This window comes from Salminus brasiliensis, chromosome 9 (genome assembly GCF_030463535.1).
Source record: "Salminus brasiliensis chromosome 9, fSalBra1.hap2, whole genome shotgun sequence".
NCBI lineage: Eukaryota > Metazoa > Chordata > Actinopteri > Characiformes > Bryconidae > Salminus > Salminus brasiliensis.
Window position 1 is genome coordinate 18,290,898 of NC_132886.1, and position 140,563 is coordinate 18,431,460.

The window sequence follows — 140,563 nt, forward strand, 5'->3', positions numbered from 1 at the left end:
CTTGAGCAATGTCAAAGTCCATAGCAAAGGCAAAGCCATATGATAAAATAGAGAGAGGAAGGCAAAACCTGTCACACCTGCAGGCAGACGGAGTCTGACTTTCATTCTGATATGCATAAACAGGAAACAGAGCAACCAGCTCTGAGACAGAGCAGAGAGAGCATTAGGACAGTGCAGCAGGCACACGTTTCATTTCAGTCTTTCTCTGCTTGTTTTCGCTCTCACTCCGTTAGTCTTTTCCTGACTTCCTGCTTCTCGTCTACTGTAATGGGAGGTGCAGTGAGAGACAGCACTTGCCGACGTTCAGCTTAAGCGGACAAACCTGAAAGGTACTTTATTTTATATATGTTTTATGTGTGCTGTGATGGCCATTATATGTTACCAATTTCAATGAGAAGATGTGTGGATGTCACCAGTTCATTGTAAGCAAGTTAATGAGTTATATCTTCATAGTGAGGGAAATCGTGGTTGACTTTATCAGTCTGTTATCTCTGAAGGTCAATCTTATTAAACACAACAGAACAGGTTTGATATAGAAGACAAATTCTCATTTAGGTGAAGTAATGCTCAATTCAGGTCAGAAAGATAAATATACAAGTTAAGTGTAAGTGTGTGTGTGTGTGTGTGTGTGTGTGTGTGTGTGTGTGTTAGTGTCCGAGACTGAGAGAGATAGTGATCTGCTTCATGCATTTCTGTGTACTGTGTTAAAATATGATTTGGTGGGTTAACAATGTCATGGTGCGGAAAGAATATGATTTTTTTTTAAATGGAAAGTTTCAGAAGCTTTTAGTCTTTTTTTTTATTTATTTTTTTTTTTAGTTTATTTCTTTGTCTACTCTACAGACAGATTTTCATGTCAGCACTCATTCCAGGAGGGTATAGTCAAACAGACTGAGAAGCATGTGGTCTGAAAATGCCAATAGAATGAGCGTTAATGCAGTCTCTGAGCAATGCTGCAACCCTTAACAGGAAATGAAGGTTTGCAGATGAAGGTTTTTTTTTCCTCCTCCACTGACTATACAGAGCCATATTGCTGCCCTCACCTACCTACACGTGAAGGGTGCTGTATATAAACAGAATTGAGGTGTCCAAGCACCGCTAATAAGGGCTTCATCTTTTTTGCTTTCTATTTTTCCCCTCAGATGGAGTTTGCCTGTAGTCATGTTGTTTGCAACTGGAGGCCTGAGAGTCTGGCTGAGGGTGAGATTAGCTATTTAGAGTTTTATTAATTGTATTAATTGATTAGCTTCTAATGATACAAATGACCTAGTCATGGTTATGAAAGTCTGTAACAATATATACAAGTCTATAACTGAGTATATAACTTATGTTGTTTAAGTGTGATCAATAAAAGTATGGTCCTTCATTCAGGCCTTTATGGTTGAGGCTTAATTAGCAAGAAAAGTTCACCCATGTTGTTTTCCAATATAAGTAAAGGAAAAAGTGGCAAACTGGAGCTCTGTTGAGTTCTAACACACAACTGAGAACAGAAAAGTGATAAAGAGATGAGAGATGACTTCAATAGAAATGAATACAAAAATAAATGGTTTTAGCTGTCAGTCTAAACAGTTTGCTAATCTACTACAGTTTACTATTCTACCATCTGCTGTGGTCCCACTCTGTCCCTTAGGTCTTTCCTCCACACTGCCCTGTACTTTGTCCAGAACACATTCTGAGCATCCTTATGACAACCGCATCGCTGTCATTCCAAGTCCCAGTGAGTAATATATGAGACCTCCATATGTTTCCATACCTGTAAAATAAGTGTCCAGAAAAGGATACATTAAACTTAAAAGATATGGTGGGCACAACAGTAGGTTTGCAGCAGTATGGGTTCTGCACTGCACTGCAGTAGATATCGCCCACTGATCATTGTCCTTTCCTGTAAAGGGAGTCTTCTGCACTGTCTGTTTTAAATGTCAAACTGAAAACTGCTTTCATGATGAAATCTTTGATAAGTTCTTTGGCGGTTGAAAGCAAAGAAGAAGAAAAAACATCCTTTTGTGGGTGTGAAGAAAATGCACTTTCTGGAAAGGTGGTGATTAGACAAAAAATTGGATCCTCTGCAAAATATGTGCTGATTTGTCACATTGTCACATATGCTAATGCTGACAATGTTGTTAACCTAGTTCAACTCACTTTTTATATATGTTGTGTTTGCAGTGCCTTCTTTAACACCACCACCTGTACCCCCTCGCCGTTTAACGCAGAAGCATACACGACCCACCTCAATGCCACCTCCTGTACCCCCTCGAGGTAAGAAATCCTCCTTTAGTTGCATATATAATACATATATAAACCCAGGAAACCCTGGTCAAATGTCTGTCATTGTAAAAAGCTAAGTGAGTAAAAGATTACCTAATTTCCATAAAGTTAGGATTCCACAATTCTGTGATATTTTAAACAATATTACTTTATTTTTGTCTTTTACAATTGCAAAGGGCCTGAAGCAAAAGTTTGGGCAGCAAACTGCATGGTCAGTACTTAGTAACACCCTCGTTGGAAATTTATTTAAATCAGTTCTTCTTACCAGTAAAATTTGCATAACTTCATCCATCCCCATGCTTAACAATTGAAGAGGTTTTCTTTTCCTAAATTTTTCCCCCTCAAACCATTGCAGCCAAAAAATTTAGTTTTAACTCCATCAGTCCAAGCAACTCGTTTTTATAAAGCATCAGCATTAGATGTTCTTTTAAAAACGTCTGATGATCAGAGTGTGCTACAACTTCCTGAAGATATTTTGCAGTCAAACAGGTGCCTTTCTAGATATCATATGAATAGTCTCTCTGAAAATGAACTTGGTCTTCCAGACTTCATCTTGATATCAATTTCCTGAATCTTGAAACTGCCATTTTTCAATTGTACTATGGACTGAGGAAGCCAGTTAAATGCATCATTCATTCATTAATGAGACTCTGGCAAAAGTTAGATGAGAGCTCAGATGGTGCTTCTTTTTTCCACTCTAACTTTGTACAAAACAAACTTAATCAACAAACACTAATCTTACTTGAAATGTTGAAAGGAATTTCTTATGTTTGCAATATTTCAATGTAAGAATCAATTCTAGGATTCGAATATTTTACATTTTACTAAAAAAATATTTCTTTGTGTCTCTATGTAGGTCTGGAGACAAAAGGACAGGCTCGTTTAAAAGCTAATGTAAATGTAGTGTCACTCAAAGTAGGAAACCTTGTGGACATTAGCAAAGGTGAGCTGCCCATTATACAAACATATTTGTGCAGGTTGGATTAAGCCTTCAGAATTAAACCAGACTGAACTTGTGTCCAGATGACTGTGTTAAAGTATTTCTCTCTCAGCATCCAGCATACAGAGCAACCAGAAACCAGTGCACTGTGGGAAGTGTAGAGCAGTGATGTCGGCTGTAACCAACTCACAAACCAACCCAAATGCAACAGTGAGTAAGGTTATCCTGCTTTTGTCAGTGAAGCTGTCTTTACTATCCAGAGAAGGCTTTCTACAAGATTTAAAGCATTGCTGTGGGGATTTGATTGCATTTGGTGACAAGAGCACCAGTGAGGTCAGAATGTTGGATGATTAGTACCCCACCTCACCCCCAACTCCCCAACTCATTTCGAAAGTATTGGATGGAGCTCCATCATTCTCTCTCTCTCTCTCTCTCTCTCTCTCTCTCTCTCTTTCTCTCTCTCTCTGTGTAGACTTGGTGCTGTGAGTTCTGTGGTATGAAGAATGTTCTCTCTCAGAGTGAGGTAAAAATGGGGCGCTCTCCTCTGTGGACTAGTCTAGGCAGAGATGTGCTGTATATGGATGAGGAGGTAGATGCAGACTATATGAACCTCGAGGACATGCTGGTGGTCTTCTGTGTTGACATTTCTGGTAGCATGAGTGTCACTTCAGAGGTAATTGTGTAATCAATCAGTTTTTGCATTTCCTGTATAATTTACTTGACAAAGTGATTTACCTTCTCTTTCTGTGTGTCTCTCTCTCTCTGTTAGGTGTCTCCTGGTAACAGCATGAGATCACCAACATATGTATCACGACTGCAGGTGATTAATATTTTCATTGCTGCACATGCCACAGCAGAACTGTTAGTGCTTCCCTTCATAGACCTTTATGAGCCCCAGAATAATGCATTTTGTGCCCCTTCTTGAAACAAGGCTTCAACAATCAGTGACTTGAATTATGGAAAAGGATAAAAAGGATGCTTTATAATGCCCCCCGTATGGAATACAATACACACAGCATCTCTGACAGACTGCAGACTACTTTAAAATATGGTGAAAATACTATTAGGTAGAAGTCAGTTGAAGATATATTGGTTTCAATGCTGAATAGATAAGCAATAAAAATGTTCTACACAAAATCAGTAGTCGACAGTTTCACTTCATTTTTCTGGGAGGAAAGTTGATTTCAGTTCTCCGTCCCAGTTTTAGCTTTCTGTGACATCCTAAATCTTCCTCAAGAGCAGTGGAGCAGTTTTTTGTTGCTGTTGGTGGGGGGTTAACCTACCAGTTCATATCTGTTTTACTACTTCTCTATCACATGTAGACAGATGCATTGTGTTGTGTTTTTTAGGGTGTTCAAGATGCACTGCAGATGGCACTGTCCTCCCTACAAAGGTCTTCACCTCACCGTCGAGTAGCACTAGTCACTTTTAATGATGAGGTAAGGGAAAGAAGTGGAAGAGAGCTGGTGGACAGAAAGTATTAATAGTACAGTGAGTCATTTGAGCTCTGAAAATGAAAGTGTCTTCCAAGTGCAGTGATGATGAAAACCATACTGTTTGAAGAATTTATTTTTAGCTTCTTTTCACTGATGTTTGAAGATGTGGTATCAAATAAAAGCCACTAAATGACTGTTCATTACTTTCTAAAGTTAAAAAGCTTTTTTACACATTTGTTTCACTAAATGTTGAATTTCTTCTGCTTTAATTTGCTATAATCCAGCTTTTGTCATTTGTATGGCCCACTAATGGTCAAGCTTCTGTTCACAGACAGATATTTTGATGTTTTTGTCTAAAATTTACGGGTACAAACCAGATTTCACAGATTTATCAATAATCATAAGCCCAAAAGCAGCAAAGCAGACATAAACCATGATCCATCCACCCCCACGCTTAACAGTTAAAACAGTGTTCTTATGCTGGGATGCAGTGTTTGTATTTATAAACAAAACTTCTTTCATTTACACCAAATTGTTTGATTTTAGATTAATTTGTTGAATCTTTTAATAAGCCTATGGCTTTACCATGTGGTCTTGTGCAAACAGGCAGGTGTTCTTTTTGGAGAAGAGTGGCTTTTTGGTGGCATAATGTCTTAACGGTATTGCAGTTGGATAATTTTGCTCTATAAAAACAATAATGTTTTGCATCACTTGTTTAAGTGGGCTCTCTTTATCTAGTCTTGGGGATTAGAAACAGATCTGATTCAGGTGAATTTTATACAAAACATTTAAAAAGATTCTTAAAATGTTCTAGTGCCACTGTATAGATGCTTGCACAAATCAGAGTGTATCAGTGTATCCTGTCTTTTTTTTTGTGTGTGTGTGTGTGTGTGTGTGTGTGTGTGTGTGTGTGTGTGTGTGTGTGTGTGTGTGTGTGTCTGTGTCGTCAGGTGACAGTGTATGGGGATGGTACAGGAATTCCTCTCACTTTACGGGACTGGGCTCTAGTGGACTATGATCATGTGAAAGAGCAGGGAGAGAAGTACTCTACACCACACTGCATTGCAGAGACCTACCAGTGCCTAACACAGAGAGTTAAAGAGTGAGTAAGATATGCATGTCAGTGTGCTTGTTATAGAACGTTCCTAAACGGATTAATCACTGTTTAGAACCAAACCCAACATGTTGTCCCTTGATGTTTAAGAATGATGGTGTCTAGGCACTTATTTGATACATGTGTATTTGATACATTATTGTATCATATGCTGTCTATGGGCTTGTGTTTTGCTTGTTTTGGGCTGTGTTCACATAAGCTGTATTGGTCAGTTCAGAAGTTTGCTGACCTTCCCTTTTTTAAAAACCATTTAGATTTGTGTGACATTAAGGCAAACCATCATGGTTTGCCACTTCAACCTGGTAGTGTTCACTGCTATAGAAATAGCAGTCCCAACAATTGCCATACATCATTGTAGCCCTGTTTGCCTCACTTAAACAACAAATAACATTTTACAAACGTTCCTTTTTGCAAGTAGATCATTTAAATCTACCATTTTCACTTCTGACTTGCTGTAAACCAGCATTTGTTTTTATTTTCGTGAACCTTTTGTAGTTTTCTGTATTTCTGACCTTAAATTTGATTTATTGCACAACATTTTCTAACAATAAATATCTATGTGCCTTAACCTTATAAGGCAATAACTCAATGTTTTTGGTAACTGATAATCAGTCCTGCACAACATTTTGGGGAATTGTAGCCCATTCATCCTTACAAATATTCCCTACATTAAGATTTATTGGGTTATGGTCTGCATTTCCCCCCCTGATCCCATTAATAAAAGCTGTATTGTCTGTTTGTTCAGATTAAGAGAGCATGGAGCCACTGCTCTGGGTCCTGCTGCACTTATCTCTGTTGCCATGGCCTCTCAGTTTACAGGGTCAAAGGTATATGTAACCCCATTTTACTACATTAGATGTCCTAAAGCCTGTGACCAAAATGTTCCACTTATTTTTGTCATATTAACTGTTCTTTTCGCTTTTAGGTTATAATATGTACAGATGGTCGTGCCAATATAGGTCTGGGCCAGTTAGAACAAGAATCTGAACATTCCCCTGCACCATCACCATATTTCTATAACCAGCTAGCCAATCATGCCGCAGAAAAAGGGTATGTTACAAAACACTTGTGTACTTTTTTTTTTTTTTTTTTTAATCACACAGCACCTGTTTATGGCATAACATGTAATATCAAGTCCAGTTCCAACATGTGATGCAACATTTCAGGTATTGAAATGTCAACTTGTCTAATTGGTCAAATCAAAGATCTGCCACTATGCACCCACAAACCTCCCATAAATGCAGTGTAACTGAACAGAACACTGGTTAAATCCTGTCTAGTTTTAGATAAACAGTCTAGTTGTAGATGGGGTGATTGTTTCCTACATAAATATGCATCTCTGTGGTCATGTACAGAGTGATTGTATCAGTGATGACATTTGAGGGAGAGGATTGTCGCCTGGCGGAGGTGGGGAAGCTAGCAGATCACACAGGAGGCAGGGTGAGTGTGCTTACACAGCCTGATGTTGGGGCAAACTTTTTGGGGTACATTTTAATAGAATGGAATTAAATAGAATATAGACTACACGTTTCTGTCATGTCATGCAAATGGATGATTTCAGTACAAAGCCAGACAGAGATAAGGAATTCACTAGGCGCCAAGACTGGTGACCTATATCCCCCATCACTTGCAGTGCACAATGTGTCCAAATGCACGCACACACAATGCCCTATTTAGGTCAAACCTGTAGAAATGCCAGTTTAGCTTAAACTAATTATGGTCACAATACAAAATACTACAAAAGATCTTTTTTAAAGTTCACAGAAAGCATCAACTTAGAAACTAACAAACAATATTAAGACATTTACATTTACAATTAAGGCATTTAGCAGACGCTCTTGTCCAGAGCGACTTACAAAAGTGCTTTGCTATTTATTTAAAAATAACCTCAGCTAGTTTGAAAAGGCTAAAATTCAAAGATACCTCATTGCACCGCTTTGGTGCCAGGACAGAAAAAAAGCCTGGACGCTTGTCTTCCGTGGATTTTGAGGGATGGCGGGTCGAGCCGAGCCGTACTTGAAGCTCGAAGACTCCTAAGTTCACTATTGCACTAATTATTGCTGACCATGTCTATCAAGTGTACTATTTTAACACTTACTTGCTTTCTGTGGCCTAGCAGGCCATTCAACTTAAACATACTTTATTCATTCTACCTACTTTGACCACAGATCAGAAATAAGATTAGTAAGCGCTGGTACTGCTGTCCTTGGAATTCCTCTCCAAATGCAATAGATGACAAATAAGCACAATTCTAACTTTAATTTTGATCCTTATTAGATCAACATAGTCAACATTGGAACAGTTGCTACAGAAATTCAGACTGCCCTGGCTGACAACGTCTTGGCAACTAATGTTGTGTCAACTCTGCTAGCACCAGATGGCGTGTGAGTATAAATAAGCATTACACCATTAAATCACAGCATTACTCATTTTTTAAATTTCCATTCTGCCTATTCTTGTATTTCATAATTCTAATAAAAACATTTCTCAAAAATCTCAATGAAACTGTAATAGGCAGCCTAAATAACAGTATTTTAGGCTTCATAACTCATGATCAGTGAAACATACAGACAGAAACACACACACTACCTAGCCATGTTTTTATAGTCTGTACAAGCAACAACTTCCAATTGTAGGTGTACAAAAGTAAATGATCAAAACATGTATGTACAATTATCTAAATTCTATTAATATTTACATCTCAGGTTCAGAAATATTTAAGTAGCAAACCAATCTCCTAAAAATAACATGGCATGTGTGACGGTTTATTATTAGGCGAATAAAGTTACGTCAAACTGGCCTATGGGTCGGAGGGTTAAGAGATGGGTAAAGATGTTGTCGGACTGCTATCAGTATCAGGTTGCACGATCAGTTTTGGACATGAAAAAGTGGTATTATTGTGCCACCTCTAGTTCTTTTTATGTAACATTACACCCCCGTAATTTAGTGAACTGTACAAGCTACTTGCCTAAACTTCAGATCAACAGTTTGTTGTTGGTGTACATCAGATTTAAACTGATGTTAAGTGTCTTTAACAAGCTCTTTCCACTTTATTGGTAAATGAGTGTTACTTTAGTTCCACCTTAACTCTTACAAGTTATAATATAATATTTGTTGTGCTTGTTCTACCAGCTATTTCCCTTATGAGGAAGACAATCACAAGCTGGTGAGGGAGATTGGCAATGTCACAGATGGAGTTGAAATCACATTCCAGTTTGCTGTCAGACCTGACAAAGTGGACAGTAAGTGAAGACAAACATGGTCTTCATGACTATGTGCCAATGTGCTTGAGTGAACAGACTGAAGAAGCAAAATTCTATGAGGCAGGGTTGTCATTCTGAGAACTTGTCCTTTGTTTTTGTGTGGGCGGATGTTGGTGCATGCTTTTGAAAGCATATCAAACTTTAGATATTAGTTATTTTTAGAAGAAATATCCTTTTTTTATTTATTTTTTTTATATTCTAATTATTTATTTATTTATTTGTATTACCGTGTTTTTATACCAAGTATAAAACATAGTGGGATAAAGCACAAAAACAATATCTAAAACAAAAATCAGTAAAAGTAAAAGAAATATAAAAAAAGGGCTTATTTTTGTGTAGGTTTTCAGAGAAGGGATCGAGTACCCTTCCAATTGCAGCTGTCTTTTAAGACACGAGACTTGAAGAAAGTGACCAGAGTCATCACTCAACAGAAGCGTGTGACCACCAGCAGGTAACATTGCAGAAATACAGAGATCTAACATGAAATGCCTTGAAATGTTTCACACATTTTTGTGCTTCTGCAGCTGGGTATGGGCAGGAAGTCTGAACTTGTCTGTGCTGGGGGTTCACTGCGCTCAGCTCTGTGCCAGACTTACCATGGAGGGCAGGATACAAGAGGCCCAGAATCAACTCAAAGCCCAGCAGGACCTTCTCAAAGACATAAGGTGTGTTGGGGTATGTGTTACGTTGGCAGTTGTAGCTTTCTGTTTTTCTGGTATCTTGTTAAACATTGACACATTTTTCATTAAACTTCGAAACGCACAGAACAATCATTGACTTAAGTTTCTTAGGGCACTTCTATTAGAAGTGTGCTTTAAGCCAATGTATTTTCTGCTGTTTTTGTAAGTACTGAGAAACTCATTAAAATGTTGCCACTACTCTGGGATTATAGAAGGCATTAGTACTCTGGAATTATTACTGTCAGATTTATTTATTTATCTATATTCTATGAACATGGAACATTCATTCTGAAATAATCACAGAGTTCTTTTAGGACAGTGGTGACTTTGTGGTTGTTGGTTCGATACCCCCGTCCGCTAAGATGCCACTACTGGGTCCTTGAAACAAGGTTATTAGCCCTCTCAGCACCAGGAGCACTGTAGCATGGCTGATCCTGTGTTTTTTGGCCAGCTGTGGCCTAAATGTTAGCAAGTTTGTGACCGGAAGATCGCAGGTTTTATCTCCTTGACTGGCAGGAAGTTAGGGTGGGGAAGTTACTCTACCTCCCTGAGTAAAATAAAGCTTTAGAGTTAAGGTGGGACAGCAGTGTATGTGTGCTCTTATTTAACGGTTGTAATGTATCCAACAGTGAACAAAAGCCAATTGCTAAAGAGGAGAGCATCTATGGTAACTGGATCAGCACTATGAGCATGATCTGTGAGGACCTCACCACAGACACGCAGGTCAGAACACAGAACTACTGATCTAATAACTAAATGTTAATTACTCTATCGGGAAGCATGTGTATGTGCATTGTCATTTAAAACAAACTACTAAACAACAAACCATAAACATTTTTGAGCCATTGTTAAAATTTTCACCACCAGGCCATACATTTATCTCATGCATCTTACTTGAAGATCCACACGTACACACATACAAAGTTTTTGTTCACACACAAAGAACTCAAAACTTGAGTGGTATTTGTCTGTGACTATCTCTTCTCATACACAAGATGAAAATCTACTGTGCCTGTTCTCAGGTCACAGAGTTGATATTGGAGAACTTTGACCTACTTTTCTTTCCTTCAGCAGGACAGTACAGAAAACACTGCGCTGCTAGCCAGTCGCAAACCTTCCACGGTAAGCTCTAAAACATGAAACTTGTCTGACTTCTTCACACTCACACACCTCATTTACAGTGGATCTTTAATCCACTGTCAAACTCAGCCAATTGTGATGTTTTTTTTAGGGTCTGTCAGATGAGGCAGCGAAGGTGGTGTACCAGATGAAGAGAGCAAAGAGTGTGGGGCAGAAGGGTCGGAAGGTGGCCATGTTGGAAAGCTGAGAAGAAGGTGGCTTCAAGGGCGACAGTGTTAAAAGAATGGTGTTTGCCATAGGGTTCTTTAGTTAGAATATATGATTATGCAAAGAACAATGACAAAAGAAAACCATGTCTGGTTAAGTGCCAGGAGAGCCACTTGAATATGGCTCTTTAACAAACTAAACAAATTAGCACTATAGAGCACCAAAAAGAGCTACAAGTAAATAACAACCTCTCCTCAATACTACTAATACATCTAGAACCATTTCAGCTTAGAGCTCAGAATAGTGACAACAGCTCTTCTCTAGAGACAAGAGGTTTCTCATATCGTGTTGTCACGCAAAAAAGTCATATCTCCAACATGGCAGCTTTACAGAAAAAGGAAAAAAAAGTTTTTTTGGAGCATTTTTATTGGTCCATTCATCTTGACATTTGGACAAAACTTAAAGAAGAACTACCGAATTTAAAATATGTAAGTGTGAAACTGTAAAAATATATATAAATGAGTATATTGGTTCTAGTACTTTTGCTTTAATTAAAGCAGATAAAGAAATTACACCATTTCCTCTCACCCTACAGGGACTCTTTTAAACAATAAATCTTTAAAACAATCTAATCTGAAGGTTTTTTCTTTTCTCTAATCACTATATCTAAAAAGCTAATGATGCAGCGTGTGCTTGTAAATCAAATTTATCTGATAGACCATAAAAGAACATCTGTCCATAAAGAGTGTGTTCTTTTATGGTCTATCAGATAAATTTGACCAGATATCTCTTGATAGGTAATTGCACAGGGTTTTAAAGCAGATTTTTGAATTTTTGAAATAGTTTATAGTTACATTTATGACCCAAAGCCAGTGTATTCTACCTCCTCCCGCACTAATTTATTCTCTCTGAGTTTTTCAATGAACAGACACTGCTGGGTTGAAGCACCTCCAGTGTTCTTTGTTTTAATGTAGGTTAGCGCTCGTATTAGAAATCTAGAATGCCACTTTTGTAATGAGGCGGTTCTATCAGAGATCTTCCACAGACGGTATGTTCCAACTTCGTCTGTTTGTTTCCCTCTCTCACTGATTTTGTAGTGATAATGTTTGGAGCCTAATTAGCATTATTTATGGCATGAACAACTACTGACACACTAACTATTTTAACAGTCCATTAACTGTCAATAAGGCTCACTTGCCTAAATGATTGGTTTTCACCTGAATATGAAAAGTTATTCAAACAATCTTTATCATGTGCTGTCTGTTCACCACACTGCTTCTGGTCTGTTCTAAATTTAGCATTTTAAAACTGCTGAGTAATCTTCCTGTGTAGAAAAACATTTACCAACCATAACTGAGAGTACCTGAATGGTTTGACTGCGTACATAATACACAGTTGTTTTTGTTTTATTATTATATTAAAAGTTAACTAGCAAAAATGTGTTCAAAGCAATATGCAAGAAGGTTCTGAAAAAAGGTTTATTGGCTCATAACAGAAGTTTAATCCTTTTTAGAAACTGTTTTACTAGGTAAAGAGCCATTTGAGATATCAGGATTCTACACAGAACTATTGCTTTACTACAGAGCAACTGTAGTACAGCTCAGTTCTTGGCCAGCTCTGTTCATGCACAAGGTAACTAAAAAAAAAGGTCTAGAGCTGGTTCTAGACATTACATTTGCTTCTAGCATTTTTTTGAAAACCTCACAATAAACATGACCGTGGGTGTGTCAATCAGTTTTTTCGTACATTGTTCAAATGCACAAACACGTTGGTACCAGAAAACCTGGCAGATTATGAAGGACCAAGTGAAAGTTGTAACTGTTGAATATATTAGGAAGAGCATACTTGACCCTCAGAGGGTTTACCAAAGCAATCACTAATTATAATATGGAATAGAAATAGCTAACACAAAATATAGGGGATGGTGCTTTACCTGTCAGCAGAGAGGGCAAAAATTGGACTGTTCAAGCCAGCTTCATGGATCTCCAGTGAGGATGCGTTTTGTTTACTACAGACAAAAAAAGTTTCTAAAACAAGCATAAACTGTCTGCATTATAGACCTAATAGATCATCACCAGGATAGACACCCAGTGTCTTGTGATATTACTAATAGATCACTTTAGACACTTCATTGACACATAAGTGATTGGGCGGTGGAGGGAGGTGGGAGTCGTTATATAGAGCACATGCAACCCTGGTGTAGTCAGACAGGTTGGAGCACATTGTGTCCATCTCCCTCAGCCAACGCCAAGAACGTGCAGTCTTTCTCACGCAGGCAAAGCACAAAAGTAGACACTTTACTAGAGCATTAATTTGCCCAAACAAGTGATCTTAGCAACTTCCAATCTTGAAAGTATCGTTCACATCAGGCCTTTGTGTGTCATGTTATGGTCATTGGCAGTATGCATGCAACTGTGTGAGCTGGAGCAGTTTAAAGAATGATACGGGCTGCAGTAGGGACAGTATGGCCTAGAAGGTCCTCTATAAACATTCATCTTGTCACTGTGACCATGGTAGGGGATGGATACAGCTGATATAAACAGGTTCAAACCAGCCAGCTGCATGTTTCTGAAATTCCTTGTAGCAGCTCTCACAGTATATAAGGAGGAGTTAGAGAACAGAGCAGGACTGTGTCTCTGAGGTGAGCACAGCAGATAACACAAGACACGTTTCAGAGGAAGAGAACAAGCTTTTAAGAAGAATCTTAAGTCTTTGGAGGAGGTAAGACCTGCTTCTCTTGTTGAACACTAAAGAGGATTAATCACTTGGGAGGTATCTGGGGAAATAACATGGTGCATTAATCTAAGAGGCTGTAACTATTGTTATGAACTGAATGAATGGATTCTTGCATTTTAAGGTTTCAGAGTTTTTGTTTAATTAAAAAAATCTTGGCTTAGATGTATAGTTATTGATAAGGGGTGTAGAGGGTCTAGCAACATTTTGTACTTGCACAGGATAACCCCTTATGTAACATATTCCCAGGTATGTGGGAATTCACCAAAGACTAGTTTCAGTTTTCCTCACTCTACAGGGGAAGGGATTCCCTCAAATAAATCTCTTTTTTACTTAGGTGAATGTGTTGACTATTGCAGCAAAGAGACTAATCAGCACTTTGCTAATAAAATATTTTATCTTCAGATTAAAATGTATATACTCCTACTTGTATCTCCAAAATAGTTGTCTTACAGGAGATAAAAACCTCAACTTTTAATGGATGTCAATATACAAAGATTATATATAAAAGTCCTTTTGGAGCATTTCTATAGTCCCATTCAACATTATATTTTGACATAATGTAAACAACAGCCACCAAAACAATAATATAAAACAATAACAAGTTTTCCTACAGATGAAAGACTAGAAATCACAGCCTTTTACTGGATTTGTGATACTGTAAAAGAACCCAAAATGTACTTTTAACATTATGCCTGATTTGTTACTACCCCTGTGTCTATTTGGGGCATCTTTTAGAAATACTCCAAACCTAATGGGGGTAAATAGTCAGCTTTACATTAATCTTAGTTAATGTAATGTAATTAAAGACATTTGTAAAGCTTTATTATGTTCCATTCTGATCTTTCATAGTATGAAATGCATTAGGCTTTGCCATCATTAAAAAAAAATCATGGTTCCATATACAGTAGTTTTGGGTCCAACCATTGCTTTTACTGAAAACTTCTTAAATAACTCATTTTTAAAGGGTGCAAAATACCAGTTTAAGATTTCAGAGTATCATCCACCTACATAACTCTGTAGCTGTTTTGATGATAAATCGTTCCAGTAATAATTGCAATAAATTATATCATTGTAATTTAAAAGACCATTTTATGCTACTGGTATAATGATAATATAGCATAATAAACAAATATACCCTTTTAAAGAGCAATGGCCTTTTGATTATAAATAATTTCAGACATTGTAATTGGAATATGGCAAATGTTTAAATAACATAAATAAATAAAACATGAATAACAAAAAACAATAAGATACCGGTTTGTTCACATTAATGGGCTCTGGGGTCTTTACTCTTTACATAATGGACAATAGGGCTGTCAGCAAAAATCGTAAAAACATTGTATATATTGTACAAGTTGATAATGTAATTATTGTGACAGTCCTATTGTAATGGTCAGAGGACCTCTGGAAAATGAACGGGACCTATGACTTATATATACACTTCTATAGCCACCAGGTTTTACTTGATTGCGAATGGAACCAGCAACGATGTTAGAAAAGATTTATAAATCAAGTGTCATAATAATGGATTATTTTACTGTGGTAAATAAGGCAGATGGACATGAATGGTACATAATACATTTTAGTTGTGCAACAATTGTCATAATCTGGATGTGACTCAACAGAATGTTGAGTTGAGTGAGTGCACACTGGTGATTTCTCAAAGAAGAAAGAAGGATTTGTACATCAGCCAGTTAAACTTCATTCCTGTGCATCCCATACAGTTAAAATAGACACCTGTTTCCTTATCTGACTGAATGATCAGCGATGTTCTGCTGTCAGTTCGAAGATATTTTTAGCTCTTATGTTTCTAAAACTTTACTGTACTAACCTACCTGTGTGGTTATACATAGTGTACACTATGTTTTTGTAACTAGTTATAAAATCTGACTAATTGAAACATCTTTTAAAAAATGTATTACTGTATGAATTAATGCATGAAATTATTAAAATTGTGCTAGTAATTACAACTCTTTATAAAAAAAACTGGGAGATATTCTTCTTATGGACACAGTTGTGGTCAGACATTTACATACATGTTGTCAATACTGGGCTATTAATAATGTATTAGAACTAACATTCCTACATACATCTACACAGATACATTAAAAGAAAAAAAGTTTCAATAATAAGATAAATGTTCTTTAGTAAGTTGTACCATGACCGGCCACCAACAAGCTTCTGGAAGAATTCTGGTTGGATATTTAATCAATCTTATTGGCAGAATTGATAGACTTTTGCGCACAGTTCACATATTTCTGACAGGGTTGAGGTCAAGACTTTGGGCAGGCTAATCCAAAAGCCTAATGTTCCCCTGCTTTATCCATGCCACAACCACCTTTGATGGTTGGATGCTGAAGAATTCTTAGGTTCTCGGATCCACTTGCAGAAATGAACTTCTTGAAACACACTTATTCTGATAAACATCTGAACACAACTGCTCATAAATATTCATTTCAAAGTGCATTTCATGTGCACACAACTCTTTTGCCTAATCCCTTCTCATCTCATTTACAATGTCTCTCCTTCCTCCATTCTAATTGCTTTATTTCTCTCTTCTCTTCTCCACAGATCCATTCAGAACTATGCCGTTTCTGGGTAGCTTCCTCTCTGAGGAGCAGTTCCAGTGCTCCATCTGCCTGGACATCTTTGACAACCCAGTCTCCACACCATGCGGCCACAGCTTCTGCATGGCCTGCATTGGACACTACTGGCAAGGAGTCAAGCTCTGCCAGTGTCCACTCTGTAAGGAGAACTTCAAAAAGAAGCCTGAGCTCCATGTCAACCGCACGCTTCGCGAGATCACCGAGCAATTCAAGCAGATGAAGGGGGACCCTGGGGCATGTGGAGGGAATGAGTGGGAAGGGCTGCAAAGCAGCAGAATGGACGAAAGGCCTCTTAAGCAGAGGCAGCTGTCTGGGGATCTCTTAGTTGAAATGAAACGCAGGTTTCTTAAGCCTTTCCATGCTAAAGGCGAATGTCTTAATGACAGTCACACCTTGGTAATAGAGCGAAATGATTGCGAAAGCACCCAGCCGCAAGAGCTCGTACGCAGTGTGTCTCTGAGAAGGTACACTCTGAGTGGAGCTGCCAATGCAAGGAAAGTGCCTCGATGTTCAAAACATCACCATAAACTGGAGCTTTTCTGCAAATCTGATGGGGAGTTTGTCTGTTCTGAGTGTGGAGAGACAGATCACCAATCACATCAGATCATCTCTGCAGAGAAGGAGTGGCTGAACAGCAAGGTGTAGAAATCGTTAGTTATATTAACATTTGTAACTTTGCAATAGAAAGCCGTTTGCTGGAAAAACCTAACATGCTGAATGAATCTAGTGTGTAATGTTTACTTAGTGTTTAATGTTTCTTATTTGATCACTTCCTTTGTTCTGTTTTTTTTATTTATTTATTTATTTATTTTATTTTATTTAACAGACTCAGATTGCCATCACGGAAACGCAGATACAGGAAATGATTGAGCAAAGGCTGAGCAAAGTAGAAGAGATCAAATGCTCACTGACGGAAATCAAAGTAAGCACCAATAACATTTCTGTCATCTAAATAAAATGACTTACTTATACCCTCTATTGACCTTCTTTAATGGATTAACAGTGTCCTTTTAACCACCAAACAATAATGAATGATATTCAGTGTTACAGATAGCTGTTTCAAATACTACAAACATCTCTTCCATCCAGGTGGCTGCAGAAAGAGAGACACAGGGCAGCATACGTGTATTTGGGGCCCTGCTGAGATCCATTGAGCGCAGTCAGACGGAGTTGCTGGAGGTGATTGAGATGTGTCGACGCTCAGTGGAGCATCAGGCCGAAGGCATGCTTAGAGAACTGGACCTGGAGGTCACAGAGTTGAGGAAGAGAAGTGCTGCGCTAGCCAAACTGGCCAAGATAGATGACTGCATCAGTGGACTGAGGGTGAGTACATATCTGTGCTATCAATTCTATACACTTTAGTCTTGAAAGGGGAAGTTCTCACCAGGGGAAGTTCTCACCACTATTTATATTATCTATTTTCTAATTCTTGAAACAGACTAGGAGTTAAAAGGAAAGCCTGCAGCCACACTGGTCTTTTGGATATTTTGGAGATGATTTGAGACCTCTGAATTATGGTTATCCTCAGAAAGTACAGGCAGGGAATACCAGGACCATGGTTAGGAACTTGTGCATTTAAGGCCTTCTTTTTTAGCCAACAGCACAGCAGTACAATGTATTTTTTGCCTTGGCATGTAACCCACTTATGGCAGTGAACACACAGTGAAGGGGGGCAGTCAGCAGGCACCTCGACTGCTGGGGAGCAATTGGGGATCAAGGGGATTGAACCTTCTTCAACCTTTTGGTCCAAAGCCCACTTCTCTAACCTTCTCTAAAGCCTTGGGTACACTACATGACTTTCAAATCTGTAGCAGCTTGCAAAATATTGGGTATATTACACTTCCCCATTGAGTTGGGGATTTTAAAGGCGGTTAGTGTCCATTGCACACTAAATGACTAGAGATATCACACTACACAATGCAGATTTAGGTGAGGTCATGGGTAGGAAAATAAAGTCAGCATGGTTTGTACAGACTGCAGAGGGAGTTGTAGGCTATACATATTAGACAGTTGTGGGCTTTTTATAACAAATGTTTTGTTCAGCCTTAAATGATGCTGCTGTATCTGACATGTGCAAGCACCAGAATGTAGCTGCTGTGTAATTTAAGATGGAACGTAAAATGAAAAAAAAAAAGAAAGCACTTTTTTTATGTCGAAATGATGGTAACCGCTGTTTGGGAACTTTTTTCTTGACACAGTTTCTGCTTTGTCTTTCTGATTTGTCTACAGAGCTACTCGGATCTCAACTCTCCTCTTCCAGAGAAAAATTGGGCTGGAGTCTCAGTTAAGTGTGACCTTGAAACAAAAGCCATCTACAGCTCAGCCTGTCAGTTGCTAGAGCACTTCCGTGAGGAGCTTCAGAAACTGCCTGAAATCTGTAAGTCTGCTCATTTGTGGTTCAATGGAATACACTGACGCCTAGTGGTCAGAGTAAATAATACATATTTGATTTGATTGAAGCCATAACAAGGAAGTTCAGAAAGTCTTTCAAGGGGTGTCACTGGCACCTAGTGTTTAGTGTGTAATTTAGTGTGTTCAGGAATTACAGAAGAACCGCCCCGGGGCTCATATTAAAAAAACACTGCAATAATACCAACAACACTGTTTTCTTGCACAGGCTTATCAACTTTAACAAATCAATCACCAGTGAAACCACAGCCAAGTAGGTATTGATTCATTTGGCAAAATAGAGCTTTTAATACCTTATATTTTAGTTGCTATTAAAGATAATAATATTTGTACTCTTTTAACATGTTATTTTATTGTTTCACAGAAGTGAAGAAAATCCAGGACTATGCAGGTGTGTATATTGTTTACTTTCCTCCCATTCTTTAAGATTTAAAGGACAGAGCCTCATATCACCCAATACTTGTAAACATGTATCTCTCCATTGGATTTCAATAGAATAGAACTGACTGAGACATTACACTGCTCTTTAACCTAGAACTTGCCAGAAAATGCTACATCTATCTACACAAACACTGTTTAGTTAGGCTGGAGGTTCATGTCATCTCATTATGCTTGAAATATTCAAAATGATACACAAAGAATGTCATCATACCCCCAAGCTGACGATCAACCAATTTATTCTATAACTTTTCCAATGTCTCCCATCAGTGGATGTGATCCTAGACCCTAGCACCGCCCATTCCCGTATCATCCTATCAGACGACAAAAAGAAGGTGTGGTGTGGTGAAAAACACCAACATGTTTCCAACAACCCCGAACGCTTCAGCCGTGTGGTGTGTGCGCTGGGTCAAGAAGGCTTCACAGGGGGGCGACACTACTGGGAAGTGGAAGTGGGTGACAAAACTGACTGGGACTTGGGAGTGGTCAGCCACTCCATAAACAAAAAGGGGAAGATAACTCTCAGCCCCAGCAATGGATGCTGGATCCTCAGCCTGAGAGACAAAACCAGCTATGCCTTTAGAACAGAGCCTTCCACCCCACTTCCCCTCAGCTTGAAACCCCAGAAGATTGGAGTATTTGTGGACTATGAGAAAGGCCAGGTGTCTTTCTATAATGTGGAAGCTAACATGCATATCTACACCTTTACAGACTCTTTCAGTGAGGCCATCTACCCATTTTTCAGCCCCTGCACTAACAAGTCAGGCAAGAATGATGGACCACTTACTATTACACCTGTTTTGGTTATTCACTGAAGGATATAATGCCCGAGGCATTTGTTCATTAACAGGCACTATAAGACTATATGTTTTTTTTGACAATTTTTTGTCATTTATATGTGCTTTCAGCCCTTTCTACAACATATAAGCTTTATATATTTTATATACGCTGTATGTCCAAATGTTTACAAACACCTGTTCACTCAACAGCAGTAACCAGCCTCTCCTTTTCTCTTGATGTTAGAACTTTGCTTTGAGGGCTTGATTGCAATTTAATGCCACAAGCGCATAAGAGAGGTCACTGCATGGATCCTCATCACTCCAAAGAATGCAGTCCCACAGCTTCACAGCCCAATGTTGGGGGGGGGGGGCATGATGACCTTAGGCCTATGGTGTAGCTGCTCCGGAGACAGGCAGTGCTTTTCTATGGAGATTGAGTAATGTGTTCACTTTAAAGTACCTGAATTGACAAAAAAAAAAAAAAGAAGGTTCAGGATCTTCACAGATAAGTTCTTCATTCAAAGTATCTTAATAGTTATAAATAATACTACATTATTGCTATGTGGATGGTTCTGCACCATTTAAACTGCATATGAACAGTACCTATACATTCTGTCAATGTTTTTTTTATTATTATTTATTATTTTAAAAAAATCATACAAACATTTATAATAAAGCCATTTTATCAAATTTTCTTCACTGATTTTTCAGAATCTGCCAGACTCTGCAGAAACAGCACTAGTACACCTGAATTTGTACTCCTAAGTTTTGATTTACTATCATCAAAGTAAATATTTTAAATCAAAGTATCAGACAGTTTTTGCCAGTGGTTCAGTTTGAAAGTACCTAACACTGTACTCACACAGTTAAATTAGACAGTACACACCCCGCAAATGTTTTGGCCATATCGACACTCCAGCATAAAACTCCAGCAGTTTAACACAGTTTCACTTTCGGGAGTCTTTTCAGACAATTCAGGTTTCACAATCCTGGCTTTTCTTGTGCTTGTTGTGAAGATTGCAGTGGCCTTCCCCTCACCCATTATTTTTAGAGTTTTGGAAGGGTGTTGCCCCCTTTCTTTAGTTTAAACGACCCAATACCCCAACCCCCACCTCGCTGGCAACTATGACTGTAGTAAGTAGGACTGTAAGTAATATGAATGGACTTTGTATGTAGTGATATTCTTAGCTTTTAACAATCTAGTTACGATTAATCGACATGGGTCTAAAATTCTGGTTGGCTGGTAGCCTTTATTCAACATAAGCCTAGTGACACTGCTTGTCATGGAACAGATGTACTGCTAAAACACATCTACTAAACTCTATTATTCCTCGCAGTAAATGAAATAATCTCACGTCACGTCTGCAGTAGACTTTATTGCTGAAGCAGGCTGTACAAGTTTCAGTTGGATACGTTAGCCTCCCACCGCTGTCCCTCCCAAAGCAAATCCTAACGGTATTCCAGTCTGCACACCAAGCTTGTCCGAGCATGTCGTAAGTAACTGTCAAAGACAGCCCGGGGGGTGATAAAACACCACGAAGATACTTCCACGAGTGTCCACAAGATGGCAAGGCTTCTAGTAGTCTGTTTACGTGTGTGTGTGTGTGTGTGTGTGTGTGTGTGTGTGTGTGTGTGTGTGTGTGTGTGTGTTTTCTTGTGACCTGAGGACGCAGGCTAACTAGTTGGCAGTTACTTAAGTCCTCTGTAATGAACTTCATTAGCTATTGCTGGCATAGACCAGACTAAATTTAATGTGAATCATTTTCAAAACAAGTTATGAGATAGTTGCTCCTTTTGTCATTTGTTTGTAATACAAATCCTCACATTTTTACCTTCTGAGAAAAGATGAAAAAATAAGGATGAATTAAGTTGCATTGAATGTGGTAAATGTGTACAAGCTTTTAATGTAAGTACAGGTAGTAATTACTTGCTGTAATTATTTTTTTTAAGTTACAGTAACTACTGCCGTTTCAAACTGTACACAATTAACCAGCTTAGATGCAGAGGAACTCTTTTGATTAGAGTTTTCCAAGTTTACAGTCATGCAAACTGACCACTAATCAGAAACACAGACCACTATCATGAATCACTAAAAGAATAAACATGTACATCCAACTTCCCTATAAACTATAACATAAAAAAATAATAAATTAAAAAGTAGACTTTAGTTGGACACAGTTAAACTAGAAATGGAGTACCTACCAGAAACGCTGGTGGCTAGCGTAGAGAGCTTCATTAATTACTGGAGCTTTCAGTTTTGGAGTGTATCGTCTGTTGTTTTTTGGTCAGTGTGTCACTGCAGGGAGATACTGGCACAGAATGCAGTCAATCAAACTGTGCGGTCAGAACTATCTGTAGTAAAACATTGTATAGCTGGTGTTCACTTACATGCAGCCTGCCTGGATTATGTGATATCAAAAACAACAACAAAAAAGTAACTATAACTTGATTATATAATAATATAATAATAATGCCAAGGCTTTCAGTGTGACCAGTTTAATTTTATGTAAGCAAAATATTCATAACAAATAAAAAATAAGGTTAAATTATGTAGGACAGTAGATGATGTGACACAACAGGCAGGAATGGATTATGCATGTGAGAAAAATGTGTGAACAGAGGAAAACCTACGTAATATTTTATTGTTCGTTACCAATCAGCATTCCTCATAATGTAGTTAAACATGCGGGACTAGCCTTTCATCGTGAACTGGAAAGAGACTGTGGTCATTAAAGGTGACAGCTGTAAATGTCAACGAAGGAACACTAGAATAACTCTGCAAGTGGCTAGCTGCTCCACCCAGTTATGTTATGAATCTTATAAGTAAAGAAAAGCCTCATGGCTCTTTTTCATTGCTGAAAGATGAATGAAGTTAAGCAGGCCTTGGGGGGGGGGGGGGGGTCAATTTTGAAAGAAAAAGGGTAACAGCTTGCCGATCAGGTTATTCTTGATCAAGGTGACATTTGTTCCTTTACTAGGTCCTCTGATGACGATCTTGTTCTCTAAACCGTTGGTGTAAATGAAAGCTAAGTATGAACAACGATGCAAATGTAGGGGTGTGAGTGTACATGGTGCATTCGATCACACATTGGTGTGTGAAGTGGAGGATGATAGTTGCACTGAAAAAAAAAAAATATTGTGGAGAGTGAAGTCATCTTAAACACAGTAGTGGTCAATGGAAAAAGACATTTTGACTGTAGACTGTTTGATGTTTAAAACTTTTTTAGATTCTTAAATACATTTTAACAGTCACAGGAAATGAAATGTCTGAAAATCTCTTATGTTTTGTTAGTAATGATATTCCATTCTAAAACACTGCCTAACGATATTAGAAAGTAGTGCACAATTGTTGAAATAAGCCATTGTATTCAGAATAAACTATCAAAACCAAGAATGTCTTCCCAACAGCTGTCTTGTTAAGAATTACAGAGTACAACAGAACTGACAACAACAACAAAAATATTAAAAGTCAATTTAATATTCATATATTTAATTAATAAATGCAATTGTAATTTACTTCACAATTTAAATTAACTTTATACACTACTCAAAGAAACTAATCAGATTTGTAGCTTCAATGAAAATTTTGTTTAGTACATAGCATCGCTATAGTTGCAGTGTAGAAATAATAACCCCTGGTTTTCATGTTCATCATTGTAAAGAAATCTGATGTAGAAAGTTACATTATGCAGAATATTTTTTGAAAAATGGTGGAATTCCCCTTTAAGTGGGTTCAATTTACTTAGTAAGTCATTATTTAAGAAATAATACTTTAAACAAGTCAAATGATCTGCTGATATTAAAACAATAATGAAAAATATTACAGGTAGCACTTAGGTTCAGATGACTTCATATGCCAAGTTAACAATTATTTGCAGTGTACCTGCCTGTTCTGCTTTAACTGGTAGCTCTGCTGTTTGGGGATGAAGGTGCTTTGTTAATTATATGTTACTGTCTGTTTTTTATACATAATACATTCTGTATTTGACATATATTATTAGAGATTTATATGCTGACATCTATTGACTGTAATTGTCAAAATATATGTCTTCTGTATGCTTTCACTATATTAACTTTGAATTTAATGTATAATCTGTGTAGATTTATTCATTGGACTATTTGAGGGTTTTTTTATTTTTCTGAATTTCTGATTCTGTTTTTATATCTTTATTGACAATCAATTATGCATTTTGGCTGTTTTGTTAAAAGAACCAAGTCAGTGTTAAAATGGGATAGAAACTCACTTGTAAGCCACATGCTGTGAACAGTTTCCTTCAGATTTGTGCTGAGGTAAGCTCAGAGAATGTATGAACCCAAGGAAATTTAAAATGACACATACGGACATTTATGTTCTTCAACGATTTCTACAAAACGATTGAGACAAAACGAAGCAGAACAGAAATGGAAGAGACATTGAGAGACATTAATGTTGAACAGAGAGGAAAGAAGGGGGTTGAGGAGGAAGAAAAATGAGTAAATGTTCTGCCTGAACCACTCAGACAGCCTGGGCAACATACCACTCATTCTGCACACCTACACACTCCCTCTTACCCCCTCTATCTCATTCCTTCTCACTCTCCTCATCACCACCCTCTTTCGGTCCTCTTCTTTTGTCTATCTTAATTCCTAAATACACACAAGAGAACATATGTATTTACATATCATCAGGTTTGCCACTCATGTACAAGTTATACAATATGTAGAGAATCACCATCACCACGTTAGATAAATAAGTAGATTACTAATAATAATCATACATACATTTCAGCATGTTTCAAATGAGTGTCAGGAAGAGGAAGAGGGTGATTTTATTTTTGATGTATTGTTCTGCTACTTTACTAATACTTGCTTTATTTTAAAATATATTTATATTTATAAGTGGTGATTAAGGCCTTATGTGGGCATACAGAAATTGTAAATGAATATTTTGACTTTGCCCTTAGCTGAGGTAACATCTCCATGCTCCAAAATAGATTCATGTGTGGTTACATTTGGAAATAGCTGTGTTGATGACACATATTATATTCCTGTGCAGTGAATCAAATCAATAAATGTATACTGTGCTTTATTTGGGAGGATGCAAAGGATTGCCATTTCCTCACCTCCACCCCCCTAAATAAAATAACATTTTACACCCTTCGGATTGCAATGAAATGAATTCTTATATAAATAAACAGTCAGTTGGATTTAAAAAAGACTAGAGATGACATACAACTTTTCTCTCAGTTCTGATACTGAGTACTGAGCTGCTTTTTTAAAACTACTAGGCCTTAAAATAAGCTAGTTCAAGTTGAAGCACTTCACTTAAAGAGAGCATCTAAATGTAAGTGATGTTGTATTACTCTGCAGGAAGAAACACAGGTGGCAAAAACATATACAGTGTGTGAGTGTGTGTGTGTGTGTGTGTGTAGATTTTTTATTGGATTCATTTGTCCCCCCTTTGATATCTCATCTAGCACTTTCTGAGACAGATCCCAATCAGTTAAAAATCGGCTCAGTATTACTCAGTATCAGTATTGGAGAATAAAAAGTGGTTTTGTCACCTCTTGTCCAAAATGACTATATATATTCATATAATAATTAGTTTTATAGCAAACGAAAGGAAGGGGTGATTTTTTACCCCATTAATATTTAATTCAGCATTTTCTGTCCAATACCAATACCCATCAGCACTAATACGCCATCTCTACAAAACAATTTACTCTTTTTTTTTTTCAAAATAAACAACAGACAAAATATATATGGAAATGGTCTAAAATGTTGCAAAACAAGCACATTATTTGTATGTATGTGTGTTTGAGAGAGAGAGAGAGAGAGAGAGAGAGAGAGAGAGAGAGAGATACTGTGGGCCCGTGTCCTTCCAGTATTCGGCTAGAGAGACTGCCTATAGGCTATACAGTTATGTCTGTTAGATGGTGTCCGGTCGCCACGCCCCCTGTTCGGGGAACGGTCGGTCTGTACGTCTTTCGCAGGTTAAAGTTTTAAACATTAAGAGTTTGGCCTCATACTGTCCCTCGCCATCTTCACCAGCCATACTCTAGCCGCCTTGAAGCTGAATGGGGACTTGAAGGGTGCGTGCGTGGGGGAGAGAGAGAAAACCGGTTGAACAGGTAAAACGTGGAGGCAGGTCTGGCTGGGGTTTGTTGTCACCGTTATTCCCAGGCGCATGCGCGCTGCCACCTGTTTCCTCCTGAAATGTGTAGCCTACCTGCGCCGCACTCCACCTTTGAAATTCACCTCGACTGAACGGCTCGGCATATTTCCTTCATCGTGCTCCGTTAGACCGCTCCGACGGGATATTTTACACAGTAGAAGTTACGGAAGACGACGGGGGACACCGGGAAAGAGGACACTTTGGTGGGAGACGCCACGGGAACCTGTAGCCTATAGGTGCAAAAGTTTACAAAGGGACTAAGGAGGGAGGAGAACCAGGACAGAAACCCTCCAAGATTACTTTTTTTCTGCATGCTCACCTGACGCCGCCGACCAGGCCGAGGCGTTTTATTATTTCTTCCTCCTGTTTAGTCCGTTTTCAGTCTGATAGGCAGCGAGTCGAGCAGCCGGGAGCTTGGTTGTAACTATAGTAGGAGATAGCGGAGATCAGCACACACCATGCCGCGAGCTTTCCTCGTGAAAAAGCCCAGTGTTTCACCGGGCAAGAGAAACTGGAGCGACCTGCCCGACCACGAGCGAGGAGACATCTACATACCAGGTGAGAGGACACGGCAATCCGCGCTGTTTAACCCAAGATAGCCTAAAACACCCACTCCGAATAACGGTAAACGCAGCAGACACAAACGACCCAGCAGTCCAGCTCATCAGTCCTTCAGACAGGACGAGGAAACTGCGAGGCATTTCAGTATCCCAGTCACCTGATCGAAGGTATTCGTTAGACTCGTTAATACGGGCCATTATTGTTTTCTTCAGTCAGACCAACTCTGCTGTAAGGCTGCGTTTACACACCCATTAAAGCATTTTCTACATTCAGTTTAATGACTGCACCAGCTGCCGTGGTCATTTTGCACTGTGAACACTTACTTGTTTTATAAAGGTGTGTGTGTTTGTGTGTGTGTGTGTGTGTGTGTGGCGCAGAAGGAACCGCTACAGCCCGCTTAGTTGACCTTCAGACCCAATTGTCTGTCAGACACGGTGTAAAATCCATTGCAACACATTCAGTCTCGCCTACACGAAACGTTCCGCTAAAAGCCTTTAACACCACCTTACTCACGAGTAAAGCCCGTTGTGGGAGCCATACGCTGAGGGGATAAGTCGTGAAAAGACAACCTGTGGTCATCAAAACAAGACGCTTCTTAATAAACCGTTTCGTTAATTATCTTTAACTAGTTTAATTTAGAAGGAGGCTATCGGGTGACCTGCTGATTCACCTAACGGAATACTAGCAGGACAGCCCCCTCTTTGTGAGCCCCCTTGCTCATTTCCTTCATCACTGAACACGATTGGGCTAATAATTGACCAAATTCGACTGGGTTTAGGGGTGCAGTTAGAAACTCATTTCCGAACAGAGCAGGGATTCGGACCCTTTACCGTTTATTGTTTAGTTTATTATTGTCGCATAGTACGTTTTATTTTATAGTTTATTTTTTCTTATTATTTCTGTAGTATTCTGTGTGTAGTTTTATATATATATATATATATATATATATATATATATATATATATATATATATATATATATATATATAAAATTATATATATATATATATAATTATATGTATTATATTTTATTTATAAATATATATATTTATATATATATATATATATATATAAATATATTATATAATATTTTATATAAAACTGTCGTAAATTAAATGACAGGCTGTCTCTTTGGTACAGGCCTGTTTTTTGATTCACTGTAACAGGTTATGAGGTAGGTATGCTAGGCATACAGTGGCTGTACCTGTTCGTGTTTGTTGTTGTCCTTGTCGCTATCGACGACTATACTTTCGTTTCTGTCAGGAATTATGAACTGTTTTACACGGATATTTATCGTCTTCATTTCCTCATTTTTAACAATATCAGCAGCGTCTCGGACTGTCACTGCTTTAATCCCGACCGTGGCTCTTTCCTCCGGTATCTGTCGTGTTTAATTCTCTCTGTGGGTGTAGTGGAGGTGTTTACAGGGTGGTCCGCGGCTGCAGGTTAATGAACAGTGAAGGAAATAACGGACCTCGCCGCGCTGTCTGCTCTTTCCCGCTACACCCTTAGCAAACATGGCACAGCCTGTTCGCGGGTAAACTCCGCAGCAGCAGCAGCGGCGGGCTGGGTTTGGCTCACCTTTCACCTCTACCTCTCCCGCTCTCTCTCTCTCTCTCTCTCTCTCTCCTGGATCAGCTTAGTAAGGCTCGGCCATTGTTTTCTTATCGACGCTGCCTCTACACGACCAGTGTCTTTAACTGGGTTTTCGTTCAGGTCGAACAGCTGTGTTTATGCAAGTGCTCAGATTTGTCCCCGGTTTGACTGGCTGAGCGAAAACTGCGGCAAAGTTGCGAGATAAGACAGGAAAACTAGAAGTGGAGCAGTGTTTAATTTCGGCTTGTAAAAGTGGGCAGAGCTGTTGGGTTATTTTTAGTCTTTGAACGTTGAGCATATGCTAAGCTAAATCTTCTGGTTTCGATTATCTCAAAGATGGACCTTTTAAATATGAATGGATCTAAATGAAACGAAAGTAGATTGGGCTCTTGCATAAACATTGAGATGTTGAAAATACACCTAGTTGCGATGAAAGGACTATTAAACGATCGTTGTTTATTTATGGACAATAACTTAGCTCGGCTACAGTTTGTTCTGTGTATGTATTTTTAATGGCACAATGTTCTCTGAATTTACATGATCACAAAACACAAACCAAAATTATATAAAAAAAACAACAACTTTATAATCTACTTGATGAATTGATTCAGTCTCCTGGTCACATAGGATTACTACATTAACTTAAATCCTATTTAAATGTAAATGAAGCTATTAAAATGACTTTCAAATGGGTAATGTTAGATGTTGACCCTAGGTGTTGCTAAACATCTTTTAAACTATCAGAACCAATTCTGTGACATTTTACTTTCTCACACTAAATGTAGTGGTTGGACATGATGAATATGTTAATGCCTTACTATCCCAGAGGGAAGGGAGGTAGGCTCTGATATGACAAGACTGCCCGCAGTCACCTATCCACATTTATTGCCTGTGTTGTTCCACGTTGGCTGCAAACACACAAGTGTAGTTGTGAGTAAAGGGAGGGGTTGACCTGCAGTACAGCTACTAAAGATTAAATCCAACTCAGTGAAGCAAGAAAGAAAAATCAGTGCATCAACTTGAACAAAATATTATATAAATATATACTTTTTTTGGTTGCATTGATTTTTTGTTCTGCTTTTGCTGATTTGACTATGAAACTTGAATAAAAAAAAAAAGACACGCCATTAGAATGCCTGAAACAGTCCAAAAGTGCATCCATTTGGGGTAAATTAAGGGAATTAGTACTGCTATGTGGTGTATAGGCCCATTAAACATGGTGTACATGGCACTGATGGCCTCTGTACATACCGTTACCCTAAGCACACTGCAGACCATTTGCATGAAAATTTGCAATTCATCCGGTTGCTTCACCATCATCAAAAGATTCATTGTACACGTAACTGCTAGAGACAGTTAGAAACAGTTAGCTTTTCAGAAATGAAACCAAGACATTATATTTCTCAGGGTTGTATTTGAGATGCATATATTTGTAGGTTAGGTTTTTATTTAGATGATTTAACATAACAACTATTAGCAAACATGATACTTTGCTGGAGTTTTATTTGCAGCCCTTGCATTGTGTTGCACGGACGCTTGTATAAAGAGTTCATAAGCCTGTGTCTCTAGCCTGGCTGGTCAGACTGGTACTGCTGTAACAGGAGTGGCTGACTTCAGTCCAGGACAATACATTTACACACGCATTTGAAAACACACATCCACGCACACATATATGGCTGCCTCCCACCCACTCATTCTCTCTCTCTCACACACACACCTTACCCAGAGGCACAACTGTCCCTGCTTTCCTGAGCGCCACATGAAGTCTGTAATAATTTGAACGTTATTCATTGCAACTGTTAAATAGTGTAATGTTACATAACATTCAGCCCACATCAAGAGACCGACGAGATGTAGATACAGTAAAAGTCATTGACACTGACAATCAATCCAAAGTCTATTTATAAATATTTAGAGCGTAGAGAAGCCAAGAGAAGCGCATACTAAAATATTCAAGCCACTGGAGTCTAAATAATGATATTTAGTGTAACACTGAGTATTAGAGATTTATGTGAGAATTTCTACCGTTTAAAATTTAATTGGATACTACTCTGAAGCTGTAAATGAAAGTGCACTAAATACACACTAGGAATATACAACCTATTGTCTTGTCTTGTGATGTTGGTCTTCACTATATTGGTAATGTAGAAGCTTGCAATATTTGGATATCTGGTATAATCAAAGTTGTTGATCTTATCAATCCAAAATCTATTTATGAAAAATTGGAGCAAAGAGATAAACATCTGCAGATATAGAAACATTCTCTAAAATTCATTTTGCTTCAGAAACACATACTAAAATATTCGAGCAACTGGAGTCTTAAGAATGATTTAAAAAAAAAAAAAAAAAGATTTTTAACTAAAGCTCATCTCCTGTTTTCTTCATGCTTCCCCATCCAGTCTCTGTGACCCCTCCACGTCTATGGGAAGAAACGGAGGCCAGTGTAGCAGAAGTGGCCCTGTGTCTGTCCACGCGCAAAGAACACATCGTGTGCACTCAGAAATACACACAGGACCAGCACACAGTGGTTTCTACAGCTGAGCTGCCTTCCTGCACTGCTCTAGGGCAGCATCCCAGTCCAGAGACAGAGCGCATCAGGAGTTCACAGAACAGCTCCTACGTCCGCTCCAAAATGAAGGTGAGGTCGCCTTTTAGAACTGTGTCTCTCGAGTTTATATGTGGAAACATTTATGTTAACCATTTATACTCTGAACTGCAGATCTTCTACATTTCTTTGTATGTCCTTTTTTACAGGTGACCACCGGTGATCCCCCTGTGGAAGCCTTTCCCACCATTCCAAGTACAGTCACTGGTCCTCCTGATGCTGTGGCAAACATCAGCCCAGCAAGCAGCTCTGGCACATCTTCCGCACCTTCCCCACCTGCACCGCGTGGAAGCTACGTGTGCCAGGTGTGCCAGAAGGTGTTCCAGTTTCAGCGTATGCTCAACAGGCACCTAAAGTGCCACAGCGAACAGAAAAGGCATCTTTGCACTTTCTGCGGCAAGGGCTTTAACGACACTTTTGACCTCAAGAGGCATGTCCGCACACACACAGGTATGTTTTGGTGCTAGAATTACCTTTTTTGAACTGGTGGTCCAAACAAGTTCAGAAAGTAGGGATTTATTTGCAGTGCTGTGTAACACTATGAGTATTATAGATTTATGTGAGAATCTCTACAGTTTTAAATTCCCTTGGATGTTTGTTTGGATGATTGTGTAAGTCCTTCACAATATTGGTAATGTAGAAGCTTGCAATTTGATAAAGCTTCCAACCAATCACTGAATGTTTTTTTGGGATCATCCTGACTAATTACAGCTAAATATCTAGATGTATCAAAGTAATTGACATGATCAATACAAGATCTATTAATAAATAATTTAGTGAAAACATCATCAACCAATCTGTCACATCCAGCATTCCCCAGTGTGTTTTTACTGTGTACTAAACCTAAATATGCAGCATGCTAATAGCCGTCTTGCACACACAGTTTAAGTAAATGTACAAAAGTAAATTCTCTCTTTCTCTCATCATAATGCTTTTCCAGGTGTCCGTCCGTATAAGTGTAGTCTATGCGAGAAAGCCTTCACCCAGCGCTGCTCTTTGGAGTCACACATGAAGAAGATTCACGGCGTGACGCAGCACTACGCCTACAAGGAACGCCGCACAAAGCTGTACGTCTGCGAGGAGTGCGGCCACACCGCCCCTACCCAGGATGCACTGCTGCTCCACCTGCACACCCAGCATCCGAATAGTGCCTTCTTGCGGGCCAAGGGGGCACGCAGACAGTCCGGGGCAGCAGGTGCCGCTGGTCATGAAGAAAACTCCCTGCCCGGCTCTCCTTTATCCCTGAACAGTGATGACACCGCAGGGTCAGGAATGTAGGATGTAGAAAGATAGGAGTTGAGTTCATGACCAGTAAGGGAGATTTCTGCATACTGGTATACTGCAGAACGTTATTTAAATAGAATATTATGTAGGAAAATATAAGGAAGAGAAAGAAAAGTGGAGGGAAAGCTTAAGGATACACTAAAAGAATAACTAATGCATTATTTTTCTTCCAGTGTCATGACCCTCTACATGAACTGTCGACTGTGTTTCAAGCAGTAGAGATGGATTTGGTCGTGGTTTACAGGGCTGGTTTTTCCCTAATAAATAATAATTACGCTCCACTTGAGTTTACATTCAGGCCTTTTCTCACTTTGTGAGGAACAAGTGAAATACTGATGCAATTGCAATAAATGTTCTGGTGTTTTTGCTCAGGGCAGATGCATTTTCACATTGAAGAGCTCAATCTGAGTTTAAAAAGAAAACAAATATGCAACAGGGCCTTACTTTCTCGGTTCGTTTTTTTTTCTTCTTGTCTTTTGATGTGAGGATTATTGATGGGGGAATGTTTATTTTGTCAATGATTATTGCTATTTGTACAGATTGACAGATGTGTTGTAAAAAAAAAAAGATTTATATTTATAATGGGTGGTTTGTAATATCCTGGGTGGAGTTTATCCTTTATTCCAGATTTTATACATTTATAATAACATGTAGTGCTTTGTATGTGTTTTGGACATATTTTCCCTTTTTCCATAGATTGCACAACATTCAATGCTGGTTTGTCTTTATATGCCACATTCTAAACAGAAGTGGATAAATGAGTTTGTATGTAAATTATAATGCATTATATTTTCTTATTGAACATATTGATGCAAATGTGCTCTCTAAACATGACAATAAATGTGTCCTTTTATTTTATGCTACATACTTTGAACATCAACCCACCCACCCCACTCCACCCCACCCCACAGAACTCTTGGTCTTTTAACTGTTTGGTTGACTAGATATGCTAGCAAATGGCTTTTTGTTGCAGGAAAGAGAGACTAACACTGAGAATGAGTGGTGAAGTGTGTGTGTGTGTGTGTGTGTCTGTGTGTGAGTCAGTGGGTGGATGTTGGGTGCGCAGGCAGTGGATTCCAGATCCTTGTTTGGTCTTGTTGCTGGAATTCACTAGCAGCCTGATTGTAGGGCTCCTAGATGTTAACGGTTTGAGAGTGGTGTCCTCAGGCCCGTTATATTATCAATGAGCTATTATTTCATTCAAAATCTTTAATTTCCAACGAAGACATACACTGTTCCCATAATGTAAACCACATAGACCTACAGTAGACTAATACATATTAAAGACCATATCATCAGCAATAGATTAGCATGACAGTCTAAAATCTTACATTTATTGGGCTGTATTGTTTTTTATTGTATTTCATTTAAACCACAACTGTACGTCGTCCCAAGACGCACAACTCTGTATGTATGCAGACAGTGTAATTTCTCCATCACACCTTACAGTGGCGCTGTTTGCGCTGTGGCGCTCCAGCGCTCGAGCGCTGCACCAGGGATGTACACAAACTTTTTGAAAACAGTGGCGGGCAGCCGCGCTTACAGAGACTTCCAACACTGGTAAATTCATACTTTTACAGGAGTTAGCACTACCTACATTACATGGCGCTTATAGTTATCACTGAGAAAACGAGGAAATCACCCTTCGCCTGTGGCGACCTCTTAAACACCCCGACTGAGCTAGCCAGCGTGCTACACCTCTCTAACCGGCGCTGCAGCGTTAGCTAGCTAGCTAGCTGTTTGATAACTGTTACAGCAGACAGCTGATCGATGTAAATCGATAGGCTAAAATGATCAGTGTAATGTTAGCTAAGCATAGTTTGCTCCTGAGATATTCGTCACTGACGACGCTACTGCTATGTAGCTAGCTAGCTACATCAACAACAGGTAAAACATCTGATGAGGCAACTTCCTTTATCCTACAACAGGGTCGGTAGCTGCTCGCTATTTAAAAACAGGTCAGCACTGACACAAACACAACGCCCACGTGTCCGGATGGTTCAGATTTCACATGCTTTCTTCTCACCCGTAGAGTGTAACCGATTATTTATTTATAACTAGACAGAATTTAGGCTAGACTCACTGTCTGGGTTCAAATATGCCATCGGAGCCCGTCCGTGTGGGTCGGAAGCGGCCTTTGCCCTCCTGCCCAAACCCTCTTTTTCTCAACTGGCTGACCGAGATGCGCGACCACGCCAAAGAGAAGGGGCTGAAGACGCAGTACGTGTATCAGAAGGTGAGCCGTCCTTCCTGGCGTGTGATGATCACGTCTCGCCTGGCGCAAGTCTTCTGAACAGTGCGTGCTTGTGTTTTTGTAAAGGCTATCAACTCTCTGAAGAAGTATCCTCTACCGCTCAAAAACGGCAAGGAGGCGAAGATCCTACAGAACTTTGGAGACGGTATCTGTAAGACCCTGGATGAGCGGCTTCAGAAGTATTACCGAGAAAACGGTAAAGTGTGTAAAAGACTGGAAGTGCATCGTGCACCGTGTCCATCTCCATTTACGTCTTTTTCCACTTTCTTCCACATAATGTGAACCAGGCAATTATTCTGTGTATTGTTCTCAAATTTCAATATGAATACTCCAAGGTGTCTTTTTTTTTAACATTGATTTCTATTGAAGTTCTATTAAGTCCTTTTTCCCCCTTTCCTTCCACCTGTGAAGTTGCCATTTTGGAGATACAGAGTTTTGTATCACAGCGACGATAGGTTGGTAATAATCAGACGTGGGTAGAATAGCCTAAACTCGCACTAGAACTGCAGTGAAATTCTTGCGCATCCATCATCTATCAGCACAGGGACTGAGGTTTGAAGCTTATCTGGTCTAAGATATGTTTATGTACATGTACTTATTTTGATTCATTTGTTCCTCAGTAGGTGTTGATGCCCCTATTCACTCCCTTCCAAGTGGTTGTGCTCAAACTCAGCCCATCAATAACAACCTGGCTCCCCCCAAACCTTCCTCTGCCTGCTCCAGGAATCCTTCTGGAGAGGTTGGAGCAAATGTGGTGGGTTAAGAGATGATCTCAGATAAACACACAATTATGACAATGTTAAATTGACTATTGTGTTTCGGAACGCCAATACCTGTCCTAAAATATGTAAGCTTTACTCATGTTACTGCTGTTCCGGTAGAGGAATGCAGAAGGCGATGCAGGAAAAGAAAAAGGAGGAAAGAAGACGAAGAAGAGAGAGTATGTTCCTCAGAAGAGATCTGGGGGCTATGCGGTTCTGCTCACGCTGTACAGACACTCACAGGTACAAAAAGCACTGCTAAAAACAAACTGGAGAGAGGAAACAACTTTTGTCATTCAGAGGCCCCTGCTCTAAAAGGGGTTCACAGATGTAAGCAAAAGTAAAGAGTAAACAGTGGAAACACAGTATTTAAAATAGTCCAGTCGAGTCTAGATGTTATTATTACTACAGTGGTATGAATAATAAACAGGTCCACAACATTTGGCTGCATACCAATGCAATCCAGCATGAATTGATTAAGTCCAAATCATCTTCTAAAAAAACAAGATGCCACTTTACTTCATATGTCCCCCTGAACCATGTTTTATCTCCCTTCTCCTGTTCAGTTACCTGGTAGTAAAGGCTTCATGTTTAAAAATGAACTGCAGACGGAGGCACAGTCCCTTTGTGACAAATCCTTCACTGTGGTAACTATTTTTTCTTATAAACCCTTAATGTGTCTAATATTCAGAACAATGCTGTATCTGCTGTTATAGACATGGTGTTTAGCCCAAACATGTATTCTGTCCTGTTTGTGTGTCTAGCCTGATCTGGGCAGTAAATACACTGCATGGTCCTCAGTAAGCACCCTCATCCAGAAGGACCTGCTTCTGAAGACACACAACCCTGCTAGGTAAACCTTTACTCAGTATTATATCATGTATGTTTTTCTTTAGGCTGGCTCACAGTCATCTCTCTGCTCCCTGACAGAACAGACTGAATTTAGAGCTGAATTAATTGCCTGTGCGATTTTGGTTAGCAGAATGTACTGCACTTCTATTGTCACATTATAAATTTAATAACAGCTCAGCATGAATATAAGGTCTCTAATAGTTTTTCTTTCCTTCTGTTTCTGTTTGTTAGGTATTCGTTGACTGAGCTTGGTCTGGCTCTAGCAGAGAGACTGGAATCTGGAGAAAGAGGCAAAGATGATGAACAGGGGGAGGAGAAGAGGAGTGAGGCTGAGGACCTGGGGGAAAGACCAGGAACTGTGGACCTGACTTTGGATGAGGAAAAAGAAAAAGATGATGATGATGATGATGATGAGAGTGAAGACGACTGGTGAGAGTTGAGACGTTTCGTTTAACTAGTGTTTAGAAAAGTGAAATAACATGGGGCTTAAAAAATGCTTTATCTAATGCCTAATGTAAATAATTTATCTAATGCCTAATGTAATCTAATTTATCACCTCATAATAATAAGGAATTGAACAAATGTGTGTATCAGTATGAAAGATTTGCCATAAATGCCATCAGATTTCTCTCAGAATGGGGTTTAAATTTTTTATTTTTTATTTTTTTGTTCCAGCTCACTGAGAGCAAGGCCTACCATCGCTGCCTCAGAAACCCACACAGAACGTGTTGCACCTGTTTCAAGTCTATCAGGAATCTCCAAGGCTTCAGACACTGGAGAAGGATACCTGCTCCCTGGCTCCTATGACATTGTACTGTGTGTTGACTTTATTGAGACAACTGGGTAAGTTCAAGATTTTAAATTGTACATAACTGCATTCCGATTTAGTAGTAGCAACAACAAACCTGAAGCAGTACAGCTTTTCTTTCAATGGTACTAACTTTCTCAAACAGCTTTTAAAACTGTTGGACATTACTGACACCTAGTGTACAAAAGTATGAACAGCAATCCAACAGTTTAATTGCACCCAAGATAATCAGTGACGAAAGATGTTGTTTGCATGTGTTGCATAATAAAAATGCTTTGCTTTAGAGCAGTGGTTCTTTTCAAAGCCTCTCAGATGGTCCACATTGTTTCTCTAATCTAGTGCCCAGCACATTTGATTATACTATACATGAATTTATACAGGTATTTATTGTTCTTAATAGAATGGCTTGGGTGTTTTGTAAGCTGGAATAAGCCCTGTTATTGTGGAGAGTAATTGTGGAGAACTGCTGCTTGAACTGTCTTCAAGAATAGGTTAAATTTACACCAAATCGCCATATACACACAATAACCTCTTTCACCTTCACCCTACCCATGATCTCTCTAACAAGCCAGTTTCTAACAAGTTTATTGTTGCGTGTTATTGACACCTGTTCCAAAGCTTCAGGGTCAAGGATAAGTATTAAAACTTGTATTTAATGTGTTGTTTATGGGACGTATTTTGTCAGGGGAAACACAGCACGCAAGCAAGAACTGGTCAAAGAGCTGCAGAGGAATGGAGTCATGTTTGACGTCAGAAAACTAAATGTGGGAGACTTCTTGTGGGTTGCGCGTGAGAAAGTGACACCTGTACCGGGTAAACTCTCCCCCTTGACTGGCTCAATTGCTCACTATTTCTTTCTGTCTTGGTCTTGCTCGCTCTCTCACACACCCAAATGTTGCTTTAAAGTGTGTTATAGCCAAAAGCATTACTGTGCATTATTTACTATTTAGTGATGGTTGCAGTACCAGCCAGCGTTTCCATTTAACAGAAAGACAGGAGCTTCAGACAGAAGCATAGGTGGAGTTACCAAGGTAGTTTTTCAGCACATGATACACAGGCTCAGTCATAAAACCTTAAGTAACCTTTGTTTGTGATTAAATAAAGAACAAGTTCCCCTCTAATCATGTAATGTTTACACAAGTTAAATGTTGATTATCTAAATGATAGATAATACACGTGCATCCACTTACCTTTGGGACAGAAAAGTATTAATGGCTGGGTTTAATTGAAGGTCAGTTACGTCCACCTGTGGCCAAGGAGCTGGTCCTGGATTACATAATCGAGAGGAAGAGGATGGATGACCTGTGTGGCAGTATCATGGATGGACGCTTTAGAGAGCAGAAGGTAGATTATGATGATGGTGAGCGTTGATAATGATGATGAACATCTAGAATCAGAATTTACAGTGATGTGACAGAAAGAGATCTTAGACCAGGGATTAGGAATACATTTAGGATAGCAGTAGTGCAAAGACCAATATTATGATAAAGAGTAGAGTTAATTACACTTGTGGTAGGTGGAATAATATTTTTAGGTTTAACCTTTTTATATATTTACATTTTATGGTATTTAGCTAACACTGTTCTTGAGAGCGACTTGAGTTACTCATAGAGGTGGGCCAGTGTTAGGAGCCTTGCCCAAAGACTTGGTGTGGTAGCTCACTGACATGTAGTGGTGTTATCTGTTGTGCCACACCAACCACTAAACTTGGCTCTGTGATTGCAGTAATGTAATAAATTTAATTAAATTAATCTCTCTCTCTCTCTCTCTCTCACACACACAGTTCCGGCTAAAGAGATGCGGACTGCATAAGCCTATATATCTGGTAGAGGAGTGTGGGTCAGCAGCAGCTCACCTGAGTCTACCAGAGAGCACTTTACAACAGGCTATAGTTAACACTCAGGTATGTATGCTTATTGTATGTCATGTATGCCATTTGCCCTCTAGGGGGTGTGATTTCTTGGCCTCAGAACAACTTACTTGTATAATACTCACATACAGAGTAACTGCAGTCAAGTTTCTCAAGTTATGCAGCTATAACAAATACATACATTCAACATTTTGATGTCATATATTTTTATGTAACATTTATTTCAATTTTAAGATTTCAAGATTTTACGTAACATACAAAATGCAAGCACCTATATTTTGGTTCAAGCAGTGTTAAATACACGGTTTAACTGTTAACATATCATGGCTTGAATTCAGATAAATACATGTGATTGCTTGTTTCAGGTGGTGGATGGCTTCTTTGTGAAGAGAGTTCAGGATGTTAAAGAGTCAGCGGCCTATCTCACAGTCATGACTAGATACCTACAGAAACTCTACCAGGTTGGTCTGACCTATTTCCTAATATGTTATTCAAGCTCTATTGCAATATTGCAACACAGTACATAGTATTGCTTAGTTTTGATGTTTTGTTTCTTCTCCAGAACTGCACATTATTCTGTCGCTCTAGAGAACTGGAGGGAAACGAAGAGTGTGACCAGGAGAGTGGAGCCGCAGTGAGAGAAAATCCCCACTGCAACCTCATTTCCTTTACAGAGTTCAACTGTGGAGCTGTGAAAAACAAGGTGAAGTGGAATTAGTGTTTAGGGTTATTTGCCACAGCAAGGCTACTGTGTTACTTTTTTATAGGAAAAACATCTAGTCATAAAAGATGAACATGAGTCACAAAAAAGCTACACCAAAAAAGCTCCCACTGTTTTGTACCATGCTTAATGTCTCAAATTGGTCAAATAATTAATACATGAAAATATATTTAAAAATGTATAATGTATAGTTGGGGTGTAACTGTACACAAAACTAACCCGGGTTTCATTTAATTTCATTTGAACAGACAGTTCTGTCCCAGTTGTTAGAAATTAACAGGTGAGAACAGTAAGGGATAAAGAATAAAGAGAATAATACATGCGGCAGCAGAAGGGAGAGTCTTGTGCTCAGGGTTAGTCTTATGTTGTGGTGGTGTTCAGTGACCATGGTAGGCTCTACTTTGGTTGCTCTAGCAGCTTGAAGATAAGCACAAACAAGTTCTTATCTCATACCACAGTGTCCTACTTGAGAAACAGGCAGTCTTCATACGTCACTGCATCTTTAAGAAGGTGACTGAGAAAAAAGGGGCGGATGGGGGTAAAAGTTCTCTGGCCTGTGTTCCAAGGCGGTGATAACAGAGAGGATCTCACACTAGAGTGACTACATTACATGATTACATTGGAATGAATGTAGCATTAAGAGATGTGCCTTAGGCCAGAGCAGTAGTGTGTCTTCCTCAGCAGGTGTGCTGCTTGCAGGACAAGTGGCTCAACTGCTCCGTTATACTGCTGCTTACAGAGCTTGTACAGATGCACACCTATTAGCCTGTAAACATGGGAGGAATTGTCTTCTTGTTGTGTTGTTGTGTAATTCATGTGTTCTCCACTGCCATAAAAACAAACCAGGATTTGAGCTCTCCCTTGTGGACATATTGTGTGAATCTCGTGTTATTTGGTGTTTCGGGGTTTACCTATTATACCTCTGCATGTCCATTATTCATCCCTCCTCATACTGTTTACCCAGTCTTTGCCTAATTTTTTTTGTGCTCTCTTCCTCAGTGTCAAACAGTTAGGGATGTATTTGCCAGACAGCTGATGCAGATCAGTGGAATCTCTGGTGATAAAGCTGCTGCCATTTTGGAACAGTACAGTACAGTGAGCAGGTATGACTCAACTGTATCTCATTACACTTAGTCACTGCCATGGGTAGCTTGGACTGTATTTTTGATGTGTTTCCCTCTCTCAGTTTGTTGAAGGCATATGCCCAGTGTACTACTGAAGCAGAGGGAGAAAAGCTCCTGTCCTCTATCAAATATGGCAAACTCAAAAGGTTTGGCCTTTGTTTCTTTGTCCTAGTCATTTCATGTGGTGTCAACCATGCCGCCATCTCTTAAACAGAGGAAGTCTCTACTAGTTCTTACCATATAGTCATGTGAGAAAAAAAAATGAGGACACTCCTAGGGCACTATTTCTGATATATTAAGATACTGAGGGTGATTTGAAATAGGCTGTGCATGCCAAAACTCCCCAAACATCACACAGCTGAAGGAATTCTGCATGGAGGAGTGGGAAAAACTTTCCTCCAATGTCTGAGATGTGTAATTGAGGCGAAATCTCAGCAAAAGGGGGAGAATACCAGTTATTAGGACATAGGGTGACCTAACGTTTTCCTCAGTAGGCATATTTCGTCTTTTTTCTCTTGGTAAATAAATAATAATAATGTCATATTTCGTTGTTTTTGCAAAAGGGATGCAATTACATCACCTTTATCTGTAGATATTATTTGGAAATATTTTAAACATGTATATTTCCTCATAATAATAAATAAATAAAATAATAATAATAAAAACAATAATAAGTATGTAATGGGGTGTCCTTTTTTTTTTTTTATTTCACATGACTAAGTATGACCATCTTGGTATTTGACAATATTTGACGTTCCTGTGGTAGCTGGTTGTGTACCTAATATAGGATCATGTGGATCCTGTCTGTCTTTTTGCATTTGCAGAAATCTTGGGCCAGCCTTGAGCCGTACTGTGTACCAGCTTTACTCTACACGTGGGCCCCTGTCGTGACCACACGCACACAGTATAGTGGTCAGAACTGCAATGCAGTGTGCCGCTCTTGCTGCTCTCCTCTAGTTTTAGAGGGTTGTATTTTCGAAGCATTTATAAGTAAAATAAAGATTTGAATTTCATTTACAGGTTTTTATTTTGCCTCGTCCTTTATTCTGTTCCTTATAGATTATGTAGGTTTAGCAAAAGGTTGGAGTTCTGCTGCCTCGCAAGGTGCTTCATTTTCATTATGTTTGCAGTTAATTAACTGATTTGTCATCTCATACAGTATGAAGCAAAGAAACTCGCTGAGTGCAGCTGCTCCTGGTCAATGAAGCACATCATTGCAGAGGTGCAAAACAGCTTGTGACCATAGCTGAGCACAGTTGCAGTGCAAGGAAACCCTGGCTGCAATAGACTATTTGAGGTTGGAGGGCCAGGTGGATGATGACAACGTGTGTGAGAGAGAAAGAGAGAGACAGGGAGAGGATGCGGGTGGGAGGGAGGGGGTGTTTAGGTGGAAGCCTCGGTGCCTCCTCGTGGGGAGCTCTTATGACTGATGACGTCCTCTGAATCGCTCTCAAGGAGAACTGCACGTCGACGAAAACAAACCCAGAGCCTTGCAGCTGCTTTCCCCGTGCGGACGAATGAGGTGTTTTTGGACGTGTGGGTGTTGAAGTTGAAGGTCGGTTGTGGTACTAAGTCTAATCTTGTCCCAGCCTGCTGGTATGCTTTCTGAAAGCGTAGACAAAACAGTCTCACCTCCATGTCTGCATCCTCGTCCCTGGACACCCCACCGACAGATTGAGGACGGCAGGAGCTAAGGAACTGGGCGAAATGCTGGGAAGCGATGGACTAATTTGGGGGAAAGCAGCAGCTCCGGGTCGTGTGAAGAATTAGAGGTGTGGGAGTGGACGTGCAGGGGACTTCTCGTGCTGTTTGGATCCGTTAACGCGGCTCGACTGAGGCCACGGATGGGGTGAAGGAGAGCAGGAGGAAAGGGAGCCGGGGCAGAGGGAGCTCTGGCTGGAGACAATGCAGGAGGCAACGGGAGAAGGAGAGGAGCCCATCCTGAACGGGGCTGCACGGGAGGAGGTGAGGCAGGCTCGCTTTCGGATGGATATGCGCCCAGAACGACCATGTTTGTAGTAATAATACATTATTAAAATAACAATATTAGTGCATTTAGACTGGTACTAGTTTACTGTAGCTATACGGCAGTATTATAATGGATAGACAAGGTGACTGTATGGGCTAATACATCATTACAGAAGCATTATACAACACTACACAGCTTCTAGTTTCTTATAGTGTTGCTAAAGGCCACGGGCAATGTATGGACGTGACCTCATTTGTATCTCTGTGGTGTATTAGGCTAAAGTTGTTATTAGTAGCTTTAAACATTCAGTGCTCCGTAATCCACGAGTTTAGTTAGAAGTAGGCCTATGCTCAGCTCATTACACCAACCGTCTGACCACAACCAGTAAATGTTAAATCGACGAGAAATAAGAATAACTGTTTTATTGGGGTCTTGAGACCTCCAGCATGTCTCGTCTCCGCGTTTCTGCATTGCAGTGACCGAGTTGTGAATGCGCTGCCATTAGCTAGCTACCTCTCTCCAGCACCTCTCCTTTCCAGCCCTCGCTCTGCCCCTGGCTTCTTTCTATAACATAACAGGATTGTTTGCTAGTCCGCCAGTAATATAGCTGAGCCACATGGGCAACACTGACAGGAGGGAGCAGATCTATAAACAGCGCTGCCTGTTCTCCCCCCGTAGTGAACCTGCACCGTTCGTCCACCAGCATGAGCGCCTCACACTGCGCATGCGCCGCGATACCTCACACCATCCATCCTCGCACACTGACTCGCAGTATTTCTTGGCTGCACCCTCATTAAACCAGAGACCAGTAGTGAAAACCTCGCTTATTATTATTATTAGTGTTTTAAAATCTGCAACTCCCAAAGGAGCCTGGAAAAAAATGTGCTTGGGTTTATTTGGAGCTTATCAAATAAAATCATCCAGGGAATTATCTACAGTAATACTATGGGACTTCCTACAGGATGAAAATATGAAAATATACAGTCAGTTATAAACAATAACTATTCTATACTGCCAGACATTTTACGTGCAGATACTATTAGTAAATAGCACTACACAAATATTATACAGGGGAGGAAATACTGTAGATTATTATAAAAGCATTACACAGCACTATATGTATTATACAGCAGTGCTACTATTCTACTATTTCCGCTACAGTATAGAGGTAGTTAACTACCTCTATACTTATCTAACATACTAATTAAGGTTGACACATGTAAGTGCCAATGTCAATCGTCAGTTTTATTTATGAATGTATTTATTTATCATAATCAAAAACCTGTAACAGGGTGTCGGACACCCAAGGCTCACAAATGTGTGAGGGCAGCGAAGGACATCCCACCTTGACAGAACCAATCGAAGGCCTTCTGTGCCGGACATTTTAAATAATTGTAACAAGAAGAATACTTTTCAACACAGTGCATCACATCTAGCTATGTAGCTGCAGACCAATCAGAGTGCCCATGCTAACCCCTGTTCACTACACTGCCTACACTGGGCACACAAATGCCTGGACTGGATGTTGGGCCAGTGAAGAAGTCTGACGAATCCTGTTTTCTTTTACATCACTTGGATGGCCGGGTACGAGTGTGCTGTTTATCTTTGGAATACGTTGGATCAGCGTCAGGTCTGCGCTGACAGGAGTCAATGTCTTGGTGTCAAATACCACAGGGCACCTTCATAGATCTGGTTTGGCACGCTGCTGACCATGACCACACAGGCAGGTGGTCTTAACATTTTGGTTTATTGCAGTTGTATGAAGGAAGTTGTGTTCAGGGCAATTCAAAGAACTCTTTAAGTGTGTAAATAGTGTTTTGCATAGTTAATGAGCTCTTCTCTATTATAATGTTTTGACTGTATATGATTCTGGGGCCCTGCATTTCTGGATAACAGTGAAGGGTAGGCTTGTGAGCCTTTTAGGACAGTGCTGATGCATTTTTAGATTAAAAGATTGGTATGATCTTGGTCGTTTGTTTATTTATTTGTCTGAATTCATTCTAGTCTTTGGCAGCTGTCCTCAGGGGACCAGTTGTCGTCTCACTCTTTAACTATCTTTAGACCTTCCATGGTTTGTCTTCTTTCTCCTGTATCTTTCTCTCCAGTGTGCAACATGCCTGATCCAATAATGTCAGATCAAAAGAAGTGTCTGGTTTTTATGCTGAGTAAAGACTTCAATTAGCCCAGCAGACATGCAGCAGTAGACAAAACCAGATGGAGCCAGAACCTGAGGGTTCTCAGAATTGCACCATTGCTGAGATAAAACAGATAGCCAGCACTGCCACCGTCTCTTTCTCTCAGGCTCTCTCGATCTCCTGTTCACTGTAGATGCTGAGTTAAGTTCTGCTGTGTATCTGTGTCCAGTTACAGTCAAATCGATAACAATAGAGATCGGGTGAGAAGGGACGGCACAATACAGTGTCGAGAGTGCTGCACTGTAAAGAGGAGTTTCATTCATTACTCTGTGGTGTGAGTTCTAACTTTGCTTTAGCAGCACAGCGTGTGTGCAGGAAAAGACAGAGAGAAGGTGTGCGTGTTGGACAGTCATTGGTTGGACAGGAGCTTGGCTTCAAGAGCCCACAGAACTGCCACTGTAGAGCTGGTCGGAGAAAGATGAAGGGAGAAGACAGATAGATGCTGACAGGGCATCTGGATTTGGCTGAGACACTTGCGTCACTGTTGTTCTCCTGCGTCTCTCTCTCTTTCTCTCTCTCACAATGCTACTCATTGATCTGTTCATCTTGATGTTTAATCCACTTTTGTGATCTGCTTCCAATTTGATTTGTCTCATCCTCTTTGGGTGTAGTCTGTGAACTAAAAATGGAACAGGGTGAAGAATAGAGCAGCAGGAGTTATTACTCTAAACCACAGTAATGTAGTAATCAATATAGGTTAATGCTGCTCATACTGGACAAATGCTAAAATGCACTTCCATGTTTACTAATGTGAAAGGCATGGTTGTGAAAAGACTTGAATCAATCATGTACAGCAATAGTAACTGCTATAACATTTGAAATGTAACCGTCCAAATATTGCAGCTGCTGCCCTCTGGTTCCTTCAGGGGTGTACAACTGGGTCAAATTAGTTTTTGGACACTAACACAATTTTGCCTCTTAACACCTCCATAATGGAATTGAAATGCTGTAGTCGTAGTCCATACTGTGTTAGCATCCTTTCACCCTGTTCGTCATTGGTCGGGTCCCTACAGGACCACCGCAGAGCAGCTATTATTCGGGTGGTGGGTCGCTCTCACTGCAGTGCTGGTACAAGTGGATCAGACACAATGGTGCTGCTGGACTGACCATAGTCCACCAACCAGAAATATCCAGTATTTATATAACTACCAAATACCCCTATGTGGTAAATGGAGCTGATAAAATAGGCAGTGAGTATAAAAACAAGCAGGTGTTTTTAATGAAGTGGCTGGTGGGTTAATTCTAAGATGCAAATCCTTTGCAGTCTATGGCTGCCTGGAGCTTGGAACCCATTGTCATCAAAAATGCTGTGAGTTCTTCCTTGAGAAGCTTTGCCAGACCTTTACAGCTGCTTGTTTTGGGATATTTCTGCCTCAGGTTTTCAGTAAGTGAAAAGCAAGCTCTTGGTTGCTTTTGTGGTATGTTTTGGGTAGGTTAGGTTATTGCTGCTGATCTTACCAGTGCATTTCTTCTTTTTAAGAATGTACCAGAATGATCTGACCACTGCTAAAGTTTCTACTCTCTCTCTGACATGTTTGTTATGTTTTTTTTTCCAGTCTGATGAAGGCCTCCTTTACTTGCATCGACACCTCTTTATAAAGAGTTTCCATGAACAGCTACCAAATACAAATTCCACACTTAGAATCAACTCCAGGCCTTTTATCACTTTATGGTTTAATGAAATAACGTAATAAAAACTGAAGCTGCTATAATTACTCCAAGTAGTCCATATAAATCATTGTATTGTCCAATAACATTTGAGCCTGTGAAAATGGAGGGACTATGTAAAGCAAAACTTTGTAAATTTGTAATTCGTAAACAGTCAATGCAATATTTTTTGTTAAACTTTCAACTGTCTGTGCTTAAGATTAGTCCTGCATGCTTTGCACCTATTTGATGTAGGCATTGCTGTGTTTAAAACTACTCTAATTCTATGCTAAAAACACAAAAATAACTTATGGCTTTTTCTTTTAGTAAAATTGCTGACAGCCTCACATCACTGCTGAAATGACAGCGTTTACAAGCTTAGCTAGCGATTTGCTTGTTGGTTAGAACTTAATTTATACCATCTGTATTACAGATAAAAAATGGAGAAAGAAATACTGCATGCTAGAAAAACATGCACAATGAGGCTAAAAAGGAGAGGTAATGAACCAATGACCAAAAATGTTAAAATATTTATAATAGAATATACTATATATTAAGTAGGACTATTTCAACATCCCAAAACATTAGAGTAAGTAGACCTCAACTCAGAGACCTGAGTAAGACCACATATTATGAATAGGACCAATATACAAGCAGACAAAACTATACTATTAGGAAAGTACACTATATGTCCAAATGTTCATGGACACTCCAAATTAATTAAATTAAGTTGCACCCTTTGCACAGATATGTAAATGCACACACACACACTGAGCTGTGGAGCGGTGGAACTGTGTGATTTGGAATGATGGAGCTCCATCTAATACTTTTGGGATGAGGTGGGGTGGTGATCATCCAATTTCTTGACTAAGTCTCTTGTTGCTGAATGCAATTAAATCCTCAGTGCTTTCAAATCAAGTAGAGAACCTTCCCTGGACAGTAGAGACAACAACAAAAAAACTACACTTCAACAAAAGCAAGATAAACGCTTATTACCCTTGATTCAGAAAAAAAACACAATAAATGAGCAGGTGTCTAAATCTCAATCTTAAATGTTAAAATCTTTAAGAAATGTGGGAGCCTTGAAACTCCACATACCTGCTGGCCCTCCCAGACTTGCATTCTTCATTCCTATAACTTCTATAACTAGTTTGCTTTGCTTCCCTTATAAGTATTGATTGATCTTCATGATGTAATACAAATCAGGGGGTTTAAGAGGTTAAGTGCTCTGTGAGATGTGCTTGTATAAGGAGTATGTGAGAGCCTCAGAAAGAGTTGTGGTTGCTAAATAAGTTGAGTTTCTTTTGATTTATATTCAGATTTTAAAAAGATCTTTCTGATGTAGGAGGGGTGGCTTTTTCTTTACAAATGCCTATGCTAGCAATTTAAAAACAAATAGCAAAGCGTTACAAAAAGAAAAGTCAAAGCAAAGCGACCCTGGAACTCTATAACATACCTATAATGCTACCATCTTCACTCACAAAACAATTATACATTTATGGGAATTACATGTAGATTTATTGAGCATGCCTAATAATAGTGATAGGGATGGTGAGCATCCAGAGACCTGCTAACGCTCTGGTCGCTGAATGCAATCAAATCCTCACAACAATGCTATAAAATCTAGTAAAAAGCCTTCCTTTGGCAGTAGAGGCAGAAAACAAAACTACAACAAAAGCAGGATAAACGTTTTCTTTTTTAATACACCTGATTTTGGGAGAAACAATGAATAAGCAGGTCCCCCATATAGTGTCCCTATAGTGTATGTATACGTTTTCTTACTTGTTGTTTGTTATTTGTCTATAAAAAGTGTCTATTTTATTTTAAAAGTGAAAACAATTAATTAAAATTGAGATGTCTGAACATCTCTGACTGGTCTGTTAAAGATAATAAACATAGTACATCCTACTGGCTAAATACTGGTTAGATATTTGGAGAGCATTAATCAGCATATACAGTGTCAGAGGAACACCTGATAGCCCAGTTCCGAGAATCATATCCCTTCTGCAGCACAAGTTCTTATCACCTCAGCAATGACATTCAGCAAGAACATCCTTTAAATGTCTTGTCCTATGAAAAAAGTAAATCACAAAAATAACAACCTGCCAAGTGGTCGTTCTTACCCTGCAAAAACAATAGAGAAGTCTGATGCCCTAGCCCCAGTTCAAACAAGCCTAATGGCACTGTGGCTAGGAAAAATTCCACAAAAAATGAGATGATAAGGCCTTCTCTAATACCGGAATTGTTTCTGGTATGCAGCGGTCAGTATCTACAAAATGGTGAAACAGCAACAGGGTCATGGACACTTAAGTCTCACTGATGCAATCCATGGAGGCCCCATCTCACAACTTAAAGGATTTACTGTAATGTACTGACACCAGATACCACAGGATGCCTTCAAAGGTCTTGTTTAGGTCATAACGCGAAAGGTCATCAGATCTGTTTTGGTGGCACAAAGGAGGCTTACTTGAAATTAGCTGGTATTAATGTTATGGCTGATCAGTGCATATATATATATATATATATATATATATATATATATATATATATATATATATATATATATAAGGTATAGGTATACTGATTAAGACCATGGTTCTCAAACCCCAACAACATGAATAGAAGGTGTTTCTGTTCACCTCCTTGCTTTTCATCATTAAAAAATCCTAACAGTTGGTCAAAGACAATATGTAATGAAAATAAATAAATAAATAAAAAATCTATTCTGGATATACTGCTATTTCAGTCCAAATGTAATGCTGTTTCTCTTGAGAACTTTTATCAAACGCAGCTTGATTGTGCTCGAAAGTCCTTTGCTGATCAGTTGAGTCTGGATCTGATAGAATAAAAGATAAAATTTGAAAATCAGTTTGATTGTGTAACAGCTTTATGTCTACAGTACATATAATAATAATATAATAATAACAAATCGTATACTATTTAATAGCCTTTTATAGCACTGAAATTTAATGAACTTTCTTACTTTCTGTAGCACCAGGTTTTCAATCTCAGCATCAGTCAGATTTCTCCAGGAGGTGAATCTAGCCCGCAGTCCGATCACGTTTTCTAGGAAGATGAGCAGATTGTTTAGCTGGTTTTACTGTTAAAGAGTCCATTTAATTAGGCTGTAGTTTGTTTGGTGGGGTTACGCTTCATCATCACAGTTTCCTTTTTTGTTTGACAGTGAAGTAAAGATTCTTTAACATGCCTCTTCTAATATAAGATTTATTGTAACAATTTTATAACTCTACTAATAATCAGTAAACCTTCATTTACGTGAGCACAGCCCTTCATCCTCTCTGCTCCCCAGGCTCCGCAGCAATGTGCTCACTGTTTTTGCTCACTAGTGTGTCTGTGTGTAGTCACGGATGGGTTAAAGACAAGGGCCATATTCCATCTGTGTCCAACGCATGGTGAATATGATTGTCCTATTGTTTTGTCATGTCTCGTCTCTTGGGATAAAAGTATTGGTTAAATATGTAAAGATGAATGCTGTTTGTATGCTTCACAAGTGACACATCTGCTTTGGACTTTGTTGACAGTACTGCTCATAAAAGACTAAACTAGACATAAAAGTGTCTAGTTTTAAGGGTGTTACGCTAAAATTACATGACGTATTTATTCACTGTGTCAGGTCTAGTCATAGTTTACTTTATAATGTTACTTAGGGACGAAACTTAATTAGGGACGAAGAGTCCTTGATAATCAGCTGCCAAAAATGATCACTGCTGACTCACAGCTTTTTAAATATTAGAATCTTTGGAGACATAATTTGCACAAATCATAGTGAAAATGAGTGGTAATAAAAACTGATTTGTGCTCTTTATGAAGTGTTTTGAGAGCGTATAACAGTGCACCAAAACCCATACAAAGTCAACTGCATGTGCGGTCTGCTTATGCAATTTCTTTCAAAAACCAATCCAGAGAGCTTTTTGTGCCAACCACAAAACTATGGCCCTGTCCCATTACTTACACTTGTACTCTCCTGTTTGCATGTGCCCACTAGGTGTGCAAAGCTGTAGTGTCCCATTTCCTTCAATTTCCCCAATAAGGCTGCTCACAGGCATACCCTATGCACATTGGATGTGCCCCTCTCATAAGTCTGTTTCAGCTTTATTTGCAGTGATATCACCGGTTATTATCCTTCAAATTATGCTTTACTGCCGACCACTTATTTTATTTTAGCAGCAGCACAGCAAAAATAACACCAACCCAGCATCATGGCAACTGCGGCATCTGGCGTTTAAACAGCGTCGTATACATTTGAAGGGACAGGAGGCGAGGTGTGTATCCCAGTTCTGCTCTAAACTCTCACATGCCTTGAACACTCACACCCTGTTTACCTGCCCTTTGACATCTTCGTAAAAGTGCTGTCTCACAAGTTACACTGGAGGTAGCTGACTTCAGGTATGCAACTGAATCACGAAGGTAACAAGAGGTGTTGTCATTAGCTATTAGCCTTTTCACACAATAAAATAGAAGGCTGAGTTACTACATTTCTGACCCCACTGTAGATGGAGAAAAGCAGCTGTTATTCTTTTAATAACTTGTGTTTCTGTACATTTTGTTTTAAGAAAACTGAGCGAATCTGTGAGCATACATAAAGGGATAAATCTATGTGGTTATAATGTATATTCTATTGACAAATGAGAAATGTCTAGAAAAGGTTAATCATTTGTGACCTATGTGAAATCTTCTTTTAAATTGTAGTTATGTATGTTATAGGTTTACTACATTCACCTCTATATAGAAGTGGTTCTGCAGGTGGTGACTACAGACCATTTCTCTGTTCTCATCTTTTTTGGCTGATGTTTTGGTCACTTTTGCATTTTCTCACCCGTAGAGGTAGAATGAGGAGGTGTCTACAACACACAGAAGTTGCTTAGGTAGTGCAGTTCCAGAGCATAAAGCAGATACCAGGAGGGCAACAACCCAGCAGCAGGACAGCTACCTCCTTCTTTGTGTAAGGAGGAACAAGAGGAGCAGTGCTAGAGCCCTGCAAAATGGCCTCCGGTAGGCCACTATTATCCATGTTTCTGCTCAAACTGTCAGAAACACATTTCATAAGGGTGGTATGAGGGCCCGATGTCCACACGTGGGGCTTGTGCTTACAGTCCAACACTGTGCAGGGCAATTGGCATTTGCCAGAGAACACCATTGACGCCATTGGCGTCCTATGCTCTTCATTAATAAGAGCAGGTTCACACTGAGCATGATACGCCATGAAGAATGCTCTGCTGCTTGCAGTATCCTCCAGCATAACTGGTTTGGCAGTGGGTCAGTAATAGTGTAGGGAGGCATTTCTTTGGAGGACCACATAGCCCTCCATGTGCTAGCCAGAGGTACCCTGACTGCTATTAAGTACTGGGATGAGATCCTCAGGCCCATTGTGAGACCATATGCTGGTGCAGTGGGCCCTGGGTTCCTTCTGATGCCTCATGTGGCCGAAGTTCCTGCATGATTAAGGCATTGATGCTATGGACTGGCCTTCCTGTTCCCCAGACCTGAATCTAATCGAGCACATCTGGGTCTCGTTCCATCCACCAACACCACGTTGCAGCACAGACTCTCCAGGAGTTAACTGAAGCTTTAATCCAGGTCTGGGAGGAGATCCCTCTGGAGAACGTCTGTCGCCTCACCAGGAGCATGTCCAGGTGTTGTAGGGAGGTCATACAGGCACGTGGAGGCCACACACACACTACTGAGTCTCATTTTAACCTGTCTTGAGGAATTTCCACTGAAGTTGGATCAGCCTGTAATTTGATTTTCCACTTTTATTTTGAATATGATTCCAAATCCAGACCTCCATGGGCTTATAATTCAGATTTGCATTGATAATTTTTATGTTATTTTGTTTTCAATGTATTTTACTATGTAATGAATAAAGATTTTCAACTGGAATATTTCATTCATTAAGGTTTAGGATGTGTTTTTTTTAGTGTTCTCTTTATTTTTTTGAGCAGTGTATGATGCTGTTCCCTGATTAAAGGAACCGATGCCATTTACATAAGGATTCCACTCCACTGTTACTGCTACCTTTTATGAGAGTGCAAAGGACAATTATCTGCTATTCATTTAGTATAGGCAAATATAGTATAGACACTTACCATAAGTGGGAAGTGATGGTCCTGTAACGTGGAAAGAAACTGACTGATTAGTGGAATAAAAATGATTAAAGATACTGTTCTGTGAATACATAATTAAATGCTATTTGTTCTTGGTAAACAATAACTCACCATTATTACAGAAGAAAGGAAGGGTACGGTTGCAGTTCTCATCAGTCCACTGTCCAGAGTTACTCAGAGATGCAGCAGTACAGTGCTCAACAGTGTCCACGTTATCTGGCTGTCCAGTTAGCCAGTTCTCATAAGTGGAGTTGCTCTGATCTGACCATTGTCTGTTCCTGTAAAGACCGATCCACACTATGTTGCCTTCTGTTTTGTTAAAAATCAGTTGATTCTCTGTTGCATTCCTGATGCTGGCGAGGTCTGTGTGATACTGTCTGCAGTGCTGACGAGCATCATAGACGTTCTTACTCAAACTGATCAAAACATAACTGTTACTGGTTTCTAGAAGAGAGAAAGGCAAAATGATTACATAATTCAGTTTTGACGATTTGGAACGATAGATTGGTTTTATTGGGGTTGGACTCACTGTTGTAGCAAATGAAGTACATTTGCTGACTACATGCAAGATCATTCCAGAATCCATCTGTTGTCATTGCTGTGCACATCTGATTCCCAAGAATATTATTTGGCTGAGGTCCAATCTTTTCCCAGTTCCTGTAATCTCTTTCTCCTGGCTCATAGAAGGCATCATCATCCAAATACCATTTCCAGCCGTTCTCCACATCATCATACAGCCCAATCCACGAAAGGCCGTTGTAACTACCGTTCACAGCAGCAATCAGACTGCTTGTGTTGTTTGAATTCTTAATGGTGGCCAGATCAGTGTAGATCTGTCTGCAGTATGTTTGTGCTTCGGTCCAGGTAATATTCTTATTCACAAAGTAATATTGTTGGGAAACGCAGGAGTAGAGGGTGAGTAGACCTGATACAGACATTGAGAGAGGATAAAAAAAAACATTATACCTGGAAAAAAAAATTCTAGTAATTTCTAATAAGTTTCACAACAGTATAATTCATAACAATATAATTATCAAATATAGACCACAGCTATTTCCTATTTCCTTCAGTATATCACTTGTAGTGCTGTTTATTCATGTTTTTGGTTTAATGTTTAGATAACTGAATAATCCTCTAATGGAAATTTTGATCAGTTTAAATTCGAAATGCATGATTTATTGTAAGCTGTAAAATTTAACATGAATTGATGGTTGTAATAAAAACATTTTACAGAAAAAAAAAACTATTTTCAATCAATTCTGAAGATCCATCTTAAGTTTTTGGATAGCTCATGAATCATTTATAAAGCCAGTTCTGATGATATATTAATGTATAATGAATAAATATTGTGACCACATAGAAACAAATAATAAAATATAGATAAATACTCACTTAAGAACAGGAGAAGAAGCATTTTGATTGATTGCTGATCTACACAAACACATAAAGAGAGAAATGAAGACTGGCATTTACACAGATGTCGAAACTTCCAGTTGAAGTCTCTTAGATATAATATAAAATACACCTAGGTATGACTATAAAATAAAAAAAACTTACCAAAAAATCAATAGTTAAATAAGAGTTACCAGGTGTAGAAACTAAAAAGTAAAATAAGTTACCAGATGTAGAAATTCAGGAGTCAAATAAAAGTTACCCAGTGTAGAAATTCGAAGGTGGAATAAGAGTTGCTTACCTGACACCTTCAGCAAGACATACCTGTTATGGTAAGAGGAAGTAAATTAACCTCTAACTGTTAACATGCAGGACGAAGTTTACTTTTCAGGATTTTTTTTCTCTGCCTCCTCTCTTCATGCTCTGTCAAAGTTGTGTTTTTAGATCTATGCTCTTAAAGATACTTATTCTTTGTTTGAAACAAGATAAAGATTAATATAGATTGATTTGTTAACTGAGCTCTGATATTTTCAGAAGCATTAAAACATTTATTACAGAATTATGTAATAAGAAAAAAAGGGGAAAAGATTAAAGAAGAAACATGATTGATGAGCCAGACAAAGACACACACACACAGATAAATTAGCTTGCTAACTTTAAGGTTCTTAAACTGCTGAGGTTTGCAAGTTGCTTCATAATTTTGTCACGAATACACATAAACACTGTTGTGTACCTAAGAATTTAAATGCGAGCTGACAGCTGTCTTGCTTCGCGGACATACTTAATGGTATGTTTGAAATGTTGCCACACTGGCTTTAAATGTTTTTCATTCTTCATGGCAGCTCTCCACCTGTAGGCTTGGCTTGGGAAAAAAAAAATGGACGGTCTTGATGAGCTAGTTCTGATCATCTGTACTGTATTATACTAGGGAATCTTTAGTGGGGATTAGGAACAGGAGTTTATTATATTGTAATATATTGTTATATTGTAAACAACTTATATTTTATAATTATATTAAATACCTGTTCAGGATATTGAGGACATCTTTCATTTGTGCTAGGGGACACCCCAAGTCTGAGCAGATGAAAAAAAGAACAGCAAATTTAAAAAACAATTGTTGCTGCTGTAGTATCGCTCCTAGGTCCAAGCTGATGTAGCCTGCTTCCTTCCAAAGGTATTTTAGATGGCAATGGGGAAGTTTGAGAAACGGCTTGAAACTCCCTCATTGCCATCTGAAATACTTGATGTAGAGATTAAGCTCTGGGTAGTTGGCAACCCCCAAGTTGTTGACTTTTTTAACAGAATGGGGACTCCCAGTGTCTATATCATAGACTAGTAGAACATTGTATCTCTGTCATCGTTATTTAATCTATTTTTTTCACTTTTTGTCTCCAAAGTGTTCCCAGCAATGCTAACATCACAAGAAGGAATGTTATTATGATGTCCAACCTTTTTAACATTATTTTTAAGCATGTTAAATATCTCTTCTGTTTTCTTATTTTCTCTTCTTTTCTTTAATGTCTCTTCTGCAGCAGCGTCCAGTGAAGCAGTCCTTGGCCAGTTCTCTGTGTCGGGAGTCTCACTGGAAGTGTCTGCTCCTCACGCTGCTCATGTATGGCTGTTTTGGTACGCTGGCCTGGTGTGGGATATGCAAGGTTCCAGTCTTCGTCCCAGCAGAGCCTGCAGCAGCAGTCATGGAGCCAGGGGATTCGTCCACGACTTCAGCTGCTATCGCCTACAGCCCTGATGAACAGGCTCTGGACAGCCCCTGTTCGAGTGGCTATGTCTACATTCCGTTGGCCTTCCTGGCCATGCTTTATGTGGTCTACTTGGTGGAGTGTTGGCATTGCTACTCCAAGACTGCTATGCTGGCTCAAGCTGAGGTTGCAGAGGTGTACGAGCGTGTGCAGCGGCTTCAGCAGGCCACACCTTGCATCTGGTGGAAGGCCATCAGTTACCACTATGTACGAAGGACCAGACAGGTGACGCGCTACCGCAACGGTGATGCCTACACCACCACGCAAGTGTACCATGAGCGAGTCAATACACATGCTGCAAGCTCAGAATTTGACTATGCGAGGCTCGGCGTTAAAGATGTCTCAAAGGAACTAAGAGGCCTGATGGAGCACCCAGCAGTGCGGCTGCGATTTACAAAGTGCTTCAGCTTCTCAAGTGCCCGGGCAGAGGCCGCCTACCTCACGCAACGGGCACGCTTCTTCGGGGAAAATGAGGGCCTGGACGACTACATGGAGGCACGGGAGGGAATGCATCTGAAAAACGTGGATTTCCGTGAGCACATGCTGGCCTTCCCTGACCCTGCGCGCCAGCCTTGGTATGCCCGCAGGAGGGTGTTCTGGCTTGCCTCGGCTCTACTTCTCTCCTGGCCACTTCGCGTGGTAGCAGAGTATCGTACCGCATACGTGCACTACCATGTTGAGAAGCTGTTTGGTGAAGAAGATGACAGTGGCAGAGGGGATGGAAGTGAGAATGGAGGGATTAATGAGAACGGAAATGGAGGATGTATTGGCTCAAGCTATCGTGCCATCTCTCGGGTCAACACTGTTGACATGACAGAGCTGGAATGGCACATTCGCTGCAATCAACAGATGGTCCCCAGCTACTCAGAGGCTCTGTTGATGGATCCTGGATCAGATGGCAACCAAAGCACCAACCCTCCGCCAGCTGGCTCAAATTCTACTGGAGGTGGCCCTGCGCTGCCCGTGGCCTTCACCTCAGCCTACCTGCTTCAAAGCTGCCCTCGCTGCCGACGGTCTACTAGCAGTGCCTCGCTTCCATCCAGGCTGAGAGGCCCAACAGCTACCTTGCTAAGTGGCACTGTGGCTGGGATGAGGGCTGGTGGAGCGAGTGGTGTTGCCGGAGGTCCTGGAAGGCTGGTCCTAAGCAGGAGCGGCTTTTCCCTAGGACGCCTGCAATCCTCACGACCTGCTTCCCTGTTCCACTCCCGCAGCGTGGGTGGAGGACTAGGGGGAAGAGTAGAAGAAGGGAGTGGAGGAGGAGGAGGTGGTGGTGGAGGTGGTAGCGGAGGTGGAGGAGGTGTTGGAGGTGTTGGTGGTGGAGGTGGAGGGTTTCTTGGTTTGGGATCAAGACAAGATGAAGAGAGCAGAGGAGTACTAGAGGGTGAGGAAGAGGTGGATGAGGAAGGGGAGGAAGAAGGAAATGAGGAGGCAAGGGAGGAGTGTGGAGAGAGAGAGGAGGAGGTAGGAGAGCAACACGAGGAAGGTGAAGGAGAGGAAGGGAGAGAGGGAGAAAGAGATCGCCCTCCTCCGTATCAGGATGCCTTTTTTTTCCCTGTCTTAATAGTGCACGGAGAGGAGAGTTGTCATTCAGGAGAAGACATGTCTTAAACACAAGGGTTTGACTCAAAAATGATAAAGTAGGAAGATGGTTAAAGTCAAAGCTAGTCTTGTTTTTTTTTTTCTTTACAGTGAAGAAACCAGTTGAAGCAGACATACATAGACTTTGAGGAAGAAATTAATCTGAGTGGGTTTTCCCCTTGAGGTACTAAATGTTACATCATATTAACCATTGGAAAGTGTACTGACAGTGACGCTGTCATAAAAAGATGACCTTTGTGCTACTATGTCTTTGCAAAACAACTCAAACTGAGAGCAAAGGAACATCTAGATCTATAAAAGATGCATGAACCGAAAAAAGAGAAAAGAAAGAAGTGATTATTTAGATAACGTAGAAAATTTGCTTTTAAAAATGTCGGTAATTAAGACTCAAGACATCTATGCAAGACTGAGAGAAGCAGATTTCTAACAAAAATGCTAAACATTCTGTGGGGGTAAGACAGAAAAACTAATACTGTTTAAGATAATGAAGCAGTAAAGTAAAACGGTATCTCTCAGCATGTCTTCCAGAGGTAAAGACAAGACATCATCACATACACCATAAGACCAACATTTTGGTTTTACATGAGACTAGACATTCTGCTTCAAGTACAACCAAATTATCATTATTTCCAAAGGCATCACAGTCTTGTCTTAGACATGCATGTAGATTCAGTTAAATGCTTAAGCCAAAAAAAACTAACAACCCACCTACAAATACACTGTGTGCTATTTTTTTTCAGCTGATAAGACAGAAAGGAAGCACCATGACCCTGTTTCTGACCTTCATCTATCCAGACTGTTAGCTCAGTGTGGGTTTCCATCTTCATTTACTCTTGCCTCCTCTGGAAGTAATCTTGTTTGCATGTTGTTTGCTGAGTCTTTGATAGAGCAAATGACCTCGTGCTGACATTGCTTGGGGTTTCATAGTCTTTTAAAAAGTCAAACAATTTACAGAACTGTGTGTTTTGGTTCCTCGGGATGAGTGCTTCTGTCGACGAACCGCTACTGAGAAGGACATGTTCAGGACATGAAATGACTTCATTTAAAGCTTGAGTTAATGAATCTGAGAAGCAGAAAATTGTGGAGCATGCTCTCCATGCTAGAAGCTTTAGCACACCTCCTGCTTATAGTGAAGCACATGAGTCATTTTGTGTTTTGGGTTGATGTTCTGTATTATTAAGAGTTTATCTGTTTTTTTTTTAGTGCATCACCAGTTCTGCCTCATGAAGGGCTTTGCTCTGTTACAATGCCTCACATTGACACACTGAATTATGGGAACTTCTGGTACAAGCATACAGCATGTTGCCTTCCATTGTAGCCTCTGTATTCGTCTTATATAAGCTTTGTCGTGTCACATGAGCACTTACTGGCTAATCATTAATGGGAGAGTAGTGCGCCAAGAAGCACTCATTCCTTCAAGCACTGATTCCTAGTACTTATATATACATACTTAACATATTTTGTATCTAACACACAGTTATACCTACAGCTTTATTTTTACACAGGTGCTTGTAAGCCATATTTTGAGTCAGTCAAACTTAAAGACCATTAAATGCCAATATACGTTCCTCTGTCCATTTTGAAGATTTTTTTATGTTGTAAATCTGATGCCTTCGTGTCTTCTGGTGGTTTGTGGTTCTCTGTCAAATGCTACGTTACAAGCATTTTAAAATATATTATCTCTGTAAATACTGTATGTGAACTTCTGACGTTTGTTTCAACGAATCTAAAAACAGTGTTGGATCATTTGAATCTGTGTTTGACCCAGATGCAGTTCACTGTGTAATGGTTTTAAGCTTGAAATCTGAACACCGGCACTCACCCTTCTTTAATACATGGTCTAGAACATGCCAAAGCCTAAAGGGCACATGCTCTCTAGCTAGAAAACATGCTTCCTAGTGCCATGCGTAGCTTACCACACAGAACACGTTGTTTGTTGATTGATTTATTTCGAAAAGACAACAAAAATGACGTGTTCCTGCAATGTTGTCAGAATGTTATGTGCCGCCACTGGAATGTTAACAGTGATGTTTTCATGGTCATGTAAAATCAGGTTGAGAATGTATAGTCCGCCACAATCATTTTGCTGTGCTGTTGTGCACCCCAGAATAATGCCTGTGATCTAGTGACAGTTCACCGACTGATCTACAGTCCAGTTCAGAATTCCAGTACTCCAGACATCAAACTGAACATGGAGAATCAGCTATCTGACTGATTGATACACAAGGAGCCAAGCAGCTGAATTTGATTTTATGTACGTGGATGTTTAGGAGAAGGAGAACAAGGCTTTTCAGACATTCACATTCTTTTCCAAGGCTTATACGTAAATCTTAATGCTGTAATTCTAATGACTTGCTTCCACAGCTGTATGCAGAAAAAGCATTTTACATTCCAAGAAAATGCCCTGAATGTCTTTATTAATGAAAACGAGTGAGTAACAGAGAAAAGGATTGTTGAATTTTTGTTTGTTTTGTAAGTCATACTAATTGTGAGTGATCATGCAGTACGTTTAGTCTGAATTGGGTGGCTGACGTGTACAATGTGTCCCTTTAAAGCAGCTAATCTCAATCAGCAAGCAAACAACTACTTCAATGCCTCAAGCATCAAGTGATGCACATTGTTCTATGGTAGCAATGACTCGTTGGGTTGATATGGACCTGTGTATGAGGGTTAACATGGACAGAAATGATGATCGCCATGACATGATGATACATAATAAAATCACAGCTTGACTTAAAACACTTGCTTCATGTCATGTTAAACTGCTCATTATGGAGTTAATGCCAGCCTAGTTTGAGTATTTGTAGAATTGCTTATCTGCTGGAAACACCATGAGCGAGGTCAGCGGTGTTGGCCAGACTGGTTCAAGCTAGCTTAAAGGTTACAGTAACTCTGTACGATTACCACCCTGTACAATTGTGGTAAGCAGAAAACCACTTTAGATTCTACTTTTATCGGCCAAGAACAGAAAGCTGAGGCTGCAGTGGGCACAGGCTCACCAAAACTGGACAGTTAGCACCTTAATTCCTGACAGAAGTACACAAGTAAACATTGAAGTGGGCCTACATTAGTGCCATTTCTAGACTTCTTGTTGTACTGGGGCACATCAAGAATTTAGCTGTACCCATCTACATGGCTAATTATGTTATTAGCTATTAATAATAATAATAATAATTATTAAGATATAATTATTATTATATTATGATTATATTAAATTGTATTTGTAATATTATGGTCACACGCATACACTTTAAAATTTCCTTTGCGGCATAAAACTACATGTGACCTATAGCTAGAACTCATATTTATATTGGATATATCATGACACTGATTTGCAAGCTTGTTATCCATGCCCCTTTTACAATGAATAAAGCCTTTGCTAACATAACTGACACATCTGCTAGTTAAATGAAGGCCTTTGCTTCAGTGGTCTAATAGGTATAGGTGGATTTATTCAAAACACATAGCTGTGAGCTATCATTACCTTGTCTGTTATGTGGCTGATTTAAAAAATATTTACGAATGTCCGTTACTCAGTGCAAACACTGAAACAATCTGGCTCTGACTAAAAGCAGCTGCTCCGGCTTTTGGAAAGATGCTGGAGCATTATGGGAAATATAGTATGGCACCTGTAGTTCTGCTCAGGTTAAAATGCTCAGACTTTTTACCGCAGTGATTTTAACAGGGCACAGCAACATTAGGTCTAATAATGCCTCTGGCCTACAGGTTCCCAAATGTACATAAAATACATCAGTAGAAGTATGTCTTTAAAAATACTCAAGGTCATAGACTCAAGGTCAAATTTTAATAAACTCATTTATGTGGAATAAAGCTGCTGTAAGAACAAACATCTGATTTAATAGCCAGATACATTTTTGGTGGTGTTGTTTATTACAATTTATTCTTAAATGATTTTCATTGGTTTTACAAGGTTTTATTGAAAACAATTTACATTTACTCCTGATTACAGTACCAAAGCACAGCTCTATTCACCTTTAATATTTCTTATGATTTTCAATTTGTTAACAATAGTGCATATATTTTAACAGATTCATTAAAAATGTGAAGCTACAAGCCTGTTTTGAAAATGTTGCGAGTAACTGAGTAAACTGTGACTGTTCCTTTTGGAAATTCCTGTCTTCAGAACTTCCAAATGGCAAATGCTGCTTTTATACTCACATACTCATTCATTCTTTTTCTACTAGAAACTCTAATAGAGATGCTGTTTCTCTAGAGAACTTTCTTCAAACGCAGGTTGATTGTGCTCGGAAGTCCTTTGCTGATCAGTTGGGTCTGGAGCTTACAGAATAAAAGATCAAATTAGAAAATCGGTTTGATTGTGTAACAGCCTTATGTCTACAGTACATTTATAAGACAATAACAAATCATATACTATTTAATAGCTTTTTATAGCCTTTTATAATTAACTTCCTTACTTTCTGTAGCACCAGGTTTTCAATCTCAGCATCAGTCAGATTTCTCCAGGAGGTGAATCTAGCCCGCAGTCCGATCACGTTTTCTAGGAAGATGAGCAGATTGTTTATCTGGGTTTACTGTTGAAGAGGCACTGTCCATTTAATTAGGCTGTAGCTTGTTTAACTGATCTAACTTCATCAGATGTTTTCACTTTTTGGTTTGACAGTGAAGCAAAGATTCTTTAACATGCCTCTTCTAGCATAAGCTTTACAGTACAAAATGAAGAAACTGCATCACCCTACCAATAATCAGTAAACCCTTATTTACTTGCCATTTTCACGTCAATTTCACTAACATCATTTTTACCGTTATATAAATTAGCCATTTTACTATTTTTGTTTTACATCGATTTTTTCTTTAAAATGTTTTCTTATAGATATTAGATGTGGGATTAAGATACAGTACAGTGCAAAATTCATTTCTGGGTTTAAACTAGTATCAGTGTACAGAGCCCCAGGTATTTATACTGTATATGGCCAGACTGCCCAGTGAGCCAGCCTACAAGAGTCATCGTGTCTTAATGACTGGCTGACACTTTCTTTTATTGATAAGAAAGGGTTTGAGAACCTGTTTTCTGTTTTTTGGCCAGAAAGTTAAGTAGGTTTTGGACATTTCTGCTTCTTTCATTTCAGATGTCGCTAGTCGTGTGTGATCTGTAGGGTTTGTGGGTTTCTCTACGGATTATCAATAAATTCATACTGCAATATTATGGTGTTTGGTCTGGCAGAGGGTCTGGGGAGACAGCCCACTCTCGTTTTCTGTAACACAAAGGCCCTAGACTGCGTCATAACAGAATTAGGGTCACTTGGTGTCAAAGGCACAGGTCTTCAGAGTTTAAGTTTTCTTTTAATACATTTACATTTACATTTATGGCATTTAGCAGAAGCTCTTATCCAGAGCGACTTACAAGGTAACTGGTATTACAGAGGAGGGTCAGTGCAGTGTTAGGAGTCTTGCCCAATGACTCTTATTGGTGTAGTGCAGCATAGTCACCCAGACCGGGAATCGAACCCTGGTCTCCCACATGGTGTTATATCTGTTAATATCTGTGTATTAAGCGGATTATAGAAATTCAGTGGCTCCTACCCCTGGTCCTGCTCAGCGGTTTGTCGGAACCAGCATGCACAAGAAAACCAGACCAGTATAAACCAGTCCAGACCATTTTAAGCCTGGCGCACACAAATGTTACAGTCCCAAACGATTTCCTTGTGGGGAAGTTATTTAGGAGTGCCTGGGACTCCTGACGTGAAAGCTACACCCATAGAGCGCTGGAAAACACACGAGTGTCTCTATAATGTGTCACAAAAACTTCCATTACAGGAAGGGCAAAAAGAGAGAGGGGCAGCGAGAGCTCGCTGTAAAAAAAATATATGAGCCGCAATATCTGCGTTTTCCTCACCAGAACTTCATCCATACTTTTCGCGTTAACGTTTTTTTCTGGTGCTTCTCTGCACATATAAACACACCAACGACAAGAACAGCCAGGTGCCACAGGTTCCAGGTCCATGTTTGCATGCCCGTGCAAGATCACGCTGATTAGATGTGGGGTGTGGCAGACCTGACGTTAAGTGTGAGAGGTGCTCCGCTGTTCATATTGGTTATGATTTTGATCTGTCAAATATGTAGATGAACATGAAATGTAAACTTTGTTTCTGCCAGATGTTTGCCAGACCAATACAACTATTCAAAATCCACAATCCATAAAATAATTTCACCAAAAAAAAAAAAAAGAAGAACGCACAGGGAACTAGTTGAGTGCTAACAGCGCCCCTCTGTGGACAGTCTTGCGGGTGCCATCCGGATCCCAGCATGGCGATCACTTAAAATGCATTCGCTGGATAAAATGTCCCTTGTAAATATTCCAGCAGTAAATATTCCCACATCTTCAAAAGACTCTGATGCAGTGGTGGCTCAGTGGTTGGAGCACCAGGCTATTGCTGACAGAGCTGTGGGTTTGATACCTAGGTTTGCTAAGATGTCAATGTTGGGCCCTCGAGCAACGCCCTTAACCCTCTCTGCTCCCCACATGATTCAGCAAAGGCTACACACCGCTCCGGACACGTGTGTGTTCACTGCATGGATGTGTTAAAAGATGAGGCCAAAAAACGTATGTTGTCGTATGTTTTCTTTTTCTCTGTTGCTAAATGAATGTGCAGGTGTACATTTTAGTACTGATTGTACAATATAGATACTTACCAGGAGTGGGCAGTGATGATTCTGTAGCAAGGAAATAAACTGATTAATTACTGGCATAATTATCATCAAAATTATTTTTTGTAGGGACTTAATAAAAGCCACAAATGCTATTTGTTCTTAGTGAACAAATCCCACCTTTATAACAGAAGAAAGGAAGGGTACGGTTGCAGTTCTCGTCAGTCCACTGTCCAGAGTTACTCAGAGATGCAGCAGTACAGTGTTCTATAAAATTCATATTATCTGGCTGTCCAGTTGACCAGTTCTCATAAGTGGAGTTGCTTTTATCTGACCATTGTCTGTTTCTGTAAAGGCCGAGCCAAACTGTGTTACCACTAGATATGCTTAAAATCAGTTGATTCTCTGTTGCATTCCTGATGCTGGCGAGGTCTGTATGATACTGTCTGCAGTGTTGACGAGCATCATAGATGTTCTTATTCAAACTGATCAAAACATAACGGTTACTGGTTTCTAGAAGAGAGAAAAGAAAAACCATTCCAGATGTATTACCTTTCGTGAAGTTTGCATTAAATTATTATTATTAAAGACAGAATGGTTTGATTAAGGATTAAACTCACTGTTGTAGCAAATGAAGTATAGTTTGGAACTGCATGGAAGATCATTCCAAATCCCTGATGCCATTTCTGTGCACATCTCATTCCCAAGATTATTATTAGGCTCATTTTCTATATTATATACACTCTTCCTCCAGTTCCTGTAATCTCTTTCTCCTGGCCCATAGAATGCATCATCATCGAAATACCATCTCCAGCCATTCTCCACATCATCATACAGTCCAATCCACGAAAGGCCGTTGTAACTACCGTTCACAGCAGCAATCAGACTCTTTGAGTCGTTTGCGCTCTCAATGGTGGCCAGATCAGTGTAGATCTGTCTACAGTATGTCTGTGCTTCAGTCCAGGTCATATTCTTATTAACAAAGTAATATTGTTGAGAAAGGCAGGAGGAGATGGTGAGGAGAACTGATGCAGAAATTGAGAGAGAGAGAAAAAAATACGTGGGACTGCATTCTCAAAATAAATCTCAAGAAATTCTTCTTTGGTTCTTATTATTTCTGTTATTTTTTTATTTTTTACTAAATCAGGAATACTTGTTATTCTTGAAAAAAAAACATTTCTTTAGAGCAATTATATTGAGTAATATTAAAAATATGTTAACTGTAGCAAGGTTAACAGATACTTCTAGCATGATAATGCACCATCACAAAGCAACAGTCAGTTAAATCTGGTTTTCCTAACGAGTGAATGAGTTTAGTGTTTTTCAGTGACCTTTTCAGCCACTGGATCCGAATCCAATAGAACCTTTGGGATGTGGTAAAACAGGAGCTTCACTGCATGAAACTGTTCCTAAAATGTTTCCAACATCCAACACTGAAATTTTGAAACTTGGCCATTCCAAGTACTAGTATAGTGTTTTTAAAGTGCTTGGTGAGTGTACAGTCTGGATATTCAACTTGATGCTAAACTCTGCATAATCAGAATCGTATCCCATGTATAAGATTCACAACCCATTCACACAAAATATAGAGTCACTATTATTTAGAGTTCAGTTCAAACTGAAAATGTAATTTATGGTAAGCTGTAAAATGAAATGGAAGGGTTCCATCATGTCAAATCTCTTGATGTTTTGGAAGGCTTTTATTCATTTTCTATTTTTCAATGATCAGCAACATTAAGACCTTAAAAATGGTAATTTTAAAGTCAGTTCTGACAGTATGCTAAAGCAGAATTCAAATATTGTGACTCACTTGAGAACAGGAGAAGAAACATGATTGTTGATCTACGCAAACACATAAAGAGTAAAATGAGCACTGACATTTACACAGCTATAGCCAAATGTAGAAATTCAGTAGAGGGCTAAGAGTTACCAGATGTAGAAATTCAGTAGAGGACTAAGAGTTACCTTCCAATTGTTTTTGACAAGTAAATTGTTTTTGGAATAAGAAAGAAGGTGGACTTCTAATCTTTATACGCAAGATGTCATTTGACTAATGCACCACACAAATGGAATGTTTGAAATGTTGTGGTTACTGGCTCGTAAAGATCCAGATTTTTGTGTAGGATGGTGGCCGGCATTTTAAACAATAGCAGATTGTTGTAGGTTTGGATAAAAAAAAAAAACACAAAACACCTGGAGTGATGCTGGCCTTTCCTGATCCTGCCACCAGCCTTGATATGCCTGCAGGAGGGTGTTCTTCGTAGTATCAAACCACACATATGCACTACCATGTTGGGGAGATGTTTTTTTGGTTTGGGATAAAGAAAAAGATAAAGAGAGCAGAGTAGTACTAAAGGGAAAGAAAAAAAGGGAATGAGGAAGAAGAAGCAAAATGAAACAAGGAAGCAACGGAGGAGTCTCTTAAAAGAGAAGAGAAAATATGAGGGTGGTTAAATACAAAAGCTTTGTTGTTCCTTACAGTGAAGAAACCAGTACAACCACATAGACATTGACAAGAGTAACGAAGAGGACTCAGGAGGATAAATGTAGTAAGAAAACGTGGATTAAGACCACAAAGGGCCCTGTGGATATGGTCATAACAATGGCTCCATCCACAGTGTTCCCAAATACTGTATCTTAACCCCCTCATACAGATAATGACAGACACACATTGTGATGTACATTTTGTAAAAACACAGAAAATCTTACTCCATAATCTTAAAACTACCCAGTCTGTGGGTATTATATTAATTGTGATATACAATAAGAAAAGCCAGGTATGAAATAACCTGGCAAATTTTGAAAAAGATGATTAAAGTTTAAATGTACTTTGTGTGATTTCTCTATCTCTGTGAGTGTGCCCCCCCCAGGTCAAGCTGATTTGGGGAAGCCTAACTGCGGGGTGAGGCTGAAATAGAAGCACACAGTCTTTATAGGTTAACATACTGCCTAATAAAACTAATTTTTGTACCTCCCAATTTCACTTTTTTTTTTATCTTTAAACATTTTACAATAAATAATTTTACTAGCTTTAGCTTGCATTTTGTCATTCTTGATTGATTCTTGATTTTCTTTTTTGTGTGTGTGTGTGTGATTTAAAACCTACACAGATTCAGTCCTGGGAGTGGCCTAACTTGTGAGGCAATTACCCACAGCAAAACATTTCCCTTTAGTGTGTTTTCTTCACATTTACTATTGCGAGTTTAAATTATTATGATGTGAAGACTTTCCTTTAAAGACCATCAGGCTCTTAGTGTAGTCTTTAAGTGCTGACAGTTTTTTTCTGTCACATTTGTCTGTTTTCCTTTTTGACATCATTTATTTCATTTGTTTTTCAGACTGACCTTATTTGCTCTGAACATTTAAAAATACTATGTAGTCTTTCTATATCTTCGAAAAAACTTTAACTATCTTCAAACCAAAAATCATCTAAAGTGCCCTTTTTAATTTTTGTTTTATTTCTCTCTGTTCCTATATTCATAACATTTCAGTCATATAACTATAATAAATATATAATAGGTATATAAGTGAAGTAATGACACACAACTGAAAATCACTCCCCAAAGTCCTCCTCCTGGCCCTCAAGCCTCTCATATAACCCTTCTTTTCAGTCCAACTCCTGTTGGGACTGGCTCCTCATGAAGACCACATGAAAACCAACCCGGACTCCAAGCCAAAAATAGTCCACCTTCCAGTTCTATCTTGGAGTGTGGTCCACAATAGCAAAGTATTTATTTATAATGAAACACTCTGACAAATGCAAACTTAACAACTTTTAAGAGTTTTGTTTTTGTTTAGACAATTTAAACAAAAATGTTATTCACAAAGCTGTCCGGTAAATAAAAACAAATAAGACACATCAGTTTCTTGCATTACACTCCAAATATCATTGTAGAAGAATATGTATAATTGTATTTGGTTACTTAATAACATTCCAGAAATTAATTTGATTGGTTAGTGTGATTCTTTTATACATAAAGCTCTAAGCATAAAGCCACTGACCTAGCCACAAAAGAATTGAACAATATATGACTTAAAGACAAAAATGCAGAGAAAGAGAAATTAGAAAAAAGTATTGCCTTTGACACAAATGAAAAACACAGCTGTTTACAAAGAATGTTGAAAGTCAGATTGCGTTACATTGCAATAACAACAACAAGGCCTTCAACAATACCCTCATCCATGCATCAACTGGTTTCAAATTCTGTTGTTCTTTCAACAGGTTGTAAAAAATGTTTTTTTGGGACTTTTCTTGAGAACGCTTTTCAAGCGCAGCTTGATGCTGCTTGGAAGTCCTTTGTTGATCAATTGTGTCTGGAGCTGACAGAAAATAGGGAGATAAAATTCCGTGTTTCATTGTTTAACCTTAAATCTATAATATGTCAAGTGTATCAGTCTGGGGCAAAGTTAGATTTAATCAAATTAATGACATCTTACCTGCTTCAGTGCTACATTTGCAAATTCTGACTCAGTTAGATCTGTCCGAGAGGTGAATCTAACTCGTATTCTTACCACATTTTCTAAGGAGATGAGAAAAAAATTCTGTTCAGTAGCCTATTTGAATATGTCATCAGAAATATCCACAAGGAGGTTTCTGTGTTATTCATTTTACTCATTGACATATAGAACAGCTTTACTTTGGCTTGGAGATCCGGGTGGTTCTGTAATAATGATAACACATACTTTCTTAAAAATACGTTCACCAGATTTGAGACAGATTAATTCATTAAATGCTATTTGTTCTTAGTAAACAAATCCCACCTTTATAACAGAAGAAAGGAAGGGTACGGTTGCAGTTCTCGTCAGTCCACTGTCCAGAGTTACTCAGAGATGCAGCAGTACAGTGTTCTATAGAATTCATATTATCTGGCTGTCCAGTTGACCAGTTCTCATAAGTGGAGTTGCTTTTATCTGACCATTGTCTGTTCCTGTAAAGACCAAGCCAAACTGTGTTACCACTAGATATGCTTAAAATCAGTTGATTCTCTGTTGCATTCCTGATGCTGGCGAGGTCTGTATGATACTGTCTGCAGTGTTGACGAGCATCAGAGATGTTCTTACTCGAACTGATCAAAACATAACGGTTACTGGTTTCTAGAAGAGAGAAAAGCATAACCATTTAAAATGTGTTACCTTTTCGTGAGGTTTGCATTAAATTATCAAATCAAAGACAGAATGGTTTGATTAAGGATTAAACTCACTGTTGTAGCAAATGAAGTATAGTTTGGAACTGCATGGAAGATCATTCCAAATCCCTGATTCCATTTCTGTGCACATCTCATTCCCAAGATAATTATTAGGCTCAGTACTTTTAGTCTTCCTCCAGTTCCTGTAATCTCTTTCTCCTGGCCCATAGAAGGCATCATCATCGAAATACCATTTCCAGCCATTCTCCACATCATCATACAGTCCAATCCACGAAAGGCCGTTGTAACTACCGTTCACAGCAGCAATCAGACTCTTTGAGTCGTTTGTGCTCTCAATGGTGGCCAGATCAGTGTAGATCTGTCTGCAGTATGTCTGTGCTTCAGTCCAGGTCATATTCTTATTAACAAAGTAATATTGTCGAGAAAGGCAGGAGGAGATGGTGAGCAAAGCTGCAGGTGACACAGACATTAAAACAAAGACATCATCCCAAATCTGACCAACAACAGCAACATCAGCAAGACAGACCTTAATGTGAATGTCAGTTATTAAAACCAGATCTGAAAATGTATTAAAGCATATCATCGTTATCCAATGAAAAACATCTCCAAAATAGTGACTTCATTTAGAGCATTTCTATTGGTTGGTCTGTGCATCCAGAATTATTGACACAGAGCAGCTACAGGGGTCAAACCACAGAAAAAAAAAAAACTAAAAATGGGCGAAAATTGAGCCAGCTTGTAGGAGACAGATAATAAAAATAATAGTTAATAACATATTGTGACCATGTACAAGAAAACTAAAACATAGATTAAGACTCACTTGAGAGCTTGAGAAGAAACATGATTGTTGATCTACACAAACACACAAAGAGAGAAACAAACACTGACATTTACACATCTGTATTATTTGTGTTGCAACTTAGATCTAAATGTCTAGTTTGTCACATCAGCAGCACTACATTGCTATTTCACTAAATGTATCATAGGAAGTCAAAGAAATAAACTAGCTAACCAGAAAAATGTTGACAAATTTTGATCATTTGTGATCAAGTCATGCACTGACACGCACTTCCAAGTTTAAAAGCCAGCTGACTGCTATTCATCTTCATTATACATAACTTATTAATAGAAAGACAATAAATGAGTGTTTAAGTGACTGGCTTTGAATGTTTAAATGCAAAAATCAATACGTGGGTCAGGGGTTTTCTTTGGAAACAAAATTAATTATATAAGGTCATCGGACACTCTCATAAGTCAATACGCTACTGAGATACTGATCTACACTGGACAAATGAAGGACCTTTAAAATGATGATAAGTAAGACAAGGTAAATAAATACATCTTCCACTGTTCTTTCACTAGCTCAGCCTCTGCTAGTGCTTACAGTCCTGATGAGCTGGACCTGGACAGCCTCGGCTCAAAGCTAAGAATTCATGTCTCCAGAATGAAATGGTATGGAAGCAGTCTATTTGTCTTGAGTGGCACATTCACTGCAGTCAGCTACTCAGAGACTCTAATAATGGATTTAGGCCAAATGGCAACCAAGGCACCAAGCTGGGTCAAACACCACCAGAGGTTCCATACGCTTCCCATGGCCTCCACCTCAACCTACCTGTTTTAAAGCTGCTCTTGCCGCCAACCATCCAGTAGTAATGCTTTAATTTTTTCTTGGCTGAGAAGCTCAATGGCAAAGAAGATGGCTTGTGGAGTGTGATGTGCTATCATAGGAATCTGGTTTTTAACTGGAGCAGCTTTTCTCCAGAACCCACATCCCACTTCCCAAACCAAAAGAGGACTGTCAGTGATGCTACCATCTAAAATGATTACTGGTTTACAATTCATTTGCAAAACAAATGAAATACAATACGCAGATACGTAGATCTAGTTTCCTTCGCCCTCTGGTTCTTGAAAAATCTTTTGTATGTAGTTTTATAAAGAACCTTTTAAAAAGGGTTCCTCTACTGTTCAGTCAAAGATCTTTGTTCAGATGAGTATGTAAGTAATAATCATGAATGAAATTAGGTGGTCTGCCGGTGGAACTGACCATCCATGTGTATATTGTGTCTCTTAAAGCAGACTCATTTGATATGGATCTGTGTTTAAGGAACATGGTCACCTGATGATGACTGCCATGGCATGATCATACACAATAAAATCATGGTCTGAATTAAAATGCATGCCTTATGTCATGTTAAATCACTCTGTGTCTTATGAAGCATGCTTTCAGTAATACTGTCATTGATTGGGAATGTACATTGGTTTCTAAGGTGTACCGTAATCCTACACACACAGTTACATAGTGAATTAAACTCATTTTGGCAACATTTGCTTAGTTTACTCGTTTTAGTTCTGTCTTCTCAGTGACTCTAGATAAGATTGTGTTGATGTGTTGCCGGATGGTTTGTTATTTTTTGTAGTTAAGAAACATAGATTAGAATAAAGAGTTTCAGTTTTAGACAACAGAATAAATGGCAACAAAACTGCATCTCTTTACTGAACATGTGTCACAAAATACATACATTCTTCTAATGGTGACATTCTGTATAAAGCTTTACATTTTATTACAATGTGGCCATTCTTATTTACATGGTTTTATATATAAATTGCTGCATGCAGACATGTGTCTTTTGTGCCATAAACTGTACAGAACAAGTCTGCACCCATAGATCTGTTCACAATTGAGAAGACAATGTAAATAAGAGTAATGGTGTAATATATTACATATAATATAATGTATTTAGTACACTCTGGCTTTGGTGACTCAGTTTGCTAAAATATAAATATTTTACATTGTTTCATGGTGCTTAATTAGTTTTAAACCTCATCTTCAAGAGGGAGCATTTGTGCTCCTAGTGCACAAATGCAGTCCCTGCTTTTAGTGCACACAACACACTTTAACTACATAGCCATTTTTCACTGTAAGTAACTATAGTAACTATAGCATAGCAACCACTGAGTAACTGCTTAGAAACAGCTTCACACCCATTTGGAATATCACACCAATCACCTAGCAACACCATTTCTCTTCAGAAAGTGTTTGTTTTTATAACAACATTACTGGTGAATAAACAAACTAATAAATAAAGACCTTCAGAAGGGTTTTTAGTTGTTATATGTTTCATTATTTATAATTAAAAGGATCATTTACATTTATCCAAATTTTGTAGTCAGCACAATAAAACTAAAGATCATCTGTTCCAAAGTGTGTCTATTCACAACAACTAAATGACCATTCTTAGTGCCATGGGCCAAAAACTAAGAGGCAGGGCTTCTTCTGTTACTTCTGACAGACACAATGCTGGAAAAAGATCTGAGAGTGTCCTAATGAATAGGCTTTTGAACAATGGCAAAGAAGATGGCTTGTGGAGTGTGATGTGCTATCATAGGAATCTGGTTCTTAGCTGGAGCAGCTTTTCTCCAGAACCCACATCTCACTTCTCAAACCAAAAGAGCACTGGCAGTGACGCTACCATCTAAAATTATTACTGGTTTGCAATTCATTTGCAAAACAAATTAAATACAATACGCAGATACATCTAGTTTCCTTCGCCCTCTGGTTATTGAAAAACCTTTTGTATGTAGTTTTATAAAGAACCTTTTAAAAAGGGTTCCTCTACTGTTCAGTCAAAGATCTTTGTTCAGATGAGTATGTAAGTAATAATCATGAATGAAATTAGGTGGTCTGCCAGTGGAACTGACCATCCATGTGTATATTGTGTCTCTTAAAGCAGACTCATTTGATATGGATCTGTGTTTAAAGAACATGGTCACCTGATGATGACTGCCATGGCATGATCATACACAATAAAATCATGGTCTGAATTAAAATGCATGCCTTATGTCATGTTAAATCACTCTGTGTCTTATGAAGCATGCTTTCAGTAATACTGTCATTGATTGGGAATGTACATTGGTTTCTAAGGTGTACCGTAATCCTACACACACAGTTACATAGTGAATTAAACTCATTTTGGCAACATTTGCTTAGTTTACTCGTTTTAGTTCTGTCTTCTCAGTGACTCTAGATAAGATTGTGTTGATGTGTTGCCGGATGGTTTGTTATTTTTTGTAGTTAAGAAACATAGATTAGAATAAAGAGTTTCAGTTTTAGACAACAGAATAAATGGCAACAAAACTGCATCTCTTTACTGAACATGTGTCAGAAAATACATACATTCTTCTAATGGTGACATTCTGTATAAAGCTTTACATTTTATTACAATGTGGCCATTCTTATTTACATGGTTTTATATATAAATTGCTGCATGCAGACATGTGTCTTTTGTGCCATAAACTGTACAGAACAAGTCTGCACCCCATAGATCTGTTCACAATTGAGGAGACAATGTAAATAAGAGTAATGGTGTAATATATTAAATATAATATAATGTATTTAGTACACTCTGGCTTTGGTGACTCAGTTTGCTAAGATATAAATATTTTACATTGTTTCATGGTGTTTAATTAGTTTTAAACCTCATCTTCAAGAGGGAGCATTTATGCTCCTAGTGCACAAATGCGGTCCCTGCTTTTAGTGCACACAACACACTTTAACTACATAGCCATTTTTCACTGTAAGTAACTATAGTAACTATAGCATAGCAACCACTGAGTAACTGCTTAGAAACAGCTTCACACCCATTTGGAATATCACACCAATCACCTAGCAACACCATTTCTCTTCAGAAAGTGTTTGTTTTTATAACAACATTACTGGTGAATAAACAAACTAATAAATAAAGACCTTCAGAAGGGTTTTTAGTTGTTATATGTTTCATTATTTATAATTAAAAGGATCATTTACATTTATCCAAATTTTGTAGTCAGCACAATAAAACTAAAGATCATCTGTTCCAAAGTGTGTCTATTCACAACAACTAAATGACCATTCTTAGTGCCATGGGCCAAAAACTAAGAGGCAGGGCTTCTTCTGTTACTTCTGACAGACACAATGCTGGAAAAAGATCTGAGAGTGTCCTAATGAATAGGCTTTTGAACAAAAAACAGTCAAATGACATTAAAGTTATCCAACAGCTTTTAGAAATGTTAAACTTACATAGTGATGTTAAACTGAGGTATTCCTGGAGCTGCATCTAGTGTGGGGAGGGTGAGGTAACCCAACACAAAGACAAGACAGGCTGGAATGAAACTGCAGAGGGAGAGAAAGGGAAAATACATGAACGTTCTGCCTTTGACACAAGAGACAGACACCAGCAAATGTCATGTCCAATTGCAGGAGCAGCAGTGTTGAAAGCAGCAACAGATGCTTCAACTGTAGCAGCCACATACAGGTTTAGGCGTTTTAAGATTTTCTCTCAAAAATATCTGTAAATTGCAGATCAGATTCTTTTCCCTTCTCAAAACAGATGCTTTCAAACAGCTTAGTTCATCCTGGTTGTTCATTGACTGTAAAGTACTGTACACATTCTGTTTAAATGTTTGGAGACGTCTACTGAGAACACTTAAATGCAACTTCATGGTGCTCTGGGGTCCTTTATTGATGAATTTCATCTGGAGCATTAGACTTGATGTTACACTATGAGAAACAATTTGTTGTGTTTGCATTAGTCTGGGTTGGCAGTTGTGGTCTACCTGCTGAAGTCTTAAAAGCAGAAGTCACAGGCTGTGGTACCACCTGTGGTAAACAAATGACTTAATCTGAAAAACATATTTCCTGTAAGCCTGCAACTATTGAGTTAATGCAAATAACTGATAAATAAGTAATACTGTACATACAGAATATGCTTTAGAAAGTACAGGACATTCATACAGTTCTGTTTAATATCACTGTTTGTGTTTCAATGTTGACATGCAGTATAAGGCATTACATTTCATGACAATATGATAACTGTAACAGCTGTCACACTTTGTTTACAGGGCTTGAACTGTTATTAGCTAAAGCCTTAATGTTGAGCAATGATGGGGCCGATGATAAACAAATGGAAGGAAGCAAGGAGGCAGGAAAGGAAAGTGAAGAGAGACAGTGCCAGGTTGACAAGCAACAAAAAAAATGGTGATGGAGAGAAAGAGAGGATAGCATTCTCCTCCATATTAAGATCCCTCAAATATTAATAGTGCACGAAGAAAGGAAGTTAAAAGAAAACTAAAGGTTACATGATCTATTTTCACAATGAAAGAATCCAGTAGAGTTAGATAGACTGAAATGTTGGAGGAAATTCAAATTGATGGGTTCTCCCTAGTGTTGGATCTGAATAATCAATGAAGAGAGTACTGATAGTGATACCATCATTTTATGATTGTTTTTGGAGGTTTGACCAACACTGGAGAAATTATCCTGAATACAATATGTTAACACAATCATTGTATTCTATGTGCTAGTTTTGGCAAGAATGTGTTGATATAACTTTTCAAAGGAGCTGCATGCAAAAGAGTTTTTACTCACAGATGACTTTAACCAGGGTCTCAGACCTTAATTAGCTTAGGCTGTGACTTGTTCATATTTTTAGGAAAGGCCAGGTGGTGCACATTTTAAAGCTTTATAAATATTTTGACTTCTCAAACCACAAACCATTTTGACTTCTCAAACCAGTCAGTCCCAAAAAATCAGTAGCCAGGGGTAGTAGCTGACTAGCACTCTATAGCACATTAAAAATAGCTGATGCTTACAAAGCAGGTGAGGGCTATAAGATAGCCATATGTTTTCTGTTGGCCATTTCCAGTTTTAATCATGGTGGACCCTATGCAATAGTGCTCTATATATCATGATTTGGATTTTCGCATGTAGGGGATAGTCAATAGGGCACAGATCCAGACACTCCGCCGTTGGAACTAAATACAAATATTTGTATTTATATTTTTTAATGGCTCTGTGCAATCTTAGGATCCGTCAGTGTTCCCATCTGTTATTTACGGCACTATTGTAACACTAGCTAATGTTTCTGACTTGCATTAAAGGTAATGTTAACATTAAAGCCAAACTGGAACTATTTATGTAATAATAATAATTTTACATAATATTTCATTAAAAACTGGGGCAGGGAGAGCAGGTGATTTAAATGTAAGAGCGAAAAGGAGCAAATAATGAATAGTGAATAGTGACATTACAACAAAATTAGGGAACAAAGTCTGGTCTTCATATAATATTGCATGGATTTATTTTTGTTTCAACAGACCAAAAATGTTGGCACCTCTGCATCTGCACCACTTCTCACGGATTACTGTTGCAGTTACAGATACTGTTGCAGGGGGGCGACAGAGAGGGGGGAGAAAGAGGCCCTGTCCCATTACTCGCACACTTCGTTTGTGCGTGCCCGCTAGGTGTGCAAGGCTGTAGGGTGTCCCATTTCCCCAATTACCCTATTAAGGGTGCTCAGCAGTGTCCCCTGTGAGCACATGTTGTGGCCTTTTCGTACGTCTTCATCAGATCACACTCCGTGGAGGCAATGATCCGTGTTCCACTGCAGTGTTCAATGTATAAGCAGCAGTGTTGCATACTGGTGGAGGGACGTGTGGTGTTCTGCTCTAATCTCTTCGATGCCTTGAACGTTCACACCACTTTTACCTGCCCCTTGACAACTGCAAGTGCACTTCCAGGAGGGGAATTAGCTCGCCACCTTGTGGTCATTTTATGTCTACCTACGTTTTCTACTGCTTCAGTATACTGTACCACCCCCCACCCCCTCCCTCCCTCAGGCCAAAGGATAAGTAAAGTACTTACCTCCTGTGGATTTAAAGCTCACATCAAAAGCGCAGGTGCGTCACAGACAAGTACAGATCAAAAACTGTGAGTGTGAGCAGGGAATGACAACAGCAGAGCAAAAAGTCAGAAACTGGGACTGAAGTCTTTGGAAGGTAAGTGGCACATTTTAAACCGTGTGAATGTCTCCCATAAGTGCTTTATCAGCGGTACACTATCTATCAAAACTGCTCTTGACATAATGCTCAAATGAGAACAGCTCGCTGTGCTACTCATCAGATTTACGCATTCTGGTGCTTAAGCCACTTTCTACACCATATGACGGACCTATCAGTGATAAACAGTGGTTCAGTCCTGTTAGCTGAATGAGAGGGGGAGAGAGGGGATGGCTCTATACTAAGTCTCCATAAGCTGCTTTCTAGCACTTCAGGCCCTGGGGTTCAAGCTGCCTGCTGTTGCTTTGACTGATTCATTCAGTGGGCTAGTGATTATCTGTTGCTCCGCCACACTGGTCAGTCTTGGCTGAATTGTGAGAATGTTACTATCATCATAATTTGAAAATACAGTATATGGAGATATAGAGGCCTCACAGATAACGCACTAAGGCATACTAAACGACTACAGTGCTGTGTGTGTGTGAGATGGCCCAGTTTTCAGTCCAGTGTGTGCCAAGCAGGAGTGTCCTAAAGCCCAGAGCCGAGGATAAAGCTGCTACAAAGCTGCTGTAGAGGAGCTCAGTATTACCATTAGAGTGAAGAATGGTTGCAACCTAGACTAGGCGTGTTTTGGTTTTACTGTAAAGTGCAATTCATTATAAATGTATTATACAAAGGTCAAAATTTGATGGCAAAAATAAAGGTTTTTGTATTATGTTTGCACGTGTCAGAGTTTAATGATGGGGATACACAGATACTGTATTTACAGTATTATGAACAGTAGCCATTGTACTATGAACAGCAGCCACTGTAATTATAAGGGTATGAACAGTATTTATTGTACTATGAATAGTTGCCACTTTATTTACAGTAGTGTGAACAGTAACTGCTTTATTTACAGTAGTATGAGCAGTATCCACTTTATTTACAGTAGTGTGAACAGTAACTGCTTTATTTACAGTAGTATGAGCAGTATCCACTTTATTTACAGTAGTGTGAACAGTATCCACTTTATTTACAGTAGTGTGAACAGTAACTGCTTTATTTTCAGTAGTATAACCAGTATCCACTTTATTTACAGTAGTGTGAACAGCAACTGCTTTATGTCCAGTAGTATGAACAGTATTCACTTTATTTACAGTAGTGTGAACAGTAACTGCTTTATTTACAGTAGTATAACCAGTATCCACTTTATTTACAGTAGTATAACCAGTATCCACTTTATTTACATTTGTGTGAACAGTATCCACTTTATTTACAGTAGTGTGAACAGCAACTGCTTTATTTACCGTAGTATAACCAGTATCCACTTTATTTACAGTAGTGTGAACAGTAACTGCTTTATTTACAGTAGTGTGAACAGTATCCACTTTATTTACAGTAGTGTGAACAGCAACTGCTTTATGTCCAGTAGTATGAACAGTATCCACTTTATTTACAGTAGTATGAACAGTAACTGCTTTATTTCCAGTAGTATTAACAGTATCCACTTTATTTACAGTAGTGTGAACAGCAACTGCTTTATTTACAGTAGTATGAACAGTATTCACTTTATTTACAGTAGTATGAACAATATCCACTTTATTCACAGTAGTGTGAACAGCAACTGCTTTATTTACAGTAGTATGAACAGTATCCACTTTATTTACAGTAGTATGAACAGTAACTGCTTTATTTCCAGTAGTATAACCAGTATCCACTTTATTTAGAGTAGTGTGAACAGTAACTGCTTTATTCCCAGTAGTATGAACAGTATCCACTTTATTTACAGTAGTATGAACAGTAACTGCTTTATTTACAGTAGTATAACCAGTATCCACTTTATTTACAGTAGTATGAACAGTAACTGCTTTATTTACAGTAGTATAACCAGTATCCACTTTATTTACAGTAGTGTGAGCAGTAGCCATTTATAGTAGTATGAACAGTAAGTTTTATTTACAGTAGTATGAACAGTGGCCTCTGTATTTACAGTAGTATGAACAGTATTCACTTTATTTACAGTAGTGTGAACAGTAACTGCTTTATTTACAGTAGTATAACCAGTATCCACTTTATTTACAGTAGTATGAACAGTATCCACTTTATTTACAGTAGTATGAACAGTAACTGCTTTATTTCCAGTAGTATAACCAGTATCCACTTTATTTAGAGTAGTGTGAACAGTAACTGCTTTATTTCCAGTAGTATGAACAGTATCCACTTTATTTACAGTAGTATGAACAGTAACTGCTTTATTTACAGTAGTATAACCAGTATCCACTTTATTTAGAGTAGTGTGAACAGTAACTGCTTTATTCCCAGTAGTATGAACAGTATCCACTTTATTTACAGTAGTATGATCAGTAACTGCTTTATTTACAGTAGTGTGAACAGTAACTGCTTTATTTTCAGTAGTATAACCAGTATCCACTTTATTTACAGTAGTGTGAACAGCAACTGCTTTATGTCCAGTAGTATGAACAGTATCCATTTTATTAACAGTAGTGTGAACAGCAACCGCTTTATTTACAGTAGTATGAACAGTATCCACTTTATTTACAGTAGTGTGAACAATATCCACTTTATTTACAGTAGTGTGAACAGTAACTGCTTTATTTACAGTAGTGTGAGCTGTAACTGCTTTATTTACAGTAGTGTGAGCTGTAACCACTTTATTTACAGTAGTGTGAACAATATCCACTTTATTTACAGTAGTATGAACAGTAACTGCTTTATTTACAGTAGTGTGAGCTGTATCCACTTTATTTACAGTAGTGTGAACAATATCCACTTTATTTACAGTAGTATGAACAGTATCCACTTTATTTACAGTAGTGTGAACAATATCCACTTTATTTACAGTAGTATGAACAGTATCCATTTTATTTACAGTAGTGTGAACAGTAACTGCTTTATGTCAAGTAGTATGAACAGTATCCACTTTATTTACAGTAGTATGAGCAGTAGCCATTTATAGTAGTATGAACAGTAACAGTTTTATTTACAGTAGTATGAACAGTGGCCTCTGTATTTACAGTAGTATGAACAGTAACAGTTTTATTTACAGTAGTATGAGCAGTATCCATTTATAGTAGTATGAACAGTAACAGTTTTATTTACAGTAGTATGAACAGTGGCCTCTGAATTTACAGTAGTATGAACAGTAACAGTTTTATTTACAGTAGTATGAACAGTATCCACTTTATTTACAGTAGTATGAACAGTAACTGCTTTATTTACAGTAGTGTGAGCTGTATCCACTTTATTTACAGTAGTGTGAACAATATCCACTTTATTTACAGTAGTATGAACAGTATCCACTTTATTTACAGTAGTGTGAACAATATCCACTTTATTTACAGTAGTATGAACAGTATCCACTTTATTTACAGTAGTGTAAACAGTAACTGCTTTATGTCCAGTAGTATAAACAGTATCCACTTTATTTACAGTAGTATGAGCAGTAGCCATTTATAGTAGTATGAACAGTAACAGTTTTATTTACAGTAGTATGAACAGTGGCCTCTGTATTTACAGTAGTATGAACAGTAAAAGTTTTATTTACAGAAGTATGAACAGTGGCCTCTGTATTTACAGTAGTATGAACAGTAAAAGTTTTATTTACAGTAGTATGAACAGTGGCCTCTGTATTTACAGTAGTATGAACAGTAAAAGTTTTATTTACAGTAGTATGAGCAGTAGCCATTTATAGTAGTATGAACAGTAACAGTTTTATTTACAGTAGTATGAACAGTGGCCTCTGTATTTACAGTAGTATGAACAGTAACAGTTTTATTTACAGTAGTATGAACAGTGGCCTCTGTATTTACAGTAGTATGAACAGTAAAAGTTTTATTTACAGTAGTATGAGCAGTAGCCATTTATAGTAGTATGAACAGTAACAGTTTTATTTACAGTAGTATGAGCAGTAGCCATTTATAGTAGTATGAACAGTAACAGTTTTATTTACAGTAGTATGAACAGTGGCCATTTTATTTACCGTCTAAAATGGCTGATGAACATTGAACTGTTGGCTCTTGGTCTACGTCTATATTTGCATCCTTGCTACTCAGCTCGACAGGCCAGAAACAATTCTCTGATTTAACTCCGTTCTCCTCTCCACACTTCTTTGGCCTTGCAGTTCTAGCTCGTAAAGCAAACAGCCATGCTGTCTTCGGTAAAGATAAACAGAAACATTTATTTTAAATAACACACATTCCTACTATCAACTCTTTTAGATTGTACAGCTGATAACAGTAACTTTTTTCACGCAGTATTTTCACATTTATAGCTCAAAGGGTTTCACTCAGTATTCCAGCCACATTTCTCTGCCACTAAATCTCTAATCACCTTTGTTTTACTGAGTGGTCGTCTTCCCTCTCTTCCCCAGGTGATGACGGACGCCGTGTTTGTGCAGCGCGCTCACGCTTCGGTGGCGTCCAGCGCGGAGTCTCTGCTGGAGGACGCTGCGCATGCTCAGGCTCAGTGTCGTGCGCGGGGGGTCGAGCTGAGCACTGCTGCAGAGGAGCTGCGCGAAGAAGCGCAGAGTCTGCGCGAGCGCTGCCAGCACGCGCAACTACACATGGCCCGACTGCGCATGCGCTTAGGGGAACTGACCGATACCAAGCACGCGTATGAGGCCCGCGAGAGACAAGTGCGCAAACTGAGCAAACAGCTGTAAGAGAGAGGGGGGGGGGGGTGTTGATGAGGAGGGGATGAGCTGAGATAAACTAAACAATGAGGTTAGAAAATGTAGAAGAGCAGGAGCTGTCATCGTGTTTCAGGTGTAAAGGAAGACAGAGATGAATAAAGAGAACACATTTAAGTGCTATCAAAGTTTTCTTTTGTCTTTCTGTTGGAAATGCAAGCTTCCTGCTTTCCCATGTAAAGCAACAGTATATAGCATTTTACCTTAAAAGAACTGGCAACTGCTCAGGAAAATGACACGGGGAGGGGTTGGGGGGGTGGGGGACAAAATAGGATTTGTCATCACTGCAGTGAATTACACCTTCTATCTGTAGGCAGAGCCCATAAGCAAAAAAATACCAAATCGCACATATCAATTCTTACATAATGCTGCTTTAAAGAATCTAATTTTCTTGCCTTGTCCACTTCACCAAAGCTACATGGGACTGTATAGTAATACTGTAAGGTTTAGACTACATACTAATCCTAATAATGATAGGCTGTTACTATGCCAACATATGTTACAGGAAGTTTTCCCGGAGTGGCAATGATAGAGACACTATTCTCCCCTTTACAATCAGTGGAACATCACAATGATTTTTAAGCTGCTGTTTCAAGGGACAAGTTCTGCATAATGTTGCTTTAAGGTCCAAACGGCCGAGGTGAAAAATCTTGCAGGTTAAAGTCATTATTTCCCTTCATTATTATTCCCCGTCATTATTGCGTCATTGCAAGCAGCCACAAAGCATGATTAGGTTCCCACTCTTTTTAGGGAAACATTTTCCAGGTCTTTCCAGGACATTTTCCAGGCATGCCTGTCAACACTGAGATTTGAAATGAGGGACATTTTCCAGCGCCCTACCCTGGACTGCCCCTATGTCACTGTCCACATACAGGGGCAGGGTACACACCGTGAATCCTAAAATTACCCCCTGGCCACCAATTGTTCTGAAATATAAGTGCATTGTATTGTGTTAACTAGTTCTCACAGTTAGGTGGTCAGAATTGGATACCTGGTTAATGGTGAAATGCTGCTAACATCCCTGCATTTTTTAACATGAAATAATGTGCTTAGAAGTATTTCTTGAACAAGGATATTCCTTATTACATAAATGTTTTACTTGAATGGAGGTACTTACGCTTTCTCATGCAAGCTCACATAGTATTCTCCTTTGATGCATTACATACTGCCAGCTGCTTTCCAGGAGGGTAATGCAGTAAACACACTGCAAAGGTAAAGCCAAGTTTGTATTCATTTATTACAGATGTTAAAATTTGGAGGATTGACAGGTATCTTTTCATGACTTCTATACGTGTACAGTGTAGCCTACACACAATGAGCAAATTTAAAGCCTCTCAGTATAAATAGGTTTTACACACATGGCTACTGAATGTACTAATCAACACCCAGTACTATATCCAAATATTTCCCATTGGATGCAATGGAGAAAAGAAACTAATTATGATTAACAAAGAAAGCTTGCCAATGTGCAGCACGTGTGTTAAGCAGTGTCCAATTCATCAATGTCAAATATTATTATTGTTAATAATGTGAAGTACTAATAATGTATCCAATTTTAACATTAAACACTGTAGGAGATTATGCCATTGTAATATCTGTCCAAAAGACAGTGCAGCATTACAAACTTCAAGAAATATATTTAGACAGTCAGTAGCTAAAATATGTCAGTGTCAGTGTCAGTCAATCTCAGTGGCTCAACAGGTCAACTTTTCCAGGATTTAAGTTTTAGGAATTTAATTTAATTTTAATTTATTTTATTTTTTGTAAGCAATTTCAGGACACAGACACTCTGCACTGGAAGAGAGAATCCAGGGATGTTCACAGACATGCCAGACTATAAAAGTTAAACTGGAGATACTAAATTATTAATTAAAATGCATCCTTCAAACTTACATCAAAAAGTTGGTTTAATTGTAATCTGGGAAAGCTGAAAAGCAGTGAAATGTTAAATATGTAACAATAAGTGCTGATGTATCTATTTGTACAAACAAAAGCTTGCTGGTCATTCTGCATCGTTTCTGGGCAGTAGCAGCCACAGACACTCAAGGGCATATTTTGCTGTTTGAGCAATAAATGTCTAGCAGTATGCCACTCCAATTATGTGCAAAATGACAGGACCTTTTTAATTAATTCTAAAAATTGGAAAGCTACATTTGTCCTTGAGGGAATCCACTTGTTCAGCTTTATGAACAAGAATGAGAGGCTACAATCACTGAACCATTGACTTGATATAGTTGCACTCAGAAGTTTGCATATACTCATTGTGGACCTGGCTGTAATGGAAATATTCAATGATTTCTTTAAACTGGTAGTTCTTCTAAAGCTGAATAAGTGTACAGCATACATCTTTCACCCATTACCCCATCAGTCAAATCATGTCCTTTTGGCCATAACAATAGTTTTGCACTGTGCTACAACTGACTGGTTGTAGTTGCTTATTTATACATGCAGCAAACCCCTGTCACATGACATCTGAAACATCCCAGGCCAGGTTCATTCCAAACCAGTGGTGGTCATAATATTCTGATACATTTAGTTTGCTTGAGTAAATGTGCTGGGATCAAAATAACTGAGGCAAGATGGGCAAGTTACACATTTAAAACAAAGTGTAATCCAATAAGTAAACTGCAATTAAGAGTTGGTAATTTAATTTAATTTAATTTAATTTAAAAAATCAGTGCAGAATGAACTTAACTAACAATACAATGTATAGCCATTTGGAGACGTGATATATTGCCCGGAGGAATGGGGTGGAAAACGACAAAGATAAACATAAATCAGATTATTTTATTGAACATATATAAAGGAAGATTCTGTTGGTAATAAGGACATAAATAGACAGAGCAGAGCCTGTCTTTGTGTGGAGAAGGACACAGCAGGAAGGACACTGTGTCTTTGAGTACTTTACTGCTGTGGACAGCAGCATGGTTTTGGCACCTAGCCCACCCCAGACAGGTCTTATCATAGGCCTATGGGTAGATTTATGTCCCTGTCAACCCAAGCTGTGCTGTTTCACATACACACACACACATTTCTGTAGTCCTTGTGTGTCTAAGAAACTCCTACTACAAACGACATACCTAAAGTACTGCTGCTTAATCTCCTAAACACACACATGTGGCCAAGCATTTTGCCAGAGTTGGAGAGAAAAGGGACTAAGGCTACACACTGTGCAGAAATGTAGCTGACAAATGGTGAAAAAAGCTGCTTACTTTATTTTACCATAAGTTCAATAAAGCCAACAGTATAGAATATCCAATGTAGATACATGCTGAATTATAGAGATTTCCAATATAGCAAGGAAAAAAACAGACAGCAGGGGGAGCCAAAGTTGTACAAACACACAAAGCCTCACAATAAACTTGTTTTAAAGTTTCTGTACAGAAAGGCAAATATACCACAACGTGAGGCAACTCCCATAGGACTTATTTCCATTTAGCTGTGTTTTTGATTTAGCGACACTGTCAAAGAATAACAGCTCTAAAATGTGACCACCTATCAAAGCATTTGTCAGAGACTAAAACCAGCAGGACATGAATATCCACACATCCTTGCATACACAAGAGTAGTTAAAATAGGCTAGCTATTCAAATTTAAGCTGGTTAGACTGCGTCTAAATCTGTACAGGTCAGAGAGACCAATCTGGCCACCCCTCCCTCTTAACTGCCAGGCTACTGCTGCCAATCGCAGATCAGTAACCATGGCAACAAAGCCTTGATACCGCTGGTGAGCAAAACTAAAAGCACTGACCGGTGTAGCCAAAACAGCATCTTTTCAGCTAGCCTGTCGATACTGTGCCCGAATCTGTGTATGTGTGTGTCTGTTTTCTCTGTTTCTGTGGGTGACTGGTTGCACATGTCTTTAGTTCACATGAATATTCACATGAGTGAATATTCACAAGTTCTGCAGTATGTGCCTGTGTGTGTACATGTGTGTGTGTATGTGTGCAAGTGTGTTCACTGAGGGTGTCCTGGCCGGTTGAAGAAAGGTTCAGTTTCAGAAGGGCTGGCTGTGGGGTCTTCCTCTCGTGAACTGTATACAGAGCCCCACCTACGCTGCAGAAACACCAGAACACCTATTATCACCCAGCTGAAGAAATTTACCCACGCTGCCGTCTGAAAGAGAGACAAAAGCACACTTCACTTACATCGGTTTGTGATCGAGAAAAATCATGTACAAATGAAAAAAGTTCATAAACGAGTCCAGTCATGCGGAGAAGGTGAGAGATGAAACAGGTGAGACATGAAATCAAACACGATACAAAAGGGAAAGTTAAATAATCAGTGACTCTTTTCTCAGGTTGGTGTAAAAAAATTAAATAGAAGAGACCTGCCTTGAGTGTGAGAGTGTATGTGTGAATGTGTGGTTAGCGCTAAATCATGGCTGTTGAAATTTATAATGAGAGAAAAACAGAATTTGTCCCACAAAGGTAGAGGTAATTAATAGGCAGAATGCAGCCTATTAGTCCAAATGGCCAGATAGTCCAAATAAAATAGATCTTAAAAGTGTATCGGTTATAGGTCCAGGTCCAGATAGGACAGAGCCCGCTGAGTTTCTTTGGCTGCTGAACTTCTTTGGCTGCTTTCTTTGGCTGCTAAACCTACATCGTAAAGGTTGGAAAAGTTAAAAGAGACACTCAAAATATCAAATTGTCCAAATTAAATAGATCTTAAAAATTTATCGGTTATAGGTCCAGGTCCAGATAGGACCGCACTGCCAAAGAAACTCAGACTAATCACATGTTAAATACATAACATGTGACGCTAATCAGCCTGTCAGATCTGTGCATTACAATGAGCATAGCGACTCGAGAGGGTGACGTGCATTCAAGGAAAAAACGGAAAACTGCGGTCAGAGAAGAAAGCGCGCAAAAGAAAAGTTGAATCTCATGGCAACAGAAAAGGTGGAGTTGAAAACAGAGCCTTTAATCAAGAATGGTCTTGTATGTGTATATTCTTTTTTTTTACTTCAAATGAGAAAAGAACATTTATTTACCGTTTCTGTTATTTATAATTTGTTCAGTTCAGAATAAAACTGTATTGAATTGTAATTGTACGTGTATTTTCATTTGACATTCAGTTGTTGGCCACATAAAATGTTGACAGAACTACTAGGCTACTTTAATATGCAGAAACTGGCACTGAAACATAATGCAAGTTAGACATTTTGGTGTTCTCCAACTGGGCCTTAAAGAATTTAATTAAATACTCCTGCAAGGTGTCAAAATGCTTTCTTCAAACAAAAAGCTACTGAAGGTCTTACAAGATCACAGATTACACATTCGCTTTGACCTAGCCTTTATCAAATTGCATTAAAAAAAAATTGGAAAAATAGATTATTTTGCAGTATGGTAATTATTATCCTCATTATTCATAATTATTATTATCATTATTATGTAATAATAATAAAATATAATCATTTACAGCAACAAAATAAAATAAAAATGGGACAGGCAGGTACTGACACTAAGTATATTGTTTCCCAAGCCAATTTCAGTGCTTGGATAAACATCGATCAGATCAGATAACATTAGCACCACCTGCCTATTATTGTGTGGTTCCCCTGGACTGTCAGGGGTATCTGAAACCAAGACATTAGCAGCAGATCCTTTATATCCTGCAAGTTGTGAGGTGGAACCTACATGGATCGCATCAATTAACTTAGGTGCCCTGTTGTTGGTTCACTGGTTGTCCTATCTTGAAGCACTTCTGGTAGGTAAATGATATAGCAATATAATTACAATATAACACTGTGTCACTTTAATGTAGGTCCACACAAAATTATTTAATCCAGAGACTGCAAAGTTGTTTGAGTTCAGGTCAGTGAAACGTAAAGCATCATATACTTGTATCTGTGAGGCCATGCACAATGATAAGCTTTTAATAACTAGAATTTATTGGACAATTCACGTTAAATAGAATGTGTCATGACCTTCTAGTATTTGCCAACGATAAACACATATAACAGACATACTGTTTTGGGGGGGGAAACAATTAACTCAAAATGTAGGCCATTATGATCATTTTTTGAAAAATATTATTATACATAATAATATCTTAATTAAACTTTACTGTGTTCTAGTAAAACGACTGCAAATTGGCCAATGGCATGCAAGGGAAGCAGTCTGGCTGAGTGAGTATGTAAGTAAGTTGCTTTGCGTCTAAAACACGCATCTTAGATTGGCTTTGAAAATTACTGGGTATAAAATACCTTTATTTTAACTTGCACTAAAAGAATGAAGATCATTTTAGCCATCTCTTGAAAAATTATCATTTTGGAGATATATGCTTAGATATAGGCTTATGGTCATTTATAGAAGTAGCACACATGCTTTTACATACCTCAGCACTGTGCAGTCTGGAGTAGAAACTGCTCCCAATCAGAGGCTTTTTCCATGGTTTGCTCTGTGCTTCATCACACCTGCAAGTGGCACAAGTCATGTAGCTCTTACATTGACTGAGCACTGGTCACTGCTCATGCCTAAAGGGTTCATCAATTCTAATGCTTTATTATACACACATCACTTATCTGAATGAATACACTCGCCACCAACTTGCTACAGTTTAATTCTGCCTTCACAGTTATCCTTCAAAAGAGTCCTGTACTTACGTGGTCACATTATGCCCTGTTTGGACCACAGATTCACACAATCTGTCTCTCCCTACTTTCAGGATGCATCCCGTCACCAGGAGGAAGAAGAGGAAGAGTCCGCACACACCCAAAGAAAAACTCATCCACATTCGCTCTCTTGAAGAAAGAAGATAGTAGAACCATTTATAAACAGTATGAACCTTGATGGTAACACTACAAAAACTGGTGAATGCAATACTGAAAAAAAGCTCATGACTCAACTCGATATTTCATGGATTTTAATGGTTCAAATGGATGACCAAGACTTAATATTTGGCGTCTAACCTTTTGATCTCTTCTTCCACACAGCTTGTGTAGATCCAGTAGAGGACGGAAGAGAAGCAGAAGATGGCCACGCATACAGAGATGGCCGAGACAAAATAACAGAGGGAGGGAGAGCTGGACCAGCTCACGGTGAAGTCTGAACCATTTAAGCGCACAGCGCCATACAGCATACACATCCCCGCAAAATCACCCTGCATATGTGTGTGGTAGAATTTGCATGTATGTATGTATGAAAGAGAGAGAGGGAGATAAAATCAAAGACAATTAGCTACTATGCATGGCTTGAATCATACCCTATGATACGCTTCATCTACCTCTTAGTGGTTTCACAACAAACAACCTATAAATCTGTACCACTTAAATTTGTTGAAAAAATAATAAACATAAAAGAAGTCACTTATTGAATCTGCCACAAAGTTGCACCCCATGCATGCAAGCCATGTTTTCCATGGCTACATAACAGAGAGAGTGTGTGCAGTCAGAGCACTGATTGGCACGGTAGGTGCTTATTTTTGTTCTTTTAGATCATAGTAATAAAATCGCTCAAATGACATTTTATGCAGTGTTGTATCTTTTGCAAAGACAGTTCATCAAAACTACACAATAAACGCCGCAATCATTTGACTTTGTTAGATCACGTTCGTTGCATATCAAAATATTTAGAACAATATTTAGTAGGGAATATATTTATTAATGAGAAACCATGGGCTACAGGCCCATGTCTTACATTTCTTTCTATTTATTTTATTTATTTTATTTCCCCCCTGAGCTCAGTGTATAATGTTTGTGTGGGTTTTGTGGCAAAAATAGTCATAACTCATGCGACCATTTTCAGACTTGGCTTTAGAATTAAATGGACTGGAAATGTGCAGCGTACAACCACAAATGTTCTTACTTGCTGTCCTCTATCATGCCTTGCTCAAAAAGCAGTCTGGCCTGAAACACTCCTTATTGCTTCACTGTAAATGAATGGAGCTAAAGTACTGTAAGTTGAGGCCTATGTATCGCCACTGCCACGTGATAACCTTGTATCTCCTTAATGGTAACTTTACAAAAGACGGAAAACGTCTTAACTTTCAATAAAAGTTCAATGTGAAAAATAATTTGTTCCAAGTATTTTTAGGCCTTTCTTTTGCTCCATGAAATGTAAAAATTAAGAACCATTTTTTTTCATGACAGTGACAATATGTACATTTGTACAGGCTATTTCTTACAGCTTAGTTTCTATATATGAACTGCATGAATGAATTATTTTTTAACTTTAACGATGCTCACATACTACATCAAAGCTCTATCATAAAAAAAGCAAGTATTATATTTTGTTTCCCATGAAATGGACCCTTTAATATGAGGTTTTGTCCCAGATGTGTTTGGGATTCTCCTTTGTTAACAGGGTAAAACTAATTCACAGTTATTTGGTGAAGCCTAAACCCACCCTCTCTTGCTCTCTTACATTTCTTTCTTTACTCATCTGACTCCAATAAGCCAATTACTGCATAGAAAGGAAGGTACAGTCGGTCACATGACCGAGTGAAAAGCAGAAGTGGTAAAAAAAAAAAAACAGCGGAAGGGAAAGTGAGAGCACAGACTGCTTACCAACTCCACATCTGCCCCAAACTTTCTCCTCGACTTTAGATGATTAACACGGGCATCTTCTCGCTTTATTAATGTAAACACGCCTCTGTTTTGCATACGCACGTGACCTTTTGCATAATTAACTGTTTAATTGATCATGTTAAGGAAGAAGAAAATACACCCCCATTGGAAACACTTGCAGTCATATGACACGAAGAGAAGCTCATGGGGTTTAACGCCTCCTCCGTCAACTTAGTCCCACTATCAAACAGTTTAAAGACTGAAAAGGAGCCCGCACATGCAAAGTTGTTTGTTTTCTTTTTGGAAAATGTAAGGACAGTAGAGGGCTAGCTCCCTGCAGCCAGTGAAGGACTAAACAGGCTAAAACTGGACTTTCTGGCTGAAACAGCGCGTGAGGTTAGTAGACTGTTCAGTACTAGTTTGGCAGCCTAGCTTCAGCTGGGGAAACAGAAAAGCTGCATTCAACAAACGAACTCGGCTGAACAGCATTCGCAGCTTTACTCCATGAAATAAAACATATAATCACAGTTTTCTACAAGTACCTGAGAGATGGTGAGCGAGGCGGCGGTGATGATCCCGCAGATGAAGCAGCAGGCGTACAGCGCGAGCTCCAGCAACAGCAGCCGCGGTAGCGCCATCGCGAGCCATTCGGTCACATGGGTTCGCAGCAGCACTTTCCCTTACTCTTTCTCTCTCTCTCTCTCTCTCTTACACACACACACACACACACACACACACACACAAACACACACTATGGAAATGGATGCAGAGGTGGGGAGTTCATAAAAATCATGTGATTGGTTTTACCATCAGTGGGGTAATACAACGAAGGGGAAGCCGGGTGGGACACGGGGGAAAGATGTAACGTGTTACAGTGGTGTTAACAGTGTGTTAAAAATGAAGTAGGTTACAAAAGCTTCATGAAAGCAAAACAGCAAAAAAAAAATGGAGTGTGTCTGTGGAATTACATCAATAAGCAGTTAGGACGGACCACAACATATGAACTATTAGACAAGAAATCAAGAAGGCGCTGACCACACTAAACCCGTGGAAGTCCTCTGATTCTGATGGGATACCCCCACAACTACTCGCTCCTCATATCTCTCATCTAATGCCTCTTACTAGACTGGTAATGTTCCCACAGGTAGGGAAGCTGCAGGTTTTTGCCCTGTACCGCGGGGCTCCCACCCAGTTGGAATAAATGGTTTCCTGCATGAAATAAGTATTAGAAAAGCTTGTATTACACAAGCTCATGGCAGTAGTGATTGATAGATGTTAAATGAGTATGCTAATTTTCCAGGAGGTAACACAGACAATGCCCTGTTAAGGTTTACCCGTAAGTGGCTAATGCAGACATCTATGGTAAGAGTCTTACTGTAAGTTTGATTGTGTGGGACCATGGGAAGACATTATTTCACTTCAGCAAATATGCCTTCACAGGTGCCAAGTTGGCTGCAAAGTTACTGTATCTGACTGGACGAAAACTGGATGAGTGCTTGAGTCTTCAGCACCTGGAAAGATGTTACAGCCAGAGGCCCTGAAATAGGGGTCATTTCCCCTTACTTGAAACATGTTTTATGGTAAAACATTAGACCTCAGGTATGTAGATGACACCAAAAATCAACATGAGGTCAATGCATCACAGAAATGCTACTCAATGGAAAGAAGTCAGTTACATTGTAAATCTGCTTTGTAAAAAATGCTCAGCAGGAGACACAGTTCCTGTGGTAACAAATGCAACCTCTCACTTATCACCTCAACTACCTTAAGCGATGACCTTCATATTAACCAGTCCGTGATGAAAGCCTCACATTTCAACACCTGCGTCCTTTCCATAATGACCAGACACAAGATTCCCAGGAAGACCTGATTACAATCTACTCCACCCTAATCGGTGGGAATACACTGGGTGTTATCTCTGTGTTGTACAAAATCACAAGAGCTGCCTCTAGATCCCGTCCAGAGAGCGATCAACATAATGGCCAAATCTGGTTCTGCTCTAGTTCTTCCTACACTGTTGTTAAGACGACACAAAGCTGGTATGAAAATGACATGTCTGTGGTCACTTATCCTCTGAATGAGTTACTACTATAGAAAAGAGGTGCAAAGTCAGGCGGGGGATTCAGGAATCTAAAGGAATTCATATGCATTCCTTGCTTAATTAATGACATTTGTATAGTTATTTAATAAAAAAAAATCCTGTTCTGTTCATTTTAAATTATACAATTTCTACTTTATGATGTACATCATCTGTTTTTTTTTCTCCTGATGTTACCATTATAGTCATTAACATTTAGTTAATTAATTTCTTGTTTTGGGGGTTACTTTCATTATGTTACATTGTTGACAGCATGTGTTGGGGTCAACATAGCACAGAGACAGCAACACCTATCATGCAGGAAAAGAGTGCAGTGAGCACAATGACCTGTTCATCAATAATGGCGCCTCCACACACAGAGAGCAGAGCGGACAGCAGCAGACAAGGATAATCAGCATGCTTGTGAACCGCGCGTTAACTGTTTAACCATGATAGTGTGGTATGGAGCTGAACTTCTGCTGTAGTCTCTGAAGGGACACCACTCTGGTGCATCAGTGGAGAGCAAACTTTGTCTTCACCTTGTCTAAAATGTAGGATATTTTTGTTCCTTATTTATCTAAAATCATTGCTCATTAAAAGGGTTCAATTGTAATTATAATGCCATTTTAATATTATTTTATTAAGGGCCTTAAAGTAACAATAATATGGGTTATTCGTCCAAACAATTCGTCCAAACGGTTATTGTGACAGACCTACTTGAGTATGGCTTTAGATTAAGCTACCCGTCTCTGGTGATGTAGCCTAAAGGTTTTATGGTCTAGCGCATGATTTAGTGCATGAGACATGTGTGAACTGGCTCCAGAAACACAGGGCGAACTGCCAAAGCTGTCTATCCGACACCCTGAACCGACCCAGCCTGCCTGTCAGGCGCTTAGACTTAATGAGAGACCACACACACACACACCTCTCCCTAAACTGATCCCTACATGGAATATGATAAAGAAAATTGTCCAGAAAACATATACTGTATAATGGATAGACATGTTTCTGTGATTGTATGTGTGAATAATAAAACACTGCTATACTGTAAGTGGTTGAACAATCACTTTTAATTACTGGTAGCACTGTTACATCAAAACTTCACATGTATTTTTTTTAGACTCAAAGCCTTATGAAACAAACACATAATATGCAAAACATCATGACAAATAAGCAAATCGAATATAAAATTACAATGAAAAGACCACCCATAGGCCCACAGTTGTTAAGAGCGTTGTTTTCTTGATAAATACATGAAAATAAAGGTTTCCGCAAGTAAATAGAAAAACCTTTTAAACATCTCCAAATAATGATCATCTCTCTGGAACAGTACTAGCAAAATCCTAACACCTCTCAGTGACCTATTCATAATGGTATACATTCAATAAGGCCATTGACCTCTGTATTAGTGCCACATGGATTTCTTTCCACTGGATCTGGAAGGCAACAAACCACTATCACATAGATACTGCTCACTCGCTAGATTATATAAATAGTTTTGTGTGATTCCAGTCAGTGCCTGTATGATATTTAGCAGGTGTGTGTGTGTGTGTGTGTGTGTGTGCGAGTTGGTATGCAGATGCATTTGCCAGTTTGTATATGCCAAAGCTGATCCTCGGGCAGTGTGTGTGTGCATATCAACACTAACCCTCTTGGGCCATGTGTTGTTTGTGTCTGTGTATGAACCCACATTAATCCTTAAGCTAAGAGGTGTGTGTGTGTGTGTGTGTGTGTGTGCGTGTGTGTGTGTGTGTGTGTCTGAATGTGTGGTGTGCATGTGACTGCTCATACTGGTCTCAGACCATGCGGTGTGTGTCCATGGGGCAGCCTGGTAAGCGAAAGCTGTCAGGCACAGGGCTGTCAAGTTTGCAGATGATCTTATAGATGGACTTCTTCCAGCAGGGGTCGGTGTCACGTCCACCCTGGATGGCAGCAAAGAACTCCCGCAGAGCCAACTCAGACACTTCCACGAATCTGTCTGGCACCTGGGCAGAGGATTCGACATTACCACACGCACACGGTAATACACAGACACGCTTATACACCACAACTCATGCGCCCAAAATCAGTGTTTTCAATCATATAAAATAAAAAAAATTAATTCTCTTTCTTTAAATAATGTTGAAATGAATCATCTTGCAGCATTGACATATCTTTGTGTGTAAGCTCTCTCCTAACACCATTAGACTAAAAAAATGCAAATTGCCTTTAATGCGGTTTGCAGTCAAACCCTCCATGTATTCAGAATGATGAATGATGTTGTAGATGATTCTACTATTATTGAGAAAGCTGTACAGCATCAAAATAAAAATAACAATTGTTACACACTATAAGCAATGGTCCTTTTGTTCGACCCATAAAATGACATTATGTGGGAACAAGCAATTGGAACTGGGTTCAGTATTTATTTGAGTTAAATACATCCAGTCCAATTGCTTGCTACCACATTAGGGGTACCACATTTTTCAACTGAAATCGATGTCCCATTTTGTTGGGAACTAAATAATAGTCGATTAGTTTGTGAAAAAGGAAAACGGACACATTTATCTTCTATATTAGCAGGACATTTTAAAAACAATTGGAATAAGGTATTATCTTTATTGTCTAAGTTAGCAAATGCATAAAACAACCTCAAGCCAAATTTAAAAGCTGATAGCTACATAAGAGTTATTTGGTAACTGAGCAATAATCCATTATTCGGTTACCAAAATAGTCGTTTGTTGAAGTAATTTTTTTTCAGTTGAACAGATGAACCACTTTTTATGGTGTAACAGAATCTCTCATATGTCAAAAGCAGTAAGCAGATTAAAATAAACAGCTAACAAAAATTACTCTCAAGAGCTTATTTGCGAGTTTGGACCATGCCCCGAGCATGTGATAATGTATGAGGAGACTGTAATAAAGAGGGAACTCTAAAACCTTGGGATGGAATTTGGGTGGCTTCTGTTTAAAGGTGGTTGATTAGGAGGGGAAGAGGCTTCAGACATGATCCACCTCCAAAAATGCAGTCATTTCCGCTTATCGTATTTTATTTGTCATTTCTTAATTTTATATCTTAAAATACTAAAAAATATTATTTACAACAGATATGATCTGATTTGTATGAGTTATTCGAGTATAAAAACAAACAAAAATGACTGAAGCTTTTGAAATAATTGAAGCTTTTGAACAGCAGAATGCACACATTCACACACAAACACACCCTGACCTGGTAGTCGTTGCTCTTGTTGTAGTGCATGTTGAGGATGCGGAAGAGTTCTGAGTTTCGGCCTAAGCGCAGTGCCCTATCCCTGGACGCTGGAAGGCCCTCGCGGGCCGCCTGACGTGCAAACCGCTCCATCTGAATGTAGAAGAACTCTCTGAAGTTGCTGAACCACTTAATGAGCTGGGAGGTCACGCACCGGTTAAACTGTGGAGAAGAAAATCAAGGTTAGCTGAACCATGACTTACAAAATGTTCAAATGCCTCAGTTAAATGGGCTAAACTGCATGCATGCTGCCATAGCCAACATTGAAAACATTCAATATCCACCAGTGTGCTTTTAAAGTGAACAGCTACATTGCCTTTTATCAGAAAAGGAACTAAACAGGAAATGGAAAAGCTATTTCATTTGTGCAGTGTAGTATTAAATTACTGTAATCCGTTCACCTTATATGGTACGGCTGTTTCACTTTGTTCGCCTGTACAAAATTAGCCAGCAGGTCGGAAATGTGTAAATGCCCATCTGTAATTATCCTCCTGTGTCTAATGTGGTTTTGCGTCAGTGTTAATGTGTTGTACCTACACACCCCTGTGATCATTTTAAAAACCTACCTTGACATCAGGGAAGTAAGTCTTGAGAGTGTTGGAGCTGGGGTAGCGTGTGTAGAAGAACATTAGCTTGGCTTTTTTCAGATGGCATGGGGAGAGACCCTCCTGAGAGTTTGGAGAGTTAAGGGAATTGGCTATGACAGATACAAACATTTATTGTATGCACACAAGTGGAACATTGTGGGCCTAATCATTTAAAAAATGTGACGTTTTGATTTGTACTGATTTGAAATACGAATAAAAAAATACACATCATAGTTGAAACTGAAACTGAAATTAGGTGGATTAGATGTAATAGAGCTGTACGGAAATTACATAATTATATATATAATTATATTCACATGAACATTTACCACATTCTGCGTAATTTGGAAAGCCAATTACTCAATTCCCTGTTCATGTGAACTCCTCATATCACTAGCAATGCCCCCAACACTAGGAGGGTGAAGACCAGCACGTTTCCTCCACCACATGTGAAGCCTTCCACTGCCTCTTTTTGAACTGCTGCTGATGCGGTACTGCTAGCCAGCCAGTGTGCTTGAAGGCTCCAATACAACTGCTAGCAGACACCTGTGCTGATCAACATCACACTAGGAGAGATGTAGGAGAGAGGAAGGCCAATTGTGCTCTCTCTGATTCCGGCTGTTGATGACCTGGGATTTGAACCCAGGTCAGCGATCCTCAGATCATACTGGCAGTACACTTGTTTGCAGGCAGACATCACCAAATGTCTGACAGCTAGAGAGATAATGTTTTGGATATATGATGTTCAAGGTGTATTTTACATTTAAATTCTTATTCTAGCACTTTCTGTATTCACAATGGTCAATAGTAATGGTCAATGTAATTTACATCAGACAGCCAGTTGCTATCAACCTTAAAATAACCTGAAATAACCTGAACCTGAAACCCAAAACTGAAATAAATTATTTAATTGCCACCAGTCTAGTACATAAGACCTTATTTGAAAGGGTCAGTTCCCAACCCTCAGAATAATAACCTAGTAGTCTTTTTGTCTGTAACCTTATGGTTTTCTATCTAAAAGTAAAAGGATATTGATCCAGCACCCAGATAGAGGGATACGTCTCCTCCGTCCATCCCTCCAATACCTCCTACTCTCAAGCCCTCGTCTCTCCCTCTGTCCGCGAGAGAGGGATTTAATTGTGCCAACAGTGGGGGCAAGGGTGGGAATGAGGGGTTGTGAGAGCGAAATTCCATGAAGGGTTCACTAGAGAGGCTGTCCTTGTGGAGGGGTAGGCTGGAGAGAGAACGAGTGAAGAGGTGCTGCATGGTGTAGTGCAGGAGAGGCAGGGGGAACGGAGGAGGATTCGGTGGACAGGAAGGCAGGAAAGGCTCTTTGTTCCTGGGGGGTAGGAGCGCAGGGAGAGGGGGCTGAGGTAGGAAGGGTAAGCTAGGATTTTGTGGAGGGATCACAGGGTGCTTGTGTTTGCCTTGACTTAGAGGGTTCCTCTTGTCTTGAAGCTTCCTTGCGACCAGTGGCAGTGCTTCAGCCTGTTCTGACCCATGTGTTCCCCCAGCAAGTAGGACATTGGGTCTAAACCCCAGCCTTGGCTTCCTGCCTGGGTTTGGACCAAATACCCTACTAGCAGGAGTCTCCTGGGCTAGAACTGAAGCAGGGGTTGGCGAGTGGTCACTTTCCGCATAGAGCCGGACCACCCTGTCGATGACCCGAGCCACAACATTGGCCAACTCCTGCTTGAGGGCTTGAGCAAACTTCTCTTTATCATTGCCACTAGTATTCTCCCATTCACCTTCCACCAAACTGCAGCCCAGCCACACTCCTCCTCCATCCAGCTCCATATCCATGTCTGTAGGCTCTTCAGGAAAGTCCTCAGAATTCCCATTCTGTCTGCTTTCATGTTTTTCATGTTTCTTTCCTGAAGAAAACATGCCAGGAGAGAGTCCACTGGCCGGACAGTCATCCACCTCTCCTTCAGAGAACATCTCAGCAACCTCATCAATTGCTCCATCCTCGTCTGGTCCTGCTCTCTCTTTCTCTTCCTCTAGCCGTTGCTCCCCATATGCTCTCCACACCTTGCGCTGAAGCTCCATCAGCTTTCCTCTGGTCTCTTCCAGCTGGAGCTTGAGCTCGCGTCTCTGCCGTCGCCTTCCTTCCCTGTTCTCCTTCCTCCTCCCTTCTTCTTCTTCTCCTCCACTCTTCTCCTCCTGTGGGCCATGGGACGCAATCCTCCTTCTCCCCCGGTGCTCCTCCCTTCCCAAGTCTCCATCTCTCCTCAGCACGTTGTCCACTCTAAGCCTCTTCACCCTCACAATGTCCTGGCTCCAGTCACAAGATTCAGGGACTGAAGCTCTTCTCCTTTCGACAAGTCGGGGTAACGGAACCTGGCTGGCTTCTTCAGCAGCTCTCCGTCCCAACACTTCCACATCCTCCTCTCGCGCCTCTTCGCGAACCGGCAGTTCAGAGAACAGGCACTGACGCTGTCTATATCCACCCCACCTCTGGGAGGCGCTGTTGGGGTGGAGAAGTGGAGAGACGATGGGGTAAGGTGCAGGGCTGCTAGCCGGGTAAGTGCTGCCAGTGGAAGTGGACTCGAGCGGACTGCGGGTGTACAGGTCAAATGCAGCATGAGACTGCTGCTGCTGCTGCTGCTGGAAAAGATCAGAGGGGGAGTCCATCATGCCTCTTCGTCTCTTCCTGGGATTCTGGATCAAAAGACAGCAGTGTGAATGTGTTGGCCTGAATTCGTGTCAGCGTTTTAAAGCCACACGCCATCCTCTCATTGTTATCTTTGTCAGCATCATCATCTCACTCTCTGTCTCTCCTCTCTGCATGTGTGCGTTATCAGCTCATGGACAGCTGTAGCCACTGTTTATTCAGACTGTTGACTCTATGTCCCTCATCCTTCTCTCTCGCTCTCTCACTCCCTCTCTCTTGCTTTCTCTATCTACCCCACACACATGCACAAACACGGAGAAGGTGAGAAAGAGTAAATATTTTCAATGAGATTACTGTAGTGCACAAACTCTGAGCACGGTTCAGAGCTTTGCGAAGCTCAGCCGAAACGGCACCTTACAGCTTGGACATCTGGTTGAAGACAGCAGTTTTACACTGAATGGTGTGGCCAGGGATGGGTAGATAACGGATGGATCGAGATCTAAGAGATCTAAGAGATCTGAGCCTAAAGGCACTTTCGAAACAACCTCAGTCATGATTTAATCAGATTACTAGACATTAAGCTATGCTTTTATTTATTATTTTCTCAAATGCCACAGATGGCATAGGATCATTAGTTGAATATAAAGCTGTTTAACTGCCACTGAGGGAGATGAACGTGCTGCCAGTAGATTATTCTGGATTTACAGTAATTACTGAGAGGGAAAGGAAGTCTGTGTGAACTACAGAGACGTCATATTTTGAAGTTTTCTCGCAGGCTATGAGCTGTACGGCTGTAGTGTTGAGCTGCTCTACACTCAGCGCTGCTGTTCTTCAGCTGCCATCGTGCGCACTGGTGCTGCTGCGTGTGTCGCACATTCGCCAAGAGATCAGCGAACCGAGCTGCTTTAGCAAGGACACGCACACACACACACACACGCACACACACACACACACACGCACACGCACATACCGGCTGGGTTCAGCAACAGCGGAAAGTAGAAAGGCGGAAACAGCGCTTACCCTGTAGTCCAGCTGAGCCCGTGTCCCGCTCACTCCGCTGCTCTCTTCACGCTGCTCTCTCTCTCGCCCTCTCCCTCTCTGTGTGTGTGTCTCTCTCTCCGCGTCTGTCCTCTTCCCTCAGAACCGCTCCTCCTGTCCGGCGCGCGCCGAGAAGCGAGGGAGGGAGGTCCGTCCAGCCACCACACACGCACACGCGCACACGCACACACACACACACACACAATATTTGTATTCCTAACCTCGCGGGGTATTTCCTTTGACCACTGTTATACTACGGTCTAAATACTGACGTGCGACATCTAAACCCACCTTAACTTTAACAACACCTAAACAACGACGACAACACCAATACAATTAATAGTCTTATCATTGTTATTACAGTGTTAGGGGTGGATTTAGAGGCAGAACGTTAGTATTTAGACAGTGGTAGCAATTAATAATTAATAATTAGTATAATTAATACAGTGGTCGAAAATAACCAATGAATAACCATCATTCTAATAACAACGCTTTATAATTATATATATATATATATATATATATATTTATATATATATATATATATATATATATATAGTAGCGCAGTCTTTGCTTTGACCTCCCCCCCCCCAATCAAAAATCATAAAATAATAAATAATACAAATAATTCCTTAGGCAAAATTGTCGTGTTAGGATTGTTAAAATAACTTTTCTAATTAAAATTTGCCCATTCTTCTCATTCAGTCCCCACAGACAGCTAAATACATAATCCAAACACCCCCCCCCCCACACACACACACACACACACACACACACACACTCACAAACACAGTTCACCCCCCCCCCCACCCCTCTCCACGTGGGGTAGACATATCCGGCCAGGGATTTCCACCAATCATACACTGTTTGATCTCCCGGTTAATGCAGTTAATCCAGGCTGTTTCACTGCCCATCAGAGAGCAGAGTCATTATCCTGCTACCAAAACGCAGCGACACTAATATAGTTTTAATGCCTTCGCGTGGCTGACACCTTTCACTTCACTTTGTGGAATGCTGCTCCACGGCACCTTGCCCATGTCCACACCACCCACCCTCTCTGAACTGTGACCGTGAAGCAGACCTCCCCCTCTACAGCTACATTAGAGTATAGGCTTCTTTAGACATTTCTACAGCTCTGACCAGCAAAGCCTCTTCATCTTAGAGTGAGTGTACTAGTCCACCTCTCTCTGTCTCTGTCTCTCTCTCTCTCTCTCTTTCCTGCCCCTCACTCATTTTCATTGTCAGATCATTCCCGTTCCCCCACTTCAGAGCAGTTCTCCACCAGCCAGCCAGCCCACAATGACCAGCGGCCACTGTTGTTATGGAAACAAGAAATGTGACACAAAGCCTTTTTAATAAAGAGAGCTGGCAGCTAGAGATCTGAGTAAACAAAAACATTTGAATAGACATAAAAAAAAATAATAATACCAGAGCAAAGGTCAGATAAAAATAGAAAATGACACAGCGCAGTGCAGGCAGTGTGGGCCATAGGCAACAAAAGACAGCACAAAATAAAATCAGCGTAAGCGCCTTCATTTAGTTGGCTCTGAATATTCATATGAAATGTGAAAGTCTCAAATCTGACGTTTGTTAGATTTCCTCGTCTTTAACAATGGGATCAATCTGCATTGTGGGCATTATTGTCTCTGCTCTGGTGAGGCCGGCCCCTGGCTGGATGTGCCATTGGACTGTGACAACTGCACATAGAAAACTGAATCCTTTGAACTGCAGCCAAATGACTGACAGTATCCCTGTTAAAATTTATGAGTCATTTGAACAAAGAGCAGTCGAATACATGCGGCTGGTTTATGGCCATTTGTGCACAGCGTTACACACACACACACACACACACACACACACACACACACACACACACACACACAGAAAAATGCCACCTAACTCTCAGTCCTTTCAAACAGTGGGAGACATAATCAAAATGCTTAATTTGAATGAGTCATGATCAAACATATTGCAGTATGACTCCAAATGTGGCTGGAATAAAAATTTGGCATCCAGGGGAGAGAAAGAGGGGGCAGAGAGGGGGGCAGAGAGAGTGAGAGAGGGACAGAGAGTGTGAGTATGAGAGAGAGAGATAAAGGGGGAGATTGGAGAAGGTCGATGGACAGCCAAAGTGTTTGCCTATTGATTCCCTTTGAGAGAAAATGTGTGTGTATGTGCGCACTCACCCACAAAGCCTTGGGCAAGGTGACAGAGGGAGGGGAGTGCGAGAGGAAACAGGGACAGAAAAAAAAGAGGATTTGGAGTGGAGAGGAAGAGCACAGAAAAAGCGGATGTGCATAGGTGAACAGATCCATCATCCGTCTATAGGAATTAAATCAGCAGCAAAGAGAAGTGCACCTTAGGGAAGCTGCTGAAATGTGTGTGCGCTTGTGTGTGTGTGTGTGTGTGTGTGTGTGTGTGTGTGTGTGTGTGTGTGTGTGTGTGTGTGAGTGTGTGTGAGAGAGAGAGAGAGAGAGAGAGAGAGATATATACAGAGTGAGAGAAAGAGAGAGATAATGGAAAAAGAACAACAAAAGAAAACAAAAGCAAGAGACAAGAGTTAGAGAAAAAAAGAGAGAGAGAGAGAGAGAGAGAGAAAGATAAAAAAAAAAGCAAAACAGAGACAGAGACAAAAAGAAAGCAAGAACGAAAAAGAAAAAAGAGAAAAGAGGCAGAAAAAAAGAAGAGAGAGAAATATAGAAAGTAAAAGTGCAAGAGAGAAAAAAAGAGATGGGGAAGAGACAGGAAGAGAAGGGAAGAGAGGGAAAGGGAGGGGGAGAGAGAGAGAGAGTGAGTGAGAGGGGGGGACAAAAGTACAAAAAATAAAAGAGAGAAAAAAAGAGAGACAGAAAGGGAAAGGAGAAGGGGGGGGGGGGGGTGTGAGAGAGAGAGAAAGAGACAGAACCAAATAAGATAGACACAGAGAGAGGGAGAGAGAGGGGGGAAAAAAACTAAAGAGAGGGACTAAAAGAGAAAGAAACTAAAAACAGAGAGGGAGAGAGAGAGTGCTAGAGAGAGAGAGAGAGAGAGAGAGAGAGAGAGAGAGAGAGAGAGAGAGAGAGAGAGTGAGATTGAGTGAGATTGAGTGAGAATGCATGACTGTATCAGGAGGACTATTCTAAGGTGCTACACAGTCAAACCCAGCTACTGAGATCCGTCCTTATCAAGGTGTGAACTTGCAGCTTTTTTCTACAGTGAATATATGAGGATGTGTTTGTGTGTGTGTGAGAGAGAGACAGACAGTCAGAGACAGACAGACAGACAGTTTAATGCGGTTTTAGTCCACTTAGCAGAGCAAACTGATTCTTTGATCTTTGACCAAAATGACTCCGGCACCGCTGTGAAGAACTTTACTTATTGTAATGCACTGTGGCTCTCTCTCTCTCTCTCTCTCTCTCTCTCTCTCTCTCTCTCTCTCTCTCTCTCACACACACACACACACACACACACACACACACACACACACACACAGTGTATGAACACGTATGCCAACTCACTCTTTCTCTCTTTCCTTTTACATAGGCACACACACACGTGCACACAGACACACACACAGTCGTAGAAACACACACTCTCCCTCACTCTGCCGCTCACTCTCTCCCCTGCACTCAGGATGCAATTATCCTCTTTGGCTGGAGTGTTTTGATGGCATAATTGCCATGGACACTGAGGAGAGAGAGATCGGAGAGAGAGAGCGAGAGAGAGAACGAGGGATGAGAGAGAGATGGAGAGGGGGAGAGAAGCACATCGAGTGCTGACACTCTCAGCATGCTAATGCCAAAACACACTCCACCTCCCCATTTTCTCTCTTTGTCTCTTCATCCATCTCTCTAAACACACACACACACACACACATACACATGCACAGGTGCAATAACCTCTCTCCATTCCATTCCACATCTCTCCACTCACACAAAAGCACTGAGAAAAAGAGAGAGAGAGAGAGAGAAAGAGAGAGAGAGAGAGAGAGAGAGAGAGAGAGATACAGAGATACAGAGAGAATAATAGAATAACAGGGGTGTAAAAAAAAAAAAAAAAAAAAAAACATAAAAGGGGAAAGGATTTTTCCATCCATGGACAATGAAGAGATGATCCTGCTCATCCTCCCCTAATCAGGCCTCTGTTTTTCTGGTCTGCTGCCTCTTTTTCTCCTCTGCCCAGAGGAACAAACAGAGGTATCTAACGCAGGTCAACACAGTATGCAGCACTGATATGAACTTCTCCATCCCTAACGTCTTCACCTTTAAAACACTAGTTTAGTTTGTGCTTGGTGCTCAATAAGGACACCTGGTGGTAGTTTGAAGGAATTACACTCGAAGCCCCATTTGTTCCCGTGTTTGTATTATTTACAAAAAAAGGCGAAATTTCACACAAAAGACTTGACAAACATTAACAAGGCTTGTGTTAAATACAATACAGCATTGGATTAAGAAACTGACAGTCTATTCTGTAATCAGTGCAGAGGGAAAACACGGATGTTTGCGGTTTATTTTTTAAAACTGGAACAATTCAAGTGTCGCTGTACTGTTTGATTGATTGGGTAAAATGCCATACAGTCTGCAGAACTTAGTGTTAAAACTGGACCAGATCAGCTGGGTACGCTAGCAAATACACTCTTAAAAATAGAGGTGCTTTAAAAGGTTCTTTAAGCGATGTTACAGAATAACCAATTTTGATTGTAATAGAGATGTGTCAGTGTGAAGAACCTCAAGTGAAGGTTCTTTATATTTTGCAGAGGTTCTTTACACTCACACATCACTTTTACAAACATGGTTCTTTATGGAACCAGGAAAAGTGGAAAATGGAAGTGGCATCGCTCAAAGAACCACTTACAGAGGAGCCATGTTTGGTTCTATAAAGAACCATGTTTTTAGTGGAGATGTGTGAGTGTGAAGAACCTTTAAATAAGAAAAAAATACACAGTTCTTTATAGAACCAACAGTGGTTCTTTTATGGTATTGCTCAAATAACCATTTGAAGATAAACCACTTTTGGTTCCCCAATGAGCCAAATTTGAAATCGAGACAAGAGAGTAAAGACCCTAAAGATGTTAAAAGGTTCATCACACTCTCTTTTCACATTTCTATTACAAGCATCTTTATGAAACCAATAGTGGTTCTTCTGTGGCTCTTTTATTTTTAAGAGTGTAAATGTGGGAGTAAAGAGGGAAAGTGTGTGTGTTTGTGTGTGTGTGTGTGTGTAGTGCGAGTTGTTGAAGAGTATGACAGAGGTAAGTGATTCTATTTGTGTGTGTGAGTGAGAAAGCTAGAGAGAGATAGAGAAATAAAGAGTGTGTATGTGTACCGCGTTGTGACTCCGTGGGAGTGGCACTATTAGTATTGCAAAATTGTCTCTATATGTGTGGGTGTGTGTGCTCTACATGTTGTGCTGCTGAGTGGGAGTGTGTAAGGAGAGCAGTCTCTCTGCATGCTCAAGGCACTCAGCTATCCTCTTCTTCACCGCATCCCTCTGCTGAGCATCCACCTCTCCTACAGATGGAGAGAAGGTATTACTGTTCATGTCCTTGTAACAAACAAAGCCGAATATGTGAACAATCATCCAGTTCAGTTCATACATTCCATCTCAGATTCCATCTAAGATTGTGCCAAAACTAAGGATTTTTCATGGCTTCCTTTAATGTTCAAGAAATTCCATGCTACCTTCTTTGGATCCTATCCCTTCACATCATCAATTTTAATTAAAAAAGATTAAAGCAAAAAAGAAAATCCTTCATGCAACTATGCAAAAATTTTAATCTGTGCTCTCACACATTTCTAGGTGTGATTTTTTTAAAGTTACAATTCACAGATTTATATAAATGTAGGAATATTACAAAATATTTTACAGAAGTCAATGTGAAAACTGACTGAAAGAAAATTTCATTCTTGCTGTTCCGCAAGTCAGGAACCTTTAGTCCTTCGCAGGGTAAATAACTTAAGTTCAAAGATAACATATTGTATAATCTGACATAAAACGTACCTACTCCAGTTAACTACCCTGATGTGGCAATTTATTAGAATCACTTGTTGATTTAAAGTGAAACATTATTCTTAATGTAGTTACATTTATACACAGCTAACATTTCAGCTCAGTTCAGCGGTTAAACTCAACATTTAAGGTGCAATTTGCCCTGAAGGGACAATTATTTAAATATTCATGACAAAAAAGTAGTTGGGCTCAGCTCTGAAATATGCATGATTGCATTAATTAAATTGAAGTTTGTGCTTGAATATTTCATGGAAATCCATGTTATGATCAGGCAGGCTCCAGGTGGATTGGCATGATATGGTCATTTAAAAACTTTATAATAAATAAAAAAATATTTTTACTTTAGCTATTAGCACAGACCTGACTGTGAGTTTGGCATTGATGATCAAATGTCAGCTGCAAGGTCAGCAGGGGCTACTTAGAGAAAAGTCTAAGAGAGTTAAAGAGATTCATTTGTTTGATATTGGAGTAAATGAGTCAGATAACCTTGAGTCTGATCTTTGCAATAAATTTTGTGCTTTTAATCTGTTCTCTTTTATTGCTACTACAGTAATGAACTCACAGATATGCAGTTTTTTGCTTGTTGGTCAGGGCTGTATGGATTTAGTAAATGTTCACATCCTAGTGAGACCTATTCACACTGACATACGTGCGTCACTTACAAATATGAATGTGAACCATCAAAGCAAAAATGGCCTCCACAAAAAATCAGGACTGATCAGGCTTAATACGAATGTATCTCTACTCGAAAGCCATGGAAGGACTTTCATACTGATTTTAAGCTGACTTTACATCAGAAGTTCTTTACAGTAGTGAAACCTATCCACAACTCAGCTTTACATCTCTATCCCTGCCTCTTCCTTACCTTGCACTCCTTTCATAAGGATGTCCACTGCCGTTCTGTAGTTCAGTATTGCTGCACTGTACTCTCCTTCTTTCTCTCTCTCCTGGGCTGCGGTCAGCTCCATGGCTGCCTGGGACACATAGCCATCATCCCCTTCACACCCAGAAGCATCGGGATGTGTCACTTTTAGGGACAGGAGCTCAGAAAGGTCAGGAGGTCCACATGACTGATCTGGAAGACAGGACGAAAGAAATGAGCACACAAAACTACAGAACAGCTGGCTGTTACAAAGGAGTACAGGCGGGAAGGAAAGATGTTTGGTGGGTAGTACATACCTTCTTTAGCACATGGATCGAAGATGGCAAGGTCTTCGAGTGAGAGAGGGGGCGGAGCCCTGTCTACTGGCTCCTCCAACACACCGTCAAAGAGTGCATCAAACTCCTCTGATTGGTCAACGGGAGAAGCAGGGGGTTCGGGGCAGGCAACTTGAATAACAAAAAAAAGGACAATGAGTGAGTCAGTCAATTAGCCTTATAGAGCAAAACTAGTATTTATATCCCATTTTCTTTCTCAAATCCTTTGCCAATGCCTTAATTATCAGTCTGGTCTGATACCATGCCAATATGTGTGTTTGTATAAATAAACATGTACAAATAAAGATGTACAGCTAATTAATACTAAAGTAAAATCACTTTATTTTATTAAATAATTTAAATATTACATAGCATTCTGGACTGATTTGTTCTGTTTGGTATCCCACTTTTTTAAGGGATCACTTTATATGTTGTTTAATATCTTATAATCCTCAATAATCACTGTAAAAGTACAATCTTCATATGTATAATACTTTATTTTTGACCCTATTTTTTATATGTTATTTATTTATTCTATTCCATTTATATGTTTAGGCGTTTTTAGTGTTGTCTAATATGTCCTCTTGTCTAGTGTAATCTTTTTGGGTTATATTTGCACATTGGAGCCTGGAGAAACACAATCTCGTTTAGCTATGAACTCCTGTATTGTCTAAAACAAAGTTCACTTTGACCTTAACTTAAATCCCAGTTCTCCTTTATTCAGCTCCCAGTTACTTTAAAGCACTGCAGGGAAATCCCTTCATGTGTGATGTGTGTGTATAGTGGTACACTCTCTGAACTGCTATCTTTTGTTTTTCTTGTCGACTACTGATGTGAAATAACTATTTATAGAATTATGAATGTGCTATGATCTGGTTGTCTGTAACATGTGTGAATTAGTCTGTTCCTCTCGGTTTTAAATCCAAAGAAATATGTATAATATTGCCGCTGATAAGAACATTTCTACCATAGTTTCATTTCTAACCAACCATAATTCAAGAGTAGGGACATGACAGCAGTGTATTTCTCCCATATGTATTGGAGAAATGTCAGAAAATTCCACTATAAAACAGTTACACACTGAAAATTCTGAACTGCTCTGTTTCCCTCTAAAAATGCTCTTCACTGTGACAGGCTGTGAATAAGTTCCGTTAATGGTGCCTCAAGGACGCCAGAGGGTGCTCTGCTAGACTGGTGAAAACAAAGAATTGGAACAAAATCAGACTTATCTAATCAAACTAGCGGAGACCCAATCCAATAAAATATGCCTGGATCAGCTCCACTGAAGTGGGAGCTCAGGACTAAAAACTAGTCCAGTAGCAAAAGCAGAGTAGGGAACACTGCACTGGCAAGCACATCATGCTATATACGAACACCAATCATTGGGCAAGGCTCCTACACTCACTTGCCTATTTAACATGATTAAAGGTCTAAGTTTTAGGGAAAAAAGGGCATTTGCAAAATGTGGTAAATATACATACTGATAAACTATTTTTGCAACAAGAAAACATGTCATATTTAGTTTCCCTATGTTATGTTCAGCAAGATGCCACACTGAAATCCAAAAATATATAAGAGGGCTAATTTACATACTAAGACATAAATAGATTAATACGGAGAAATGGCCTTTTGCAATTGATGACTAGCCCATTCTCTATGTGCAATAGCCTACAAAAATATTAAGAAATAGAAATAATAGAAAATACTGCTCAGTCTAAAAGACTGTTTGAATGCAAATTTGGTATGCAGGTTGCCAGCTTTAAACCAGATAAACTAGAAAGGTAACTGCACCTGTGATAGGCTGTTCTGTGTGGATAATCTGTTGTGCTTCCTCTTCCTCTCTCTCTTCTACTGGGCTGCTCTCCATGTCACTGAGAGCCTCCACTGCCACCTCAGTCTCATGCAGATCTTTTTCTCCTAGACTGGACTCCAGTTCCTGAGCCTGGATCGGGTCTTCTGTTCCTGCCTCCTCTTCTGCTCCTAGTCTAGTGCCCCCCTTGGGTAAGGGGATAAGAGGTGGAGGTAGAGGACTGGAGGAGGAAATTGAGGATGGCTCTAATGGCCTTCTCACCTCTCCTCCCTGAGAAAGGATGCGAGGAAAAAAGAGAATTAGCATAGCTATAATAGCTATAGGTATTACAGGTGAGTGGATGTTGACCCATGTTCTTTTACTGATAAACAGCAGGTCTGTATAATATTTTTAGAGATACACAATATCACAATCATATCAGTATAGGCAGGTGATTGCTTAAAAAAATGTTTAGCATCAGATATTAAGATTTGACTGATGTTTGCTGATGTATTTACATGCAGAACATTTAAGTGATACTGAACTACTGCACAGTGTTCATTGTATTGCAGTAGTAGCCCTAAAGATGTACAGTCATATGAAAAAAATAGGACACCCCATGAACATCTTGTGGTCTGCTCTTGGGCTGAACCTGCTTGGATGGCCTGACCTTTATGTGTAAATGATATGTTGTATATATAACACCCTATAACATTATATATTTAACACCATCAGAGAGCTCTTTGGATCTCGTCATGGTAATACCACTCACTTCAACAATCAAGACCAAACCTAATGTTTGAGGTTTAAATAAGAAGCCTTCCTAACAATGCTTTGATCATATACAGCTGATGTGCTGCACCGGATTCTAATTTTCGCCATTTGAAGTAGTAATAAATGTTGGGGTGTTCTAACCTTGTCCTCACAAGAAAATTGCTACATTTTACAAATGTACTTAAAAGTACATTTTCTTTAGTTGTATTTGTTTAGTTATATTACCTCCATCTCTCAATATTGTTCAAATGAAGATTAGATGTTAACATGTTTAAATATGTTCAAAAAGACATAGGGGCGCCCCAGTTTTTTCACCAGACAATTCTTGTTATAATTGTAAATATATGTCATATTTATTTGTAATGCTATTCCATAAATATGTAACTTCTGCTTTTTATAAATGTTGATGTATCTGTTTCAATATTAGCAACTTGATAAATATTGGATTTCCGAATCAGCCCACAATTTTCTAATTAGTGTACCCCTAATATTTTTACAAAAACTACTCTGTGTCATCTTTTGGGCAAAGAGTTGTTATTAAATATCCACCTCAATATAAGTAGATCTTCCACCTTTCTATCACACTTGAACATGATTAGGGGTTGATAACAAACTTTAGCACATCGAAAGGCAGGGCTTAGTGAGGCGTGAAAAGGGGAGAACAGAGCCAGACGGAGGCTTTTCTGTTTCATACGTCACTGTGGCAACCACCTGTTTTAACAAGCAGTATGTGTGCAAAAATGTTTTTTGACTTAATTAATAAAGTGTTTTTTGAGCCCACAAACTAATCTGAGCACTTAGCCCCTTTTACTAGTGGTTAATGTTGCAATAACTAACTTTGTTATCTTAGTGAATGCTTTTAGGATATGTTAATGCTCTGCCTCTGGTAGATCTATCATGAAAAATGAGAAAAGTATAAGAGAGAAAAAGCATTCTGAACATTCTGAAAAAGATTATATCTTTAAGCTGCTGACTCATAGTGAGCCAAACAGGTGTGTATGGGTACAAAAGTGTGTAAACATGTAGGACTGACCCTGAAGAATTCTTTGAGCTGCGGGCTGTTGTACAGCGCCGGGATGTTTGTAGTAAAGAGCAGCATGGCTTCTGCTGCCTTTCTTCTCTCCTCAATCACAGACTCATCAAACCGACCTAAAAGAGTGAGAGAGAGAGAATGATAGAGATAAAAAAATTCACAGAACTTAATTATTAAATAAAAGGTTCCACATACTAGTATTAGAACTAAGCCCCGGTGACTACAGGTTACAGCTCATTTAAAGGAATTATTTGGTTTTGATAGGTCACTATTGATACTCTTTCCGGAGGGGTGTTCCTGCCCTCCCTCAATTGGTTTTACAGCATGCCCAAAGGGAGCATCCTGACTCAAGGCCAAAGGAAGCTCTCTCGCTCTTTCTCTCTTTTGCTATACTCACTTTGTTCTTTTCATTACTCACTATCTACCAGATTTTATGTAGGTAATATACAGCTAGTATTCAGGTGTTATTTATATACTATATGTCCAAATATTTGTGGACACCCCACAAATTAATTGATGCGTTCAGCTACTTAAAGTTGTGCCCATTGCTGATGTGTAATGTGCACTGACTCAGCTTGTCTAGTTCCTGTAAAAACATACTGCCAATAGAATAATACTCCATGGAGATAAACATGAACCTATTTGCACCATGTTTAATGGCAGGTGTGGGCTAGAGGGGTATAAAGCCCTGACCACTGAGCTGTGGAGCAGTGGAACTGTGTTCTATGGAATGATGGTGCTCTGTCCAATACTTTTGGGGTGAGCTGAGAAGTTGGGGATGAGGTGGGGTGGTGATCATCCAACAGTCTGACTTCACTAACATGCTTGTTGCTGAATGCAATGAAATCCTCACAGCAATGCTCCACAATCCAGCAAAAAGCCTTCTATGGACAGTTACTCCAACTCTTTTTTAATACCCTTGATTTCATGTACAATCTATGGATTAGCTTCATTACTGCTGTAGTATGTAATTCAGGTTATTATGTACCATTTTCATATCCATCTTTGTGACCTTGAAGTTTAACCTACTGGTTTGCATTGTTTATTATTTTAAACTGTAATTAAAAATCTAATTCAATGCTAACTCCTAATGTGTTTTTTGGGTATCCATGTTTGTAGTTATTGTATAGTAAACATTACTCATATAGTTTAACCTTATGGAGTCAGTTTAAATCAATACATATCCACACACATGGGATAAGCTTCGCTGGTCCCAGTAACCGTTTATGGGTCAGGCTCCTGGGGTAGGGACATACAGGAAGACAAAACCCTACATACCAAACAACTGTGCTCTGGGAAAAGGAGGGAACTCTTCTTGTCTTCTGAACAGATTCCTGTGGGTGTAAGCCAGCTCTCCATGCAGCTTTTTCATCTCTGTGTACCGTCTCCATACTACTATCTGACAACAAAAACAACACACCACTCTATTTCTGTGCCACTTCAAACTGTGCTACTACGTCAAGCAATGTTGATTAATAACTCATCCACATTGGTGCTTTAGAAATACTAAAGCCCTATTCACATGTACAAATCCAGTCAATTCCAATGAACTGCACCATAGCCGTAAGATCTGTACATTATGTTGAAGAGACATATGAGCAAGTTAGTGTAGAAATTCTATCAGCCATTACTTAATCAACATCTCTTAATCAACATCTCTTAATCAACACAGTGTGACATTGGTTACTTTCACAGCCAGGAGACACATTCAAAAATGAGTGTCCAGCATCAGATAATTCTCACTGACTGAGTTTCTGTAGCCAACTGACTGGACAGAATCACAACCCACCTCTTTCACATCCTCTGGTCGCTTCTTTGACACAAACTGTCAGGAGAAGGTGTGGGAGAAAGGGAAGAAGAGCAGAACTGAAACATTACTGCAGAAGTAAATTATTGGACATGATTTTATTTTATTTTATTATTTTAATAAATAAATTCATGGAGAATGGACCCGCAGAAATGCTCCAAATTCAAATGAAACAAAAACATTTTGAATAAATTTACATTACAAAAGCTCTCTCATATAAAGTGTGAGTATTTTGAACGTCTTTTTTAATTTTTGTATAGCAACAGTAAGACTCTTTCAGTGTGTGTTGTATAAAATTAGGGCATTGCACAGATCTGTATAGAGTGACGTTCACATTGTACAGATATTCAGTCTGTCAGCCTGAACAGTTTTCCTCCTGAGGGCAAAGTCCTACAACTTCACAAGAAATCTATTCAAATATCAATCTAAACCATTGTGGCAGGAGGTGGGCAGTTTAAAAACCCACCCAATGAGCACAAAGCCAGATCACGGGGGTCTCTTCTCATGCCCCGTGTCACGAGTTTTATTGAGTCACCCTTGCGAACAATGGCCCATTAATAACACTACACCGGGGTGCAGAGGGACACATTGACCATCACACTGTATTTCTTTATGGCCACTTAGTGAATACAGACATACCTCACATATACAAGCAAGAAACGAAGATCATTCAAGTTAGACGTAATGTCAAATGAATCTACTGAAAACAAAGTAACGCTTGCAAACGTATAAATGAAATAACATTAACGTCTGACCCATCAGAAATGAAACACTGTCATCACATTGTTGTCTGATTACTGAGCCTCAATAAGGTAGCTAACAGACAGGTGGCAGTTAAGGCTTAAGTCTGGTTTCTACTAACCCTCGCCGTTACTTTATATTCCGTGTGGCCTTTCTCGTGTGTGCGTGGATCTGTAACGGCGAAGAAACGGTAGTACTCTTCTTTCTTAGTCTTTCGAGCCATTATGAAAGGTTACAATAAATAAATTATACAAGCAACAAAGTCCCATCTGCTCTTCAGGCTTCAAACCTGAAACCAGTGTTTGGGCTTCATTGACAGCTTCTTCCTGCTTAGTGACGTAATCATGATGCGTCATCGGCAGCCAACGCATTCATTCGGTATTTTAATACAGAATTAATTATTGTTTTAAACTAATTATAATTAAATAATTTTGCAATACAGACTTTAAAAAACGTATGTTTAATATCTTTAATACCTCTTAAAGTCTCAAGTACATTAAATACACATTTTAAAAAGGCATGGTCATTTGAGATTTGCTCACTGGAACATACGCTGTTAAGTGTATTCGTTTCGTATTCGTTTATTTATTTATTTATTTATTTATTTAAGTAAGAATTAAGTGTTTTAAGTGTCGTGTACAGATCAAACTAGTTTTGCGGGCATGCTTCGTCACTAACTTTTATTATGTGCGTTGCGCAGTGTTTCCGGCAACATGGAAGAGGTGGTGACGGACGTCGTCGCTCCAGAAGATTTGAAGGTAAATACGTGTTTAACAAACCTTTCACAAGCAGTAACTTAAATGACAGTCTCTTAAATCTTGAAGCAAGTTTTCTGTGTTTGTTCGACAACGAACTGAGCGCCTGAACTGGATTCTGAGACATTGGTAGATCGCTAGATAGCAGGTAGAGCTAGAAGGCTACATTACATCATCGTTGGTTAGCTAGCTAGCTACGTCCTTTACGTCGATGACAGGCACTGTATCGATTAGTTCATATTGCCTTTAAGATTTGATATTAAAATCAAATCACTTTTATTGTCATTACATTAGCTAACACAGCTGTAAAGTTGAGAGGGGGAAATCTTGGGAACACAATCCCTCAGCACAGTAAAAACACGGTGTATTAACTATAACATACAGATTATATAACTAACAACATTCACTATACATACACGACTGTACCAGCTATAGATGTACAATCTGTATAATATAGTGCTTTAGATATTATACATGGCTATTTACATATAGGCCCTTACAGGACATGAATTGTTCAAGTAGTTGTGAAGAGATGAGTAGGCTGAGAAAGTCCCTTGTGAAACATTTATGGGACGCCACCACAAAGTCATGTTTACTGGTACCGAAACTTACATTTTCTGATGTGCCCCGGCTTTCCGAGTTGCAGGCGTATGAATTAAAAAGCCGATGGAAGTCTTTTTAATGGCTGATTCCCCTCCACACGCCAAAAATGCTTGCGACTGAAAAAAAGTAGCTACCTGCTACTCATGCTTCTACCTCCATTGCTCATCTAATGCACATACCCTGTTCTTTGTTTTATAGCAGCAGTGCCATATGTTTTTGCTCTCTTTTTGATACAGAAAAACAGAACTAAAAAATAAGTAATTAAATAAACTGGAGGTTCTTACTGTGACTCTAGTTTAGATATAGTGGAGGATGTATGTGTAAGTGCATAAACACTGTAATTCCACATTTGTCTACATTTGTATTTATTATTGTTTAGATATGTTAATTGGACAGTTAAATTAATATTATTATTGCTGTAATAATAATATTATTATAATAAAGTTAAACCAACCTATTAAAGTTGAGTTTAGTCTCAGTGATTGACCCATGCGTGCTAAAAAAAACGGCACATTCACACTGAAACTGCTGTGGGATTGAATCATATCTGTTAAGGACTGATGTGCAAATGTCAGGTTGTAATGAGAAACACCACAATTAGATGATGAGAAACCAGTTGTTTTATTAAGTACTGATACCAAGACAGTATGACTGGATGAAGACGTTGAGGTAGTAGATGAACATATGATGAATGATTTTGAAAGCTGTAACGCATCCCGTCTTGGAACGTGGAAAACTGTCTCACATGCAGCTTTGGCAGGTGGTAGGAAATCAGGAAATAAATTCCTGAATCCTTATATCCTGCCTACTTCCTGCTATGGGAGTTGGAGTTTTGTGTGTTTTTTGACCCTAGGCTGGGATTTTTTAACAATATCTCTCCTATTGATGTTTGTGTAATGTATACTAATATATAGTGCTTTGTATCTGAAGTACATTCAACTTAAACTTGTTCACTCTACAAAACTTGACTTAATGGGCAACGGGTTACTTAAGTTTTTTTTTAAGCTGACAGTGCAGGATATGCCCAGCTGTTTGAAGTGCTTCTTCATCTGGACATATGGCAAATACAATCACATAAATTATTATAAATCAACATTATGACACCCTGATAAGATAAGCTAAGTCAAAAGTAACAGCACACAGACCGCTACCACTGCCACAGTACACTCAGTCCAACTACAAACATCCGGTTATTAAAAATGGGAACCTTTGTCCCCTTAGACTCCGCTCATTTTTCCACCTAGCTCATGGATTTAATGTAGCTTGAGCTCATAATTCATAATTCACAATTAATTTTTGATCTCTTACTATTTGAATTGACACTCTTGCATATGGCATTGCTCATATAAACATTAATGCTTTGTATTAAGAGTGTGTAGCTAACTTTATAGTGCAGATTAATTACATAAGACCATTGGGGTGTGTTTCATAGCAGATGTTTTAACTTGCTGTTTAAGATGCTGATTTTCTTTCTTTCTTTTTTTAACAGAAATTTGAGAAGAAATACAACGCTGAACAGGTGAAAGGACCTGTGTCCAAAGAAACCAAATTTGAGTATGCATGGTGTTTGATCAGGAGTAAATACACTAACGACATTAGAAAAGGCATACAGCTCTTGGAGGGTAAGTGGTTCATTTAGACAACACCAAGAACCTGAGTTGGAACATCTGTACAGCTCCTGTAAACTCAACATTTTTGTAGAATCATTCAGTAGGACTCATTTGTTATAGAGACAACATTGACAATATACTGTGTGTTCATCCTGTGTTCATTTCACTGATGCAGAGCTGTTGCAAAAAAGCTCCAAAGAAGACCAGAGGGACTTCCTGTTCTATTTGGCTGTTGCAAACTACAGACTCAAGGTGACGAACAGTTCTGTTTTCATTTAATTGAACTGACTTTACAAATAAGTCTTTCATCACAGAATTGCAGTCAGGAGACAGTGTTGAACAACCTGCTTTAGTGGAGTGGAATAATATCTAATGGCCTTATTGGTTTTTCTTATCTGTCTTTCTTTTCTTTTCTCAGGAATATGAAAGAGCTCTTAAGTACATTCGCATTCTACTCAAAAATGAACCAGGAAATAAACAGGCCATCGAAATGGAGAAGCTCATCAACCAGGCGCTAAAGAAAGGTGCCATATGTCTGTTGGAGCTTACTTTATGTAGAGTATGATGAAGTAGTGGGTACCCGACTTCTGGTGATCTACCTTCATATATTTTTCATACTTTCATAAAAATAAAATTTTAACTACTAGTGAAAGAAGTAAACAAGTTTTAAACATTCATCCACCCTACAGAATGACGTAAAGCTTTGGATAGAGAACATTAAGCAATGAATATCAGATAATAAAGAGTACAAGAGAGGACAACAAAGGACAGAAGTGCAATAAAAAGGTGTGTGTAGTGTAGAAAAGTGTGCTACCTTCAGAGCATTTAGTTCAAATAGAGAAAGTACCTTTCTATTGGTGGCTCTTTAAAGAAGTGTAACCTACACACAGTGTAAATGTTTAGAACCAATTTATTTTAATCATAAATCCAATCTTAGAACAATATACACACCTTCATGTGTGCTTTTACAGCAAATCTCACAGGGAAGTGAATCTGGTATTCGTTTATGAGACATAAGGGTAAATTAGTCTTTCATTATTTGCGTTTGTGACTTTTGTTATCACACTTATAAGAGTTATGGTAGGGAAGTATTGGAAGTATATCACAAGGAAGAAGGAAATCACTGTAACATCGCGGTCAGAACATAACAGGATAAGGAAAAACTATTCAATAATGAATTCTGTTGAAAATATGAAATTAATTTATCATGAAAATATGACACATTTATGAAGAAATTTGCTGATTTTACAATTGTGCCATGAAGTGAAACTCTTGAGGAAAGATTTTGTTGACAGCGGCATTACATTAAAATGCAGGACGTGGAAGAGAACCGTTGTCGACATTTGTTTTCTTGTGTTTTTCAGATGGCCTGGTTGGCATGGCAATTGTTGGGGGCATTGGTTTGGGTGTGGCAGGAATAGCAGGACTGATCGGGATGGCAGTTGCCAAATCGTCAAAATCCCAAGGAAACGGCGGGGCACTATCTTGATATGCCGACTACTCCAAAAAAAAAAAAAAGTGCTGGTTAACAACAGCAGAGACTTGTTTATCATAATTTAATCACAGGTTACAGCAGGTAAACTAAGGAAGTGGTCTGACTTGGCACTATGTTATATATTTGTCTCGGTTATGTTTTTCCTCTCATTTTTTCTTGTTCTGATTATTGACCTTGCTTTAACAATGTTTTATCTTTTTTTTGTTGCACCAGCCAATTTGATTTGGGTGAAAAGTATGCATGATTTATACCTTTTTCATTACACCTTTGGAAAAACTAGGGATTCCTAATGCTAGGGTTAGCAGATCTTTATACACAGTTATTATAGAGTAAAACCTTAATACAGGTGTTACGTTTCTGAATTTTACACAATGTACTATATACAATACAAAATTCTGCAACATTGCCTCTGTTCTGACAAGTCTGTTTCTTACCATGTTTTATATAATAGAACTCTTATAATAAGGCAAAATAATGAGGAGAAGGCCAAAATCCAACTGCTTTTGCAAGCACTTTGATTGTGTTCAGAGTATGATTGTAACATGCCTGTATGTGTGTGTGTGTCATATTGTTGTCTGTGTACTGTTATGTTTACTTGGCTTCTCTGGTTTAACTAACAACAATTGTTGTAGAAGTAAAAAACATAATAGGAGTAGTATAAAGTTTAGACTGGTGTAAATAACATTCCATATTGCATGTCCCTTACATCAGCAGTTCTGCTACAGTTCATGTAGGAGGTACACAACCCAGAAACCACTGGGCACAAAGCTGTGGATTTTTACATTTTATTTTACAATGCTAAAATGTTTGTATGTGGTAGTTCTTTTTTCAAGTTCAAATTACAAATTCAGAATATGAACATGATTTTTTGAAATATACAGTTAATTGTTACTTAAAGCAGTAAATAGTAAATACCTACTACATTAAAATACAATGGACTACAGCAAGTATCCCTGGTGGGGCTGTACCTGTGAAATGGTTCAAGCATGAAGTGGTCGGTGTGGTGCAACAGATAACACCACTGCTGGCCAGTGAGTTACCACACCATGTGGCAGACTGGGGTTCAATTCTTGGTCTGGGTGACAATGCTGTGATGCATCAATAAGAGTCCTTGGGCAAGACTCCTAACAATACATTGGTCCTCTGCAATACAAGTAATCTTATAAGTCACTCTGAATAAGAGCATAAACTAAATGCTGTTAAAACATTGTGATGATCAGTTATTTATCTCAGTGTTACTGAGCTCTACTAAAGCATGAGTAGACTGATAAATCACTGTACTGATCAGTTATTGATCTCAGTGTTACTGAGCTCTACTAAAGCCTGAGTAGACTGATAAATCACTGTACTGATCAGTTATTTATCTCAGTGTTACTGAGCTCTACTAAAGGCTGAGTAGGCTGATAAATCACTGTACTGATCAGTTATGTATCTCGGTGTTACTGAGCTCTACTAAAGCAGGAGTAGACTGATAAATCAGTGTAATCAGTTTTTTATCTCAGTGTTACTGAGCTCTACTAAAGCAGGAGTAGACTGATAAATCACTGTGCTGATCAGTTATGTATCTCGGTGTTACTGAGCTCTACTAAAGCAGGAGTAGACTGATAAATCAGTGTAATCAGTTTTTTATCTCAGTGTTACTGAGCTCTACTAAAGCCTGAGTAGACTGATAAATCACTGTGCTGATCAGTTATTTATCTCAGTGTTACTGAGCTCTACTAAAGCCTGAGTAGACTGATAAATCACTGTACTGATCAGTTATTTATCTCAGTGTTACTGAGCTCTACTAAAGCATGAGTAGACTGATAACTAACTGTACTGATCAGTTATGTATCTCAGTGTTACTGAGCTCTACTAAAGCATGAGTAGTAAATCGCTGCTGCTCATGTGTGTGTTTTGTCTCATGCTACATACATGTCATTAAGGTTTTGTTAATGGAATATGGTTGATGATTTAAGAATTAATTTGTTAATTTGCCAATTAATTTTATCAAATAAGAACTGAATTTCTGTGGAACATTACAAAACGTCCTGCCAGTAGGACGAAGGAAGCAGTGTAAATAAAGTAAAAAAAAAAAAAATACAAAACCTGATTTATCCCATGTGCCTTATGAAGATGTCTGAGTATGTTACTGTATTGTAACCAAATATGTTATACATATGCTGAATACATTGATCAATGTTTTCTGCGCTAAGCCATCACTATGTTTTCAGAGTTTTCTGTTCAACTCAACACAGTGCCAGTTCCTGGTTTTATAACATGAACATGTCCTTGGCCTCAGTTATGTGGTATAAAAACATCAAAGCTGTGACTTTTTTATATACATAGGTTTTTATATAAATACAGGTATTAGGTCGGGCCTAAGGAGTTATGAGCCCAGTCTCCCAGCCTGTTTGGTGTCTACAGACAAAGTGTGATTGGCTTCAGTTTCGGTCACTCTGAACTGAAACCCTAGTTGGGCCTTGAGGAAAATAAATGGCTTTTTGAGTAGCACGCCTAACCGCAACCCAGGGTCAACAATCTAACCAACAGTGAAATAGGGAGCTGGGCTGTTTTCTCACATCATTGATCTCACAACGTTTCTATCCAATAGATGTGAGCTCATTTTAGTATGTTGCACATTTTTACAACAGGAGAGATTATGGTTGCCATTAGTACTGTTCTTTTATTGCTGTGGATTTTCGTTACTAATTAACTAAGGTATAAGTGAATGAGGACGAGGTGCCTGGTAGCGTCTTTTAGGAGGCCCATCACACTGTAAATAGACTGAACTTTGTCTATTTAATTTATATATAGACTCTGAATGATAAGAGTTAAACAATTTGCAGTTGTGTTATATTATTATTAATCTCTTTACCTGATCCTTCTGTTAGCAGACAGTTACCTATGTAAATGACCTCACACAGAGGGGGGAGATGTCCCTGTAAAAGTCAGCATGTTCAGATTTATTGGACTCCCACAGTGTGAAAACCATTATTGTACTCAAAAAGAACCATAAAAACAAAGCCCTCGTAAACATGCCCGCCATAAACATGACCGTTGCACCTTAAGATGGTTCTTTACTTATACTTACTCATCATTGGGCCTCATTCACCAATATTGTCCTAAGAATTTTTTTTAATGTTCCTGAAAATAGTCCAAACAAAAAGTATATTTCAGATTTATGATGTTTCACAGCTCTGCTCTTATAATAATAAATACTGTTGTCTTTGTAAACTAAACAAATCCCAAATAAGAAATGGGTGGTGAATGTCAGAATCTTTGTGAAAACTATGTAAAAGGTTTAAGAAGGAATGTCTTCTTAAGAATGGTTGGTGAATAAGGCCCATTGTTCTTGTGAAAAGGAAGAAGGGTGAAAAGGCTTTAAGATTCCCAAAGTTTGCTAAAAAGGTCAGAGCCGATTGTTAAGTTAACTTGGGTGTGTCACATTGATTAAACATCAACTTTCCGAGATGATCACGTTTTTGCGTGTTCTTAAGCAGGATTATATCTACACGTATAATAATATTCATGACTCAACATGTAACAAATTACAAACAACAAAATTCTTCACAACTACAAATATAAGCTGTAATGTTTACCTTTGTCAGCTACTTTGCTGATTATCCTTTACTGACAGCAGTTTATTTTAAATTAAATAAAGGTTTGCTAACATTATAGACTTAACAACATACAGCTCGTTATTACTTCCAATACTTTATTATTCTTTATTCTATAAATTGTTTAGTGTAATTTTCTCTTATAGTGTAATACTTGTTAACAGTTTGTTTGTTTGTTACATGTCATACTAGTGTTGCTCTCACCAAGTAAAATTCCTTGTATGTATAACATACTTGGCGAAATAAAGAAATTCTGATTCTGATGTTAAAAATAATTACAGTCATTAATTTATTTATTTATTAATACATATCTGCTTTTAATAATAATATTGCTCTCTCACCTGGAGTGGAACTATGAAAGAATGTATTTTTAACGAAAAGTCAGATAGATATACCATACACAGTATTTACCTTTGACTTCTTGTGCTGCAGAAACTAGCTATTTGTATTTCAATAGAAATAGGGGGTATGAATAATCTTTCAACAGCAGAACAATTCAACAAAGAAGCATCACTTCAAGATAATTACTTAATTCATAAGAAGTGTGCATTTGTGAGTTTATTTATGCATAGTTCTGCTAAAGCCTGAGTAGACTGATAAATCACTGTGCTGATCAGTTATTGATCTCAGGGTTACTGAGCTCTACTAAAGCCTGAGTAGACTGATAAATCACTGTACTGATCAGTTATTTATCTCAGTGTTACTGAGTTCTAATAAATCAGGAGTAGACTGATAAATCACTGTGCTGATCAGTTATTTATCTCAGTGTTACTGAGCTCTGCTAAATCAGACTGCTAAATCTATGCTGATTTATCAGTGGTTTTACTCTGAATACTGAATAATGCATAATTCAGTCATTTTTGCGGTAATATGTGTGTCTGTATATCAAACAGTAATATTTTACAATGCTTTAAACATCACTCTAAAATTCAAACATTTAAGGAAAATAACTATTTCATTTAGTTATACTACATTAGTGCCCTTTTAGCATCCTATTCTAAAAACAGATAAGTTGTCCCTCAGACAAAAAACAAAAGCAGGTTTGAGTTTCTCAGACCATCACAGAGCAGTGACTGTGCTCTCAAGGTCATGGGTCGATCATTGGACTTTGATGACGCCTGCACGGCCTTCTGATAACCACCTGCTTAGTTTCAGGGTGTGAAAAGCCCAGCAGAGTTGAGAGCTTATTTAAAATGGGGAGGGCAAAGTGAGATCATAAATCATTTATCTGTTCACCTTAAACTCAGCATCTAATGATTTCCCACAGGAGCACACTCTCTTCACATGGACTCGTATGGTGACCAGTTAAGAAATACACCTATCCCTGAGAACTGGATATGACTGCACTGAAACAGTGAGAAAAAGAAGAAGAGAGGACAAGACAGAGGAATATACAATTCTACATTTGTTCACTCCAAGAGGCACCAATGGATCCAATTGTTGAAGTGGTAGCGCTGCTGCTGGGATTTGTAGGCTGGGTGATGGTCGGAGTGGCGATACCGAACCGCTACTGGAAAACTTCCACTGTGGACGGGAATGTGATCACCACTTCAACTCTATATGAGAATCTGTGGATGTCTTGCGCCTCCGATTCCACCGGAGTACACAACTGCCGCGAATTTCCCTCCCTGCTCGCACTGTCTGGTAGGGCCACAGTCAATCCTTACCAACACTTGCTGTTGAATCAACATACATAAATGTAATTTCAACATTAATACAGAGACTAAATATTAGCTGATTTTTTCTATAACATTTGTTTTTATAACAAAGTCGTTACTTCCATAATTTAAAAAAGTTATAGCTACAAACAGACTTACTAAAGCATCTGCCTATTGACTTCTATTATGAGTGTGTTTTGAATTAACATTTTTTTGTTCAGCTCTTTCACATAGGCAAATTATGTTCTGTGGTGACTGATTGTACACTACAGGTGCAGCAGACAGAGATTTTGGTTGCAAAGTGCCAGACTACTCCTTTAATATACTATATTATTAAACATAATTTTCTATTTTACATACCATATATGGAAGGGCATTTCTCTGACACATATTTTCTTTATCAAGAAATACACTCTAATCAGGAAAGTGGGTTATCCAGCTCAGTGTATCCGGTTCCCTTGTTCCTATGTCCGATGGCCTATGTGGGGAAATATGAAAGGCCGAAATTTCATTTAACTCTGATGAACTTAACCACAAACATAATATACATTTTTGTGTTGATTGTGATCTGAAGGATATCTCCAGGCATCGAGGGCCCTTATGATTGCCTCTGTAGTGCTGGGGACCTTTGGGCTGGTGGCTACTCTCATAGGCATGCAGTGTTGTAAAGCAGGAGGGGACAACTATGCGCTGAAGGGCAAAATCACTGCAGTAGGGGGCGTCTTTTTTATCCTACAAGGTAAAACGACTGTACACACAAAAAAAGCAGTTGTACAAGCTGGCAATGTTATTTGGTGTTAGTTATTAATTTGTTCATAGTCAGAAATGACTTACTTTTTTTTATTTTGTGTTTTTTTTTCACCAAAGGCTTGTGCACAATGATCTCTGTGTCGTGGTATGCATTCAACATTACTCAGGAATTTTTCAACCCACTCTACCCAGGGACAAAGTAAGTTGTGGCTTGTGTCATGATTTGAGAGAATGCTGCCCTCTAGAGTCTAAACAACTACACCAAAGATATCTTCGCTGATCAAATGCATCTGTAGTAAGGAGGAAAATGTGTACATTCAAATTTTATGGAGAACCATTACTCTAAGTCCAACCCTAGTCCTGGAGGAACCCCTGTCTTGCACATATTAATGGTTTCTTGCTCATTACATTACCTTTGACTGACTTTTCTGGAGTAATATAGCATCATTAAACACCTTTGGGACGAGTTAAAGTAGTGCTTGTGATATGGAATAGAATATGCAAATTTGCTTGTAACGGGGCAATTATTGCTTTTGTTTCCTTGTACTGGGAAGAGTTGTGGTTGTTGAATGTGTCTTGGAGAGACGGATGTGTTTACACTGCTATAACATGGCTCAAATGCATCTCAGACCACCTCTTGAAGTGGTTTGAGTGATCAGATTTGTATCTGGTTTAAATGCCTCCTGGGTGAGTTTACACCTGCATTATTATGTGGCTTGGCCTCGTCCAGATATAATCCTGATACTCAAGACACATGAAGTGACCAGGTGTTATGGTGGATCACAGCAATATTCTAAGAAATGTTAAGTTAGCAGGCAGTGTAGGAGAGGAAATTATATTTACACTCTTTTTTTCTGATTTATTTCTGCTGCATATAGATGTACAGTACGCCTTTAAAAATAAAGGTGCTACAAAGGGTTCTAGATTTATCTGTGGGGAACTCTTTAAGAGTTTAAAGATGACATTGTGAAACATTAAACATTATTTACCATTTTTGCCTTAGAATATCAGCTTTAAAATCATGATGATGCTTCACTGACTGAATCTGGAGAATAGCTTCTCTATGCAAACAACAACACTATGTAACTGATGAGAAGTAAGAAGTAAGAACTGCATAACCTGAGTCATATTTGTGTAAAATCCCATAATTTTAGTCTACTCCATCAGTCCACATGACTCATTTATATTCAGTGATGGGTGTGTATCTCTCAGCTTGTCCAGAAATGCATGTGTACAGCATACTCTTTGGTGAAAGCATGAATTATACTTCCAAAATGTAGGGGGAGCCCTGGAAATGCCAATTCTCGCATACAACTGCTTTAAGGTTCTTTATCAGTTTCAAAGTTTTTTACATTTACAGTTAATTTACCAAATTTATCACTTAAGTAGCCCTTTGTAGCACCTTTATTTTTCAGAGTGCATGTACAAAAAAAAAACATGTTTGTATTGTTGTGTAGACGCTGTGCGAGTGTGTATATGTGTGACTGTGTGTATGTGGACTTGCTGCAGGTATGAGTTAGGAGAAGGACTCTACATTGGATGGTGTTCTGGGACTCTCGCCATCTGTGGTGGAGTGTGCCTAGTGTTTGCCTGCAAGTCTGACACAGACGACAGCAAGTCGTGAGTATCTCTCCCTTTCCCTCATCCCAAATACACACTAAGGATGCCAAATTCTACAGTGTTCTTGGAGAGAGATTTAGGTTGGCCCCCCCAACAGGGGGGGGGTGCACTCCTTGACTTCTTTAGAAGGCTGCTGATGCCGGGCCAGAGCGTGTTTAGTCAGTAAAATATGGAGCTGCCATTGCAGCAAACCTTACTAGTACTGAAATTCATCCGGAGGCAAGTGTGGCGTGAGAGCGTGAGATTACAGCCAATTGCGTTAGCCTCACAGTAAATGCTTGAGAGTTGGCAGCCTTGCGCGTGTGCACACACACATGCATATTTATTGTGCGTATTCTCTTTTCCAGTGCTTACCCCTACCAGCCCTCCAAAGGAACAGTATACTCAGGAGCTGCGTCACGGAGAGACGCCGCAAGCACTTACGACAAGAATGCCTACGTCTGATCAAAGACCAGAGGATCATTTTGGGTCACCCACTGTCTGTTGACATGTATGTTCCCGCATACTATATCAGTGCAAATATGTAAATATTTAGACTTGTAGACTAGAGTTGGAAGCAATGCAGGTTGGATCTAATCAAACTGAGGTACGCTGCTAATTTGCCAGTGTAAATACTGGTTAAAAGAAGCAGTCCAATTTAGAGAAACATTACCATACCATAGTCTTTAAATCTATTGTACAGAAAATGCTTTGTAATTCTGACCCTTTTAGATAGGTTTTGTAACAATTTCGCTTATGCTTCACTCACGTTCACCATGTAGAAGATTATTGATGCTTTTATAAGAATTTTGTAAGAACAGTTATTCACAGAATAGATGAATAATTGTTGTTAATTGTGATACTGAAGTTTATTCACATGAATTAAGGTCAAAAATGCATATTGTGTTTTGTGTGTGGGTGTCAGCATATAGCTACTATTAGCCCACACAAGAGTCAAATAAAATGAATATAAGATGACGTTTTGTTGTGGTGCTTTTTTGTTTACTAAAGTCTTGGAAAATACTCAAGAGGATGCTTGTCACTCTGAATTTAGTTAGCAAAACCAGTAGCATTATAATATGTATGTGGCAGGGTCCTGAATAGCTTCTGACTGCCTGAATACTAGGCCTCAGGAAGGTGTTGTCAATTAGCTGATTCCTATGTTTAGGCACAGGGTTAAGAACCACTGACTTAGGTCAATGCAAGAGAAGAAATATGATTATTCAGTTCACAGAGATATAACACGTTAGTCTTTTTATTTATTTATCTATTTTCTTCCTGGGAAAATTGTTTTTTATTTTTATTTTTGTTACTACAGTATAATTATAAAGAACATAACTTTTTAGTCAATTATATTTAGTCATTAACATTTTCCTAGCAGGTCATCTTGGGGTTGAATTTTTTAAGGTTAATACAGAGCTTCTTGAGTATCAAGGTAAAAAAAGAATTACAGACATAAATTGTCTTCTCGACTTAACAATCTGTAGAATAATTTATTAAACTGAGGGAGTGCATTGTTAAATTGAAGAAATGCTTTATGAAATTAAAGGAACAGACTGTTAAATCGAGGAAACAATTAAGTCTCTAAATATAATTTTCTACCTTGGTATTTTAGGGCCTCCATAGGTTACAATGGTGACAGAGCCTGTGGTGCTTTACAACTGGCTCTGAGAAACTGTACCCCAGCCTCATTATTTCTACAGTTACTGAGTACTTCAGCAGTTACTTTTGTACTAAATGTCATTTTATTTAATTAACAATATTTTCATTTGAGTTCAAGTTTAAACAGTTTTACCCACCTCTCCTACAGTCACCCTGTTTGAGCCAGGAATAACCATCTGCTGGAGACGATTCAGTGGCCTTCCTTTAAAAGGCGATGGGCGTGTCCTAAAGGGGTTGTTAAAATTATTCAACCAATGGGAGCAGACCACGTTCGTCGGCAAGTGACACTGTAAACGCGGACGTTGGCTCGGCCTGAGCAGCCACTCACCGCGCTGAAATGTAGGGCGATTTGAATTCTACGCCCAAGGAACTCCAAAGAAAGCACAAAACACAAAGTTGACAGCCCTTAGTGGCATTCACGATAGTCCCCGGTCAACAACAGTCCATTAACATCTTTAAACACACCATGACACGTCGCTGCTCCTAGGAGCGGACAAACAGAAAGCGTGTCGGAACCTTAGGTTTATGGGCTGGGGTGAGGCTTACGGAATTATTTGTTAGCCGCACACATGAGATGTCTTTCGTCGGCAAGTTGGTGTTTGGGTAGGCTGTGGAGATTTTGTGATTAAATGCTGCGATTTCTGGCATAGGGAACTGTTCAGTGCCTACGTGGAGGAGCAAACGAGTATAAGACGGAGGTGTGACATCTGAAATGATGGAGTCGGGACGGCGGAGAGGTGTGAGCAGCCTCGTGTCCTCTCTGTCCCTACTCTGTGTGGTCCTGGACCTCCAGCTGGACGGTAGGAGTGTTTACTGATATCTGCCTTAGTGCTTCTCCTTACACACGCACATCATAAACATTACTGCTCGTTAGGCTTCAGCATTGCATCGTCAGAAGATTCAGCCTGATACCGGAACCGACTAGTGCTATAGCTGTATCCTGTCCGGTGCCCTGCCAGCGGAAAAGTTGGTAGTCGAAATTAAATGGAATCACAATAAACCAAAATAACAATGTCTTAAGATCGTCTGTGTAGTGTTGTCTGGCCTGTCTTCACAGACTGCAGTAACGTTACTTGAATCGAATGACGCGGAAACGTGTTGAATGCCAAGAAGTTATGAAACCCCGGATTAGATGACCTGTCCACAGCTGTCAAGATGCACTCTGCTATGCAGCACTCAGACGTGCTTTTTATTTATATCGTTGTGCTTACCTAGCCTTGTCAGCTTTGGGGCAGTGAGCTGAAGGAATAGTTCACAGAAAAAAATCCTAACATTCTCAATACGTTTCCTGTAAATCTAATGTAGTCCATTGTCCAAGACATCTGGAGGCAAATTAGCTCCTTAAATAGACGTCTTTCACAGTCTTTGTCTGCAGATCTTTAACCTTTTTGTATGTACAGGTTAAGGGTACATTTGTGTTTATTTGATTTATTCGTGAACCATTGTTTTAAGCGCCTATGTGATAACCTCTGTGCTATGGAAAGGTATTGATTCACCTGTTGATTTAGTTGAATTGGTTCAGCTGATTTAGTCTCATTCTGACAGGTGTTATTTTCAGGTGCTGTTGGGCCTGGAATTGGCACAGTTTCATTTTTTTTACATCATAGTAACAGTGTTGGTGTAGGTTTTTTTGTTTGTTTTTTTTTCCCTCATGATGCCGGAATAGTGTTTATATTTATGTGCGTGTATGGCACAGTGGGTATAAGACAATTCTGTTGCTTACCTGTTTACCAAACTTACCTGTAGAACCCGTTAATGAACTATCATGTACAAGTATTTTGCACTTCTGTTTCAGGTGTCTTGGGTGCCTCCCCTGTGGAGATAGAGCAGCATCTGGAAATGGGCCGCAAGCTGCTGGCAGCGGGACAGCTGGCTGAGGCCCTCTCCCATTATCACTCCGCTGTTGGTGAGACATTTGTACATATGTTAATACTTAGTAAGGTTAAGGACCAATAGTGACTAGAATAGTGTTTCTGGTGACTTTGTTTAATGTTATTGCTGTGATATTACTTCCTGTAGTGTATTGTCATTCCTCACAAAAGGAATTTGACCTGCTCTTTTAGTTTCACTTCTCTCATTTAGAAAGTGATGGAATTGTTATGCTGATAAAAGGGTAGTAGTTAATCTTTAAAGACATTTGGCTGAAATTATTTAAAGTTGAGTAAAAAATATAACCTCAATTTTCAGAACCCCCCTCCCCCCCTCAACAAGTGTAAAAAAAAATATTGGAAATACAATGTTAGACCTTCAGGATATTTGCAGTAAAAGCACTGAATATGCAATACAGTCATAGTAATGGGGTGTTGAACTTGACGGATTTTGAGAATAAATAAATTGCCTAATAATATGGCCTTTTTATGAACTGTAACAACAAACAGAGGGTGACTCGAAGAACTACCTGACATACTACAAGCGTGCAGCAGTGTTTCTGGCCATGGGGAAGTCCAAGTCAGCCCTGCCTGATCTGACCCGAGCCATCCAGCTGAAACCGGACTTTCTGGCTGTGAGTTCATTAGGTTTCAGTTTAGGAAAAATGCATTATAAATGGAAGTTTCCATTATTATTATTATTATTATTAGTAGTAGTAGTAGTAGTAGTAGTAGTAGTAGTAGTAGTAATAACATGGTACGCCACAGAAATGTGAGATACTTCTTAGTGTTTATTTTACACACCCATTTGTTAAATGTGTGAGATTTCTAATAGTATGAGTGTGTCTTTGCAGGCGCGGATACAGAGAGGAAATATTCTCCTAAAGCAGGGGAATACACAGGAGGCCAGAGAGGATTTTGAGGCAGTAGTGAGTTACAACATGATTAGTTTAGTCCTAATCTTTTTGTGTGAAACAATATATCTGTGGCAGTGAGATTCACGTGCCTCTGCAGCAGTACATTCTGTTCTGCTCTATTCTGCATAACATTTACAGTTCTGTCTTTCGAACTATAGTTGCAGCGCTCTCCAGACCAGGAGGAGGCACGTAATCAGCTCCACAAAGCTGAGGAGTTGGAAGAGCTTCAGGAGGAGGCACACATGGCCCATCACCGTGGAGACTACACCAGCACCATCCAGGTGCTGGACCGTGTTATAGAGGTGAGTTACAGCGTTTCAAGGCTCCCTTACTGTTTAAGCGGTAGATATGGTGATGTTTCATACTTTAAATGTTGGTATAGCTGAAGATGGGCAGTGTGACTTTGTTTTATTGTTATTGTGTTAAACCTTGTTATCCTTTTAAGGAGTAGGTTTATGATCATACATAACATAACATAATCACAATTCCATTGTTGTGCCTTTAAGTCATTTCTAAAACCTGCTGCATTTTTCAATTATCAATCATTTTTCTGTATAGCTTTCACCTTGGGATCCAGAGTCTCGAGAGATGAGGGCTGAATGCTACATTCGCCTTGGAGAGCCCAGGAAGGCCATATTAGACCTGACACCTGCAGCTCGGCTCAGGACAGACAACCGAGCAGCCTTTCTGAAGCTTAGTCGCCTGCTCTACGACTTGGGAGAACACCATGACTCGCTCAGGTACACACACACACAGAAACATAGAACTAAAAACTACAGATTTAATAAAATTGCACCTTCTATTTTAGCTGGTACCACAAAATCCAACTGAATGGCATCAAGGAAACAAACAGAACAAAACAGAACCATATTTACTGTTGAGTCAAGAAATGCTTAACTACAAAAAAAGAAAAAAGAAAAAAAGTTAACTACTCTAAACATCCCTGGTCAAAAATCAAATATACAGGGTGTGGTGCCCACCCTCTAGCCTGAGGAACTAAACCGACATGGTGTGACATGTTTTGGTGCATCTTTCTTACCTGTTTGAAACCCCATGTAGCACAAATAATCAAGCCTTTTAAGCCAAATATTAATAAAGTTAAGGTGTCAATCAAACCCCACACCAGCACAAGAAAAGACATCTTCAAATCAAAGTTAGTGTGCTGCCAAACAAGAGAAGCACTTTCTAACACAAGATATCCCTAAAACAAGAAAACAGGCAGTCAACCACAACTAAAACAGATTGTTGGGCGTCATGTGATGGCAATCCTCTATCCTCAGCATGCTTGGCTTCGGCTGTAAAAGGGTGGAACCTTTCCTCAAACACTCCAGGATTCTCATTAGTCAGTAGTTCATGAGATTCATGCTGGCTAAACCTGTATTCCTGTGAAATCTAGAGAAAGAGAGACAAACACATAAAAGAAACACCAACATAACACATTAAATAACTGCTCTTTTGTATGTATAAAACATTTATTTATATATATGTGTATATATATATATATATATATATATATATATATATATATATATATATATATATATATATATGATCTATAAGGCATGTGTTATCACTGAATAAGTTCAAACTGCACAACATATGTAGAGCTTTCTTTATGCAATAAATATTGGTATAATTGCTATAATATAATAAATGTATTATTTACTTTTCTGGCCTCCAGTGAGATCCGAGAGTGTTTGAAGCTGGATCAGGACGATAAGGAATGTTTTGCCCACTACAAGCAGGTGAAGAAGCTGAGCAAGCAGATGGACTCTGCTGAGGAGCTGATCTCAGAACAGCGGTAAGCATGGCCAGCATTAGCTCAGCAAATCTAGGCACCAGCTTTCCCACCTAAATCACCATGTATAACCAAACAACCCATTACAGTTAAGTATCAAGTACCTCTGCTCTTCAGTTTATCTTCCCTTATTTTCAAGTCTAGTATATCTAATGTCTATTAAATTTCTGCTAAGTTTCCATGATTCTGGAAATGTCCTTGTAGGCCAACTTGATAATTTGCGTCTCTCTCATGCATTTTAGAATGTACTGTATTTATTCTAATGGTCATTTCTAAATTTATATAACAGATATCAAGAAGCAGTAGATAAGTATGAGTCTGTTATGAAGACAGAGCCAAAAATCCCATTCTACACCACCAAAGCAAAGGAAAGAATCTGCTTCTGTCTAGTGAAGGTATGTAATTTTTCTGAAAGTATGTTCTCGTCATATGAGCACATGATGCTGTTAGGATGAGAATCGAATGCTTGATATTTTTTTCTTCCTTGTGTATAAAATGACATCCAACCAATTTGAGGAACAAAAGTGAAAACTGAAGATGAGCAGTAGTAAAAACACAAAAATGCATTAGAGGGAGGCTAGATTGGCACTGGAATGCTCATCTTGGATCAGTACACTACTTCTAATATCTCACTGTATATTAGAATTTGAGACAGCAAAGTCACAAAACTGATTAACAAGAAAGTTTACTTTAATCAACAAAGAAAATAGCTCAGATCTTTAAGCAGGCAGGTGTTCTCTGCCTAATGGATTAATTTCTCCTTATCCAGTTTTGACTAGGTTAAATGATAGTAGGTGGCTGCCATCACCACGGAGTTGTTGTTAAAGTGGAACATCACTGTGATGCAACACATTAAAAACAGAAATGGGCCGTCTGTCCAAGATGACTGGTTTAAAGAGTTGGATTGTTAGCAATGGAAGCATTTTTTGGTATTTTGTTTCCGTCAAGTTTTTGTTACCAGTTAAATTATTCTTACTTTAAAATTTTAACAGAACATTTGAACTAGCTTATTATGTATGGCTTACATTCAAACACCCAATTGTATTTGGTTGTTGTATTATTATTTTGCATGCTGTGCAGCAATTTAAGAGCCAATATGGAAGCTATGGTACATTGTGTTGTAGCTGTGATGTCATTTTTATGTTATCTTTCATTGATTTATGTGGAGTCAAGATTATAAGACTATAATGTGGGATAGGCAGCAGAAAAAGGCAGGCCTGCTCTAAAACATTTCCAAAACTACTATTTATTTGTATTTGTATTTGTATTTGTAAGCTACATACAGCTTATGAAAATGGAACAGAATTATTATTCTATTCTAATCTACACTATATGTCCAAACATTTGTGGACACCTCTTCTAACAAATGCATTAAGCTACTTTATGTTACATCTGTTGCTAACAAATATGAAAATTCACATACAATGTGTCCCTGAAGTGCTGCCAATAGAATAGGACTCTCTGGAGCAGATGAACATTAATCTACTAACATCATGCCTAATGCCAAATGCCAGGTGTGGGCTAGTATAAAGTCCATCAGCATTGGGCTGTGGAGCAGTGGAACTGTTCTCTGGGAAGTTGGTGATGAGGTGGGGTGATCATCAGCCAACGTTCTGACCTCACTAATGCTCTTGTGTCTAAATGCAATCATATTCTCAAAACAGTGCTCCACAATCTAGTAGAAAGCCTTTATTCGAAAAAAAAATGAACAAGTGCCCCCAATACTTTTCCATATAGTGTATTTAGGCATGTTACTTTAGGGTCAGAACACAAGAACAGAAATGTTGAAATTTTATTTCTGCTCAAATCAATATAATGCATATTTTATCTGATTCAATTGAGTCTCTCACTTATCTGCCTTATCTCTCTACTTTCTTGTGGTCTCTGCAGATTAAGGAGGCAGAGCAGGCATTAGACACGTGTTCAGAGGCCCATCAGAGAGACCCTCAGAATATCCACATCCTCAGAGACAGAGCCGAGGCCTACATCCTACTTCAGGACTATGAGAAAGGTAGAATCTCCTTTGTTGTAAGGATCATTTGAAAGCAAGAAATGCCAGACCTGCTAATAGGACGCTTGCATGCCTGATCTCTTTTGTTCTTTCTGTATTTTTCTCTTGCTCCCTTTGTCAGCTGTGGAGGATTACCAGGAGGCACGGGAGTTCGACCAGGAAAACCAGGAGATTCGTGAGGGTCTAGATCGTGCACAGAAACTCCTGAAGCTCTCACGCAAGAGAGACTACTATAAAATCCTGGGAGTGAGTCGGTATGGACATGAAGATATTTTTAATGCTGTTCTTGTTATAGTATGGTCCTTACACAATAGTTTTTAGCAGGGTTTACATTATGCCTCTGTTCCATTCTTGCTTTTAGGACTGCTAACAAACAGGAAATCATTAAAGCATACAGGAAACTGGCACAACAGTGGCATCCAGACAACTTCCAGTCTGAATCAGAAAAGAAGGAGGCAGAGAAGAAGTTCATCGACATCGCCTCAGCTAAGGAAGTGCTTACAGATCCAGGTAATCTGAAATTTAATTCCGTTAATTTTAGTTAAAAGAAGTCACCCAATGAGAGCTCCGTTATTAGACATCTACATTAACCTGATAAGAATAAAATTGATGCAGATCCATCAGGCTTTTACTACAGACTGTTTTGTTTTATGTTGCAGAGATGCGTCAGAAATTTGACTCTGGTGAAGATCCCTTGGACCCTGAAAACCAGCAAGGTGGTGGAGGAGGAGGAGAGTGGCCTTTTGGCTTCAACCCCTTCCAGGGTGGAAACTTCCACTTCAAGTTCCACTACAACTAATTTGGTTACACCGCTGGATACTGTGGATGCGATTTAGAGAAAAGTAATGGACAGTGGACTGGACTTGTCAAAAAGCCAAAAAGAAGGCTCAGAGAGGAGAATGCATTTATTCTTCAAACTGAGTGACAGCTGGCTCATTTCAGAAGGGTTAGCTATGAGCCATTTCAGACTTGAGAATGCAGGCTGTTGTGGACTCCTGAATGAGTCAGTCACTCATATGTGGTAGGAGACATGTTTGCTTGATGCCATACAGTAAATGGCTGTGATGAATGAAGTCTTATTTAGTTTGGAGTATTTTTTAAAAGCTGGAATAGCTTCTGAGCTTTATCAGCTGACCTTCTCTCTGTGGGATTTTTAGTTTCTTTTGCTTTTGCATTAATGTCACATCTCTTTCAGTCACTCGCACACATTTACGTCTGCTACACTTCAGTGCTAAAAGCCTTGCCCTTTGGGATTTTTCTAATTGAATATTTAATAGACTTTCCTTTCAGTATACAATGTGACCAAACGGTTACATATATTGGCCTTTCTCAACACTCAATTTAAATCAGTATTGCACTTTTATGTGCACTTTCATCAATTTGAATACTTTACAAATCAAGGAATGTGTGCCTGAACACAGAGATTAGCTCTCTTGTCTGTTTGGATGAGGTGGTCCATACGTCAGTGTAAAACCTTCTTTTCTGCCATTGTTGAATGAACGGACAACCTACAAGTCTGCTTCTTACTTATGGTTGTGGTACAATTCTACAAACATACTGTATTTTGTCTCCCTCAACTGGCAACAGAGCCTTTAATTATAGCATTGCCATAACCTAACACAGTCAAAGTCTTCCATTAAACTGTCCCATCCTATTTCTCCTACTGCAATTTCATTATTAACACTCCAGGCTGTTCTCGACTAAATAAGATGCAGACATACCATCTTGCACAGGGAATGGGCAGAAATTTTGTCACATATGTTTTTGTTTTATATAAAGTTACCATGATGAGAAGCTATGTAGCTGGTCTTCTCCTGATGCCCTATTAATGCTTCATCAATGTGCCAATGCATCTTCCCCTTCAAACTGAACGGTTTAAAGACCTGGGGTTTTCAAGTGGTATTTATGCCTGCGTTTAGTTGTTTCATGCATTCGTAGGACAACGTGTGTTCGTATGGAACTGCTTTTCAGACAGATTATTTAAAATAAGAGAATGTTCGGAATAATCCCACTGTGTCGAGTGTCGTCTTTCACACCTATGAAACAAACTGGTTAGCCTGACCCGAGGCAGTAAGTTCTGAAATGCAGCTTTTCTTGTGTATATACAGATCATATTTAGGTTTTAGGATCTTTTAGAAGTAATTTCATAATCTGTTCATGTGCAGTTTGTATGTAGTTCCAAAGAAAAACTTATTTGGCGAATATGCCAGGGTGTCCATTCCTGGAAGAAACAGGACTGGAACTGTATTTTCTACAGTCATCTGTTAATACAAACACATTGGCTACATGACAAATACCATACTCTGATCTGGCACACCTGACATGTTTAGTTGTTTTCTGTTTATTTCTGAAGAATATTTACTTTTTATTTATAATATTAGTTATTTTATACATGTGTATATATATGTGTATATATATGTGTATATATATGTATATGTATATATGTGTATATATATGTATATATGTGTGTATATTTAAAAATATTAAAAAAAAAAAAAAAAAAAAAAAAAAATATATATATATATATATATATATATATATATATATATATATATATATATACACACACACACACACACACACACACACACACACACACGATGGACAAGCCGGAAGATGCTCTTTAACAGGCCAGACGCTGCTGCGGTTTCCACAGCAACCGGCTTGTGTACAGTTCAGCTGCGTTGGGCTCAGCCTGCTAGCTAGCTAGCTGGTTAGCTAGCCCTGAAAAGTCTACTGTTTCGCACTACCTCATAACATCAGTGGTTATTTTGGTTTTCGTATTGTGTTTATTTTATTTCGCCAATGTAACAACAATGAGCCGTCCCACGTATTTTACACCGAGTGAGGTGTCCCTGCACAGCACAATAGGAGACCTATGGGTGTCGTACATGGGGAAAGTTTACAACTTAACACCTTTGGTTGAAGAACACAAAGGTAAGAGACGTAGCACTAACTAGCTAGGTGCAATCACTAGCCAGTTACTTCAGCTTTTCATAGAGAAAAGCCAATAATTCGCAATGATATGTTTAATACAGTTCACCATAAGCTGCCAAGCGAAAGGTCTGTTCTGTAGCTACTGCCGACCTTAGTTTATCAGCTTCGACCACACCTAGCTAACCCTCCTTCGTTTGTGTTTGTTTTGTAGGCGATGTACTTCTGAAACCAGTTATTGAATGTGCTGGGAAAGACATCAGTCACTGGTTTGACCCCAAAACGAAAGATGTAAGCAGCTTATCGTAATGTCAGTAGCCAGGTGTGTTTGCAATGTGGGGAAATGATACTGATTTTACTCAGTTTATTACATTTATAATTTCTTATAAATGAGGGTTGCGTTTCTCTGAAATGCTAATTTATACATTTAATAAAGAATCAAGTTAGAAAAACAATATTTCGCGACTAAAATTAAAAGAATGGACTGCTAAATTGAGAGAACAATTTACCAAACCAAAGTAAACTGTTTAATGACTCAATATTATTTTTCTACCATGATATTTTAGGGGCTCCGCACTGTTTATATTTATATCATCAATGCCGCATGTGCATGAAAAACACTGTGACATTAGTACAGCGAAATCATTCTGTCTGCTTGCTCAGATTCGTACCCATATCGACCCATTATCGTGCTGTGTGAAATACTACACCCCAAGAGGGCGCTTTGTGCACGTGCCCCCTCCCTGCCCTCGCACGGACTGGGCTAATGATTTCGGAAGGCCATGGTGGAGGGATAGCCGCTACGAGGTTGGCCTGCTGTCTGCCAAGACCCGCTGGATTCGCATTGTCAACACCCTCACGTCCCAGGAGCAAAGCCTAGAGGTAGACCACACCGAACACACTTGGCAAAAGTGTCACGGTTTACAATGTGCATTTACAAATGGATGGCTCCAGAGAATGTGTGCATCTTTAATGTAAAACATGCACTGTGGCCCAGCATAGGCTATGTAGGAATGAGCCAAAAAACATGGCAACATGCCTAATATGCTGTTGGTATTCCACGTGCCAGCAAAACAGCTCTCTCTACCAGACCTCTGAAGGTGCCCTGTGGTATCTGGCACTAAAGCAGCGGGTCCTTGCTGTAGATCCTATAAGTTGTGAGGCAGAGCTGTCATGCATGGGAATTGTTGTTCCAGCTCATCCCACATGTAAATAATGCTTACCTACCCACTGCACAACATCCCACAAGCCTTGCTGTCTTGAAGATGATCTGTGAGTGGTCATGATGTTTTGGGTCATGTCCAACAGAACCCAAACATCCTTTGTCTCAAATGCTTTCAGCAACTTCAAGATGCATATAAAATGCACTGGAGCAGTGACCCGTGAGTTTGAGGTCACCAAGCCAGATATTAAGCATTGATGAGATACTTTTGGGATGTTCTAGAGTGGTGTTTCTGATCCAGAACTGTTCCAGATCATCCAACATTAATACCTGACCTTATAAATACATCAAATTGTCAGAGCAATGTTGTAACCTCTAACGTTTTACCATCTCACTGTTCCGGCACACATTCCCTGATTTGTGAGATTTTGTGAAATACTGATTTAACCCTCTATAAGTCTATTAGAATTGAATGATGAAAAAGGCACAAGTAACGTACACTGAAAGTAACAAAACTTTGGTCACAAGTAACGTACACTGAAAGTAAAGTTGGATGAGCATGTGTCTACAAACTATTGGACAGGGCTGGTTTTCCTGACAAGGATTAAGCCAAGTACCAGACAACTCCTCATTCTGAATGGAGAATTTCCAGAACTAGGCTTAATCCCTGTTTGGGAAACCTACTCATATTGTACTGTACAAGCATGGTTGTAAAAAATGCATGTGTGTGTATTTTTCCTGTTGTCAAAGAGGTAACGTTGCACTGTGCTCCTGCATGCTGAAGAGGGCAGGATTGGTCTATTCTTTCCTTTTACTTTCTCTGACCCCCCTTGTTTTTTTCCTCTTGCATCTCTCATTTCACCCTCCCCTTGCTTTCTGCATCTGATTCTCCTGCTTGACAAAGGGAAATGTTACTGATGTTATGCCTCTGGACAAGCAAGTGGTCCAAGACTGGGCTTGTGTTTCAGCCCTGCAGTCCAGTGTCCACTGTGTTCACCGCAGGGCAGGCAAGCACACTCCTACATGACCCATCTGGCATCGGGCTATTCTGCATGGTCCAAAGGCTTAGCAGAGCATTCCTATTGTCTTTCTCCCCCCCCCCCTTTTTTTTGTACTCTCCCCCCTTTTCCCCCTCCCTCTCCAGAGGTTCTTGGCGGTTCACCACCATTGGATCAAACTGACATAAATTCCTTCCCTCTCTTTTAGCAGATCCAGGAGGCTCAGCTCATATAATTCATATAAGTGGAGGAATTTGGGTGAATGCATTTTGCCTAAAGGGAACGAATCTCTTAACTTCTGCTGTATTACACATGTACATCATCAGGAATAGGACTGGTAACTGAGTGTATGGCCTCGCTTTGTTCTTTTTCCAGGTATGTTCTGAGGAAACGCTAGATGAGATCCTGCAGCGTTACCTGCGCTACAACTCCCATGCGGCCAGCTACACCTGGAAGCATGACGGCATTAATCTGGACATGAATAAGACCCTTGAAGAAAACGGCATCCCTGATGAGGATGAGGAATTCTACAAGTGTCGCATGGATCGTGACCTCTACACTCAGTCCATATGTTTGTACTTCAATGACGACCTCACTGAACTTTGACCTGAAATTCTCATTATTCTTATCATACAATGTAAATGCATTACAGTGAAGCGAAACACGTTCAGTTTATTGTTAATTAGTGACCCCATTATTGAATTTTGCCCAAGTAAACCAAATTCATTTAAAATAGTACTGTAATAGTCGCATAACCTCACCGTAACAATGGCTGACAGTTGCCATGGTGAATGTTCATGTAAAATTCAGTAGCTTGTGCTTTAGAGCATCAGCTCAGTTATGGAAAAACAATCCTATGTCGTGCTAAAAATGTGTAATACTTGGGATAAAAGTTTGGGGTATTTGACTTGGTGCAATATAGAACCATGCTAAACTTCCTTTAAAGAATCATCTGCAAGATCTGTTTTTCCTTTCTTTTATATGGAGAACCACTTAACTTGGCAAAGAACAAATTTACAACAACGGCTTTTACTAAAGAACCTTTAAAGAACCCATGTTTAAGTGTGTTCATCATTTGTCTTTTGCACCTGCACTTTATTCTACAGGCAGTTTACATTACTGCTGCTTTAGGTAATTTCATACTGAAATAATAATCCTGTGTTCATGGCGCATCCCAGTATCATTTAAGCTGTGCAACTGACATCACATTTCACAAGGGCTAAGGATATCATTTACTCCAAGTAAATTACATGCCATGAGAGTGAAAATGACTTGTTGATATTCAGGGACAAAATACAGCTGCTGTTTTCTTCAGTGTGCAAAAAGATCATTTGGACAAAGGGGGAACAATGGAGTTACTGTTGCCTGAAGGTATTTGCTCTTAACAGTTGCTTTGTATGAATACACTTTGCTGAGACCACTCAGTGAAAGTAACTGTATGCAAGTCCCTCTGGCACACAGGAGCAAATTTTCTTCTACTATACTTGTACTGCCTTGATTCTTTAAAAAAAAAATAATAAACCAAAAAAAAATTTTACAGGTATTTAATCTGTCATTTTCTAATTTAAGGCCCATGAGCGGTCGACTCTTTCCATCCGCGCCTTAAATGGTTAATTTTTAAGCAACACAATCTGATGTAAATCTGGGCATGGCTGCGGCACAGCTCCCCAACCCCCCCGTTCTTTCCAGCCTGCAGCCAGACAAGACCGCGGCGCAAACCCTTTCGCTCCAAAATAGTTTTTCATACATCGGCGGGGCCCTTTAAGACTATTAAGGTAGCCATATTTGTTAGATTTGCGAGGCTCTCTGCAGTGCAGAAAGAGCGCGAGAGTGAACACTGGCGTCCGCGTGCACTCTCAGAAAAACACACACGCATTCACACATACACACACACACACACACACACGCACACGCGCACACATAGGAGAGACAGTTACCAGGCAAGTCCAGGAGAGAGTGAGAGAAAACAAAAACACAGAGCGAACGAGTTAAAATACAACTTCGAGTCGGCTCTACACCCCCTTTCTGCTGGAACAATGTGAATGTTTTTTAGAGGAGGGAGGGGAGACGGGAGAGAGAGAGGGAGAGAGAGAGAGAGAGTGCGAGAGAGAGAGAGAAAGGAGGAGGAGGAGGGGGGGGGCGTTCTGAAATAATATAGTCAGCCATTTTTTATGTAAGGGGATTTTTCTTATTGGGGGGGTTGTTAAAAAATAAATATAAGGGCGGCCATCTTTGTTTC

At 39.2% G+C, this 140,563-nt stretch overlaps 14 protein-coding genes and 1 long non-coding RNA gene across 21 annotated transcripts in view; 10 read left to right on the forward strand and 5 right to left on the reverse strand.

The window, feature by feature from the left end:
- The first annotated feature begins 219 nt into the window (after positions 1 to 219).
- LOC140561578 (circularly permutated Ras protein 1) lies at positions 220 to 11,612 on the forward strand. Of its 2 annotated transcripts, XM_072686796.1 has the most exons (20): positions 220 to 329; positions 1,143 to 1,200; positions 1,631 to 1,717; positions 2,164 to 2,256; positions 3,122 to 3,208; positions 3,318 to 3,415; positions 3,678 to 3,878; positions 3,975 to 4,025; positions 4,555 to 4,644; positions 5,592 to 5,743; positions 6,501 to 6,582; positions 6,681 to 6,805; positions 7,111 to 7,195; positions 8,033 to 8,139; positions 8,888 to 8,997; positions 9,358 to 9,469; positions 9,543 to 9,683; positions 10,328 to 10,421; positions 10,773 to 10,820; positions 10,930 to 11,612. In XM_072686796.1, the coding sequence occupies exons 2-20, from the start codon at positions 1,143 to 1,145 to the stop codon at positions 11,023 to 11,025; spliced, it is 1,917 nt and encodes a 638-aa protein (XP_072542897.1). In that variant the 5' UTR covers positions 220 to 329; the 3' UTR covers positions 11,026 to 11,612. The 2 variants fall into 2 exon arrangements, with proteins under 2 accessions (XP_072542897.1, XP_072542898.1); XM_072686797.1 differs by lacking the exons at positions 220 to 329; positions 1,143 to 1,200; positions 1,631 to 1,717; positions 2,164 to 2,256 and having other exon boundaries at positions 3,145 to 3,208; positions 3,304 to 3,415.
- A 4,694-nt stretch (positions 11,613 to 16,306) lies between these two features.
- Positions 16,307 to 19,989, forward strand: LOC140562716 (E3 ubiquitin-protein ligase TRIM39). Its single transcript, XM_072688575.1, has 7 exons — positions 16,307 to 16,966; positions 17,154 to 17,249; positions 17,417 to 17,650; positions 18,557 to 18,704; positions 18,945 to 18,989; positions 19,101 to 19,127; positions 19,445 to 19,989. The coding sequence occupies exons 1-7, from the start codon at positions 16,307 to 16,309 to the stop codon at positions 19,987 to 19,989; spliced, it is 1,755 nt and encodes a 584-aa protein (XP_072544676.1).
- A 6,205-nt stretch (positions 19,990 to 26,194) lies between these two features.
- Positions 26,195 to 32,861, forward strand: ovol1a (ovo-like zinc finger 1a). Its single transcript, XM_072686798.1, has 4 exons — positions 26,195 to 26,665; positions 30,663 to 30,901; positions 31,018 to 31,318; positions 31,809 to 32,861. Exons 1-4 carry the CDS (start codon positions 26,566 to 26,568, stop codon positions 32,144 to 32,146), a joined length of 978 nt encoding a protein of 325 aa, XP_072542899.1. The 5' UTR covers positions 26,195 to 26,565; the 3' UTR covers positions 32,147 to 32,861.
- An 800-nt stretch (positions 32,862 to 33,661) lies between these two features.
- Positions 33,662 to 41,555, forward strand: mus81 (MUS81 structure-specific endonuclease subunit). Of its 2 annotated transcripts, none has more exons than XM_072686799.1 (16): positions 33,662 to 34,388; positions 34,473 to 34,602; positions 35,027 to 35,160; positions 35,288 to 35,410; positions 35,734 to 35,814; positions 35,932 to 36,020; positions 36,251 to 36,448; positions 36,695 to 36,862; positions 37,513 to 37,640; positions 38,059 to 38,171; positions 38,611 to 38,730; positions 39,063 to 39,158; positions 39,260 to 39,400; positions 40,418 to 40,521; positions 40,605 to 40,688; positions 41,367 to 41,555. In XM_072686799.1, the coding sequence occupies exons 1-16, from the start codon at positions 34,251 to 34,253 to the stop codon at positions 41,431 to 41,433; spliced, it is 1,914 nt and encodes a 637-aa protein (XP_072542900.1). In that variant the 5' UTR covers positions 33,662 to 34,250; the 3' UTR covers positions 41,434 to 41,555. The 2 variants fall into 2 exon arrangements, with proteins under 2 accessions (XP_072542900.1, XP_072542902.1); XM_072686801.1 differs by having other exon boundaries at positions 35,030 to 35,160.
- Positions 41,556 to 41,982: 427 nt separating this feature from the next.
- On the forward strand, positions 41,983 to 59,947 carry LOC140562195 (transmembrane protein 151A). Its single transcript, XM_072687645.1, has 2 exons — positions 41,983 to 42,507; positions 55,403 to 59,947. Exons 1-2 carry the CDS (start codon positions 42,448 to 42,450, stop codon positions 57,233 to 57,235), a joined length of 1,893 nt encoding a protein of 630 aa, XP_072543746.1. The 5' UTR covers positions 41,983 to 42,447; the 3' UTR covers positions 57,236 to 59,947.
- A 1,130-nt stretch (positions 59,948 to 61,077) lies between these two features.
- On the reverse strand, positions 61,078 to 63,198 carry LOC140562196 (uncharacterized). The gene is made up of 3 exons (XR_011980127.1): positions 63,102 to 63,198; positions 61,663 to 61,745; positions 61,078 to 61,525 (listed from the first exon to the last, which is right to left on the reverse strand). It is a non-coding gene; the product is annotated as an uncharacterized lncRNA (long non-coding RNA).
- Positions 63,199 to 66,744: 3,546 nt separating this feature from the next.
- Positions 66,745 to 69,394, reverse strand: LOC140562717 (macrophage mannose receptor 1-like). Its single transcript, XM_072688576.1, has 3 exons — positions 69,055 to 69,394; positions 68,615 to 68,947; positions 66,745 to 66,761 (listed from the first exon to the last, which is right to left on the reverse strand). The coding sequence occupies exons 1-3, from the start codon at positions 69,392 to 69,394 to the stop codon at positions 66,745 to 66,747; spliced, it is 690 nt and encodes a 229-aa protein (XP_072544677.1).
- Positions 69,395 to 84,694: 15,300 nt separating this feature from the next.
- Positions 84,695 to 90,659, reverse strand: tmem179ba (transmembrane protein 179Ba). Its single transcript, XM_072687646.1, has 5 exons — positions 90,556 to 90,659; positions 88,418 to 88,608; positions 88,112 to 88,249; positions 87,844 to 87,922; positions 84,695 to 85,617 (listed from the first exon to the last, which is right to left on the reverse strand). Exons 1-5 carry the CDS (start codon positions 90,649 to 90,651, stop codon positions 85,459 to 85,461), a joined length of 663 nt encoding a protein of 220 aa, XP_072543747.1. The 5' UTR covers positions 90,652 to 90,659; the 3' UTR covers positions 84,695 to 85,458.
- Positions 90,660 to 93,142: 2,483 nt separating this feature from the next.
- prox3 (prospero homeobox 3) lies at positions 93,143 to 99,757 on the reverse strand. Of its 2 annotated transcripts, none has more exons than XM_072687648.1 (5): positions 99,559 to 99,757; positions 96,984 to 98,585; positions 95,904 to 96,005; positions 95,299 to 95,499; positions 93,143 to 94,075 (listed from the first exon to the last, which is right to left on the reverse strand). In XM_072687648.1, exons 2-5 carry the CDS (start codon positions 98,559 to 98,561, stop codon positions 93,887 to 93,889), a joined length of 2,070 nt encoding a protein of 689 aa, XP_072543749.1. In that variant the 5' UTR covers positions 98,562 to 98,585; positions 99,559 to 99,757; the 3' UTR covers positions 93,143 to 93,886. The 2 variants fall into 2 exon arrangements, with proteins under 2 accessions (XP_072543749.1, XP_072543748.1); XM_072687647.1 differs by having other exon boundaries at positions 95,904 to 96,011; positions 96,957 to 98,585; positions 99,559 to 99,755.
- Positions 99,758 to 103,900: 4,143 nt separating this feature from the next.
- snx15 (sorting nexin 15) lies at positions 103,901 to 114,399 on the reverse strand. Of its 2 annotated transcripts, none has more exons than XM_072687650.1 (8): positions 114,273 to 114,399; positions 112,147 to 112,182; positions 111,636 to 111,756; positions 110,358 to 110,473; positions 108,553 to 108,841; positions 106,744 to 106,893; positions 106,430 to 106,639; positions 103,901 to 105,065 (listed from the first exon to the last, which is right to left on the reverse strand). In XM_072687650.1, exons 3-8 carry the CDS (start codon positions 111,727 to 111,729, stop codon positions 104,953 to 104,955), a joined length of 972 nt encoding a protein of 323 aa, XP_072543751.1. In that variant the 5' UTR covers positions 111,730 to 111,756; positions 112,147 to 112,182; positions 114,273 to 114,399; the 3' UTR covers positions 103,901 to 104,952. The 2 variants fall into 2 exon arrangements, with proteins under 2 accessions (XP_072543751.1, XP_072543750.1); XM_072687649.1 differs by lacking the exon at positions 114,273 to 114,399 and adding an exon at positions 113,027 to 113,221.
- fis1 (fission, mitochondrial 1) lies at positions 113,606 to 117,774 on the forward strand. The gene is made up of 5 exons (XM_072687652.1): positions 113,606 to 113,663; positions 115,753 to 115,885; positions 116,049 to 116,125; positions 116,292 to 116,397; positions 117,238 to 117,774. The coding sequence occupies exons 1-5, from the start codon at positions 113,619 to 113,621 to the stop codon at positions 117,360 to 117,362; spliced, it is 486 nt and encodes a 161-aa protein (XP_072543753.1). The 5' UTR covers positions 113,606 to 113,618; the 3' UTR covers positions 117,363 to 117,774.
- A 4,376-nt stretch (positions 117,775 to 122,150) lies between these two features.
- Positions 122,151 to 125,952, forward strand: cldn15a (claudin 15a). Its single transcript, XM_072687651.1, has 5 exons — positions 122,151 to 122,611; positions 123,200 to 123,364; positions 123,493 to 123,574; positions 124,885 to 124,995; positions 125,343 to 125,952. The coding sequence occupies exons 1-5, from the start codon at positions 122,395 to 122,397 to the stop codon at positions 125,437 to 125,439; spliced, it is 672 nt and encodes a 223-aa protein (XP_072543752.1). The 5' UTR covers positions 122,151 to 122,394; the 3' UTR covers positions 125,440 to 125,952.
- A 978-nt stretch (positions 125,953 to 126,930) lies between these two features.
- On the forward strand, positions 126,931 to 135,236 carry dnajc3b (DnaJ (Hsp40) homolog, subfamily C, member 3b). Its single transcript, XM_072687653.1, has 13 exons — positions 126,931 to 127,171; positions 127,287 to 127,436; positions 128,432 to 128,542; positions 129,015 to 129,139; positions 129,359 to 129,433; positions 129,580 to 129,723; positions 129,980 to 130,161; positions 131,103 to 131,222; positions 131,509 to 131,614; positions 133,110 to 133,230; positions 133,352 to 133,484; positions 133,592 to 133,740; positions 133,890 to 135,236. Exons 2-13 carry the CDS (start codon positions 127,349 to 127,351, stop codon positions 134,027 to 134,029), a joined length of 1,494 nt encoding a protein of 497 aa, XP_072543754.1. The 5' UTR covers positions 126,931 to 127,171; positions 127,287 to 127,348; the 3' UTR covers positions 134,030 to 135,236.
- Positions 135,237 to 135,904: 668 nt separating this feature from the next.
- cyb5d1 (cytochrome b5 domain containing 1) lies at positions 135,905 to 139,357 on the forward strand. The gene is made up of 4 exons (XM_072686802.1): positions 135,905 to 136,167; positions 136,379 to 136,455; positions 136,828 to 137,046; positions 138,700 to 139,357. Exons 1-4 carry the CDS (start codon positions 136,047 to 136,049, stop codon positions 138,928 to 138,930), a joined length of 648 nt encoding a protein of 215 aa, XP_072542903.1. The 5' UTR covers positions 135,905 to 136,046; the 3' UTR covers positions 138,931 to 139,357.
- A 1,130-nt stretch (positions 139,358 to 140,487) lies between these two features.
- The window catches only part of chd3 (chromodomain helicase DNA binding protein 3), a 44,468-nt gene continuing 44,392 nt past the window's right edge, over positions 140,488 to 140,563 (forward strand). Inside the window, exon 1 of one of the 3 annotated variants that reach the window (XM_072687657.1) lies at positions 140,488 to 140,563. This exon is cut by the window's right edge and continues 302 nt beyond it. The gene's annotated coding sequence lies outside the window, so the exon portion shown is untranslated. The other 2 variants (XM_072687658.1, XM_072687659.1) reach the window with 2 other exon arrangements.

Coding starts and splice junctions, on each gene's coding strand:
- fis1 (XM_072687652.1), top strand. CDS start 113,619: ATGGAAGAGGTGGTGACGGACGTCGTCGCTCCAGAAGATTTGAAG. Junction 113,664..115,752: donor TCGCTCCAGAAGATTTGAAG/GTAAATACGTGT, acceptor TTTTTTTAACAG/AAATTTGAGAAGAAATACAA. Junction 116,398..117,237: donor CAACCAGGCGCTAAAGAAAG/GTGCCATATGTC, acceptor TGTGTTTTTCAG/ATGGCCTGGTTGGCATGGCA.
- LOC140562716 (XM_072688575.1), top strand. CDS start 16,307: ATGCCGTTTCTGGGTAGCTTCCTCTCTGAGGAGCAGTTCCAGTGCTCC. Junction 16,967..17,153: donor AGGAGTGGCTGAACAGCAAG/GTGTAGAAATCG, acceptor TTTATTTAACAG/ACTCAGATTGCCATCACGGA. Junction 18,705..18,944: donor TCAGAAACTGCCTGAAATCT/GTAAGTCTGCTC, acceptor TTTCTTGCACAG/GCTTATCAACTTTAACAAAT.
- cldn15a (XM_072687651.1), top strand. CDS start 122,395: ATGGATCCAATTGTTGAAGTGGTAGCGCTGCTGCTGGGATTTGTAGGC. Junction 123,365..123,492: donor CGTCTTTTTTATCCTACAAG/GTAAAACGACTG, acceptor TTTTCACCAAAG/GCTTGTGCACAATGATCTCT. Junction 123,575..124,884: donor CCACTCTACCCAGGGACAAA/GTAAGTTGTGGC, acceptor GACTTGCTGCAG/GTATGAGTTAGGAGAAGGAC.
- mus81 (XM_072686799.1), top strand. CDS start 34,251: ATGCCATCGGAGCCCGTCCGTGTGGGTCGGAAGCGGCCTTTGCCCTCC. Junction 34,389..34,472: donor CGCAGTACGTGTATCAGAAG/GTGAGCCGTCCT, acceptor GTTTTTGTAAAG/GCTATCAACTCTCTGAAGAA. Junction 38,731..39,062: donor AGGCTATAGTTAACACTCAG/GTATGTATGCTT, acceptor TGCTTGTTTCAG/GTGGTGGATGGCTTCTTTGT.
- tmem179ba (XM_072687646.1), bottom strand. CDS start 90,651: ATGGCGCTACCGCGGCTGCTGTTGCTGGAGCTCGCGCTGTACGCCTGC. Junction 88,250..88,417: donor GTGGAAGAAGAGATCAAAAG/GTTAGACGCCAA, acceptor TCTTTCTTCAAG/AGAGCGAATGTGGATGAGTT. Junction 85,618..87,843: donor CCAGACTGCACAGTGCTGAG/GTATGTAAAAGC, acceptor TCTCTCTTTCAG/ACGGCAGCGTGGGTAAATTT.
- cyb5d1 (XM_072686802.1), top strand. CDS start 136,047: ATGAGCCGTCCCACGTATTTTACACCGAGTGAGGTGTCCCTGCACAGC. Junction 136,456..136,827: donor TTGACCCCAAAACGAAAGAT/GTAAGCAGCTTA, acceptor CTGCTTGCTCAG/ATTCGTACCCATATCGACCC. Junction 137,047..138,699: donor CCCAGGAGCAAAGCCTAGAG/GTAGACCACACC, acceptor TTCTTTTTCCAG/GTATGTTCTGAGGAAACGCT.
- ovol1a (XM_072686798.1), top strand. CDS start 26,566: ATGCCGCGAGCTTTCCTCGTGAAAAAGCCCAGTGTTTCACCGGGCAAG. Junction 30,902..31,017: donor ACGTCCGCTCCAAAATGAAG/GTGAGGTCGCCT, acceptor CCTTTTTTACAG/GTGACCACCGGTGATCCCCC. Junction 31,319..31,808: donor GCATGTCCGCACACACACAG/GTATGTTTTGGT, acceptor ATGCTTTTCCAG/GTGTCCGTCCGTATAAGTGT.
- LOC140561578 (XM_072686796.1), top strand. CDS start 1,143: ATGGAGTTTGCCTGTAGTCATGTTGTTTGCAACTGGAGGCCTGAGAGT. Junction 9,684..10,327: donor GACCTTCTCAAAGACATAAG/GTGTGTTGGGGT, acceptor TGTATCCAACAG/TGAACAAAAGCCAATTGCTA. Junction 10,821..10,929: donor CCAGTCGCAAACCTTCCACG/GTAAGCTCTAAA, acceptor TGTTTTTTTTAG/GGTCTGTCAGATGAGGCAGC.
- LOC140562717 (XM_072688576.1), bottom strand. CDS start 69,394: ATGACCTGGACTGAAGCACAGACATACTGCAGACAGATCTACACTGAT. Junction 68,948..69,054: donor ATACTTCATTTGCTACAACA/GTGAGTTTAATC, acceptor TCTCTCTTCTAG/AAACCAGTAACCGTTATGTT.
- snx15 (XM_072687649.1), bottom strand. CDS start 113,128: ATGGCTCGAAAGACTAAGAAAGAAGAGTACTACCGTTTCTTCGCCGTT. Junction 112,183..113,026: donor AATATAAAGTAACGGCGAGG/GTTAGTAGAAAC, acceptor TTCTCCTGACAG/TTTGTGTCAAAGAAGCGACC. Junction 108,842..110,357: donor AGCTCAAAGAATTCTTCAGG/GTCAGTCCTACA, acceptor ATCCTTTCTCAG/GGAGGAGAGGTGAGAAGGCC.
- LOC140562195 (XM_072687645.1), top strand. CDS start 42,448: ATGCAGGAGGCAACGGGAGAAGGAGAGGAGCCCATCCTGAACGGGGCT. Junction 42,508..55,402: donor ACGGGGCTGCACGGGAGGAG/GTGAGGCAGGCT, acceptor TCTCTTCTGCAG/CAGCGTCCAGTGAAGCAGTC.
- dnajc3b (XM_072687653.1), top strand. CDS start 127,349: ATGATGGAGTCGGGACGGCGGAGAGGTGTGAGCAGCCTCGTGTCCTCT. Junction 129,140..129,358: donor TGAAACCGGACTTTCTGGCT/GTGAGTTCATTA, acceptor GTGTCTTTGCAG/GCGCGGATACAGAGAGGAAA. Junction 129,724..129,979: donor TGCTGGACCGTGTTATAGAG/GTGAGTTACAGC, acceptor TTTTCTGTATAG/CTTTCACCTTGGGATCCAGA.
- prox3 (XM_072687647.1), bottom strand. CDS start 98,561: ATGATGGACTCCCCCTCTGATCTTTTCCAGCAGCAGCAGCAGCAGCAG. Junction 95,500..95,903: donor CTTACTTCCCTGATGTCAAG/GTAGGTTTTTAA, acceptor TCTTCTCCACAG/TTTAACCGGTGCGTGACCTC. Junction 94,076..95,298: donor ACAAGAGCAACGACTACCAG/GTCAGGGTGTGT, acceptor TCCTCTGCCCAG/GTGCCAGACAGATTCGTGGA.